Source organism: Pteropus medius, unplaced genomic scaffold (genome assembly GCF_902729225.1).
Source record: "Pteropus medius unplaced genomic scaffold, Ma_sr-lr_union100, whole genome shotgun sequence".
Taxonomy (NCBI): domain Eukaryota; kingdom Metazoa; phylum Chordata; class Mammalia; order Chiroptera; family Pteropodidae; genus Pteropus; species Pteropus medius.
This window is the reverse complement of record NW_024347790.1, coordinates 6,254,318-6,398,496: the sequence shown is the minus strand read 5'-3', so window position 1 is coordinate 6,398,496 and position 144,179 is coordinate 6,254,318. Positions and strand designations below refer to the sequence as shown.

The window sequence follows — 144,179 nt, the reverse complement described above, 5'->3', positions numbered from 1 at the left end:
AAGCTTCCTTTGCCTTTTTAAAGGATGCATATAAGAACATAAAGGATGATAGCATGAGGGAGGGTTGAGTGGAGAGAAAGTCATTTCAAGCCCTTCCTGGTCACTGTCTATTTGCTTACTTGTGTCATCGCAGGTGATTCTGGCTTCTGGAATCTTTCTCAGGCTGGAAATCCTGGTGTTTGGGGTCCAGCCTCCCTAGGCAAGCTAAGGAGCCTCCTCTAGGAGGGCTACACATTTTTCTAGGGCACTGTCACAAAGCACAGGGGTCGATAGTCCCTACTGCTTGGTGATCTACTGATTCCCACCCCGTATCTTTGTTAGTCTAGAAGAAAATCTTTCTTTGATCTCTTTTTACTTCTGATTCTGCTTTGTCTGTTAGTAGGTTCAATTGGCAAAATGTTTCTTTTGCATTTATAAACTTATTTGTTGGTAAAGTTTTGGTCCCACACGTTATAGTTCATGGCAGGACAAGAGTAAACAGTTGATTCTGAAATATCAGTTTTGCTGTTTAAAGATGCATGAAAGATTTCTGTTTTTGTATCTCATTGGTGAGGAATTTAAAATCTCCCAGCTGCTTGGATGGGGTTGAGAATTATAGTGTCTTTGCCATGCTGAAGCAACATCTTCCCACTGAAATTTTGCTTAGCTAATTTTTAAGCTGAAATACCAGAGAATTAATTTTTTCTTATGGGAAAGGAAAGGTTGAGGAAATTATGAATGTCTTAGATATGAAGTTGAAAGGAATTACTTGCTTAGAATTCCACTGTCTTTTTTCAAAGCCCAAGTAGGACTTATTTTCCATGATTAATTGGGGTGATGATGCAGGTTCCTATTTCTGTGTTTCAAATGTGGAAGGCAAGGCTGTGACTAGTCACATAACAGAGATGACTGATTAAATCGTTACAGATCTCTAATGGGTATAGAGTCTTGCCTGCTTTGAACATTTTCCAGTTACATTATTCTAGGCAAGACCTGTAATATAGAACTTGGGGCCTGGATCACATATGCTTGTCTGTGTTGGAGGAAGCTCAGAACCATTTGCAAAGAAGGTTTTGTCTTTTTCGTTAGTATTTACTTGGTCCATCTCTAAGCAGAGGCTATCTGTTTAGGCTCAATGCAGAAGGGGTATCCGGTGTAGAAATTTTACAGTAGGAACAAGTTTGGTATCCTGCAGGCAAAGAGAGAGGTTAGAGTGAGCAAAGGGATGTAGGAGGATAAAGAGTCAGGGTTTTACTGTAACTACAACGGAAGCTATTGAAAGTTTTAAAAGAGCAATGTGACACAATTTGCTTTACGTTTTCTAAAAGATTACTTAGGCTGATGTGTGGAAAAAATGATTTGCGTGGGGCCAAGAACGAACACAGGGAACAGTTATGGGGGGACAGGTAAGACGTGGTAGTTTGGACTAAGCTGCTGGCAATAGCGATGGAGAAAAGAGTTTCGAGTTTTATTTTGGAGGTAGTTAGCTTCATGCTGAAGAATGAAATATAGAGAATAAGGGAACAGGGAAAACAAAGATGTCTCTTCGAATTTTGGTTCTAGAAATGGGTGAATGGTGTGGCCATTTAACTTAGACGAGGAAAGACGAAGGAAGGAATGAGAGGGAGGTAGGGATTCCTTTTGGTTGGACATAGATAGAGCTCTCCAAGCAGAGGCCACCATTAAGCTGTTCTCTCTACTGCATAAAACTCAGAAGAGAGAGCAGGGAAGGAGGTATACATTTGAGAGAGCCATCGACACCTAGATGGCATTTACAAAACTGCCATTGGCTGCGGCCACCTAGGGGGAGAGTGTAGAGCTGAGAAGAGGGATGGGGACCCAGGCTTAAGCTCTCCCACCTTTAGAAGTCTGGAGAGAAGGAGGAATGCACCAAGACGGGTCTAGTGAGATGGAAGAGAATTAAAATAAATTAAGAAACAGAAACCAAGAGAGGGAAGCATTTTTAAATAGGACAGAGATCAACTGGCAAATGCTGCTGAGGGGGTCAAATAAAGGGAGGACGCTGAAATGCTTATTAAATTTGGCCCCATCAAGGGAGATGCTGTGGGATGAGCAGTTTCGGTGGATCGGTGGGGAGGAAGGTCAGGCTGGAGAGGGAGGGCGTGAGTTGGAAATCGCGAGCAGCGGTAACTTATTCAAGAAGTTTTGCGGTAAAGGGCAGTAAAGAAGGGACTGAAGGGGGAGATCCATTTGAAGTCAAAAAGATTTGTGTTATATTGATCATTTTTAGGTGTTTTTGTTTTCTCTCGCGGGAACTATTGAAGCATATTTGAATCACATCGGTGGAGCTGATCCAGTGCGGGAGGAGAGACAGGTGATGGGGGAGAGAGAGGATGGCGGGAATGGACTGGACAGCACGAGTGGAGGGTTGGCCTTGGACGGGGGGCAGGAATGTTTCTTTCATTGTGCCAGGAGGGAAAGCAGAAGTACGTCTTTAGTTACAGGTGGGTTTATGGTTGGTGGCGGGAAGCCGAGGGAGTGATAATGGGTTGCCCCCACTGTTATAGACCCATGTTTGCGGGCTCTGCCTGGTCTGATTCCATGCTTCCTTGCTCGAATCTCTTTTTTCTTAGTGCTTAAACACTGGTTCCACACAACTCAAGTCTCAGCTCAATCGCGCATCCTGTGGATGGCCAAGTCCTCCCATGGGTGTCTGAGCAAGGGTGTAGCCAGGGTCCGAGTGAGTCTCAGGGCTTCGCCTGATCTGGTCACATATGGCTACTGAAGACTTGAAATATGACTGTGCGATGGAAGAATCGAACATTTAATTTTATTTATTTTAAAATCAACACTTGATTTAGTTACTGAAAAACTTGTACTGTGTTTGGGACAACGTAGATACGTGAATCTACTTTTCAACTACTCTAAGTATCTCCAATAAAATTTAGTGTTTGTGTGGAGGTGTGCTGTGAATGTAAATTGTACCCCTTTAAATACACAAACTGTCTTGTTGACAATTTTATGTTGATCACATGTTGAAATATAATAATTTGGGTATGTTAAATTAAAGTACACTGATAAATTACTGGCACTTGATTTCTAAAATTTTTCTTTTAAAAATAGCTACTAGAAAAGTTAAAATTAATATGTAGCTCGCATTATATTTTTATTGGTGACACTGTCTTAGGGGCTGTGCCCATAAGCAAGATTCATATTTATACTTGGTCATGCCTTCCTGGGGGTGATCAGTATGTCACCACAAGGAGCAGTGACATTTTAGGAAATGAGGCCTCAAAGAGGTGATGCTACTTGCTTAAGGTCTCAAGGCTGCAAAACTGGGATCTGAACCCTGTCTCTCTGGCTGCCTGCAGTCTGTGCCTTGAACCACACGCCACCTGGAAATCATTTTGTGCATCCTCTCTCTCGAGTTATTCTGTGTTTACACTAGTGAAGGATATTTACATGGACACTTAAAGGACAGAATTTTGTTTTTAACTTAAGCATTCGAAATTATGACTCTTGAGGTATGGTTTTAATGTACTGTTACTGACTTGGCTTTGATTTAACCGAGGACACACAGTTTATAGTTAGGCCTATCCCTGCCCTTGAACTCAAGGACTAACAGTGAACTCTTTCATGTTTCTTATTTACTAGTAACGACGACCACCGTTTGCTCTGTGCACTGGCTCTGCTAACACCCACTGCTGGCGTGCCCTTAGTCCATCGATTTATATTTGACGAAACTCTCCTTTTGTCTTGAGATTGTTAAGCTTTCATTCAGAACCCTTGTGAAGAAAAGATTTATTAATATTTTACGGGACTAACTTAAAGTTAATATACATTTTAAAGGGTTAAGTTGAAGTTTATGATCAACCGCAATATTCTATCATCCCAAACTGGATTCATTATCCATTCGTCTTCTTCTGCTTCATTCCCCATCTTATTTAGTGTCATCACCACACACCTAGTCACTAAAGTCGGAAACCTCAGTCCTCTTCGAGTCCTTCCATTGCCCCCAGCATGCAGTCATCAGCTGTGTTGATGTGACTCCACGTCGTTCCGGTTTCTCTCATCCCTCGTTTCTACCCTAGTGCAGACCTTCATCTCGAACTTTTCATCTCACTCCCATTCCTATCTGATTGTTTACTCATTCATCTTCCCCATTCGTCTGTCATCTCTTTCAGGAGAGGGACCTTTGTCTGTTTTATCTTTGAGTTTTCAGCTCCGAGCTGGGAGCTCGTGCCGTTGGCAGGGATGAACAAAATATTCAGGAATACTGTGTTTCTCTCTTCACCTGCATCCTTTGCTCCGTTGCTCCCGAATCCTGTTACCAAAGCTTATCCAGCATAACTCTTCCGCTGATGCACAGTCAGCACTGAAGCTGCAGGCCTTTGCTGGATGGAAGATTGTGCACTATACCCACGTGTCCGCTCAGCTCACATGGGTCCAACAAAAGCCCCTTCCTGGCTCCTCCGGCTAATGAGGGACAGATTTCTACTTGGAGTCTAAGTCCTATAGTAATGTCATTGGGGAATATCATTGGATAGAAATCTCTAGAATATGATATCTAGTACGTAGTAACCTTGAGACAAACTGTGGATAATTTCCCTATAGGTGTCTAGGCAGAGCATTGGCTCATTGTTCATGAGCCAGAGCTTGCAATAGGAAACTTAAACAAACAAAAAATAAATAAATAAAAAATAAAGAGACTTGAAAAGAAGCAGAATTTCATAGAATCAAATCACAAGTTTAAGTCCTCTTGGAAAAATTGGTCAAGTTTCATAAGGAAAGCAAAAGAACCCCATTAATATAAATCGTGCCTAGACCTCCATGTTACCCTGTTACCTCAACATTTACTTTGGAGCTCTCTCCAAACAGAATATAACTTCAGAAGTGAGTCTGCACCCATCCTGCCCCTGGTGAAAGGAGAACACTTATTTCTGTGTATAATGTAACAACAAGATACCGGTAGCTAGCTACTCAGACAATTTTTTGTACATCTGATTAAGAGATACTGGTATTTTTATATGGCATAGGATTTCATAAGAGGCGTAATGGGGAGTTTAGTTAAATAAAATGTTCTTTTCTGCTCTTTCTCAATTTACTGGTGACAAGTCTCAGAATGGTAGGTTTCCCCGTCACAAGTACCCATTTATGAATGACCCATACCTATGGACAGCTGTCCCGCCCCTTCCGGTCCACCTACTGAATACAACTATTGTAAAAAATCTCAGAACCTTGGAAGAACAGGTGGACTTTTAGCTAGAAGAAAAGAAGAAACCGCCCAAAATATCGTCGGTTAGAGGGAGCTATCTCTGCTTGATTTTCTCACACGAGTCAATAGTCAATACGGTAACCCTCAAAAGTGTGTGCTCTTGACGGCTTCTATTCTGCCTGGTTTTGTTTTTTTGAATTTTGTTGTTCTCTCTGGAATTGCAATAATTGGGTTCAACTGAGTTGACAATCATCTCCTTTCCTCAGTGCGAAAGTTAAAGACTTGTCAGTAATTCATATAATCATTCATGTGGCTCTGATTGCCTTCTTCAAAATAAGGTCCGGGAGGCCAGACGCTGGAAGAAAGGAAGTGCTTTGGGCGGAGGGACAAAGCCTGTGGCTTTTGGAGGGTGGACGCTGTGCAAAAGAGATTGAGTGGCACCAGTGAAGGATTGGGACAGCTCTGCCCTGAAGACAGGGACAGCTTGGGGTTTGGGGCACTGGGTTGTTAGAGGGGACAGAGACACTGCTTTTTCAAGATATTCCTAGGAGTGTTGATACAAATAGTACATCCATATGATGGACTAGTCTGCAGTGACTAAAGAAACAAGGTAGATTTATGGTGAAGAAATAAGTACAAAACAGACTGAGGAGTGTGTTCCCATTTCTGTATATAAATTTGAAAGTTTATGCATGCATGTGTGCATGTCTTTGTTTGTATGAGTCTGTGCAGAGAGTGTTTCTGGAAGAAATGTAAAAAAAAAACTAACATGAGCTGCCTCTGGAAAAGGAGCCTGAGGCCCTGGGTCTGAGGTAGGATTTCGTATTTGCAATTTTGGGGCGTACAGTTTGAATTTTTTATGTATATTACTTTTAAATTAAAAATAAAAAGAACTAATTAAGAGTTTTCTAGGATTATTCTTACCCTTGGGAAAGTCGGCGTCAGGTTAGGGGAGGGAGGGGGGACAGGTAATCTCTTTGTCCTTCTTTCTTCTGAGTCCTGGAGCTCAGGCCTCTCATACTCCAAGGTTCTTCCCGTTTTATTTCCTCAGCTGGATTATGGTTATATAAGCTTTTCTGGGCTGACCTGGAACTGAACTACTATTTATAATCTTTTTCTATGGGGAAAACTCTACAGTGTTCCAGAGAGCATGCTAAACTAAATTGTCTCCAATCTTTCTCTCTCAATTTTATGTCCCTTACCTTCTTTAGGAAAAAAAAGGACTTTAGACTTATCCCAGGAGGCCCTATCCATCCACATTCTCGCCCATCTCATCAGAAATGACAAAAACACTGTATTCAGTTATGTGCTTGCATACCTTCTGTTCCCCGCCCCACCCCGCAAGGTACCATCTGTTCTGCATTTCATTTCCAACTACTGTATACGTTTTTCTGAATTTTCTGAGTTTTCCTTTCATTTGTTCACATGCCTAGTAGAGAGCTATAGGCAGGCATTCAGTAAATAATTATTGGATCAGTAAGTTAAGGTGTGGGTGCCTGAGCAGACTGGTCACTGTAAACTATCATAGGTAAAACTTTCCTGGCCTCAGACACTGTAGCAAGGATGAATGGAATGCAGAGCTTCTCAACGTTGGCACTGACATCTTGGGCCAGATCATTCTTTGTCATGGGCCACTGTCCTGGTCCTGTGTATTACGGGAGGTTTAGCAGCAAACCTGACCCCTACCCACTAAATGTCAGTGTGAACCCCAAGTCAGAACAATCGAAAGTGTCTGAGGACGTTGCCAAATGTCCCCTAGGAGCAAAATTGCCCTAGCTGACAGTCACCAATTTGTAACAATTTTGGATTTGCTCTTTAGTCTCCAAGAATTGTTCTGTATTGAGAGAGAAGTCTTGGAATCTTGGAGACCCAGAGGTGGGGGCAAAGCAAGGCTTTCTGAAAGCTCACATAGTGCTTTTGTGCAGAATTAGACGAGAGGCCCCTCTGACTTAGAAAAAGGCCAGAGAAGGAAGTGGAGGCTTGATTTCATCTTCCATTTGTCCCCTCCTGTTATTCCTGCTGGATGTGAGGAGTTCCCATGGCCTGGAACAAAGTTCGGGAGTCCACCTGTGTTGGTGAATAAGAGGTGCTTAGGGCCAAGACCCATGTGGAAAGATGGAATGACAGGCTTGACATTATGTCAGCTGTGCGGCGGTCACTTCCAAATAGTATATCAAGAAAATACTTCTTCATTAACATGGATAAGAGGCAGATTATATTTCTCAGATGCGTTCACCTAATAGATGTTTAAAAGAGAACAGTTTACTGAGCGTTTACCATGTGCCAGGAAGAAAAAGGCTCACCCCCACCCACCCTTACTTTGCATGAAACATTTTATTTCTGTGCTTTTGATCCGATCATTTTATTTTATATTATTCAGAATCTTTCTTATTAACAGAAAGCCTTGTCTGTTCTCCTCCACTTAATCTACTAGCTTTCTGAAGGACCAATTATAATTAAAAGAAAGAGGAAGAGCAATCAGAGATGGCTAGAATTTTCAGAATAATCCTCAGCTGTGTGTCAGCGCTTTGTGAGTGCACACACACGCTGGGCTGCATTCTGGGGACCTTCTTCAACTGTTCTTATATTTATCAGTTATCCTACAGTGCATCGCTGTCTCGACTGCCAGGGCAGTTTGTAGAATCTTCTTCCCCGGAGGTCTTTAAAAATAGAACTAAACACCCATCTGTCCAGAATGGTTTGGATGAAGTCCTGCTGATTAGAAGAAATAGGCTAGATTTTTCTGTCAAGGTTCGTTTCAGTCTTGAGTGCTCTTAAATGGATGGGTATGTTTTTTGGTGGGGGCGAGGGAGGGATGTAAAGTGACACTCCATAGATTTCTTGATGTATCACTGTACACATCCTGGATAAATAGGATAAATTATATCTTGCTCATGCTTTTAATGCTTTCGAAGCATTCGGTGCATTCGGAGCCCCACAACAGCCCTGCGAGGCAGGTGGGGCCCTTGTTTGAGTCCCCCAGGCACGCAGATGTTCAGCCCGACTGACGCAGAGCAGAGATGCCATTCCTGGCTGTCGGCTCTGCAGGTTCATGCTCTTTTCTCTTGACCCTCGAGCTTTGTTGTGTTTGTGGGTTGTGCTGTCATACGATATCCAGACGTTTGATTTGGAGCCAAAAAATCATTTAAGGAAAAAAAAAAACAATTTTTGGATCCTAATTAGGATTACCTAAGCTATTTTCCCTTTCAAAAAAGTACATTTCCATATAAAATTATAGTAAGGGTTCCTGCCAACCTCACACGCGCACACACATATGTATTTATATGTGTACATATATACCAATATAGGAAAGTGCATGTATGTACATATGTAGATATATAGGTATAGCAGTGTGTGCGTGTGTGCGGGCGTGTGTGTATGTGTGTGTGTGTGTGTGTGTAGATTTGTTCTTATTTTTTCATCTTATAGCCCTGAAAAACTTGCCATGAATCAGCATGACTTTGTATTCCCTTAACAGTTTAGAGAAAATCTCAACATTTGTTTCCTGATTTAGAATAAGGCATAAATTCACTTTCTCAGTGATTATCTATCTCAGACTGTTTCTGAAAATAGATCGAAAATAGTCTTTTTACTATTTGGATTACCCATTTTTTACTTCTAGATGTTTCCTGTGGACAGAGCCAGTAAACACATATTTTTTAAAAAAGAAAAATACAGTATTTACAAAATAACCACCTTATTAGTACCGAAATATACTGGATGAAGCATATCAAAAATACTAGAAAGAATTATTTTCTGTGTGGTTATGCTACTTAATTTTATATACAGTTAAGTATATTTGGTAGTTCAGTTTGATTTTGAATTGTAGAGGTGGCTTTATTTTGTCTTTTTGAGTTATTTATAGTTTTAAATTATATAAAGTATTTACATGACTTTTCAAAATCAAAACAATGAAATGAAGAATTTTGGGAGTACGTGAGCGATCTCACTTTTATTTCCATTTCTTCCTTCTTGTTCTGCCTCTTGATAAAAATTGTTTGTTTTTTCACTAGTTTTGGCTTAGCCTTCCTTTATTTCTTTTTGAATATGTAGGTAGCTGTTTATATAGCACACATTCTTTCCTTTCTCACCCAAAGGGTAACTTTCAGTACACACTCTTATGTACTTGGCTTTTTTCCTTCGTGGATGTGTCTTGGAGAGCACTCCACAACAGTCAGCATGTGGAGACCTGCCTTACGGATCTGACAGTTCCTTTGTGCAGTTGCACTATATAGTTTATTTAACCAGTCCCTTGTTGATGGACATTTGGGTTATTTCCAGTCTTTTGCTATTATTAGTCTTGTGAATGAATAGTCTTGTACATATATCATCTCATTTTTTTACCACTACTTTTTTTTGGGGGGGCGCGGGAGAGGTTATAAGAGGAACTCCTGGGTCAGAGTCAATACATATGTAATTTTGCTAATATTGCCAAATTCACCCCCAGTGGAGTAGAACCGGTTTGTGTTCCCAACCAAAATATACAAGAGTGCCAATTTCTCTCCACAGTCTCACCAACAGAGTATGTTGTAAGCTTCTGAGTTTTTGCTAATGCAAAAGGTAAAAAATGCAAACTCGTGTTAATTTGCATTTCTCATTATTAGCGAAGTTGAGCATTTTTTTTATCCTGACGACCATTTGAATTTCTTTTTCTTGAACTTTATGTTCATTTTTTTGTCCACATTAGTTTGTTATCTTCACTTCTGAGTTTTTAGAAGTTTCTTATATATTGATGCTATTATTCCTTCATAATCTGTTGCAATTTTCCCTTTACTTATTTTTATTTTGCTTACAGTGTTTTCTTTTTATGTGTAAATTTTAGGTTATAATTCATTTTTATTTTTATGCACATCATTGTTTATAAAGACATTCTTTCTTGCATCGGTGCCAGATTTTGTGTTAAGAATGGCTCCCCACTTCTGGATTATGAAGTAACTCTCCCATGTTTTCTTTTATGGTTTCACATTTTACGATTAGATCTCATTTGGAATTTATCTTGGTGTGAGGTATGAAGAGTGGATCCATTTATATTTGTTTCCCATGTCGTTCTAACATTATTTATCAAGGTGTCTTTGTTGCTTCATTGACTCAAATGACCTTGTGTGTGCACTTGAGTCTATCTCTGGACTGTTTATCCCATTCGAGGTACTAATACTCCAGTAGCTCACAGTTCTAATAACAGATGCTTTACAATTTGTGTTAAAAATCTTTTTTTTAAACAAAAGTCATGGTGACACGATTCTTGTGTTTATAAAAACATAAAGTTTGAAATGGAAGCAGTTTTAGAGATAGCCATGAATGGGCTACTTTAATTACTTCATTTTGCAAAGAAGGGAGGTCACCTTCAGAGGTTGTGCTGATTCATCAAAGATGGTTATTGCTCAGTTAGCTAGTCAGCAGTGGGACTACAACCCATGTTCTCAACCAATATATTGCATGATTTTCTCATAAAGATATGATTTCTTTGGAAAATATAGGTGATTAGTCCCCTAGCAAACCTAACCCCAGATTGGATGCCATCTCTTGCCACAAAATATTTCCTTACTTTTGAATATTTAAAATAATATGGGATTTTGTTTATTTATTTTAATTATGACTCACGCGTTTCAGAACATTTGGAAAAGAACTCTACTACTGGCTCCCAGAAATACGTTAACATTTTCATCAAATTTTTCCAGAATTTTTTAACGCATAATCTTTTGCTTTCTTAGAATCATGCTAAGTGGAAACAATTTTGAGAGAATGACAGTAGTATTAAGCATTTATTAAGCACTTAAGTACAGCGATTAGAGTACTCTAAGTACATTATCTTATTAAATTATCACAAAACCCATCTAGAGATCTAATCTTTATTATTTCAGCTTTACTGAGGAGGAATGCTTGGTTCTGATAAGTTAAAAAACTTTCCCAGCCTCACAGAGCTTGGATTCTAACTTGCATTTACACTAGTACCTATCTATTAACCACTGTGCTCACTGTGTTTTCTATGTCATTTGGATCCTATTTTTTATTGCTATTTTAACAAACGTGCTTGTCTTTGTTTTCTCAGTGATCATATTAAATTTTATCACCGTTCTTTTATCACAATTAAATTACTTGTACCAGATTGTGGGAAGAGGAGGTTAAAAATATTTTTTCTCATTTTTTTCTTCTCTTCAGATACTACCTATTCTTAAGAGCTTGTCATCTACACAGAGAAGTATCTAGAAAATAAAGCAGAAAAATTAGGGAGAAGGCCAGTGTGAGACAGAAAAACACATTGATTTTATAGACACGGGCGCTCCTCAAACGTTTTACATAATGTTCAGGAAGTTTATTTGCCTAAATTGACTGAACATCCTTCCCGCAAGTTTGTTTATACCAAAATTTGCATAAGTACCTTGATTCTTCGCCCCACCCCGCCCCACCCTTCCCAAATCCAAATTATCCCAAATTCTGAATTAGAGATAAGACACATGGTAAGCATGGCTGCAGTGTGAATAGTTTGGAGCTTTATGTGCAATCAAAATAGACATTTCCTGAACTGCTTCAAATTGCAGCCTAGCTCAGCAATGCCCAATCCACCATTTACTTCAGTTGTGAAATCAACAGACGTATCAGTAAAAAAGATGAAACTTTTATTGCCATTCTGGATTTGTTCTCTTGGAGAAATGGTAGGAAGGACGTTGTGAAGAGAGAAATGAATTATATTATTGAGTCAGTGTGAAATTACAATATTACTGACCGTTATCGAGGACAGAGTTTTGCTGGCAGCATTTTAAGTGCAATCTTGTGTGTGTCTGTGTGCTGGCAGAGAACAAAATGGTAGTCTTTGGATTCAGAAGCTGATTTTTAACTTTGTAAAAAGTTAACACTTTTTTCAGCTCAGTTCTAGGCACTCATGGATTTTTAGGCTAAAACAGGGTAGTTCCTATCATCCAGAGGTTTATCACTTAGTGCACTGAACTCATCTTTCTATCAGTAAATAAACGTCTGAGCTCATTTCCCAGTATATTTCATACTTACTTATAAATTACATTCATGGGCTACTGTAGATCTATAATTTATAAAGTTATTTTTCTTAAATTTTAAGAGTAAAAAAATTCTTGATAGGCATCCTAATGATTTTTTCTGCACGTTGGTGTAGTGTAGGATGCATACGGGTACCCTGCCTCAAACATCATTGATTTATTACTTTAGTGGCAGAATATAAAAGAGCCTGTTGCCTCAAGGAGCTTCAGCTGGGGTTACATTTTATCCCTAATCAAAGGTAGAAGCTTTTAATCAAGGGACTATTTGAAAGTTAAATTGTTTTCTTCAGAGCTGCCTAAGAAAGATTTCATAACAAGTAAGATTCTGGATATTCCTACATTTAAAAATTTTTTATATTTTAAATTGATAAATTTAAATTTTTTATATTTAAAATTTATATTTTAAATTAATAGTTTGTTTCTGATTCTACTCCCTCCCCCCTTTTGTAGTTGTTTCAGTGACTCATTACGTTTCACTTTTCACCTAGGAAATAAAAGGCTAGATGCTTCTGAAATGGAAGATGACTTAGTTAACAAGATTTTATTGTAGAAAGACAATCTTTTATGTCTTACTATGCCGTATAACTAAGTGTAAGGGTATGATAACATTTGGAAATGAATTTTAATAATTATGTTTTTAATAGAATGCTCATTTACTCTCTGGATATAAATATGTGATGTTTGCTTGCAGATCTGATTTAAAATATTGACCTTAAAATTTTCAAAGCCTGGTGCCTCGTATATCATTTCTAAAAAATGTTTGTTGGTAAAACATTATTTAACGATAAGTTCATTTATTTTCATTCATTAGATCACTGACCTGTACTATAAAGAACTTTTATTGAGAAAATATATACAAAATAAATCTCGAGAGCTACTGTTGTCAATGTACATTAAATTTATTGTTAAAATTGTCTTGATAGTTTAAAAATCTCTATTTCTGTTATTTTCACTTTCTCATACCTTTCTTTATGTTTTGAACATCTGTCTGGATGTGTAGTTACCTATAGCTCAGAGTCTGATTGGATTATCACTAAATTCAAAACTCAAGAGAGGACATTATGTTAATAAATCTAGAAAGCATAAATGAAATGGATTTTTTTTAAGGAACATGTAGACTACCAAAATTGACACTAGAGGAATTAGAAAAGCTGAGCTATGCAATAATTAAGGACTACACTGAAAAATATTATGAAATAATTAGCTTTATAAAAGGTCCCTGTCCCAGATATTATCTTAGGGATGTTTGATTGCAAGGAATGGCTAAAGAAAAGATTTTTAGGAAGAATGTAGACTAACCTCATAGAAGACAATTCCAACAAGTAAGGCTAGACTTCAAGGGAACTGGGGAGTTATTAGAAAGCTAATCTCTTTCACTATGTTTTAGTGTTTATGTGGTTTTCTGTCCCTGCTTTTCCCTGAATACAGGATTTCTTACCCCGCTTATCAGCATATGGTTGAAAAATAAACACCCACCTGAGTCTACCTGGCCTCATAGCTCCAACATGCACCACCATCTGGTTATCTACAATTAAAAGTCTCTTGGCTCAAACTCATGAAACACATTCTTACTGGTCACTGAATGGCCAATGCACGTCCTCTCCCTGGGTGCAGTGTCTGCTTTGGGTCTAATGAGTTATAGCTGGATAGTCAGCTTATATGTTTCATAATCCAGTCACAGGAGCCTGCGACCTGAGCATGGTCCACACATTAGTTCATTGATGTATCTGTTATAGCTTTATTGATGAGTCTGTCCTATTTTCAGAGAACAACTATTTCGGTGGTACACAACTGGCATAGAGCACAAAAAAGGTGACAACTCAAAAGAAAACTTCAGTTTATGAACATAAATGGCTGTAGTTATGAACATATTTATGCATTGCCACCTACATATGAGTATGTAAACACTATAAAACCATATTCATTCAAAGGATAACCTTCCAAAACCAAGCAGTATTTAAGCTGAGCATGCAAGGATGGTTCAACATTAGGAAGCCTATTAATATAATATAATAAAACTAATATGCTGTTGATAGTGATCAAAAAGTCGAGAGAAGCCGTCTGATGATGTTGAAAAAGTATTTGATAAAATCCAGCAATTCCTGATATAATATTTCAAACACTTGGTTTTTATGCTTTTTGCTATTTCCATTTAAAATGTTTATAAACATTTATCATGTTTACTACCAGACAAGCATCTGGTTTTAAAAGCCCCCTGGTGCAGATAATTTTTTGTGTTTCAACTTCCTAATTCATATAATAGGTGTCTCAATAAGTATTTTTAATGAAGCATTCCATTATTAAAATAGTCCAATTTTTGAGAATTGTTAAGAAAACAGAATAGAGAGAATATATTTTTTTTTTTTTTTGCCTCACAAGAGACCTTGTTTTAGGGGTGTACCTTTTTCTGTGCACAGCGCGAGCGATCGGCAGTCTTTGGGGATGAATTGCTTTTGTTTAGAAGAAGCCTTTGAACACTGTTTTCTCTTTACTTTCTCCACCGTGCGTCTGTGGCCCTCTGAACTCTGACCCCTTCTTTCCCTGAGCTGAGTTGGTGCCCTAATCTGCCTGCTGTGCCTATGTAACTGATGGCTGACCTGAACCACTCCATTTAAGACTCAACACACCCGTGCCCACACCCGCTTCCCTCCCTAACCAAACAGCTAAAAATACCTGCGAACAGCCTTTCTCCTCTCATTCTTCACCTCTGTTGCTCAGCCTACATCTTTCACGTGTCCCATATCTTCACCTGTAACAACTTTCGTGACTCTGGTTATTGGTCTTTATTTCTTGCCTGGACTATTTTGCAATCTTCTGGTATTCTTTTTCCTTCTATCTCAGCATATCCTACCTGCACTGCAGCTGGATTAATCAATTGTATTTATATGTCACTCCCTCGCTTAAAATTTTGTGATGCAGCACCTCTGATTGAATTGCATATAAAATTGTTGGCTTGACATGTGAAGCTGTCTCTCCTCTGCCTTTCATGTGTTCATTGCTCCTCACCTTCTCCATGCACCCTGGACTCATTTCTCATGGTGGCCACAGTATGGCTATTTTATTGTCGTTTCCTGTGCTGTGTCTTCTAACCACTTTTTCTCACTTATAAAAAAACTGACTCATCTTCATAATATGCAGATCAAAGGCAATGTTCATGGAACTTTAGAGCCTCCCTAATATTTGTGATTTTCTTTGTCCTCTTAAGCCTCACAGCACTCTTATTCTCCAGTGATTTTAGGATGTCCTCTAAGTGCTTCACCTGTACTCAGAGATTCTAAACTCCTTGCATATGAAAGGCTAGAGTTTATTGTTTATATTTATTGCATTGCCTAACATAGTCATTTATTTGTAGTAGTTCAATATTGACATTTTGAATCAAATACTGAATTATTTGAAAATAATATATACACGAGCAATATACATTTGTATTTCAAACATATCGATACGATTGATTTGCCCTTTTTGTAAGCCGCAGTCTCTAAGCATTCCTTTGGGAGATGGTAATTCAACTGAAAATAGAAAACAGAACTAATATAGAATAAGGTTGTGTTGGTCATCTAGTTTGTCTTTAAAAAGTGATTTTTATTTTTTGCACATTTACGTGCATATTTGCAGAACAACCAAAATTAGTGTGAAGAATAATAAGTTATTATTATAACCTTGAGAGAGAATGTTAATTAAATTGAAGGATAAAGAAAGGTACTGCTTAAGATAACAATTTCTTTCTGCATTTGTGATGACATGAAAACTTTATTTTCTTATATTGAAATTCTTATATTATATATTTTCTTATATTGAATTGCCAAGACATTCTTGCAACAGATTGAATGCTACGATAAATATCTGCTTTTTAGGGCTTTGGACAGTGTCGTTGCCTGAAAGTGAGTTTGAACTCCCCATGAGATCACTATAGAGATAAATGCTTAAAAGCTTTTCAAAGCCATATCTTGGCTCTATCAAAATTTAATTTCCCACTGATTATGTTTATATCGATTTTGGAACACAGAGCATGAATATACTCAGCATAGCTACATCACCGACGATTTCCCGTGCCTTGGGAATACATTCCTGTTTTATGTGCATATGGAATCCACTTATACTTCCTTCTATGTACCTGGATTTAAATAGTCTTTAGACTAGACTATGAAAAAATGTCCTTATGGTTGTTTAAAGACTGCGTCTTTATATAATAGTTAAAAACATTTTGACGTATATAGAAACAGGCTTTATAAATGTCCTATACTTTATTAGCCGTCCAGTAATACCTAGTTAGGTTCTGACCTGTAGTCAGAATACGAAGGGAGTTTTTAAAAGTAGATTCCAGCCGTATAACATCACAGTGTTGAATTATACGATGCGTATATATAGTGAGGCAACACATAAACATACAGAAGGTCTTGATTCCGATCCTGTTGATGTGACTTTTAAGCAAATTACCACACCTTCTTGAGCTTCAGCTCGGGGATCCTGGTGGTATTTGCTGTCCAGACAGTTTTGAGTATGCCATGAGATAAGATCTGGAAAGGTCTTACTATGGTGTCTGCTATTCAACACAGGTTACTTCTATTCGTCTTTGACTAAAAAAAAAAAAACAAACTTATTTCAGAGTTTGTTGATAGATAATGTTTTCATCTTCGAACTATTTGTAACATGGTGATTAGTAGCTAAGCAGATCAATTTGGTAATCAGGTAATCATACAATCTTAGAGCTAGAAAGGCTGGCCAGGTTTTTTACAGGTGAAAAAAATAAAGGACCAACGACCTCAAATGACCCACCTGCCACCACATAGCAGGTCACTAACAGAGTGAGGTTTCGAACCCAGATCTTGAGACTCTTTCTTGTGTGGTGCTCTTTCCATGCCACGCATCAGATGTGGCACCGCCAGAGCTGCTCTTTGCCATACGATGGCTCTGGACTACGTTGCATTCAGAGGATCTAGCGAGTTTCAGATATCTTCTGTCTTTGGTCATCTTTGTCTGGTCAATTGTGGAGATTTTGCTAGGCTGGAATATAGAATAACTGTTCTGCTGTCAGTTCAGTGTGGAATATCATCTTATGCAGATGTTCTGTTTTTTGAATTTAACATAAAGAGCTTGAACAGAAGACCCATCATAACGTAGTTCATGAGTCAGTTACAATTTTTGTCAAATCCTGACCCCCAAATACAATCACTGGTCCTGTCTCTGAAATACAAACATCATAAAAGCCTGTAATATACCTTAGGAGATACATTTTTGAGATGTTTGAAAAATATTTAGTTCTTAGATCATAAACATTTAAACCTTTGAATATTTAAACAAAGATAGTTTATTTAAACAGGATGTTCACCATTGCTGTGTTTTGGAAAAGTAGGAAAAAAGTTAATAAAATATTGAACTTAGGTATAATATAAAAAATGAATTAAATAAAGAACTAGTTAAAGCATAAAACTGTGTAATTTTCTTTATAATTAAGTTTTCTGAAACTCTATCCCAGAAAATTAGATTTTATAATACAGATGATTTACCCCTTTACAGGAATTTTGTATTTTGAGGTAGACACACTTAATTGATAATCATGTACTCTCTAAAAAAGATCTAGTAAAGTTCGTTAAGAAAATCTAAAGCTATTATAATAAGTTTTTTAAAATCCATACATGTGAATACTTTGTTTAAGATGGGATTATACAATTAAGCTATTTAACCTGATTAAATTAAAACCCGTGGTTTCCTTAGCTCATGACTGTTTGTACAAGAGAAAGTAATGTAAATACCATAAAGAATTGTCAAAGGAAATGCATTTATAGTGATTTTAAAGCTTAAAATAAGGAACCAACTACAGCCTAGATCAAACATACATGAAATGATATTTCTGTAGGAAAAAATATTTCATAAGATTATGATAATAGCGGTCTAGTATCAAAGCTTCATTACAATCTTGAAAAAAGTTATCCTTGATACTTCATTAAAATGTGTCAGCAAAATTACTTTTAAGTAAAAGTTTTGACATAAAAAATCCCCTCAGAGTATGATTGCTCTTTAAAAAGTTCACTTTTGGGGACAGTTTGACGTAGAAAACCTTGCAAGTTGCAACTTTGTGCTTTAAAACATGGTTAGATTTCCAAGAAATGGCTAGAATATGTACATTAAAAAATTATCCATATCGTTAAATGAAATTCTCATTTTCAGCTCACAGTGCATGCAAGACTGGTGTTTCTTTACACAATTATTGGTATTATATTTTGTGATGAATTTGTCCTAATATTTAGACTAAATCTAGAGAATTCTTCAGTTTTTTGGTAAATTATCTTCATTAGTTATGTGTAAATCAGAGAATGCATACTATAAAAGTCATTACTACCACATTATTTTCTATGGCAATCATATTCTAAATTCTTACATATCAAATATAATTAAAAGAAAACTTTCCAGATCTTTTTTTCTTTTTCCTTTTTGCTGTTAAGACAGCTATGTAGAAAGGGCAGGCTCTATTTGGATACAGTAAAATCTGCCTCCTAACTTATTTTCCGTTCTACTTTTTTCATTTATGTGTCTAATATCTTATATGCATCTAATTGTTTTTGAGAGCGCCACAAACACGAACTTTATGATCTTGGCGGTATCTGGTTATCAGTAGAGAAAAAGCACTGCTTAAGTAAAAAACAGGAAAGCTTCTCAGGTTATGTGCCTGCCAGGTCAAGAGTCAAAGATGCTCATAATGCTTTCATTATTATCTGCTTTTACCCTTGCTTGTAACTCCTGGAGAGTCTTCTTTTTGCCAATCGTAGGCACCAAATTATCTCCATACCATAAAGAGTACCGTTGCTTTCAATAATTATTTGTAATGACAATTCTTTTGCAGTTGGAAACTGAAAAAGATGATAGAAAGTAATAATATCGCTATTAGAAATAACAGCCAACATTCTGCTGCTGCATGCTTCAGCAGGTTCTGTGCAAAATGAAGCAGTTCAGACCTGGATTTGAATCTCCTACTGTGCGAATTTGGGTGCGTGATCACTTGAAGCCCCAGTATCACCGCGAAATGAATGTTGTGAGGATTAAGTGGAATTTTATTTGTAAAGCCTAGAGGACACTACTTGGCATACAGTGATCACCCTTTTGTGCCCTCTTGCAATACCTGGTAGTGAGCAGAAAAGGGGGCCTTCCTAGAGTTTTCGAGTGCCTCTCTCCATTTTTATGTAGTTTCATCTTTCTCCAAAATATTCAGCAGAGCTTGGATAAAGGATAATACAAATAACAGTTAAGACCGTGGATATCATTTTATATAATGGTATTTTTAGATTCAAAGCACTTCATTGCATTTGGATATTATTAAAAATCCCAACAGTTAAAAAAAATGTTCATTTTATTGGCTCCATCAAGGAAACAAGCTAAGTTGTCTGTGGAACAGAAATATGAGATACTGTGTTTTCCCTCATTGTTGAAAATTTTTTTTTGTTGAGGATTTGAAAATGTAAAGTTTTTAATAGAAAAATCTCATTTCACTAAAACACTTAGGTCCTTTAAATGATCCATCAGCCTCTTTATTAAAATCTCATAACTCACTGTGACATTGCTTTACAGTGTGGTTTAAAAAGGATTTACGTAGCCAAATTGATGAGCAAATTGCTGGTGTGTTTTAAATTGGGTTATACGAGTTAAAAATGGGAGTCTCAGTGGAGGATATTTCCCTATTTAGACTTTTTGCTATTTAGATAGAGAAATTAAGAGTGAATGCCTATTACTCACTCATATAATTATCTATTTATTAGATAATTAAAGAGCGAATGTTTATCCTGAAAACTGCTGGGACTTTAAATATGTCATTCTCATTAATGAAACAAGATAGCATTTTAAATACACCTTTAGTGAAATTAATTAAAACATAATTTAAAGAGTTAATTCATTATTTGTAACGATAAACCTTTAATAAAATACATTCCTATACAGAGCACTATGATTTAGATAGGACTGGAAAGTAAAATAGATTGTAGTTTTATTGCTGGCTTATTAGGATTCTGAAATTCTCATCTTAAGAAGTTTAATTTTAAATGTTTTTTTTTTTTTTTGCATTTAAAGTATATGTGATCAAAATGAGAACTAGCAAATGATTTCCAGTCTCATAGCATTAGTGTACAGTTGCATTGTCCACTGTGGCAGCCACTATCCAATGTGGCTCCTCTGAATTGAGATGTACTGTAAGTGTAAAATTAAAACGCACTGAATTTCAAAGACAGTATAAAAAATGTAAAATCTCAGTACTTTTTATATTGCTTACATATTGAAAGGGTAATAGTCTGAATATATTGGGCTAAATAAAATATATCATTAAAATCAATTTAATCTGTTTCTTTTTTTTTTTTAATGTAGCAACGAAAAATTTAAAAATTACCTTATGTGGCTCACATCGTGTTCCTACTGGATGGAACTGCTCCAGAGAATGATTTCTGAAATAGTTAAAACATCATAGATATTGCCCGAGAGATGTCATTTCATTAGCAAATTAAAAACATGCCAAACATATTAGAGTTGTAAAGGAAAATTTTGCATATGCAGTTTGAGAAAAGATGGATGGAAAAAAATCATCTAGATAGAAATAGTATATAAAATGGAATAGAAAGTTGATATCTACAAAATTACTTGAACATTGATAGAAATTCTTTAAAACATGCTGCTACCTTCTTGAAAATGCAGCTTTTGACAGTCCAACAAATTTCGTCATAGCCTAAGAAAATAAATATTTTTAACTGAATAGAGAAGTGAATATTGACTATCTCATGTATATTCAGTGCCGAAATATACTGGGGAAGCAAAGCATAGTACAGTGAAAAGCATAAAAGTAGATGGTCAATAATATTTGATGAACGAATGTATGATTGAAATAGGTGAGATGGGTAGAGATTTCACAAGTCTTTTTTGTTGTGAAGATGGATGAAGATAGATATACACACACAAATTAAATAATAAAGAAGACAGAGTCCTCAGAGAATTTACTACCAATATATGTTAAACTAGTTCGCACTATTCAAAGAGTACCAATTATTTTAAAACATCACCAACTTTATAGCTGTTTTAATGAAACATTTAATTATGATCCTATTTTGACATCTTATATTTTGAGTTACACATGAAAAAACTCTGTGGAAACAATTGAAATAAGACTCAGAAATCAATGCTTCAAAAATTCTGAACTTGTGAGCATTGGTTCAGTTGTTTTCCCTGGCTTAAAACTATGATGAAATTATGATATCAGGGTAGAAGAAATCCTGACACTTAAGATTCCAGTAGAGATATTAATGTCACTTTATAAAAATTAGATAAAGTAGGTGCATTTCAATAATAAAATTATGATCGAAGAAAACTAGAAGTGTGAATTTTTCTTATAAATTTAGCAAATTCCATTTATTTTTGGATGAACATAAATGAATTTCCTTTGACTAGTTTTCTTTATTAGACTAATAAACCTGGAAATAATTTTTTCATGATGAATTTTCATAAAGTCCAGGTACATGAGTATTTCAATTGACTAATGATAAAGTAAAGGGGTAAAAGTTAAATTCCAGGCATGTGAAGGGCATAGGGTAGGTGTAAAGTCGCTGTTGAGAAAAAAGCAAAATAAGTTAATTGTCCAGGAACTGTGTTATTTGTAAAGGGTTCATGGTTCAAACCCACTTCATAAAGCTCTCCCTGAGGTCATCAGTTGCCGGATGCTTTGCTGCCCTCGTCTCTCTCCATTCTAAATCTTCTCGCTTGCATAACTCCCTCACTTCCCTTTTAGAAACATTATTACACTTTCTCCATACACAGCCGAACTGTCTAGTTTTGCATGTATTTGCGTAAGTTATTGTTCTAATGGCTGTTTTCAATATGCTCGACAACTCCCAAAGCTTTTTCTTTTTCTTTTTTTCCTTGACTGTAAAGGACTTCCTCATTATTTCCAAATTTTAAGTTACGATTTTATCCGCTGGAAACATGACAAAAACAGCTTTTCTCTATAAGTCGCTAGGAAATTATTTATTTTCCTGTGTTTTCATAAAATTCATAAATCATGTAAGCAGGACATGTTATGAATTAATTAGTAGAACATCTCTCTTGGAAGGGTTAAAGGATTGCCAGCATTGATCAAACCCACGCTCTCTCTGGCTCTTGATAAGGCGTTGACAGTCAAGCAAAGAGCTTCTTCAATAAATCCACTCTCATATTCAAGTTTTTCCAGATGTGAGAAGTAATTAAGTCTTTGCCTTTACTGAAGCCTTGTATGCTTTTCAAGTGGGAACTAGCATCTGTGGTGAATTAACTCTGCTGGAGTGTGTGTGTATGTTGTGTGTATGTGTGTGTGTTGTGTGAATGTACATATATACAAGCACACATGTGGCATTTGCCAATAGTCAGATGAGTCAGACCTGAAAACAAAACAAAATGAAAAGCTAATTTCAATAAACACCAAGAACTGTTATAGCTGTATTTCACAATGGAGAGAATTGGGCTTTATTGAAAAATGCCGTCCCTTTTTCTATTTTTGTTGAATGTTAAAGAAATGAGAATGATTAAATCATTTGCATCTGTTGAAAGATTTTTTTTTAAATGGTAAAATCATAATTCTCATGAAACAAAATGAACACATTTCAAAGATTTTAACTCATTAATGAGGGCAAAAGTAAGATGTTAAAATTGGTTCAAAGGTGAATTTGAAGAGTCACACATACGTGAGTAATAAGGACTGCTGAAATGAATTTACAAATAGATGCAGAAAAGGTCTATCAGCAAGGCAATAATCAATTGCTTTTCCCTAGGACACAATTAATTTGCATAAAGCAACATTAGCATTGTTATCAGTTTTCAATAATTTATGGAGTTGTAAAATAGTTCAAAGGCAGTGAAAAACCAAATTAGGCAGCAGGTAACACATAAGTATGTATGTACGTATGTATGTATGTGCATGTGTGTGTATATATATATATATATTTGCCAGTTTTAATGTCTTCACAGTTTTTTCCGACATCAACAGAACTCTAGAAAAAGAGATGCTTTTTGGGATAGCCAAGCTATTTGTTAGCTCCTGACCCTCTGGTTCAGGTTACAAGCTACAGAGAGGCTGCTCAAATCTTGGACTTCTTTCTCTTCATTAGAAGTATTACAGAGTGATTGTGGTATTAGCTTCCTTGTTATTAAAACTGAACTAATAATCTTAAGTAAGTAGCAAATTAAATCAAAGTCTTATGTTAATGTTATGCTTATGTTAATGTAAACGCTGAATAAGAATATTTTTTCTTCTCTGTCAATATATTCGAAAGAGTACGTATTTTTAATTTTGGTATCCCAACCACACCTAACCTCGAAATTGTGTCAAAAATTATTTGCATTTTCTTGTTCTCCTCCTCCAATACCAGCCTAGGGGACACTCATTTGTGAGTAGGATATATATTTGTGAAAACAGGAATAAGAATACAGAAAAACACTCTATTAAATCTTACATTAATGGCATAATTGGTAAGGATGACAGTTATTTGGGTTGCTTTGTATTCTTTTGATTTCTAATTAACAACGGTAATGAAATAGCCATTAAAAAGAAGAAGATAGGCTTAATGAATGTAAATTGTAAGAATAGATCAGGCTAATATTAAGCAGAATGCTTCTCTTTTATAAAGAAGACGAATTGCGTCAGCGAGCTTCCATTTCTTGTTTTAAGAAATGATTTCTCCCCCTCATCTATTAGTAAAGTTCTCTTTTGGGCAGATGCCAAACAATGAGGAAATATATGAAGCAAAAGTAAAATAACCAGGAATTCAACCGAGAACCTTCTGGGGGAATAGTTACTATAAACAAATGATCCTCCATTAAAACATCCAAGCAACCAACGAACCAACTAAACAAACAAACAAATAAATAAAACCAAGCAACTGAAAATGAGTATGTAAAAGAGTCCCAAGAGGAAGTCAGATGGGAGCCAAGTCATATGAACTATTCCCTCTTTCGCCAAACCATTTAGGGGTGAACATTTTGTCATAAGGACTGTCGACCGAATTTCTAAAATGGAAACATTCAGTTTAGGTCTGTAAGTTTTTCTCAGCTTAGAACTGAATCCCAATCTATTTCAAGTGTTCATTATAGATTTTCATTTGTAAGTCACTTATCACCATGTCGAGGAAAAACACATTTTCTATCACTGTAAAGAAAAGAAAGGAGAAAAAAGCAAAATAAGTATGAAAAATTTGTCAGAACCGACGAGACTCTTGTCTCATGTGACCTTGAGAAGACTGAAGACAGCAATTCTTCTGTGACTCATGATGGTGGCATTCACGTGTTTCCCTGGCCAGGGTCTGTGTCCCCAAGACCTGAATTTCCCCAGTGACTCCGGACTCTGCGTTTTCTATGGAAATACATTGCTTACACATAAACATCAAACCCGAAAAAGAGCAAAGACTTCTGTATCATAACACACACGTTAGCTCTTATTTTTAAGCTGTTATACTATATGAGGCCCTTCTGTCCTTTAAAAACATAGCGATGGGATAGAGTTTCACCCTTTCAAATGAGAAGATCCTTTTGTGTCAAGTGCTTTTCTTGAAACTGTGTACTTTTATTGTCTAGTTAAAAACTCTTGTTCTTGTGAGGGCCTTTACTATTTTTAAGCTGCTTTTCTTTTATTAACTTCTGGCAATTCAGTTTTTCCGTTTAACTATGGAGAATTAGAGGCAGAGAGAGATTCAATAATTTGCCCTAGAGGTTGTAGGAGAGCCAGGCCTGGGGGCAGGGGTCTAGCTGTAAGTAACGTGATCTCCACCTTTGTCTCATTCTGAATCGGCATGGACGGAATACTAAAGCAAAAAGTAGAAAATGTAAAATGAAATGCTCAGTAAGGAAAAAGGATTAGCAGCTATATAGATATTCCCTTTTGGGGTGCCCCAAGGTGAAAATATGGATTAAAATACAACATTTAACTTGATTTAAAAAAGAGAGAGAGAGAGAATGATAGGGAATTTTGAAACATGATAGCTAACCATGGAGAAGAATTTCTTTTTATTCCCCAGGTCACATTTCGGAGCTATTGACAAGAGTGCTTTGCTGTGATAAAGTGCAGGGCTTAAAATGTTTTAGAGAAAACTACATGAATTTTGTATTATACCTATAGGTGAAAGGAAAAATGCATTCAATCAAAAGTACTAATGTATCTAGCTTGCCAAACAACCCATTAAGGAGTTCCTCCAGCAAGTCTTGAACGATGGGTTTTTATTTTCTACCTTATCTTAGCACTAAGTATGTTTTTTACTCACTCTTGCATCTCTAGCGCAGAGCCTGGCATAACGACGCTTATTCGAAGGCATGAATGTAGGGCTCTAGCTCAATTCTGGTTCTAAGGCTCCATTGAATAACTTTGTGAATAAGACAAATATTTAATTTCTCTTGACCTTAATTCCGTCCTCTGTAAAAGAGAGGGCTTTGGTAGAATTGATTTCTTAAGGATCCCTGTGGCTTTAAAATTCTGATGGAAAAAAACTCAGAAGGAAAATTTATGTTCACATTACATATGGTGTTTGGTTTTGCTTTCAAAACTTTTGTGCATAATCTCAACAGATTATTTTTTTTTTTTTCCCAGCACAGTGAAGAGCCAATAAGAACTTATTACATGATGGGAAATGAGGTAAAGCAGCCGTTGAAGTCTGATGAAGGTAATTCACCATGGGGAACAGATGTCACCATGAGCAACACAAGTATTGTCACCTCAGACACTAGCTAAAAGGTGCATTTTAGGTAGCTGGGGCAAGATTTTCCCCCTACACTTCTAGAAGTTTGCAAGAAAAGCAAACTTCCGTATTCCCAAATAAAGATAATACAATAGATCTTCTCTAGAATATTAGAACAGTCTTTTGGCAGAGGACTTGGAGGAATCCGTCAGAGTCCACACATTGTGCTCCTTTAGGGAAGAAATATAACGTACAGAGAATTTCCTTGTAGAATTCTCTACATTGACATGACATCGCTGTTATTTTAAAGTCAAATTTTCCAAATTTGGCACCCTTGGGATATTTCTTTTGGGCGTTTTGCTTATAAGCAGGATACGTGATGCCATTAAGTTAGCCTGTATCAAATACTGTTTCATGCAAAGACCAACGACTCCTCTGGAACACGTTTTTTTTCAGAATAGAACAGTGCTTTCCTAAGAAACGTTTCACAAAAGAATGTTAGTTTTCTGGAGTATCAGATATCATTAAAAATAGGTAGGCAGGTAAGTAGATAGGTAGATAAATAGTTTAGATTAGATTAGATGGATAGGATTTCATGGATTGGATTAAGCAAACTTAAATACTTTTCTGGGTTGTAGGTCTTCTCAGAGCTCCTAGTGTCACCTTGCCATGTGGGTCTCGAAGTTGCAAGGGTGGATATTCATGTACAGATTTCCTTCAACATGTTCATTTAAGAAACAGTCTTTCTCCCTCTAGACTATTCTGTGGAACTTCATTCAGCCTCATGGACAACAATTTGAAAAATAATCTAAACACAGTGACAGTGTAGAATTTTTCTGGTCAGAATTTTTAGTTTAGGAAGGCCAAAGTAATTTAAAAAATAAATTAAAAACTAGATATGATATCAAGAGAAAAAAGCATTATACTTGGCTACTTAGAATGCTGTATTATTTTGAATAAAATTGTATGTTATATAATTAGTTTTATTATTCACCATAGGGTATTTTTTATGTCTAATACTGATATGCTATGGCTGTATAAATATAAATTTAGCTTAGGATTTAAAAACCAAATTGCTAAATTATGAACTGGATAGAGTCTTAGAATTGCCTGAATTAACATTAAAGGATTGGTTTTGAGAAATATATTTTTAATTATATAAATAATGATGTTTACCACATTATAAATATTGTTATAGTTTGTTTTTCCAAAGTTTTTCAAGTGCGTATTACACACCGAGGAATATATAAGTAATGAATTTGTAAAAATTGACACAATGGGCAAAATTGAAAAAGGATGATTATTATTTTCTGAAACAATGATGTTTCTAGAACTTTTCAGTGATATATCAGCCTATGTTAACTGCAATTTTTCATGTTTAATGATGTTTACAATTAACACAATAAAGCAATATAGCATTAACAGTCATAATTAACTCCGAATAGATTCTTTGAAGGGTTCAAAGGGCTTTTCATAATAAATTACTAGCCTTTAGTCAGCTAATATATTTTTTAGAATGTGAGAAGTACATATGTGTCTCAAAAAATTTAATTTAGGTTAATGAAATGAGTTTGAATGATTCAGAGTCATAATACCAAATCTGAGCTATGGCTGACATTCTAATGAAAGCTTTATTTAGAAGGAGCTGAAGAATCTTTGAGATAACAGGCATGGGCTATGCTATCTTGAGTGTTATAGCTGAGTAGTTTCCCCAGAATTTTGAAGTCTTTTTCAAGCTCTTTTATGAAGGAATCGAATTAGTGAAATATAAATAAATGGTCTCTTCTGGATTTTTTAACCAGTTAAAAGAGCGTTGACTTTACAAGTTTATGAAATTGAATTTTGCCTGTTAAAATGTTATTTCCACTTGGGAAGCTAGCTTTGGCCTACCTCCGGGATCCTGTTCCATCCACTCACACAGAGCTGTGATAAGGAGAGTGAAGTGTGAGCTAAATAGGGAGGTGGCCTGGGCAAGGTCATTCCTGCTAGGACACTACAGACTCCGAGATCTCAAGGGTGCTGCAGTACATAAAAAGTGCTCCTTTGGAGAATTAAAAAGTATAGGGGTGTGTGTATATATATGAGAGAGAGAGAGTGAGAGAGAGAGAAATGAGGGTCCCTGTATTTGAGGATATAAAAGATGAAACCGAAGAGGAAAAAACAGAGGAAGAAGAAAATGAAGAAGACAGGGTGAGTGGGCAGGTACCTACTGAAGAAGGATATTTGTTCCTCTAAGTTGCTGATTAGAAATACGTTTTCTTTCCCCTTTCGTTCCATACAGGTGTTCTTTAAGCCTGTTATTGAAGACCTGAGCATGGAACTGGCCAGAAAATGCACTGAACTCATTAGTGATGTAAGTGACTTAAGTAGTTTTTGTCTTATTTTTGTGTTGTGTGTGTGGCACTATTATGTCATAGAATCATAGAACCGGAGAGTAAATCCTGACATCATCTATTAAAACACAATTATTTTCCAGATCATGGAACTGAGTCCAGACATTTTAGGTGATTTCCTTGAGGTCACCCATAAAGAAAATCTCTGCAGAACCGGGTGTCTGTGTTCTTACTCCTGTGCCTCATGGATTTTGCTGTCACTCTGACATGAAATCGTAAAGCATTGAATTCAGCGCATATTCCTTTCGAGAACCCAAAGCCTTTTACAATTTGCATAATTTTGTAATTTGTTTGGGGAGGATCTCTGTCTAAAAGAATAATTTAAAAAAAAAGAAAAACATTTTGGGAACCTTTTAAGGAATCTCATGAATACATTTTCCAAACCAGAAAAATGTGTAGAGTGCCAATGTGCACATAACGCTGATTTTCAATTTAGGATCCATGGATAAGTGAACTGAGTGTTAAGAATCCTGAACTAGACGATGAGGAGGATTTTAGTGAAAAGGAGCATTTTTGTTGTGACTCTTTTCATGAACTAGACTTGGTTTATTTTATTCTTCAAGGGGATCCTAGAATTATAGAATTAACTCATATTTATAGATATTTACAGTAAATAAGTGAATTAGAATACTAGAAGCACAAGGAAATATATCGCTCACTGGCGATGAGAATTTAGATGATCCTAAAACAGTGGGAAGAGAATGGCTGGAACAGTAGAAAGATGGCTCACGAAAAGCAAATAAGTGCCTGTGAAGAGGTGAGCACAATACTGGGCATTTCGGTGGTGCTTAATGAGCAATGTGATCAGAATATTTTACAAATGTTTGTTTTCAAGGGAAGTCAATCCTAGGCAGTGGAGTGGTGTGCTGGCAAGTTCTCTGAAGTCAATTCACATGAGTCAACTTAACAGTAACCTTGGGCAGGCAGGCTGGGCTTAGTTTCTCAAGGGCAACATGCGGGCTAGTAAGATTGAGTAATGGTACACAGCTGAAGTGTTTAGTAGACTGGAACATTGTGAGTACTCAGGACATGCTAGCAGTTATTCCCTACTACGTCTGTAAATGACTTTTGTGCCCGTCCAATCACGTTTTGCATATGACTCTGTGTTGCCTTGTGATTTGTTGGGAAGAGCTAGAGGATGGTGGGAATCATACCCCTGCCAGGCATTGCAGCTTGTGAGGTAGATCCTATTGTTTTTCCCATTTTAGAGGTGAGGAAGTAAAGGCTCAGAGAGGCTGAGTCACCTACCTGGGTCACACAGATAAGCAGCGGGGAGTAGCATTTAAACACAAAACCCTCTTTTATCCCCACACCAGTCTTTTCCCTGGTCTCAAACTTCAATTTAAAGACAAACCTTCAAGCCCCTTACTTTCGTTTTCTAATTCATTATATTCTGAAGGGGCACCTGTGTGTTTTACCTGAGCCTTTGTATTTGTCTGAAGATGATCTGTTTGCAGCCTACGTCACCAAGAGGACGTGGTATATTGTTGGCCCGCTCAGTATTCCTACGTCCTGAAGCTTTAAGAAGCAGCCTCACATTCTGTTGATCAAACCACACAGCTAGTGAGCCACAGACCTGGGATGTGAAACAAGGTCTGTCTGACTCTATGCCTCAGCCACCATGATGTCTTCCTCTCTTGTGTGCCATGCATGGTTGTCCTGTGCCACACGAAGCATTGGCACAGGCTCTCTGAGCCTCAGTTCAGAGCTGGTGCAACCCGAGGTTGAGTAGCTTCCCAAGGCCACCTGGCTAGTCAGGGGTGAGGACAAAATTCAGACTTAGGTCCAGCTAAGTCCAGAGCCCGATGTAGCCACTCGTCACTCTGTTCCATTTTACTAGATAAGAAGAGTAGCTTTAAGGGTTTCTCTTCACGGAGCAGCCCTTCTACATCCCCCTCATCATCCTTCTGTCTCTCTTTGGACCTCTTCTAGCTTTCATGCCTTTTTAGGGGGTGTAATGACCAGATCTGCGCACAGCAGTCCAGATGTGGATGGCCTGTGGCTGTGAGTAGGGTGGGACGGTGTTTCCTTTTGTCCCTGAACCCTTTGTGATGATATTCAGAGTTTCCTGGGCTTGGGGGCTGCAGAGAGCTGTTAGAGCAACCTCATTTTTGGACATCATGCTCAGCCATTGGCAGCCCTAATTCCTGACTTGTAGCTGATCTTTTAGTAGCAGTTTGAATGATTTTCACCGTGCTAGGGATGACTGCCATCTGTTTTGTCGGCCCTCGGCCCTCTGAGAGCTTCCCCAGTTCAATTCTTTCAGTTTCCCTCTCCCTGAGCGCTCGGGGTCAGCAGCAGGCCTGTGGACCTTGCGGTATCATGCCCTTGCAGGATAATTTATTAAAATGTTAAATTTGATCCAGAGGGATGTCCTGGGAAGCCTGCACTGTATAGAATTCTCCATTTTTCAGGCCAGGTGGCTTCACTTCAGAGATCAGTACGAGGCATTTTTTAGTCTTTCTTTGCTTCACCTAGTTTCTGGTTTGCAAGTGCCCTGCCCATATTGTGGGGTTTCCCTCTGCATAAGTCACTTCCCAGTCTAGAGGACACCTGGTCCTCGGACGCAGCCTCTCTTATTTTTCTGTTAACCAAAAATCATGCTTTTTATTTCTCCAGATATCCTCTCTGCGTTATTTTATCCTGTTAGTCAGCTATCTAATCAATCTCTTAAATAAATCATATCTATCGACTCTATTGAGCAGTCAGAATCACGGATATAGTAGCTTTTTTTCAGATGGTCATAAAAATATTCGGTTAAAGGGGACCTTTTATACGTTTCTGTTAATTAAGTATAAATTCTTCTGCAGAGCAGTTTTGGCCACATCTGCATGAAGCCTCTGACTCAATGTTTTGGTTCAAGCCTTTTTAGGGTGTTCATGTGCGTGGAGCAGAAAGAACATTTTTTTTCCAGGCAGATGAGCATCGTTTGCTGTGGGTAAATCTTTCCAATGCTGAAAACATTAGATTTATGGTTATCCCTCCAGGGAAAGCTCTGACTGTGTTAGAGGACCTGGGAGAACAGCCTCGGCTCCAAGCACTCAGTTAGCATGAAGTACGTATGGTTCTTTCTTCCAGGGTTTACTGCATTGAACCAATATGGCTCCATTTGTGAAAAGACTTTCTGGGTACTTTTGGTTAAGAGTGCTTATAAAAAGAAGTATCCTCAAACATTTTTACAACTGCCACCCACTTTCAGCCATTAGCTAAATCTCCTACTAAGTGTCAAAAACAAAAACAAAAAACTAGGCGAGGAGGAGGAAGCGCCACCGCCACCGAACTAATTTAACTCTCAGTGTAGTTGAGACATGGTGGGATTCATGGGTGAGGTCAAAGCAGAAAGTAAATATCTGTGGCATCTTAATGATCATTAAGTTATCAACTTCCTCCTTTTGTTCTCAATCAGGAAATAACTTGGATGGTGTATTGGTTATAAGGACAAATGGCTGCAAGTAACAGGAAAACCCCAGCACAGAGGTTTGACATATAGGTTTTTTTTTTACACACGAAGCCTGGAGGATGGGGGTCCAGTTATGGCAGAGTGGAGGCTGTCAGACTCTCAGGTTCCTTTCCTTGGGCTCTGTCATCCTCAGTATGGTGCGTATTGCCTATGATGACATCATTGCTTCTGTATCCCTGTGATTCTTGGGAATGGAAAAAGGCGGAAGTGCGATGCCCTGCAAAGTGTCCCAGGGCTGTGCCAGCAGCTGTCTGCCTTTATGACAGAGATACCAGAATACTGCTGGGAAGACTCCACTCATGTCTCATGGCCAGAGCTGGGCTCCTGGCCTCCCCAGGCCAATCACTGGCCGAGAGGAATAAGAAAACCATGCTTGGTTTAGAGGAATTTGTCCTCTGGGGCTAGGGTAGGGGCCTTGTTAATCTCGTAAATACATTCGGGTTTTGTGATAGGAAAGGGGGAAGGATAGGCAATCTACTCAATAGATAGGTTGTATTAGGAGATGGCTGTCTACTCAGTGTTTTTTATTTTACTGAAGATTGTGTGTCAGTCATCGGTACAGTTTTCTTTCATTTATCTTTTCCTGGTATAGGAAAGCTACTAATATGTGACATTTTTTTGTATAAAAATTTCAGCTCATTAGCTTATTGTCTATCATTCATATAGTATAATTCATGAGAAATTAGAAACATATTTGTGCGTGTGTACGTATATCTCTCTTTTAACTAAAGACCAAAGAAAGGCATGGATACCACACTTCAGACTGAGCTATTTGCCTGCATAGCAAAGGAAGTAACTCCTTTACCCTTATCCTGTGCTCCTGTCCTGAATGTTCTGCTCAGGACAGAGCTTATCAGGGGTCTTGTGGCCATAGCACGTACCACTGCAGCAAACAGTGAGAATGTGATAGGGAAAGGGTGGTGGCAAAAGATAAAAATAATGAGGCAGACTTAAGCCTAATGATAGGTTATTTTCTCTCGCACTTAATTATATAACAGAGACACTTCTCTTTTCCTCCTTATGATCAAAATAGCCCACTATTTATCATACTGCCATTAACAGTTTAATTACTAGTGACTGAGGAGGGTGATTTGCAGAGACCTAAAATTATAGCTAATCTCTAGAAGGAAAAAAAGTCATTTAGTGCTCAGATAAGATAAATATGTTCTAATGTTGATTTCATGAATAAAGCAAATGTTTAATGTGGTAGGTATGTAATATCTAAGAGTCACTGCAGTGAAATATGGTATTTTGAAATAAGGTTATTTCATATATTCATATCTGGTTACAGTCAAAAAAGGCCCCTCAAAATCGGGTTTGCATAGGGTGAAATCTCTATGAAATGTTTGTGTGAAACATCAGTATTAGTCGTGTCCTTTAAAAACCAGGTAGTATATCGAATTAAACTTCACTTTTAGGTTATAATTAGGGAGACCATGTAATTTCTCATCTGAACTGGGACATTTTCTTCAGCTTAAGTAGTTACAGTCTTGGGTTGACAAACACGACCTTATTACAGGTTGATATTAACTATCAGCAGATTACCTTCATCCTTTCAACTAGTCATAAATCCCTCCCCTCCACCCCAGTTTTCAGATTGGGTTGTAGTTAGTGTAACAGTGGGATGACATTTCAGGCCCTTCTCCATAGTTCCTGGCTTCTTTTTGGCGCTTGTGTCCATGTGGTGTCTTTATCCAGAATAACAATTCTGGCCCTTCCCCAGGGAGAAAGGATGACTCATTTTACTAGTGAGTTCCAGAGGACAAATGAGCATCTTCAGCAAAGCCTCACTGACCTTTTTCTTGCTCATCTGCTTACTCACAGCAGGGAGACATTGTGGGATGGTCTCAAACATGCGGCAAGCTCTCTGGGCACTCTTGTTGGGGGAGGTGAGGAGGGTGGGAGACCTATGCGTGCTCATAAATTGAGTAAGCTTGATTTGAGGGGAATTAATTAGTAGCAGGAAGCCCATCGCAGCAACAATTAAGCTCCTTCCTCTAATCTGGCGTGTCTAGGTGATGATGCTGATAGTGATCTCTATTTGTTTAATTTCTGCTTCTACTTCTTAAATGGTTCCATCTGTCTTGATGACTACTTGTTTTCAACCTAGAGGTAGGCAGCTGTATTTGTTTGACCACAGGTTTAACGGCTAAGGTCAATGGCTTAAAAGTAACAGTAAACCAGTATACTCGTGAGAGTTAAATGGAGAATATTTAATAATTATTCTGGACAAACTGGGCAACAGGACCCCATAATCATTGTGGGTCCAACACATGTGATTCTTGATGCTAACTGGACCCTTGCTTATCTAAGGAAGAGGATTTCTTTATTATGCCTTACTGCTTTTACAAATTTGTGCTGGGTATGTTTATTTGATTTGGCTGTTTTGAGCATCATTCCACATTTGAGTATCTACTTCAGAAAATGGACTTTCTCAAGTTAATTTTTCTCTTCAAAACACGGAGCATTCAACTGTTTATCTTCTTTCTCTTCTCATGTGAACTGTTCTCTTTTAGATCCATTATAAAGAAGAATATAAAAAATCTAAGGACAAGTGTACATTTGTGACGGACACTCCTATGCTAAACCACGTAAAAAATATTGGTGCTTTTATTTCTGAGGTAAGGCATCAAAAACTTCAAAATGGCTTGCATTTTCTTTTTCTATTTATGTAGGTTAAAGTCTGTGCATTAGAGAATAATATTTTTGAAAGCATCACTAAATGTTGGTGGTATCTATACAGTTATGTAAGTGTATGTACTATCAATTAATTCATGTAATATGACATATTTTACTGTCTGTGGTGGATATATTATATTATATATGTCTATATTTTGACTCCAACCCTTTCCCGTTTACATAGAATTACTCTTGAAAAGAGTAATTCTACTTATTTTATTCAATAAGTAGAAAGTACTGGCAAGATAGTCTTAGAAGTCCCATTATTTTATTTCCTAACAGACTTATTAGTTATGTTATCGAATATCCTTTTGAAAATATATTAAATTTAACAACTGATTCCATAAAATGTGACATTTTTGGTAAGTAATTCTAAATCGATTTAAACTGTTTTTGAGTAGGATCAGTTCAACAGAGATACCTATTTTGAAATCAAAGAGTGAGAAATGTACTACATTTATTTTCCAGCTGAAAAATCATATAGTCTCTTTCTGAGAGCATTTAGGACCACAATATGTGTTGCATTGAAAAACTGTTATGGCGATTTCTGTGATAAGGCATTTCTGCAGTCTGTGAATAGATCACTTAGAGAAGATAAACTTGACAAGAGAATGAATAAAATAGTGTAAACGACTGACCTCTAGTGTTTCATATGTTGGAAAAAGATCAACATAATATTTCTCAGAATTTTTTTTGCTAATGTGAAAAAATTGTGAGGCAAATTGGTAAATGTCCTTTTGTTATGTACCCAAATTTCCTTTTATTAAGTACCCAAATCCTTGTGGGAATGCAAGGTTTATACAGGACACATGCTCAATAAATCAGTGCTTAAATCTAGCTTTGAATGGGAGTCATATCAGAGACTTGTCGACAGAGTGTGAAAAAACACCGTTTTGTTTATTTGTGTTAGCTGTTACTTCTCCTGTGCAGAGAAATTCTTGATGTTCTTAATTATTAATTGGTTCATTTGCCTGAAGGAGTTAACTGCAGAGCAAAAAAAAAAAAAAGTATGCAATCCGTTGTGTTACTTCGAACCTAATCTTCCCAAGTGAAAATGGTGAATGTGTTTTTCTCTTTATAGTAAAGATTGAGATCACTTAGGGACAGTGCAGATTGGACATGGGAAGGCGCAGGAAAAGCAAAAAAGCAATCCATCCCCTATTGTGATAGAAGGAGGTTAAGAAGACTTGAAAAAAGCAACCATCCTTTGCACAGGTTCTAGATAGTATGTTCTAACTACTCGTATTTTCTGGAGCAACTCAAATGTTTCATTGCTTTCAGACTTTTCTTCAATGATCAAACATGAAGCTCTCAGTATACACAAATAGATTTACATTTAGAAATGTACATAGGTTTAAATAGAAAAAATAGGCACTTTTTTTCCTGAAAGTCTCATTTAAAGATTGCTCTGTGATAAATTGGATTTATATTTCTTCAAAATAGGTTTGCCAGATCCAGTATCTAAGATTAGTCTTCAGAGTTTTTAATTAATTCTGTTTCTGAAGAAAGCTTTTTAAAAAATTCTCTTTCAATATTTACAGTAAAAGAGAGAAATGTTTATTTTTTTTCTTCCCCCCCAGGCAAAATACAAAGGCACCATTAAGGCGGACCTTTCCAATTCTCTTTATAAGCGGATGCCAGCCACGATTGACAGCGTCTTTGCAAGAGAAGTTACGCAGCTTCAGAGTGAGGTGTGGTTTTCCTGAATTGTTGTATAACTATGTGGATAAAATATATAACCTAATATAAATTATTTAAAAAGTTGTTTATATTGGGTACTACATACCGAATAAAGGATGGAAGCAAGTGATTCATGGCCTGTTAGTAGTCACTGGTGGAGAAAATGGAAAGCATAAGCAAGTTTATGTTAGTCACATAATACTGTTTTTCCTAATCTCATTCACAGCTATTAATAGAACAAAATTTAATCTTATTTAAACAGTTCACTTAGATTGAAATCTTATAGCAAATATTAAACTAGTCTCTGATTTAATGTGTGATTTCTAGTGGAGAACATTCCAGCAGCTTATTAAAAGTCACACAAAGAGTTAATGGTTAGATTGAGGATCCACATGTCTGTGCTCCATCAATTAGACAAGTGGTTCCTGAATTTCCTTCTCTGTGGATTTTTTTTTCTATTTGGAATATCTCAGGCTACCAAAAAGAGCCTCCATCAAGTGGAAGTGGCCATTTTAGTGGTTGCAAGTTACAGACAAACTTAGCAACTGTCATCAAGTAAACTCATTTTGAATCCATAAGACTTCAAGGGTGATTTTACCTTTATAGTACGCCAGCACATAAGGAATACTTAATGCATTTAATTTGTCCTATTTCTTAAAACGGAATTTTGAAATAGAATATTTCACCGTTCTCACTCCTCTTATTGTTTTGTTTTCTTCATAGCACGATCTGATTTTTTTAAACTTCATTAATCTGTTCCTTGTCTTCCTAAGTGACATGAGAGCAGGGGCCTCATCTGTCTTGTCCTCTTCTGTACCCTCTGCTTAGAACAATCCCTGGCACATAGGAAATGTTTAGGAAATACTCGTGAAATGGATTTTTATTTAATTCGTTGATTTTCTTTCCAAGGAAATGTTTCCTTTTACATAGTTTACATTCTTCGTGCTACGTTTTAGGTTAATAATAACAGTAAACACACAGAAATGCTTACTATATGTTAGGTGCTATTCAGTGCCTTTTATATATATTTATGTCATTTAATCCTCCTAGCCAATCTATGAGATATCCCCATTTTGGAGATGTAGAGCCTGAAGCACAGAGAGGTTAGGTAACTTGCCGTAGGTCACACAGCCAATAAATGGCTGAGCCAGCACATGAAGACAGTTTGTCTGGTTCCAGAGTCTAGTTTCTTAACCACACACTGTACCGCTTCTTTCTTACCATTTCTATCCATCTTTATTATTATTATTATTATTATTATTATTATTATTAAACAAGTTTCCTTCTTTACTTAGATCTTTTTTTTACTTTTAAGTAGAGGATACCTAGATAATTGTAAAATAACTTGAAAATAGATGGCTCTCCAAAAATACCAAGCATAGTTATCCTTGCAATATCCTTGCAATATTCATAAATATTGCAGAATAGCTCTAAGTACTTCATTATTACAAATTTAAATGTCCGCCGTGTACCCAACTTGGCAGTAAGCTAATCTCAACTGTGCAACATGAGGCTAAAAATACGTGGTGTCAATGTTCTGCATGGGTGATCATGACCGATATGCTCCCCCCCTTTTTTTTGGCTGTCCGCATCTAGTCATGTAGCCACTTGCTAATAATACTGGCTACTTTATAAAGCAAATAATTATAACACAACACTCAAAATGTGACAAACAACGATTATGCAACAAAGAATAAAAAATTTAAAAATCTATTATTTTTATACTTACTTGGGAAGGTAACATTTTCAGATATTTACATGTTCGTTGCTCTGAAAGTACACAATGTTCCTGACCTTTTATAGCATGAATAGGTCTATAATACACAGATATGTGCAATATAGAATTCAACATGAAAAATAATCCATTTCGTGTATTTTTGAATTTATTTTATTTTATTTTTTTTGCCAGAATAGTTTATTGCTTATCTTGTTAATATGTGTTATCTTTAGTAGAATATGTGCCCTGGGAAAAATAAGTTCGCCTTTAAAAAGCAATGCCGCTTAGTATTGTAATTAGTCACTGAACTTATTGACAAAGAAAAACCTGGACTCTGAATAAGGTATCTATTTTAAAGGTTTATGTAATTGTAACACCATTTCTTTAGATTTATGTATATCAACTTAATTATTGTTAAAATTGCAATTCTCAGAGCTTACCTGGTAAAAAAGACAGTCAAGAACATTGAACCATTTGACAGTGTCTGTGATTATTGAACTTTTTACTGTGTCCAAATAGTATCAGATTTGTGCCAATAACCTAAATTAGAGTATTAGCCAAATCTGAAATTTAATGGGCTTCTGGGTTCTAATAAAATGTCTCCTAAACTTTTGACACTGAAACAAAATATTATCTTAAAACCAATTTGCAAACATTCTGAGATGCTTACATTCAAACTAGAGTGATGACGTGAAGTTAGCTAGATTAATACTCTATAGAAAATGACTGATGGGAAGAAATACCTTTAAAAAGAGAGAGAGAGAGATGTGGAGATTTTAGGAAGCCATTTTATTAGACACCCCTGATTAAAAATTTTATAAACATAGATCACAAAGAAAGCTTCTGGAAGTAGATGGATTGTGCCATGAAATAGTGAAATCTTTCTCACCAGGGCTGTTTCAGGCAGAGGCTAAATAATCCTATATTACAGAAGGAATACAGGATACTTAGGCATCTGAACCAAGGAAGTTTCTGAGAACCTATGTTTTCATCTATACTGGTCAAAGGGTCCTGTTTCAGGAGTGTCAGAAGTATCTGTGCTATTGAGTCGAAGTACATTTACCTGTAGAGTAGCTTTAAAAGTTACAGTAAGTTAGAAATATATGTACATCTTATATATGCATAGAGGAGATATAAATATATACTATGTGATCAAATATATACGATAAATGTATACATTACTTATATAAACATATTTATATGTAAAGTATACAGGATTATGACAAGTGTCCTCCACTAGTTGGATGTCCAGTTCTGTAGCAACCTTAATTCTCAAGATATAAAGAAAACTATTGATCTAGGAAATGCCACACAATAATGACAAATCTTAAGAAATTAAATTTATCAGGAAATTTATTAGCTTGACATAATTTTCCATTAGCTACTTTAAGGATGAAAATTAATATGATAAATTAAAGTTCAGCTCCATTCAATTTGATGTAATCTTAATTCTAAAGTGGTGCTTAGTAGCTGCTATAAACGAAATGACTATTTTAATGCTGCAAGTAGAAAATTACATAGCCTTTTTAAGAAAGAGTTCTTTTTAAAGTCATGTTTGATGACTCACCGTATCTGCGATAACCCATGAAATGATCAGCTGTATTGGTTATGTTTATAAAGTCACAAGTATGGTAGTCAATCTAATATATAAAATAAGCCAGGCATCCAGCAAAAAGGAGACAGGTATAAGCTAGCTCTTTTCATTTAAGTGGAAGGAACAAATCTTATAGTAATCTTTTCTCGGCTTAATAGACTTGGCCACCCATTAAACTTCTCCCTTCTCCCAAAGTTATAGAATGTAATGGAACTGAAATAATGGACTTTCTCAGCTCGAATGGAGGTTCTTAATGGGTTTTCTGCTTAACATAATTAATTGGTCAAAATGTAAAGATATGCTCATCGGAATTAGATATCCCGAAGGATTAAATCTCTGGACAGACTCTAACAAGATGAATTATCCCTGGTCTAACGTGAAGAGTTGCATGTAATAATAGACTGTATATGCAGGATTGGATGTAAGAACAAGGCTGGGTGGGACTGAATAAGACTTGAAGACATTAGTAGATAGAAATCTCGATATAGCCATCAAAAGGGAAATGTGATCTATGGAGGCATTGATCACATATAGCATATGAAAGACGATAGTCTGGGTTAAATGGAATAATTCTAATTAGGATAGGTCAGACTATATCTGGAACATTCTGGGCACCTTGAAAAAGAAAGAGATAAATTGGGATTTGCGCTGAGGATGTACAGATATTCGGTACTCGTTGGAAGTCATTGTCAGCCGTGTTCCCACGTTCAAAGTTCCGTCCTGTGAAATAGACTTCCTGTTTGGCCAAGTAGCTGCAGTTATGGGAAGTTAGACTTGGGTTTCATTAAAGGAGGAACTTTGTATCAGAGCTTTCAGAATTTAAAGACTGCGATGCCCCAGCTTGAATTCTCTTTCACTGAAAATTTTCGAGAGAAACTCAGTGGAGGAAGCAGAGAAAGGATTTAAATATTGATAGTTACCCTAGCTGGCTTTCTTTTTTGTGGTCATATTTGATGATTTAATTTTTTAAAATACTTTTGTAATTATTACTTTAATCCTTTAGAGAAGTATATTATCTAAGTTAAATGGGGGAGGCAGGTATTTTTAAATTAAAGCCTATGAGGAGTTTAAATTCATGAGAATGTTTAATAAACTCATTTATTCATCCATTCTCTAAAAATTTATTGCATTTCTACTCTTTGTCATTTACTATGATAGGCACAGGATATTAAAAGATGTGTAAGATAGAGGCATAGCTCTCAAGGAGCTCATATTGGTAAAAATTTTTCCTTAAATTTAACTGTATTCTTTTTTATTGAAAATTTGATCTTGTTTTATTCTTGATAAAACTGTTCTAATTTTTGTTTTTAAGTTGCCTTTATTCTCTTGGGCCAAGTAGTACTAACTCTACTTCATAAACTTTGATAATTAAGTTTGAAATAACTTATTCACTTATTTCTGTTTTATTCTCACTCGTTCAGTTATTCATTCATTTATTTATTCACTCACTGAGCAGATAGATACTTAGTACCGCTTTGTGCTGTTCAGGGTTTTGAGCAGTCAGTGAACTAGAGCATTTTGTTCTAGTAATGGCAGAAAGAAAATAAGTAATCTGACAGAAATTAAAAAGTATTTGAAAACTGTGAAGGAAATAAATAGAGAGTGACAGAGACACAATAAGGGGATAATTTGTTTGCTGTCTTCTGGTTCTTTAATTTCTAATTCTCTTGTTGAGTTTGGTTGCTTCTACTGCTGAATCATTCTCATACTTTCTCTCCATCCAAGTATGGAAGAGTTTTAACTTGGTGATAATTGATGGCATTAATATGATGCTTCTTTCTCTAACAGGGGACAGGGCTTGACATGGGTAAGAATTTTGCCTGCGTTATATTTTCTTCCAAAGGTTGGGGCATTTAAATATATATTATAGCCATGCCTATGATTGTGTGTGTGTGTGTGTTTTTTCTTAAGATTGCCTACAAGCAGAAACACGATGCTGCCAAAGGATTCTCAGATTACGCCCATATGAAGGAGCCACCGGAGATCAAACACGCCATGGAGGTTAATAAATACCAGAGTAATGTAAGGAAGCCGTTCCACGTGATTTTCTGGGAAATCGTGCTTAACCCAAATCAAGGCTAATGCATATTTTGCTGAAATTTAAATATGATAACACTGCTATTCAAAAAGAACTTAAAATTTTTTTTTAATTTTTATTTTCTGTATTCAGTCCGAAGTACATCTGAATTATTCTGTTAACAGAATAATTAAAATCTGGTGGAATGCTTTTAAAATGTCGGTCACTTGCAGGCCTTGGAAATTCTGCTTTGAACGAAACAGATGAATACTGTGGATCTATTGGGTTATTAATATTTCTCAGGAATCCCTTGACTTGATGGTGAAGCTCCCGTGGTTTCCAGTCTAGGATTGCAGAAAAACTGGGGGAAAGTGCATTAGAAATCAATGGCCCGGGGAAGAATCCTTCACAGATGCTAGTGAGATCATACCCCACTAATGTTTCTTTTGGAACGCTGGCGGGGAGCAAGGTGTCCAGTTAAGACTCATGGCAAATGGAAAAGCAGTAGATGAGTAATGGTTGGCTTGGAAGCAGAAGCCAAGAGGGCGGAAGTGAGTTTGTAGAAGATGAATTTCTTCTTTGGTTTTAAGTTAGCAAGTACATCAGAGCTTTCAGATGTTTGTTCTTTTATCGTCATTCTCCTGGTGGCCTGGAAGAAAAATGTCTTCCTGAAATCTTAGAGAAAGCTTATTTATCTCTCTCCCCTTCACAAATCCTCTGCTCTCTAGAAGGAATACAGGACTTGTTTGTCAAGGTGTGGGTTAGAATCGGTTAAGATAAAGTATCTATCCTAGTTGGGTGAAGAAACTTGCCTTCTTAGAAAATGACCTGAACCGTCATGGTCATCTCACACAGGGTCTTGTCCCACCACTTAGTTCTCTTACTGAATGATGCTTTGCAGGCTCTGTGCCCTCAGAGCCCCAGCTGTGCAGAGTGTCCTTTGCAAGATGACAGCAGTTAATCTGATATTGAATTAAAGTAGGGTCAATGCTTAAGTAAAAACTGAGTGAAGTTTTACATTTTAATCCAAATGTATAAACATATGCCAATACCAAAGCACTTTTCTAAGATGGTTTGAGATTGATGAGATGAGGAAACTCTATGTCTGTCATTACCAGCAAGGTCATTTTCAGGGGACGCTTTATAAGAACAGTTTGCTTACAGAATGACCATAATAATTATAATGACTGCCACTTAGCGAGCATCGCTGTGTACTAGGACTGTGCTGAGACTTTGATCATTCCGAGTCTCACAAAATCCTGTACCAATTCCCATTTTGTAGATGAGGAAAATGAGACTAAATAATCAAAGCCTCTAGTTGGCTCTTTCTGTTAGCCCCTGCTGCCTCCCTTTTAAAGGTCACTGGTTATTGGTCAAGATTTTAAATGAAAATTTTAAACGCACGCAGAACAGGTTATCGTTAGAATTCAGACCAATGGCTCCAGCGCATTGCACGCAAGAAGGTGGCAGTGTGCGGGGGACGGGGCTGGCGTCACGTGGACTCCTCTGGGGGCCCTTTCTCACTCTGTAATGCAATGAAATCCAAATACAGAAGTTCCTCATTGCAGAACTGCAGTTATTATTTTAGGTTCGCCTTTTCTTTTAAAAGGTCTTTGATTGAGGGATTGAGGGAATAGCGTACAAAGCCCTTTTCGCCTATATTCAATACTGTGTACCTATGGGGAAAGGGACGTATTTACTTATACTCCTCTGCCTACCGAGCTCAACCTTTACGTGCTGAGTTTGTACATATAATAGGATTTAGAAAGTGTTTAAGACTATTTGCTCAGATTTGAAGTGAGAGGATATTTGTATTCTACCTGTGAAGTAGTTGATATTCCTCTGGAGTCAAGGCACTTCAAATAATACATTCATTGTCCCTACCCTATGAAATTTGACGGAGGTTTTGAAAGCCACAAGGAAGGAAGTACATCTATGTTGGGGTTCGGTCGATGAGGCAGACAAAACTTGCTTCCCTTAAAACTTCACTCTGACGAAATTCATTCGCAGAGAATTTCCCAATGGGATTACCCTTTCATAATGTGGAATGTCACTTTGCAGTAAGCCTATCAAGGACGTAATTTCATTTGAAATCAAATGCGTCATCACAGGTGCCTCCGACTTACCTAGAGACAGTGCAAGACAGCATCTCTGTTTTTACCTTTTCAGGCTTCCATCCAAATCAAGTCGGCTTTCTCATATCTGTTAGAGACCCAAGAAACTGAGTCGACTACTCAAAGCCTTCGTTTCCGCCTCCTTTCCACTCAGACCTGTTATTAGAACTCTCAGCAGTGAGCCAAAAGGAACGCTTTCTCTTTCACGATCTTTCTCTCCTTTAGAGATGCGAGTGAGCAGACGAGAGTGGGGACAGGCTTCTTTGTGACCGGCCTCTGAGTAACCGAGAGTTCCAAGGGGAAGAGTATTCGGGGTGGGGGACAGGAGTCTCTTTTATCACCCCCAAATTCAGTGATCATGAAACAGGGAAAATATATTTCTAAGAATATCCTCCTCTGTGGCATATAACAGAAAAGGAATTTGGAGTCAGACTAGGGTTAAAGTGCTTGCTTTGCCGCGTGCTGCCTGCGTGGCCTTGGACAAGTGACTGACAACTTCAAATCTCAGTTTTTCCATATGTAAAACTGGTCAATGATCTTTATCTCATTAGTGTTCTAGCAAATGTTATCTAAGATGATATATATATAAAAGGCTCTGCAGGAGAACCACTCCTTAAAATATGAGTCCCATTTGGTCCCCCTCCAGTTTTAAAGGGTGATTTAAAATTTAATTCGAAACAATTAAAAAGAATTAAGATTTTATGAACAGGCCAAATCAATACGAAATTTATATTAAGAAGCATTTAAGGCAGAAGGGCACATTCAAAAGGTTCCCAAACCCATATAACTACCCATCTTGTTGATGCTATAATCAAAAAATGATTAAAAGAGCCAATGTAAATCCTTTTGGATCTTAAGGGATGCACCCCTGCCAAATTTTCTAATGTAATTAGAGGAACTGGAGGTATTTTATCCTGCTGCTTTTCCCTAAAGATGAGCTTGTAATGGAAACCTTGGTAATGTTAGTAGTACTCATCAATCTTACCAGAGACATGAAGTCCAATGGTTCTGAAGTAAGTCAAATTTTAAACTACCATTTTACATCTTATAAGTAATGTGGTCTGTATAGGCTTGTCATGAAATAAGAGTGGTAAACTTTTCTAAAACACCATATTGGTAATCAATTCAATGTGCATTAGAAAGATGCATTCAGCAGGGAAAACAAGAGATTCAATGTTCTTTTCAAAAATGATATATGTATTTTCTTAATGTTAATAAAATCTTATCAGTAGATAAATTTTCTGTTCCATCAGAAAGTGGAAAAGCTTAAAGATGAATCAGTAAAATGATACTAGGAAAACATTTATGGGATATGTGATTCCTTGATGTGACTTAGAATAATAGTTCTTTTAGGATATGGTATTAAAATGGATATATTAGTATTTTGTTCATCTCTAAGACAGGTTAGTAATATCGATTCTGCCTTCTTCACCAGATTGTGGTTCTGGCAGAATTAAATTATGAATAAGAAAACTTGATCATTTCCCAAATGTTTTTATAAATGACAGTAATAAAAATGATGAACTGTTCTAGATACAGCTCCGTCTTTTAGATTGAAAACTGTTCTGTCTTCTGATGACTATCAGATCCTCCATTTACTTATACTTAAAAGGTTCGTATTCTCTTATAAAAATAATATTTACAATATAATACTTTAGTCTTTTTTTACATACAGTATGCCCAGACAGAAATAAGCCTAAGATAGAATTTCATGTGCCTCTTTGATGATGCCCTGAGAGCTTCCTAGTGTGAGAGTTTATGATGATAAAAGTGTTTCTGGAGAATGACCAAACTGGTGTGCCAAGATTGTACCTAAATACAGATAATACTATTCGCTTCTTTCCCACAAACTTAAAAGATATATATCCTCTCTAGTTTCTTCCCACTAAGAACCATGTTGACCTTCGTCAGAGTAGCAAAGGGCCAGTTGGATTTGATTTAAGTCTATCTGCTTGGACTGCCTTTGGCCCCCATAGGTGTCTGTCTGTCTCTCTGTCTGGCTGCCATCCCTCAGCTCTCAATCTTCACATCTCCAAGTGCTTGAATTTTACCAGAAGGGCAATCTTGGTGGAGGTTTTGCTTCTCTCTAGTTTATTAATTCACCTACTGAGGAATCTCAAATTACTGTTTCCTAAATATGAAAAGCTTGCTGAAAAGTCATTGAGAATCCTTTGTCTGCCTACATGTCTGGCTGTGCGCAGAGAAAAATGGCATCCATTTCACTTCTGCCTTTAAAATTGAATGAGTCACTTATTGGCCCAGTCTAACCCAGAAAAATACAAGGAAGAGGATTCTGGATAACGAGTTCCATTGGGCAGGTGCGTCGATGGAGCCCAGGTGAGATAATCCGGCACAACAGGACTAGGGTGAGGACTTAGTGAATTAATGTGTGTAAAGGGTTCGGAACAGTGCCTGGCCTGCTGGACATTTTGCATCAGTGTAGGAAACATTTATGGCCTTATGAAACAGAAGTAGAGAGCTTTAAGGAGAGAACAACTGAGACTGGAAGACAAAATGAGATGAAAAAAGAAGCCGAGGGGGAAAGTGAACATGGTGAGATAAGGAAAAAATTCAGCAGCAGATCTTTATAGGAGGCAATGAACAGCGTATTGGATGCCGCAGTGAAACAGACGAAACGGAGGCAGTTCAGTCAGGAGTTCCTGTATTTAGTGAGATAAATCCATCCCATGTTAGGTCAAGGAAAAAAACAAGGATTTATTGGTTTGCATGGCTGGAAAATTCAGGCTACCTTCAGGTGTAGCTGGATCCAGAAGCTCCACAGTGTCGCCAGTGCCTCTCTCTCTCCCCCCATCTCTTGACTCTGCAAGCTTCTGTGACTTCACTGGCAGACGGACTCTGTCTAGGTGGTCTCAAGATGACAGCTGGTATTTCCAAAATGAAATCATTTTTTACAGCAGCTCTTTCTCTTCCAGCCTCACGTCCTTCGGCTGAAGGACGACTCTGGCTTTATTTGGGTTGTATGTCTGCCTTCTGATTCATCATAGTTTCCAAAGGGGTGGGGTATCTGATTGGACAGCCTGTCACATGGCCAATCCTGTCACCAGGAAGGTAGGCTGCATTTGATAGCCCCACCAAACCACATGGAGTAAAGGGAGGGGCAATTCTCAAATTAAAAAAAAAAAAAAATGCTAGGCAGCTAAAAAGTATGAACACATGTCTACTGTAAAAGAATAACTGAGGAAAATGATCCCCATCATCAGACCTCCTATGTTCAGACACCCTTGCAAATAGCAAAAACCAGGAGTTTGCTGCGCTCAGTGTCCCCTTCCTGTGAACTGTCCCCAAGCAGTGACGCTCCGGAAGATGGGGCTAGTGACCAGGCTCCTGTGCTTCTCTCCTGTGTGGCTCTGTGGTGTCCCCTTCTTTGAATCTGCAGCTCACGTCAATCTTAATATTTGTTTTGAGTCACATATGCCGGCCTCTAATTTGCAATTTACATGGCTGACGGGGCCCTATTCAAGTCCTGCTCCCGTTGGCTTTGTGCTGCTCACCTCTCTTCACTCCGTCATTAGGCCGAACAGCATATAATTAGGTAACCCGTGGAAAGCTTAGATTTCTGAAAGGTTGCAGCTCTTTTCAGAAAGTAAGGGTTTCCATTTTACCCTCATTCTTTTCTAAACAAAAAGACATGCCCTCCCTATGGTTTTCATATGAATGTAGTAACTTAGAAACAGCTAGTCTTGTCGGTGGGTAATAATTTTGGTTTGTTTTCACCTGAGAGTTGCTGTTTGTTTACACAGCTTGTACTTAACTCAGTGTAGGCTGAGTTTGATTGGCTATCGTTTGTGGGTGAGTGTGTTGCTTTCTGAAGCCAATGAAATTGGTTTATTCTAAATCCCTAAAGATTTCAAATCCACCCAACAAAATAACTCAGTTTTCAGCTTATTTTTATGTTCCTTTTGTTACCTGCATGCACACAAAATGTACCTGAAGTTCCTTGTTAAGGTAAAGCCTATAAAAATAGAAATACTGAAGAAATAAATATTCTTGCTGAAATTATGCTAATTGTATTTAAGCTGTGTTCATTTGTCAGACAGGTTCATTATTATGAACAAGTTGAAAAAAATAGTCTTGATAGTGAGGCAAATAAAAGGTCTTAGAAGTAAACAGAGATGTATATAAATGTTTCATTGAAATAATATAATGCATAGGGTACTTATTGAAGTTTAAATACATTATCATGTCTTATACTTGATATTATTTTTGAAAAAAGAAAGAACAAGTGTTTGTTTTAACTCTGCAAGGTTGAAAGAGAAATAACAAGATATATTGAATTATCTAGAATACTGGTTCACAGTGGTCAACTGGGGAATTCATTAAAATACAGATTCCAGGGCCCGTTTACTGAAATTCCATTCCAGAGGGGCGGGGATAGACCTCAGAAATCCAAATTTTACATAAGTAACCCAGATGATGCTATTGCAGGACATTTGCAGGCAATATTAGAAATATTCGTTGTGTGTTCTATCTTTCTGTACCTTGAGAAAATAAAGATGGTGTCATTTTTGAAACAGTTGCCATATCGTTTGCATTGTAACTTTAATAAAATATAATATAATGGACAAGTTGACCAGCCTTTGGTGATATTATTTAATAGAATTGCATCTGGGAAATTAAATATTCTTTCAACCCATGACTGATCTCAAGAAATAGAGAAGTGGCTCATCTGGTTTCTCATCCCATTTGTCAGTTGAGTTAATCTAGATGACCACTGTCATCTAAAGTACATTTTGCAAAATTTATATATATATAAATTTAAGTCTTTATTTTCCACACTTTGATTTGATTGTATCTAGTGTGCATTCGGGGGATGAATATTCCTTAATGTAATTGCTTTTATTTTGGGAGGATAAAGTCATTGCAGTGACATATACTGGGTAATAAAACTATCGGTACCCATGACTAGGCTTCTCAGACATGGGCATTTGGAGAGCCTGGTCAGAAAAAGGGGAGAAGGGTGTGATGGGGACGATGAAAGCCGGAGAGTTATATATCTTCGCATATACTAACCCCTGGAAGTGATTTTCTGTATTTATGTGCTGGGGCTTATCCTGCATCCACCAGGGGTAGAGACTGTGATGGGCATGTTAAAGCCCTTTATGAGGATACTGTGTCTATGAATATGTGCATACACACTTATATACTATGACTCGCTTATGAGGGTGGTATATGTAAACTCCTATAAGACTAGTTTTGTGCCAAGGTCTTGGGCTCTTATTTTTTATGTTGTATAAACTCAGTTCATATGTTATAATGTTAGTGAGGCATAGGTATCATACAAAGAGAATATATCTGTCCAAATAAATGTTGTGCATAAAATTTTTTAGAAAAACTGTATAGTCACTGGGCTCTCTAAGGTGATTAAGGCAAGGAAAAATAATATTATGAACATTAAGACTAGTAGTAATATGAAATCATTAATTTCTTTTTTTCAATCAAAATTGTCTCTTTGCTCAGATTTCTTATAGAAAAGATATGCAGGATACCCACGTGTATAATGCGAAGCTCGACAGACCAGACATCAAGATGGCAACACAGATCTCTAGGATCATAAGCAATGTAAGCTCACTTTCTTATCTTGAGCAGAAATGATTTCTTATTTTTGCAGGAGACAAAGCATGGCTTTGGTAGTTGGATAGTTAATTTAAAGAATAAAATTAATCAATCTGAATTAATGACATCTCAGTTTTTTTCTGAGTTATCCATTTGACTATGTAAATTATTCGGGTATATGCAGAAGCTACCCAAACTTAACTTGACTATGGCTAGTATTATCGTACCTTTAGAGCAATAAGTACTGTTTGGGTATAAGATAACAGTCAAATGTCCCAGCTCGAAAGTCAAGGTTCTCAGTCATCTGGTCCCATATTCTCTCTTAACCTCACCAAAGAACTTCACTTGGCCGTGTTCTTATCTTGTCGCTGTTAATTGTGCAGATTCTCTTCTGCCAACATTTACCCTTGTGTGTGTCCTACACATCATGGCTGTTTCTTATCTTCTCTAAGGCATCCTCCTTGGCTAATACCTTTTTACTTGAACATACCTAAAACCCTGGTTAAAAATAATGACTTAACTTGATCCAAATAGTTGAAGAACATGAGCTTTCATCACCTTAAAAATCAATAATTATTTCCTAAATTCAACGGTATATTAATCTAACAGGGTTAGATCAGTTCCTGAGACTAAACAAGGCCACGAAAGCCGTCTGTATGCAGCGCGCAGGGTCTCAATTACCCAGAAATGTCCCTCTAATTTTTGTTTAATGTTTATAAGCCTAATGAAGATAATGACAGAATCTATGACTTAAAATTAGTAATTATGTTACTGCAAAAAAATTGAGTTTATTTAAATAACCAGACTATGAAATCAATTCTCACTTTAGTGGTCAACATTTCAGTATTTGGTGAGTTGTAAGGAGTATTTTTTACGGACTCAAGGTCTGTGTGTTTTATTTGGCTAATGCCAATGTAATTCTTCATTGGAAAGTAGAAATATTTAACATTTTCTTATTTATTCATTTTAGGCAGAGTACAAGAAAGGGCAAGGAGTGATGGATAAAGAGCCTGCTGTAATTGGAAGACCAGATTTTGAACATGCTGTGGAAGCTTCTAAACTTTCTAGTCAAGTAAGACTCTAGCGATGATTCTATACTTTTATTCAGAGATTTTGTTCCTCTTAACACAGAAAAGTATTTCATTTTAGATAATATCTTTAATTGCGAGATTATGCAAAGATATGTTTCTGAAACCATTTCAGATAGGATTACAATAATTATAAATTCCAGCAAGGGAAAAAATAAGTCTAATTTAAGCATAAAACAGAGTTTTCTTTTCTCTTGGCTCAAATCCTAACCTTTTCTGATAAGTCTAGCTATACTGTCACATTTCCCAGGATTTCTATTATTTAGCAATAGTTATACCAGATAATAAGATTTCTGTCTGTCTGTCTGCATGCACACACACACACACACACACACAGATACACACGCATGCAAATTTTAATTTAATAAAAATAATTTAATAATTTAATTAATAAAAATACTAATTTTCTCCTTTTTTAAATGCTTTAATCATGAGCTAGAAAAGTGATGAAAATGAAAAAACTTTAAAATGTTATTGAAGAATATAAAACAAGATTTGAAAAACTATAAAGACATGCCGTATTTTTGGTTGAAGTTCTCAATAGATAAAAATTTCAGTTCTCCCAAATTAATATATAAATGTCATGCAATTTCGATTAAGACTCCAACAGGGTTTTTTTTTTTTTTTTTTTTAAAGTATGGATAAAATGATCTTAGAGTTTGAATGGAAAGGAAATGCCTGAGAATAGCCTTTAAAAATATGAAAATGAAGATCAGTAAAGGAGAACTTAAATTATGAGTTACCATAACATAATATAAAACCACTGGAATTAAATCAATATGGGATTGGTATAGTAAAAGATAAAATAATCAGTAGGATGGAATAGGGAATCCCGAAATAGATTCCAGTATGAATAAGAATTTAATATATGATGAAAGTGTTGGTTCAAGTCAGTGGGAAAAAGTCTGATTAGTTAATAAATGGTGCTGACATAACTGGCCATCTATCAGGGTAAAAATAAAATTGGACCTGAATCTTAAACCATATAAAAAATGAATTCCAGATGGATTAAATATGTGAATGTAAACAATAAAATCATTTAAAAATCTAAAAAAGAAAATCCAGGAGACTGTATATACCACATAGGAACAACAGAGCTGTTTTTAAATGAGAACAGAGATGCAGAAGCTATAAAAGAATAGTTAGGTATGATTGACTGTGTGAAAATGTAAACTCTTTCAATAGAAAAAGATAACATTTGCCAAGTCAATAATGATATCAAACAGTAAGTTTCATACATTTACAGTGTTTTCAGCTTTGAAATATTCATTCTCGAGTTGCAAATGTCTTAATTCAGAATGGAAAAATGTAAATAAGAAAAACTAAAAATCTAACTGAAAAATATAAAATGACATCTGAACAAATAACAAGACCTACTATTCTCTTGGGAGTCTCAATACTCCCAAGAGATACTCCCAATATTTTAAAAATGTCACTTCTTCCAATATTAATTTTTAGAATCTCATGCAATTCCTGTTAGGATCCAAACAGGCTTTTAAAAAATTCAAATAAAATTAAATGATTGAACTAAATTAAATAAGTTAGAGTTTAAAAGGAGAAGGGAATCTCTGAGAATAGCTCTTTATTTCATTATTTATTTAATATTTTTTATGGTGACATTGGTTAACGAAATCCAGTAAGTTTCAGCTGTACACCTTAACAGCAAGGCACACATATATATTTACACTGTGCATTCACCTCCCATAGTTAGATTTCTTTCTGAGAATAGCTCTTTAACATAGAAAAAGATCAGTGGTCTTCAAAAGAGCTGAATAGACAGTTCACAGAATAGCAAATATAAATAACTAATAAATATTGAAAAAGATGCTCAAATTTATTTGTAGAAAGGGAAATGCCAAAAAAGTAAAAGCAAGCTGTTATTTATACCTACCCCTTTCTGTGAGTGTGGAGAAGGGCATCAGTAAGGGTGGTGTAGTTAGAAAGGTTTGTGTAGGAGGTAGATTTGAGTTAAGTTGGACTTAAAGGGAGAGAAAGCTCTGCTCAGAGAAAGATTCTAAACAAAGATTAGGACCAATGCATGACAGAGGAGAGAGGTCTGACAGGAGGGGCAGATGACCTAGCAAAGAAATGGGGGTCATAAACACTCATGGGAAATTGGGAGGAGTTAAGATGCTGTGTGGTAATAAATGGGTCAGTGTTATCTTCATTTGGACTATAGGCCACATTTAGAGAGCAGTTTAGGAGTAATGTGTTCTCTAAAAGAAAAAGGAAAGTGATTTTGGAAGGTAATAACGGAGCTTTTTAGAGTCGAATTCAGAAAAGGAGTCATCAGTACTGTTTCTCACCATTTTCTCTCAAGTAGCCTCTACTTTCAGGTAAGAAATGCATTAGCACAGATTTAGAAGCATTGTGAAGAAAATACTGTTCGAGGAAGGTTTATATGGCAACACTGTGCGGGAAAGGCTGGCCTCACAAGAGGCGAAAAACCCAGAGGCCGGCCGATAATGTTCCTGTGATATCCACACAGAGAGGAACTAAAAGCTGAAAGGACTTGCTGGCACGGGGATGAAAAAGAGGCAGAGAGAAGGAATGAATGAGAGACACCTGAATTGATTGTTTTACTTTGTTTTGTCTCGTAATAATGGTTTTACAGTTTATAAGACACTTTCACTTATATAAAACAACTTTGAGACTCAGGAAGCGGCTGATGGGCTAAGAAATTGAGGACTCATCTGGGTGACATTCTTATCAAGGGACAAAAAGGGCTGTGACTCCAGGCTTTTCTCAGTCCCAATAATGCCTGTCAGAGGCGGGGTATATTGCCACATACTTGGCAACCCTTCTGGCATCACTTTAAGATTTCGGCATAACTATCTGACCTCTTACGATTTCAGCCCTTTCTGGGGGGCAAAGATTGACTTCCTCGATTGTATAGGAGATGCAGAAGATTCTAGAAAAGCATTATGGTTTGGCTGAGTAGTTAAGAAAATGGGCTCTAGAATCAGACTGTTTGAGTTAAATTCCTGGTTCTGCTACTTGCTCATTGAATGACTTTAATCAAATGGCTAAATTTTGCCAGCTGCACTGTCCTCATTGGTAAAATGGGGATATGACAATACCCACATTTTAGGGTTGTGAGGGCTAAATGAATCACTGTGAGTAAAGCTCACTGAAAATGCTGCCTGGCCCATAGGAACACTACATAATTTCATAGGAATAATTTTACGGTAGGTGTTCAGAATAGCATTCCACTCTGTGTTTTGACATGAATTCACATACAGAGAATGAAGCAGGAATAACAACACTGGCTCTTAGATGCCGGTCTTAAGTTCCCTCCTGTATAATCTTATTTGAAAGTCCTTAGAAAAAGTTTTGATGTTTGAGCTTTTATATTCATGTTTCTAATTCAGTCACCAAAAATCTTACCATTTGATCTCTACATGGGTTTGTAGGCAGATAAAACAAAACAAAACAAAACAAAACAAAAACCCCTTAAATCATTAGCTGTCAAATGATCAGGTACTTAAGCAGATGGTAATTTACGAGTTATATCCATCTTCTTTCCTTTTTCATAATATTCTTACTACACTTATGGTATACAAACTCTTCAGGAAAAAAGGGAACCTGAGAAGATGAATATGTAGGAGTTCTGGAATGAACTCGGGATGGTCCATTTGCCTTTTCAAGTGTATTCACTAGAACGAGGGCAGATTGTCTAGTTCTCATTTTCACTGACAACTTTGCAGATCATGTATTCTCTTGCTCTTAAACTAATGGCAGATTGTGAATCCAGGATCCCTCAAAGGCAAACAAATACATAAGGGAGAAATGATTTAGGAATGCAGTCAGCAGAGAAAGTGGGGTCAGGATGCAGGAAGGAAAGAGCAAGACAGTTCCAGAAGGATGTGAGAGAGAAGGCAGTGGTGAGGCCAGCGCTCACGGCAGGGACTAAGCCCTGCCTGATACAAAGATGAGAACGAGCAAGTGGACAGAAGAAGTCTCCCATTTTACCTGTAAAGTGAACTCTGTGGGATCGAACCCAGAAAAAGTAATGGAAACACATCCCAAACCCTTCCTAGAGTTGTAAAGTTGCCTTTTTTTACAACTTAGGGAGGGACATAAAATTGTGGTCAAATAATGAAGAGGAAATCAGTAAAAAAAATAAATAAATAAAAGTAAATCTCGCATGCCAGCCGAAAAAGAGTGGTGTATTTACAAGTATCTCAGCTGTAAGTGTAGTAACTGTTGAAGTCATCATCTTAAAAAAAAATTCTAAGAGCAGTTAATTTGGTAATATATCCATATATCATCTTAATTTGTTACTTGGGATTTATCTACATGATGAATGAAATTCTTCAGTTTCATAATATCAAGAAAAATTTTTGTATTTATAATAATTATCATTTGTTCTAAAATTGCATTTGCTATATTGATAAGAATAGGCTTTAAGCCTAAAAACTACATTTTAGATTGCTGCTAAAATTTAATAAGAATTATTTTTTTAATATAAGGGGTATTAATTGGTTTGGGGAATGTCTCGCTCTCCCTTTTAGATAAGCACTGTGTCTACCAGCCTTCTTACACCCAAGTGTTGGCTTAAATGTCATGCCCTTGACTTGCCAACTGTATCACCCTCTCTGCTCTTTTTCTTTATAGTTCTTAACACAATTTTTAAGAGTCACATATATGTATATGTGTGTTTTAAATAACCACTTCACTTACCACATAATGGGTTCCATGGGGACAGGGTTTATATGCATTTAATTCGCCATTATAGAATGGCAGATTAATCTTTCAATAAATATATATGGACCAATTAAACAAATTTCTCTAGATCATCCACATTTGCTACAAAGTTAGTAAAATATTGTTTTATTGTGAAAATGAAGGCAGAGATAAAACTATTGCCACTTCTATGGTGAGTTCTACATGAAAATCTGTTTATACTCTTGCTCGACAGCGTTTAGTTCAGATCTATCCAAAATTGGAAGAAATTGATGCCTACAGATATGTGGCATTATGTTATTTGTTTACTTTCATTTTCGCTGATCATTAAGGCACACAATTAAACAAATGTTAGGAAGGAAATTTTCCATTTCCTTCCTAACATTTGTTTCTGTGGCTATGATGAAAAGCTTTCGTTCAGGGTCTGCTTTTCTCTACCTTTTCTGACTCTTTGTGAATCTGAGCCATTGATGCTGTCGTGAAGCCTGGCACCACTCATGGTGAACGCTTTGAACTCCTTGCTTTAGAGGTCCAGCTTCAGACTGTTGAAACACCACCTTGTCCAGATGCAGTTCGGAGGAACTAGTTTAACTTATATCATTGTAGTTTAACAGTTCCAAGTTTTCTCCAAGTATGGGTCTCTCAAAGTCCTGCTAAGTCTGTTAAGATTCTTTATAAAACTTTTAGGAGTTCAATCCTATACATCTATCTGATTATTTTTTTAAAGAGTTGGTAGATAGACATCAAGATTATCATATATGATATTCATAATGTAAATGAAACCAGTCATAGGTATAAGTAGCTTTTTGTTTGTTTCCAAAATAATTGATTTAGATATAAGAGGTCACATTGTGTCTTAAGATCACATAGCCAAGTCATCCAACACCTATATTTCCTTCTGAAATGGCTTTACAACTGGAAGGGAGATCTTTTGTTCCTTGGTTATCAGTTATCATCATAGGAAAGCATTGCCTTGGTCCCTTAAGCGATGCGAGTGTACACGGGGAGGTAGACACTTGGATGTGGGAACTGTGGGCTGAAAATAAGATTGAATGTAGGGTGTGTATATGTAGTTTGTGAGTGAACCAGTCAGGAGGCGAACAGTGGGAACCATTGAAGCCATTTGGCTATTTTCTTATGTGCAAACCTTCCAGAAGCAGGTAAAGGACAGTTGGGTGTCAGTGTCTGATAAATGTTTTTTTTTTTTTTTCATATAATGCAGTTATTTTACTTAGTGGTTAATTAATAAGAGAAATTTTTGAGATTTTCTTCCATAGGCACTTTCAAATCAAATCATGCAGAGTACTGCAGGTTAGAATAAATTTCATAACACTTTGCTTATTATTACATTCATTAAAAGGATATGAATGACAGGTGTATTTTAAATAATTAATCTCACACAGAAATAACCTGGAAAGGTTAGACAGCATTTTAAAATTCAAATTTTAAGGTATATAGCCCTATGCAAAATAGTGGTAGAAATCTTCAAAAATAAAGTTCTCATCAAGATCTTTTAGAAAGCTATTTTAACATTTAATTTTAACACAAAATCCTTATGTGTTCATTTATTTACCAACTTTTTGATGTAGCAACAAACCTTTCTTTGAAAATGAATCGTCAGTGTGGAGTTTTGTGTTATTTTTCTTGCAAACCATACTCACTCTGCATTGTCTATGATTTGCATTTCGAAAGACATTTTGTTAAAGATATATTGTTATTGTATCCGAGATCTAGCACCTTCTAGATTATTTATATCCCATGCCCCTGACTCTTCTGGTTGTCTTGACTACTCTTAATTTGACAATAGTTTTTTAGGGAATTGCCTTCTTGAAATCTTTCATGGAAATAACATAGGTCTTGTAGAAATAATAACTGATTTTTTACGGTAAATTTACTAGTGTTTGACATACTAAATTAAATGTTATAATTATAATAAATACCACCAGCATAAACAGGATTAGGTAAAAACTCAGTTGACTCTTAGCAAGCATATCTAATGGCATGAGAAGTGTTGGAGCTAACTTGTAAACCGCTCTTAAGTGGGAGTGTGATTCAGTCAGATTTGCTTTTGCAAGAGATTGTTGACTCTAGACTTGACAGAGTGTGTCTGGGTCATGCCAGTATTCCCAGCCTCAGGTAGGGACTCATGCTACCTCGTAGTAGGAAGTCAACACAGGCTCAATGTTGAATGAACAGAGGAAGGAAAGAATCATTACAATGCGGATCGATTATTGCTTTTTCAGGAGTATTCCTTTACTCAGGAAGGGCAAGTGCCAGATTTAATGACAGATGGGAATTTGTCAGGTTAATTTCCAAGTAATACGCCCTGCGTGTCACCTCTGCTCCAGGTGCCATTGTGCAAAGGCCATACAATGAGTTCTTTTTGTGTGAGGATCCCATAACCTATATTTGCCTTTTAGCTAGTACATACCTGAGACACTCATGGTGCCCAGGTTTGGAGAATGCGAATAATTGAACGAAAGCTTGATGTGAGCCCATATTACATAGTGGGATTGGTCAGTGAGTTAAATAGCTACCAGCTGAGAGTGTGTTCAGGGGCCCATGCTTTCAGACAGAAAGTTTTACTCAGTAAGTGGAGAGTGTTGGTGAGTCTGGCTGAGTCAAGACTGCCATTCAAGTGGAAGTCAATTAAGAGAGTCCACTCATTGAGCGAATATCCTGTAGGCACTAAAAACCTAGAGAGAGACAAAAGCACTGATTAAAATATCGCGACAAGTACCCAAGCAGAAGGGTGTAGAGAGTGTGTTTAGGGGTCAACTAGGTAGGGAGAACCTTTGCTTTGATGCCAGAGACAGTGGAAAATAGTGAATAAAATCTAAATGTATTCCATTGGTGGAGGTTTTGTCTGAATTTATAAGGCAATGCAAATGTCAGAAAGTTATTACGAGCAGGTGGAACCACAACAGAAAATATTTCCTGAAAGCCATGTTGAAATATTTTCCAAGTGTGTTCCCACTAAGATTGTCACTAGCTTTCTCCCTTATGTTCTTAGATACAGGCCCCAGAGGGAGACCATCCCCCAATCTACACGTGATTAAAATAGCCGTCCCCAATTTACTTTGTAACAAAATCCTTTTCAAGGAATAGCCTTAAGTTGTATGAAGAAAGGTGCAATATGACAGTGTTGTAAGAAAACAAAATATTGTAGATATTATATAGTGTAAAAATATTGTAAGAGAACAAAACAGCTTACTGTTGCTTTTGAAGTCTGTGAATCCTTTCCTGGCTACAGCAATCAAAGTGGGTGTGAGATCTGAGTAGATAGTTTTTGTTTGGTAAAGAACTTGTACCTATATTCCAGTTCATTATAATAATATGCATTCACATATTTCTCTATCCATGGAGAAAAATACAGTTCTGCAGGATAACTTGATAATGCTTTCTTGGGTGCCTCTCGAGTTACTTAAGAAAAGAGAAAAATAATTTAGAGTAAATATTAGAAATAGTTTTGCTGCTGAATACAAACATAGAGTAAAAGCGGAGGAATAAAAAATGACATTAATTAGACCCAGGACATTTCAGAAAATGTAGTTCTTGGAAATGAATTTTTGAACAAATGGGAAATGATAAGAAAAACTGCTACAAACCATGTCCTATATTTGGAATCATTCCCTCAGGAAAATTCATATTCAAGTTCTGGGGCTTAGCATCCCTTTTCTAAGTATGGTAGACTTAATTCATTTATGGTCTAAATTTCTAATTGATCATAGATTATAAGAATGCAGAAATGAAAAAGTGACGTTTAAAAATCCTGAGAATTTAGTGCATAATTCTTGTTAATAGGATTTGAATTCATGCGTAATTGCATTTATGATCAATGTTTAATTAGAGGGGTTTTTTTAAAAAAAATAAGAAATTTATGCCTAATTAAGCTTTATATGGAAGAAAGTATCAGGAATTTAAACTGCTATCATTCGTTTTTAAGGTAGGTTTTATCTGATCTAATGAAAAATCAAATGTTATTTTGAAAGCTTAAAAAGAAACGTGCTATTTAATTTATCCTTTGTTTTTCTTTTATGGCAGATTAAATACAAAGAAAAATTTGATAACGAAATGAAGGATAAGAAACATCATTACAATCCCCTTGAAAGTGTTTCTTTTAGGCAAAGTCAGATTGCCACTGAACTGGCCAGTAATGTAAGTTACTTTGTGTCTCGTGACTTGTAATTCATAGAAATCATTTTCGATATTTTTTGATTCTTGTTTTCTCTGAATGGATTGTTTTGTAACCACTGATACTTAAACAGAATCATGTAATTTCCAAGCAATTTTAGTTGAAAACACTGAAGCATATTTTCCTGAAGCTTTGAGAAAAATGTATTACTGTAATTTGCTATTAATGTTACTGATTACTACTACTTAGTTGATAAGTAAGAATTGTATTACTAATAAAACTATTATATCTAATTGAGAGTAGAAATAGATTACAGAGTTTTGCAGAAAGATCGTGTGTAGTATGATAAATTAGTGGTTATAATGGCAGTTAACTCGTAATTGTGCCCATGAAATAGCACTTATTGTAAAGTGCTACCTGTTACATGGTAGCTTATCATAAAGAAATTTTCAGAAGTTGTAATGGCTTACAATTTCATTCTTATTTATTATGTAAATGCTGTGAACTACTTCGTAAGATTTGTTTTCGTTTCGTGTTTTTTTTTTTAATAATCAAGTTTCAATTAACAGGAAAAATGCCTTAAACTTTTATTAAAATTAGACAGAATGTCAAAACAGAAACATGGAGGAAAATCGATTACTTTGCTATAGTTGCAGGATATATAGAGAACCTTTTCAAGTGTTAAGATTAATTACTGTTGAACTGCAGCTTTGTTAGATCATTTAAACCTTTCAACTCCTGTCAGATCCTTGGGACATAGTATATCTTATTTTCATTAATGTTTATAGAAGGTATGTTTGTGTTCATTAACCAACTTCTGTTTGTCACCAGCAACCGAAATGGGTGTTTCTGTCTTTTAGGACCACCAAGAATATCAGAGTGACTTCTCTTTTTCGTTTTTGTGTGTGGGAAAAACGTAAAGTAAATAGAGTTGGAATACACTTAAAGGAACCTTAGTGCCTGCTCCCTTTCTTAATATTATACCTTCATCGTTCTGTGCCTCAGTTTCCTCATCTGTAAAATAAAGATACTTAAAGTTCCTACCTTCTAGAGTTGTAGAAATTAAATAATCAAGTATTTAGGAAAGTATTTGGCATCAGTAAGTACTCGATATATTTTATATTATTAATATTTAATTATGATTACCAATATTATATTTCCAAAGCAGTTAGTAAAAAAAGAGACTATATGTCAACAGCATGAAAAATACCAAAAGCCTTAAAATTGCCACAAAGAGTAATTGAAATATGGTAGTAATTTCTAAAGAATAAAGTAGAAATTTCTTTTAGCTTTTCAAAGCAGAATTTCTGTTAAAATTACATGATTCTGTTTAATCACCCTTTCTGAATATGTAAACAATCCAAAAAGTATCAAAATATTTCCAGATCCCTAGAAAGAACTTTTTTGACTCATTCAGTAGTAAATGAGCACCATCTAGTGGCTACTTGCAAATTCATCTGTCAATTTACGACTGACTAGTACTTCGTAACGTGTTAAACATGATCCTGGCAATAATGCAAAAGTTTAATATTTTCTTCTCCTAGATGGTATTTTGTTCCATGTTATTTTCATAGGTGAAGTACAAGAAAGACATTCAATCCATCCATGATCCAGTTTCAGATCTCCCAACCTTGTTTTTAGACCATGCTTTGAAAGTCAGCAAAATGCTCAGCGGTGTAAGTGGTTGTTTGATGGCAGCTGTAGATGTCCTCTGGTTCCTTGGAGCCGATGTGCCCGCAGTGCTCATCATGAGTGCACCTGCTTCCTTGGGTGTGCCTGGGCATTGCTGCTCCTTGAATAACTAACTCACTGAAAAGTAGTAATCTGCTTGCTCACATCGCACCAACGCCCTACACAGTTTTTTTTCCAACTCTTTAATATCTCTTGAATGCAAACTTTCTTGTTGAACAACTACTTCAAAGTGTTTGGACAAGTGTTCTTCCTGCCTTTCTTCTTCTCCTTTCTTCCTCTGTCCGTATTCGATTGAAGCCACTTAAAAGTCAGACTCTTAAGTCAGACACCTTTTGATTTTATGCAGGGCAGAGTGTGTGGTACTTACTAGGCCTCAGTAACATAAAAAAAAAAAAAAGTCTTAGTCTAATTTGTATTTTCTCTGAAAATAAATCCTAAAGGTGTTTGTGTTGAGACAGGGCTTTTCGTTTTGTGAAGATTCCCATGTTTTCTTCAGTGCAGCCAGGAAGGGAGGGTGATTTCTTCATCTCCTGGTGAAAATATCTGGGTACCCTGCCAAGTGGTCATTCCATCGGAACTCGGCTCCTGCATACTGTTTCAGACACTTAGGGATGTCACCGACTCTCATAACTGATGGCCCGGCTCACCTGAGCCTCTCATTTCCTACATCTCAGGATGCCCCATGGTGATAAGCAACCCTAACCTGACCTCATGTATTTCTTTGTCTATTTTAATAATTGCTCGCTTGCTCACTCAAAATTATCCATATTTATTGAATACCTGCTTTGGGCCAGGTACAGATCAGATGGGAAAATGTGCCGGGCAAGGAATGTGCGAAAGTACAAAGAGCTGTCTTTAGGAGATGTGCCCTTAGTCAGGGATTTAAAAACAAACAAACAAACAAACAAATGAACAATAAACAAACAAACCTGTAGTTAAAACCTGGTTCCCAAACTATTAAATAATGAGTTATAGCTTCAGTGTCTACCCCGGGCTTCGATGTATTGAAACTTCTGTTTATAATGTCATAAACCTCTTTGCTCCACCATTGCCACCATTGTCGTCCTTCTGGCAATGCGTTATGCATCTAAATCATTCATGCTCACAGAGATTTTAATTCATTAATGTTTTAAATTGCTGGACCTTGCAGGAAAAACAGCTCGTCATTCTGTCTAGTCTGTGGAGCAGAGAAGGGAAGTTAGAGAACTGTCAGGCCCAAAGGTAGACCCAGTCCCTGGATCCGTCCTTCACGTGGTCCTGCAGTTCCGGAGCTCACCCCTGCAGCTCCACGCGCATCCCTCTCTCCCCTGCGAGGCTCGGTTTCAGTTCCGTGTTTTCCTCCATGACTCATAGGTGTGCTTCTAAAATCCACGTGTGTTCGTTTTCTGAGCTGCTTTCTTCACGTTCAGTCGTTGGCATCCAGTTTTGATCCTTGCGCTGGCATTTTGCCTTTGGCTATTCCTCATCCATGCTTGGGTTTAAATTTCTGTAGGATGTGAGAATTCATGCAAATAATACATGAATTTATTGTAAATAATACAGTAAAAATATCATGGTGGTAATTTCACAATTCGGTAGCTGGAAGGATGCATGCCACTCAAAGGCAATATTTCTTTTCAAGAGTATTGACCTTTATTTTATAATAATGGTGAAAAAATTATAGTTTAATATAAATTATAGTTCAATAAAAAATTATAGTTTCTAGCATCTCTTCAACAGAGAAAACCCACCAAAGTCTCCTATATTACCTTTATTTTATATACCGTTTATAAAGTTTAAATCTTTGTTTCAGTGGTGCTTTTGCCTATATTATAAACATTTTGCCCCATAGAAAAATTGTGACTTAATGATTCCTTTGTGGAAGAGAAAGTTTAAGATTCAATAAACGTGTTACGCTGAGGTATTAAAGTTGTATGATGCTACATTGGCTCAAACTGATTATACATTAGAATTGCCTTCTGTTAAATTTTAATGTAATGAGAATTGGAATTTTGTTGATTTATAAAGGCAACTTAATTTTATTAAAACATTGACTAAAAGAATGCTTAATAAAAAGACATTCAGCCCAAATTAGTTGTCGGTTTGTTATAAATGGCTGTTTTTAAAGACTTCTAAATCTCTTTGGTATAAATCATAGTTGGTTTTTTTTTTATTTTAACACATAGTGAAATTAGTGCTTATGCGTTTGTACAGCCATACTAATTAAATTTTTGAGGGAACATTTTCCCCTGGAAAATAGAGCTCTACTAGCTTTCAGTTTCTTTTATAACTGCATAAATTTAAAAAAGTATATATATATATTTGTGTTACTGTCAGTAACTCTCACTAGGAGGCAGCAGAGACTATTATATAAGGAACAGCAAGTATTAAAAATTCTTTTGCAGATCTTAGATCATATAGGTTGTTTATTTTATTTTAACTTTTTTAAAAATAGGAGTTTCTGAAATTCTCTGTAACTAAAATAGATCATTGCCTTGGGGACAGTATTTATTGAACTTTTCTCAGTGTATATCCATTATTCCAGACATTATTAGTTCTGGATTTTAACTCAATATGGCACATGTTTTAGCTTGTTACATTTAATTCATAACATTTTATGAACATATATAATATATCATTTATATTACAAAATAACTTCTAATCAAATGATAAAATCTCTAAGCATTTTGAGATGACGATGATGATGATGATGATGATGATGATGATGATGATGATGATTTAATTAGCAGAAGAGCCAAAATTCAGAACTTGTTCAAAATGTGCTATGTGAATATTTTCATAAGCTTCCTGGGGCTTTTTCTCTCTCATTTTATTGTAGTTAGAGTTTTGGGGGACACATCTTAGTGTCTTAATTGCCTGAAGGCACCTCTGGGACCAGTGCTATATCCCATTGGAACAGCAGTTCTCATGTGCATCCTTCACCCCTCCCATCCCCGACACTGCGCCTTCTTCCTGTTTCACGCCCAGATGGCTGGAGACTCTGCTAACACCCGATGCCAATTTCGTTATGGCAGATCTTTCCTGCTCCCTTTCAAATGCTGCTTACCTCTCCCTCACTCTCCACAAAATTACCCTTTTCACTGAAATCCTCGTTGCCTAATAAGCAACCAACTTCAGCTTAAGTCTCTGTAGTGTTGAGTCTTGAGAGTTACCATTTACCTCTAAAAGTCTTCCCCAAATAGGGCAGAGTAAGTGTCTCATCTCTAATGACAGAAATTATGAAGTAATTTCTGTATTACTGCTGCCTCTGTGAGCGCTACAGTTGCCAAAATTGGCGTCCTTATCCATTCTGGTCAATTCCAGATTCCCCCGTGCCCCCACACACTTTTTTTTTTTTTTTGGTCTGTATGTCTAAGCAGTTGTCATTATCCAATTTCTTACCTTAAAAATTCAACCAACTGTACCCAGATTCCTCGATGCTCTTCTGGGCACCTCTTACCCTCTCCTTTTAGGAAAATGAGTTGAACCGTTTCTCACTTTTCTCTCACCATCAGCCTTCCTCCTGGCCGAGCCCTTGTATACAACTTTTTGTTCTTCTGCGTCTAGCTTTGCTTTCCTCTGTTCTTCTCTCAAAGAGGCTGTTCCACGCATTCCTGGTTTAGGATAAGGGAAGGGCAGATGGCTTCTATTTTGCCCACCTTGCCTGTTCACTCGAGCCCCGTCACTGGCTTTTCCGCTGCCACTCTCCAGTGCCGTGGCTTTTACCTTGTGTTTACAGCTAGTTGTCCTCTGCTTCTCACGACTGTTTCGTTTGCTGTTCCCACTGACCACTGAGAGCTGGTCTGGGTGGCGTTGTCAGTTTATCTCAGTGTCTGGAAATAACTGCGGATGGGGACTCGATAGCCGCTTTACAGCTCTCATTGGCTTGCGTTTTTCAGTTTCTTAGTTGCTCTAATCGGCCTCTTTTATTCTGAATTTCTTTTTGTGTTCTCTGTTTTAGCGAGAGTATAGAAAGCTTTTTGAAGAAAATAAAGGAATGTATCATTTCGATGCGGACGCTGCGGAACACCTGCACCACAAAGACAATGCCAAGCTCCAGAGCCAGGTACGCGCCCTGCCTGTCTGGACCCGCTCAGGTGCAGCTGCTGAAAGACGCATGCGTCCACCTCTGTAGTGTTGAGTCTTGGGGGACACAACACTACAGAGAAAGCGAACGTTGCTCCCCAAAAGCTCAAACTCTGGTTCTTCTATATTGAGTTGGTGAAGCATGAACCATATTTCAATGTAAAGGCATTTTATAACATAACAGTAACTTCACACAATTTAAAACTTCCAATATGTGAATTAATTAAATGATCAGATCTCATGATGATTTCAATTTTTAGAGCGTACTGATTTGTGTACATTTATAGTACACAATTTTAGCTGCAGAATTACTTTTCCAGGCACAAAGCTTATTAAATTCTCAGTTCAATTATAAGTGTTACTAAAACAGGAAAATTATGTTACTAGTGTATGCTACATTATGAAATTCTATTTACACCCTGAAAGAAATTTTTAAAAGACCTTCTTCCTTGCACACTTTAAAGTTGATATCGATGTATTTTTTTTTTATTCTGAGTTACAATAGTTGCAGAAGATGTCATGACAACATCTATTAAATTTTATATCATTCTTTTAAATGCATCTCGTGGAATATGCATTCCTTAATGATTTAATACCCACCCTCATTTATTTAAAAATACACAAACCAGCTCATCTTTAAGGTTTGGAAATGTATGTTTTTTTTTCTCTTTGCATTCTTATTTTTATTTCATTTTTCCCATAAAAATTTATTCTAATATAGTATATTTTAATGCTTTGAACCCTTTCATTGGTCACATATCATCCTTCTTTGAAATAAAAATATGCCTGCAAGATATGGAAGCAACCTAAATGCCCATCAATGGATGATTGGATAAAGAAATTATGATTCATATATACAATGGACTATTAGTCAGCCATTAAAAAAAATGAAATCCTACCATTTACAATGACATGGATGGACTATGGACCTAGAGGTTATTATGCTAAGTGAAATCGGTCAGACAGAGGAAGATAAATACCACATGATTTCACTTATATGTGGAATCTAAGGAACAAAAACAACAAACTAATCAAAAACAGACTCATAAATATAGTGGACAATTTGGTGACAGACAGAGGGGAGGGGGTTGGGAGGCTGGGAGAATGGGGTGAAGGATTAATGAAGTACAAATCAGTAGTTGATAGTTGGTCACAGGGATGGGGAGCATGGCAGAGGGAATGCAGTTAGCATTAACATGATGGCTAGGTGGAGGGCCAGAGGAGGGAGGGAGCAATCAGGGGAATCATTTTATCAACAATATAGAGGTCTAACCAATGTACTGTATACTTAAAACTAATTTAAATAAATAAATTTATTTTAAAAATTATGCCTACAAATACGAATTTTAAAATTTGTTATATTTTCTGCCACTATGAAGTTCTAAGTATAAAAAAAATTTCTTTTGGATTTTATTATCATTAAAATCATTGTTATTATACAACTTAAGAAGCAATTTTAAAAATAATTATTAAATATTAGAACATTAATAAAAATACATTTCTGAATGAAATGAATCATAGTCAAAACTTCAATGTATTGAATTTAAAAAGGTGTGTTGCTAAAAAGTCAACCACTTTGACAATTTACATATAGTTTTAGATTTTGTTATTAGTATATGGAAAATATGGATCATTTTCTAAACTGAAGTAAGATAAGGACTGGTTGTAATGGAAATAAAGAATTCATAATACGATATTATTAAATAATGCATAGTGAAACTGAAAAAAATCACATAAAAGTTCTACATGTTTAACTCAATGTCTGTGGAAAAATTTAGCAGTGTCAGAGAACATTGTCCTCCCTTTGATAGAAAGATAATCACATCTATGTTTTCCTTCTTGTTTTTGACTTACTGATGCACATTCCAAGGTATCACAAGGCGCTGTCTCTGTCTTTCTCTCTCTCTCTTTCTCTCTATATGTATACCATATGTGTATACATATATAACCCCATATGTACAATATATATCTATGTATACCAGCTATTTAAGTACTTTAATCCAGTTCTAGAATTTCATTGTTTAGTAATTTTAAATTATTGTATCCCTTAAAAAACTATGTATCTATAACCTGCGTACTTTCTTTATATGTCATTAGCCACAGAGAACCCAGAGATCAACCTAACTGCGATTTTAGAAAATAGGATGATTAATTTTGGACATATTTCTTTTATGTTGCTCTATTTGTATAAAGGTTCATGAGCTTTATATGCTTTTTATACTGTTTTCAATAAAGGTTAAGTACAAAGAAAAATATGAGAAAAATAAGGGGAAATCAATGCTTGAATTTGTTGAGACACCATCATATCAAGCTTCAAAGGAGGCTCAGAAGATGCAGAGTGAGGTGAGTCCCTTTGGTTTGTTATCAGTTGTTTAATGCATATTTGACATTTTATCATTTGAGAGGAACCAGGAAAGGGGTTCAGAATGTTAAGTGGGTTTAGAGAACCCTGCACGGGAAGACCCAGGGAATCTGCATTCTAGACCTAGGCACCTTATCCGGGCCATTGAGATCCTCTGGTCCTTAGTTTTTCCCATTTGATAAATGTGGATATCAGGCCAGATGAGCCTGTAACGTCCCTCTCACATTCTGTGATTATAAAAGTGACACTTTGTAGTTGTCCATGTAAAACCTATGATGAGCAGAAAAAAAAAAAAGAGAATAGCAAATGAAGAACTGGTTGCTTTATTTACTTTTTTTTCCAATGGCAATAAAACTAACATTTATTAAATACTCTGTGCTGAGTAATATACTAGGTAGTTTATATTTGTCAGCTCATTTAATTCTCTCAAGGTAATGATGCTAGGTGGGCATTATCCCTAGACTAGTAATGCATCTATTGATATTAATTGTCTTACCTAAAATTAGGTATCCAGCAAATGCCAATGTTTTAGGACCTGGTCAAAGTTATAAATGATTCTCTTCTCTGTTAGCTTATTTAATTGATTCCCTCCCACCACCCTACCAATAAATAGTGACATGGAAATTTTAAAATATCACGAGAAGAAGAGATCAATTAAACATTTTTTTCTACTTATCCACTTTTTTTCTCTACTTAAGATAATGCTAAGTCACACCCACGTACTCCCCATACTGGTTTTACTCTGTCTCAGTGAGATTTCTTATGTTCTGTTTTTTTTTTCTTTTTTCATACTTTTTTGGGGATCCAGACACCAGAAACAGAAGGTTTTGTCTGCAGCCAACATCTTGAATACTTTGGGTACAACCAAGTTATTATTTTAAAGGGACAGAAATAGTGGGCAGTAGTATCAGCCGATTATAACTCCAGTGCTTCACTCCAGACGTGCTCAGTGGGCAAGATCTTTTCTGTTCTCTAATAACAACAGCAAAACACGGTGAAACAATAACTTCTGGACAATAAAACTCTCATAGGAATTTTGTAAACATTATGCTGTTTGTTGAGATGCTGTAATTCATCTTCGCAGGGAAAGGGCACTCAGACATTACCGTGGCTCCTTGAATAGTCTCGGTTGCTTAATTTCTTCTTCAAGCAAGAGAAGAGAAGATAATTACTTATATTTTTCATGTCTTATATCATCTTAATAAACCCTGCCACCCCTCCAAACATGTGGATATTTGCTTCTTAAAGAATCAGTGGGCAAAGTAGACTAAATTGTCTTTATTTACATGACATTTAGTCAGTTGATTTTTTTTCCCTTTGGCAACGGACCCTCAAATGAGAAAAGATTCCCCAAGTACAAATTTCACTGCACAGATGACAAGGACTTTAAAGGTGTCCTGGACACTGAAAAAAGTGACGTGCATTCCGTGTACCATCTTTTCTTGTGTGGATCTCGAAATCTGTAGCTAGCACTTGTTTTTTTACCATTGCTGTGACCCCACAGAAGACAAGGAAAATTAAATGTTGACAACTAACAAAAAAAATCTGTCAGATGAACTCAGTCATTGGTTTTGGTTGGCTGTTTTGACACCAGGTGTAAATCAGCTTTAATGTTTAACTGTAGTTATGTGTTTATTATATGCTGTGGAATCCACTTACAGTGTGTGCCTTTGTTAATATTGGCTTTCAGTTTTTGCTACTCTGATTTCTGGTGTTGTCACTGGGGGGAGTTGTCTTTTGCAGAAGCTGATACATGTTTCCCTTTAATTATAGCCATTGACTTGTAGTTTTTTAGGCTCAGCAATTATGTTTCTGCTCAGCAGAGCTTAAGGAAAAAGAAATCTTCCAATAGGAAATATCTTTGGACCAAATTTATACTATAAAGAGCTATACTATGCAATTTATTCCATGTAATTTGGCATTTAAATTTTCTGCTAGAAAAATAAAATATCTAAACATCTTAGTTAGACAAAGTTTGACATGAAAGATGTCTTTACATGTGGGACCTGTGAAGCAGACACGTGGTGGTGCTTACCCCTAAGAGGTAAACTTGACCATGAGCTTTTGAGATTGTATTGATGATCGCAGTATATAATAAATACTCGTGTATTTATTATAGCCTCCAATTATGCTGCTTTCACTTCCTTCTAATACCAGATGTAGGTTGAATCAATGTTTTCTAGAAATCTCTAAATCTGGTTTTGAACAGTTCTTTGTCTTCAGTTTTACAAATAGACCTCCCCTAACAAAAAGCAGACTAAAGTTTTTTGTTTTTTTGTTTTTTTTAAATATTGGCCAGTTCTAGTTATAATCAAAGTAACGACTTACTTAACAACTTACATCAGTAAAATAACATTTTTTTAGAGGATCAAGGCTTTTTGAAGAGAAATATCTGAAATAAATAAACACATATATTTATATTTCGCTTTTTTAAAGAGTCTTTTTTTTTTTTTGGCTTGGAAATGCCCTGGATTTAGCCCTATAACTGTACTATCTCAGTTAATTTTACCTAACAGCAGAACATCTCAATACTGTTCTTAGGTGTGTCTATCGTTCCTTTAATTCATAATATTCTCAATGCAATTTCATAATTAGCTTTGTTAGTTTTAGTATTTACAGAACATCCGTTCTGACCTTTTCTCTGGCTCTATACCTAGATCATTTGTTAAACGGCCATATGTAACATAAATGTTGGTGAGGAGACACACGGCCTGTTCTCTTATCTTCCCTCGTGGTTTGGAACATTTCTTCATACAGTTACCTGTCTCTGTGATAAGTACATAATGAACCTGGCAATAACTTTTCATGTTGCATTCATAACAGTCTCATGCACAATTTATTTATTTTTGCCATCTTTGTGATACAATTTGAATAAAATATCTAGCCGGTAAAATCTGAGCCCTCGTTTGGTGAATATTTTCACATTGGATGGATATTTTCGTTATTTAGAGAGACTGTCTTTATAGTCATAAAGTGTGCGTTTTCGTTGATTTTCAAATGCGTAGTTAAATGCTAGAATTTAGAGAATTGGAGCTAAACAGTGGCTGAGCGTCAGAGGGGCAGGTCGGGGTGTGCATTTTAGTTCTTCACGATCACTGTCAGCATCTTTCATTTCTTGGCGGGAACTCTTACCTAAAGAACCATTTATCAGCTTCAAGATAAGATTCTCTCCAAAGTGTAACTTGATTCATGTCACACAAACAAGAAGTATCCTGAATGCCAAGATTATTGAAGGAATGTCTAACCCTTCAGCTTCCATTGCATTTTAGAAATGGTCTTTCCCAAATTCTCAAAACATCGACAGTAGGAGAGATGATGAGAAAGCGAACATTATTGCTACTTTGGTTTCAATGGTCTTCTGTGCTGCCAGATTTTCTTCCAGCGGATGGATCGACTGCCTTTTGAGTGAACCAGTCAGGTGATCCAATCACATAGCCCACTTTATTGGTTCCCCTATATCAGACGATAAAGGACCATATAGATATTAAGCGGCCTCAGTCAGGATATTCTCCCAGAGGATGTCGGTACTTGATGATTCTGATTTTATTTGGTAGAATTCTAAAATTTATGATGAAGTTGGAGTTATTTTCCTGTTGATAAGAAGACTCTGAGGTGGTAGAATTATATAAAAAAAACCCATCAATTTTATTTCAAGGACTCTCGTTCTAACATCTTTTCAACAGTCTCTAATATTTTCTAAATTTAAAATGATGCTGTCTTATTTAACAGAAAGTTTACAAAGAGGATTTTGAGAAGGAGATTAAAGGAAGGTCATCACTGGATTTGGACAAAACTCCAGAATTTTTACATGTAAAGTACATCACCAATCTTCTGAAGGAGGTATGATCCTGCTATTTACCACTAAATATTGCAAAAGAAGACTAAAAACTAAAGAAATAACCCTGGCAATATTTACTTAACAATTCTCTACTAAGTCAGTGAGTTTCAGATATTAATCCATTCCTCCTTCTCTCACTTTGACTTCTACTAATAGAGTTTTTTAATTTTTATTTTTATTTTCATAGTAGAGCCAGCCCTTTCTGTAACTTCCCTGTAGCATTCTCATGACATTTGATATCAGAGGCGAGGTGATCATGTGTGAAAGTCTGGATAAATGGTACATTATTTATAAGTCTGGATAAATGGTACATTATTTATAAGTGATTCATGTCCTTAGTAGGGAAAAAATAATGTTTTTAACTGATAGAACATAGGAACTCATGTCTGTTTTTTATTTTATTCTCAGCAGGTTTTCCCTCCAAATTTAGTAGTGCATTTAGCTCACAATTAGTGTATTAAATTTATTTTATGTTAAGGTCCTCACATCTAACAATTAGCAAAACCGTGCTCACAGTCCATCCTGTTAAAAATTTTGTCTTTTTTTTTAAAAAAAAAATGGCTACAAAGCAACTTGGAACTCTTCCAACTCTTTGTTTAAATAGATTCTCTTTACATTAAGAGATGTTACTCCATTTCATCCTGAATTTTGAACTGAAAGAAATCAGTCCTGAAAGAAAGGTCTTAAACAAGCGAAATAAATTTCTATAATTACCTACATAGATGTGTATCATCATGAACTTCTTAAAAACTAAGTGCCAACTGGCCTTTACCATTTAACTGCTTTTATACGTTTAATGCGGTTCACCGTTATAATGTATATTGAGCTGAAATAGGCATGTGATTTATGGAAGAGTTCTCTTGCTACCTTATCTTTTCTCATTTCTCATTCTTATAAAATATTTTGAAGTTGAAGGCGAATCAAATGCCAACTTCCTACTATTCTTGTCTTCTATTTTAAGAAAATATGCAGTATTTTATGTGAATTTTTCAAAGGGGACTTTTTTCATCATTTACATACACATGACAATGTGAGATCTATTTTGAGATCCAAAATGACTTTAATATAATACCATTGCGTTTTTCTTTTATTTCTCTTTTGGAGCGAATTTTTTTTTTATTGATACAGCTTATATATTTCACGATAGAAAACAGGCCCAGACGAGTATCATTAAAAATCTTTTAATTAGGTTAAAGAGATGTCGAATTTTAAAAAGGGACTCTTAGTGACCTAATGAAATGGTAACTTCCTTTTCTAAGTGTAAGCATTTAGCTTTAAATTGTCTTTGCATTTTTTATTTTATTATGGTTCGTACATTTATGCTGATGTTTAGAGTGTTCTAGTATCATTTTATACTTCATTTGATTCCCCCAATTTCCCTTTAACATCAGTAGAGCAAAGTAGTTTTATTTTCATTGTGCCCATATGGGAATCAAGGCTCAGTTACTTAAAGTCCTCTCAAGGGTCACATGACCAAATAATTGAACGAACTCTGACTTTCCTCCAGGTCATTTGACACCAGAGCTCTTTCCAAAATTACATGCAGGTCATTACAACGTCTCGTAGGCTATTAGTTAAGCAGAGGACTGGCTAATTTAATTTCATTGGACAAAGAGAAAATAATATGAAATGAACCCTAGAATTAACTGGAATATGATTTCTTATCATTAAAGGAAGTCTCATCTTTCATCCGGCAAGTTAATCATAAATGCAACTTAGTTGAATTGGATTAAGATATTTATTGTTTTCATATGCAGTTAGTAAGAAAACCGGAAATTCATTCGTACAAAAACACGAGTTACATATGCATTAGTAAAGACATTTGGATCTACTTAAAATATAATATTAAAATAGGTGAAATTCAAACTATATATTATCAGTCTGTAGGAAATCATTTGGTTTATAAATCTTTGAATAAAATGAAAAAAAATTTTTTCTTTGAACCTTGCCTACATCAATCCTTTCGATTTTGTAATTTTCCATTCTTTTTCAACTATGTTCTTTTGGTGATTCACATTTTATGGACAGCTTTCAAAGCAATGCTTCAAATAATTAATAAGAAGCATGTATTCCTAAGATCTTCCTCGCAATTTAAAGGGAAAACATCTTTTTAAAAGCATGGAACCAATATGATACCAAAATATATTGGAAGAAAGGATGAAAGAGAAAAGACTTATTTGGAAGCCACTCTAAACATTAAAAGAGAAAATCTTTCTGTATGAAATAAGGAATATGAATGCTCAGGTGTCTGGTTCATTCTTTTCTAGAGGTAGTTTCTCTTTTCTATGGTCTCTAGAAAACATGTAAAACTATCTATACGTTAAAGAGCTTCCCAGTAAATTTCAAACTTTAATATTCTTGTCTTACAGAAGGAATATAAAAAAGATTTGGAAAATGAAATAAAAGGGAAAGGAATGGAACTTAATTCAGAAGTTCTTGATATTCAAAGAGCAAAAAGAGCATCTGAAATGGCTAGTGAGGTGAGTAGATTTATTTAACAACTGAGAATGTATGACATTTCAGCTGATTTCCTTATCTATAAATATGTCTCAAAGATTATGTATATTCCACAACTTTTATGTGTAAGATGATTATAAGCAATTATGTTCTAGCAGTCTTTCCCACTCAGTGAATTTAAAAAAAAAAAACAAAAAAACGCTCACCATCTCTTTCAATGTGATATGAGAAAAATGACTATTTCCCCATATTAGAGCAAAATCCGTACTATAAACCAAAATAAATTTATGAGATTTAACTTGATCTTTTAAGCAAGTAAAAGGCAGAGATTTAGGACAGTGCGCTGTCGTAGTCTGTCGCTAACAGCAGTTTAAAAGTTCACAAGCTTAAACCGAACCGGCCACTCTAGTCCTTGCCTGGACTGCTGAATGAGTCCAGTTAACCCCCTTCACAAAACGAAAGTGGCTGTTGCTCACTTTACATAAAATTTATAAGAAGGAATCAAGTGCCTCTGAAGTGCTTTCAGTCCTTTATGTCATTATTATGTCACATTATTATGTGTTATGTCATTATTTTGGTATCGAATCATGGCACTGTGCTTTGAGGAGTATCTAGCTGAATTTAGCAGTGAAAAAATTCAGTGCCTGGAAAACTGTGGTGGTGATGATGATGATGGGCCCTATCAGTCAGGTTGCAAATGATAGAAACGCAGCTCACCCTGGGTTAAGCAACAAAGTAAATGTTTGGCTTAGAAAGTACAAAGATCGAGTTTCCTTCAGGTTGGAATTTAAATGATGTCTCTCTTCCGTCATCTCTCGGTTCTGTTATCTTTTCTCTTGCTTCACTCTTGGGAGGCTGTCTCTACGTGGTGGCCCCTCTTGCTGACAAGATAACTCATATCTGTGGCCAGTAATCCCAGCAGGAAGTGAGCATCTGCTTCCTTGTGGTTACAGTTAACACCCAAGAATTGAATCTCACTGTGGCCACCTTCTGTCCTGTGTCCACACCTGACCCAGTCATCGTGCCTGTGGTCAGTGGAATGTAGTATGCTGATGACCCAGGATGGTTCTCGCGGTCACCCATTTGCTTAGTTAACTTTGTAGTTTAACAATGTTTTAAGTATGAACTATTATACATTGTTATATGTTTTGAAAAACTTGCCATCCGTCTTTGATCATATCCATTGTTCTTTAAATAAATTAAAAGAAACATTTAAACGTATTTTAGTGGAATTAAAAGTACATGTGTAGTGCAGGGAAATCAACCCACCCAAAGTGTATGAATTGAGAGGGGTTAGAGGTAATTCCTGAAAAGGAAATTACGGAACTTTTTGCCAAAAGGAGGAGGAGTGGATGCTGGTCAGGAAAAAACAACGGATGTCCATTATGATGTCTTCGGCACACACTGTCATTACATATCTCTACATCAGTAATTTTCTACAAATTCTTTTATTATGGTGAGGTGTCCAGACCACACTCAGAGGTAGATCTTATCATGTTTTGTCAGTAATACTTGGCAATACTTTTTGAAACTATCAATGGCAGAGCCTACCGCATGCGGTCGAATGGCAAGATGGTGGCAGGGGCAGCAGTCGATCAGTTCTTGGTGTACAAGTATAGGAATAAAAGATCAGAAGAAGCTAACAGTTATCAAACACCTACTGCATGCAGGGCGCTCGGCAATATGCTATCTCACTGACTTCACAGTGATCCTGCATGAGGAATTATTACCCCCATTTTGCAGATGAGTAAACCAGCAGTGTTAAGAAACATTCCCGGAGTCACACAGCTACCGAGTGTTCTGGCCTTAAAGCCAGTCTTCCTTCTGCAGCATCCGCTCACTTACAGCTGCCTCCCCGTCCTCTAGACCCTACGACAGCTGTCAGTGAAGGTTCTCACCTGGCAGTTGCCTTTTCGTAGTAAAAAGCTTCGCAGCTTTCTGTACCCTTCCTCAGTCAGAATAGGAATTATAGTCCCAAGCAGTTCAGAAAATTTAGTTCCAGGCGATCACTCATAGCACAAAGTAAGCTGTGTTTTCATCTTTTTTTTTTTTATTTAAATAAATATGTTTAGCCATTTTGGTATTATTGAATACAGATATGATTGTCCCTGGGTGTCTGAATTTTGTAAAATGTAGATTTTTTTTTTTTTCCCCCAGAAAGAATACAAGAAAGATCTGGAGTCAATAATTAAAGGGAAAGGAATGCAAGTTGGCATCGACACCCTTGAAATACAACATGCCCGAAAAGCTTCAGAGATAGCTAGTGAGGTTAGTGGGGTGAGCGATGTAGACCTGGAAATTTGTGTTTTGGAACTTAACAAATAGTAACAACTTGATTAGTACATGGAATTTTCCAAAGTTTTCCGTGACTAGTTTAATAGTTTGGAATGGGAACCGTTCTAAATCATCATGTTTATTTGAAAATTTACAGTTTTTGCTTTGCTCCTCTCCCTTAAATATGTCAAAGAAAATTCAAGGAAAAACACACAAACACAGACACGCACGCACGCACACACACATCTTAACCTCATCCCATAATACAACAAATTTCACATTAATCTGGGCTACGATAAATGTTTTCATGCTAATTTTTTTTTTAAGGATAGATCATATGCTACTCGATATATCTGTGTTTCTAACTTTCTGAGCAGAACTTGAAAATAGTGTGCTAAGACTCTAACATGACATTGACAGCCATTTTTGCGTGATTTGATTGCATATTCTCAAATGTCCTCTGTGACCTTATCGCCATGCTTGAAATTTCTTCAGAGTCAGCATTTGGGGTTGAGGTATTATATATCCTGAATGACCATGTTCATTTATCTAATATCGTTTCCTCTTTATGTAGTACATACAGTGACAGGATGTTAATTTAGAATTTTGACTTAGATGCTACGATATGATGGATATCAGATAACACAGTTGTCAGAGTCAGACCATGTGTGTATTTTTGAAAGGAAATATCCTAGAATTGGCCCCATACCTCTTGACTTCCCCTGTCTAATTTTAAGAATATAAAAGGGTAAGTGGGGTGGAGAGTATGGGGAAGAGATGATTTTGTCAGAAGCATATGTAGAGAAAAATGAGGTGCAGGTTAAGGAGTGCCACTTATTTATTTCGAAGGCTGACTGGGGGAAGACTTCAGCGGGGTTCTCTGACAGCTATAAAATGACACTTGCAGTTAGGAAGAGCTGGCTCAGGCTTGACTCCCACCCAGGAGATCTGGAGGACGGGGGTAGCTGACGAACTGCCGAGGAGTTGCTGCTGTGTTGATATCTGTCCCTATCCCCAGGTTTAGGTACTGGCCAGGGGAATGGGATGGCCATAATGGGTTTAGATAAAGAAGCTGGGGATGGCATAGAATTCTTGACCAATAGGGATTCCATTTAGAAATGGCAGCGGGGGATACATGCTGAACGAGCACTTGAAAACCTCCTTCACTCGGCCCTAATTCTGTTCTCCTCTTGAGAGATAACCATTGTTATAAATTTGTTGGAGAACCTTGCAGATCTATATTTGTGTATATATAGATAAACGTACGTTTGTACACAGACTTAAAAAACTTAAATAATAAGAGCTTTGTTTTGTGCTTCCTTTTCTCACTTCATATTACAGACCCTTTTCCATGTCACTTCATATGGTTAGTTATACCTAATTCTTACAGAAAAATGAGGTATTCCAGAACCTGGATGTGAATACGCAACCATGTAGCTTTTGATGTCTCATAGGCATCACCACATGTAAATGACATGTACAGTGTATTGTAACAGGGAGTCAACATTACTTGCCAAAATCAGAACCCTCAATGTTTCCTCGGATCTGCTTCGCTCTTCCATCCCCATCTTCACAAATGGCATCATTGAAATCCCAGAAGTCACTTTCATTCCTCTTCTCAACAAGTTTTATTGACTCCACCCCCAATGATGGTTCCCTAAACTCACCTTCTTCTCCCCACCCTAGTCCAAGCTACCATCTCGATCACCTGGATCACTACAATAGCTTCCTAACCAGAATTCTGCTTCCAATATTGTCTTTGTATCCATTCTCTGCCCAGCAGCCAGAACAATCCTTGAAGAATTAAATTAGGTTACCCTCCCCACTCCCCCGACTTAAAACTTTCTAGTCACGTCCAGCATCGACGCCATACTCTATGTTCTCGTGTTCAAAACCTGCCTCTTACTCATCTTCTCCCCTCGATCACTGTGCTCCAGCCTCACAGCCTTCCAGTCTGTGCCCTGCAGGTTTTAGGGAATCTGTTCAGCTCTGCTGTCTTTGCGAAAGTCCCCCCCCGGTCTTCGCATGGTTGGTTCTTTTTGCCCTTTCTTGTTATTCATTGCTTAGATTTAATAGTACTTTCTTACGCTGGCCTCCTTGGGCTTCCGAGTGACTAACTACCCAGTAACTATCAAATTACTACTCATAAATCTCTAAATTTTTTCATTTTTGTGAGGAGGGGGTGGCATCCAGTGTCAGTTCAAGGTACTAGATTATAGAATAGGGGTGTGGGTGGGGAATTTGAGGCTGGGGAAGAGTTTTCAAAATCATCCAGATGGAACTGAGAGTTGAAGCCAAAAGAAAGTATCCTGTCACCGGAGAAAAGAATGTGGAAAGAACAGAAATTCTGTATTTCACACTTTTACCTAAAAACAGGCTTTTCTCCAACATATTTTACAAAAAGTTGGAATGTCACACCTTTCTTTATTATGGTAATAGATTAGTTTAATTGGACAAGATTCTGATTTAGGTTTCTCTGTGTACGTTGGGACCACATACTAGGAAAATGGTGTAAATTTAGTTATTAAGAACCTAGGGGAAAAACAGGCCTGGAGAAGTTAGCTGTACTGTGATTATATGGAGCCCAAGCTAATTTTGGTGATGCTATTATCTTGTAATCCAAAATTTTCATTTGCATATAATCATAGCCACGTCCCATTTTGCCCCATTGACAGGCTTTCAAATCCTTTTCAACTAGAATTTGGGACTTTGCCATAGTAGAAAGTTTATTTATTTATTTATTTTATTTATTATGGTGACATAGATGAACAAAGTCCAAGATAGAGTCAACGTGGTATATTTTTATATGAATGTCAAACCTTCTAGTACCTATGGGCTTGACTCTGGTTTTCTTTAGCCAATGGCATTAGCAAACATGAGACAGACAGAGGCTCTAAAAGGAAGTGTGTACTGGAGTTCACCCTTGAAACATAGATGTCATCACGTTGTTAAAAGCCATCTAAGTTTTAGGGTGTTTTAGTATGCATCAGTAAGTAACTGATGCGCCTTGTGTCCTATGTAGTCTTATTTATGGGTTTCAGAATGCTTTTAGATTTGGAACTTCATACTGGAAAATTAAATGACATACTTTCACCCTGGGATCTTGGTGGCTGTCTATGATGGCTGCCTTAGTTCCTACATATATCGTCCTTCGAATGAAGTGTTTTGTTTTGGGGCCTTAAGAGGCTTACTAAAAACTTGGAGCTTTTTTACAGACATAGTAATAATCGAATGTTATTCTTTTGAAAGTTAAATATTATTATTTGGACTTTTATTCAAAAAAGTGAAACTGAGAATCTACTTCAGTGAAAATAGGCAGATTTATGAGCAGAAAATAGGGGGAAAATATAGTATTTCTGTAAAATTGAGTTTTGTCTACAACTTCTCTAAATTTAGAACATCACAAATAAGCAAGGCAACATTTACTTTGAAAGAAATAATCTACAAATCTAGAGTATGTCAACACAATGGGAAATAACTGTTTTGGAGGAAATATAATTAGATATTGTCAGTAGTTTTTTTTCTTTTAATAAAACTTTTCATTGAAGAATAGCATGTACAATTATAACTGTAGAGTTTGCTGAATTTTATAATTAGTAGTTTTAAAATGTGACAAGAGTCGCTTAAGACATTTGTATGTGTGTGTAATTTTGACACTTTTTTAAAGTAACGGATAATCCAACTCAAGCTGGCTCAAAATAGCCAATAATTTATTATTTTTCTGCCAAACAGCAGAGACATTCTTAGACACGGCTTGATCTAGGACTCAAACAGTGTAATTTGGTTTTGGTTTCTGTCTTTCAGTTCTTAGGCAGGCTTTCTTCTCCTGTTTGCAAAGAGGCATCCAGCCGCTCCTGGCACTGGAGCCAGGAGCTTTCTTCTCCATTCATGTCCAGAAGGAAAAGAAAATCTCTTGATATCTTGTGTGGAAAATGAATGCACCTATCCCTGAACCAATCATGAAGGGCCAGGGATGGGGTATGAGGACCGATTTGAATCTCACAGGGCCCACAGACCTGGGTAGTCTTACCCTAGTTGAGTGGTTTAGAATGAGGGAACAGTAAGATGCCCAGTAGTTAAATTAGGGAGCTAATGAAAACAAAAGAGGGGTCACATTCCAGGCAGGCAACCAGCAATTATTCACTACAAAGCGAAAAGCTACAATTTTACAATCTCATTTTATTGATATTCATCAACTGAATTATACATTAACCTACGATTGATCAATTTTATCCCTTTGAAATACAAAATTTTCCCTGGACTAACTCTGTTTTCTTTAATTCAGGTTAGTAGGAAAAAGCCTCCTGATTTCTTATCAATAAGTCATTCCTAGTGATGTTTCTACCACAAGTTAAAACTCTATAGTTCTGTGGAAATAAAAGAAATAAAGGTCCAGCTTATCTCCAAAAGTCACGATCCTGATGTTGCAGTGACATCAAGTTTTTTAGATTATTTTAGAGCCCTAATTGCATGTTTTATTTTCTCTAGAAAGACTATAAAAGAGATCTGGAGACTGAAATTAAAGGGAAGGGCATGCAGGTGACCACAGACACGCTCGATATCCAGAGAGCTAAGAAAGCGTCGGAAATGGCCAGCGAGGTAAGAAATGAATGACGTGTGACGTTTAAAACAAATGCATTGAATGGTATATAGAAAGAATATAAGAGGTATTTCTACATGTGTGGCTTTGAGATTCAAACACATAAATATCTCCATTCTATGGAAGGTTAAGCAAAGCTCTGATGATCATTTTCTGCTCTTTTAGAAAGAATATAAGAAAGACTTAGAAAATGAAATCAAAGGGAAAGGAATGCAAGTGAGCATGGACATTCCAGATATGCTTCGAGCCAAGAGGGCATCTGAAATCTATAGCCAGGTTGGTAAGAGAATGAAGATGCTCAGAATAATGTATTCTAATACCCGGTCACCATGTGTTTTGTGCATTTCTATGATTGATACCTTTTTGAGTGCACTATATTCAAAGTCAGTGCACTCTATTACAAAGGAACCACTGGCCAAAGTTAATTAAGCTCACTCATGAGAGGGACAAGCGCTGCAAATTCAATGCAACAGACATTATTCAGTGTCACAGCTTCTCTGCTGAGGCCCCCTGTTTGGAGTCCAAGGACGTTTTGACCTTTTTCTTTAAACTCTGTTGCACACTTGACGTTTTAATGTTCACACTACAGAAACAAGATTACAAGTGAGTTGTCCTTTATCCATTTTATGATAAATATTATCATTAAAGTAATCAGTTCCAACTAAAACTGAAGAGTGAATAAAACTACACAAAGTGCAAGATAAGAGTGAATATGAAGAACGAAGTTTTCTTGGTAAAATGCAGTCTGCCAAATACGTGTTACATATCCTCTAGAAAAAACTGGATATGGGAGAAAGAATGACCACAAAAGAAAATATTTAGTGGAAGAATTAAAATATGATTTGGGCAAAAAGTTTACTAGAGAAAAATTTCTTTGCTGTGAAATTTACATGGAAAACAATGAATCCCGATGGAAAAAATAGTAAAGGGGAATTAAAAAAAATAAAATGATTATAGAATGCTAAGGAATTAAATTTGGATAATGGGTCTATGCTGAAAATAACTTTTGAGAAAATTTGACTAAATTTGTTAAAAATCTGTTTAAAACATAAGCAAGGAATCTAAACATATATTGGTTCGAAACGTGAGTTTTAAGATGGCAGAGTCAAATGTCAAAGCAGTTGTCTGCTTCTTATATTCCATGGATGACACAGCAGTTGGCATGGTCCTGAAGTGCATGTTCATCTGTCCTTAGTGTCTCAGGGTGGCATGTGAACTTGAAGTTGGTGCTAACTATATCAGCTAAACTAATATCCTAGATAAATACATAAAATAGACAAATGGCCATTTTAGTCAGTGGAGAGAAGTTGCTGTCTCAAGAATACCAAACTCATTCATTCATTCAGCATATATGTCCTGAGCACCCATTTAAATGCAAAATTAGATACGGTTTTGACCTTGGGGAGCTATAGGCTAATCTAGTAATCGAATAACCATACAAAGAGAGTATTATAAACCATGATATACACAATCAGAAAGTAAGGGAAGTAAAGGCTTCTCAGAGGAAGTGATGGCTGAGCTGTCAGAATTCCTGCTTTGACTTAACAGTTGATTTTTTGAGTGTGACACAAGATACATCTAATTTTAAGGAAATATAATATTTTGGATACAGTGGAATTCTTAGAGGATATAATGACACTGTGGTGCATTTCAACGGGAATAATAACTACCTTTCTCAACAAGTAACGGTATGCCATATGCTTAACATTACTGATTTTGGAGTCACAGTGCCTGATTTTAAATCCTAGTTTTGACACTTCTTAGTGAATGACTCAGTTTCCCCATCTGTAAGAGGGAATAATGATAATATCGACTTGTGGGGATAACTAAATGATCTAATGTGTATTCAATATTTAGAGCAGTACCTGTTACAGAGTGAGTATTGTGTGAGTGCTGGTACTAGCAGAAGGCATTGTCCAGGTGTCATAACAGTACATTTAGTAGATAAAAAAAAAACACTGAGATTTTTATCTCAACCACAAAAATACTTGTACCTTTCCCTTAATCAAATACATCTTTTTCTGAAGTAAGAAGCAGAGCATAAATCCAGAAGCATGAAAACAAGTAGGTATAGAGAGCCAGGTTACTCACAGGAGCTACGGGGAGACTTTGAGCAGGGATAGGACAGCCTGTAGAAACACAGAGCACCATAGAGGTCAAGCTCTCCCAAGGCTGTGGGATGCACTGCGCTGGGAACGACTGCCTGAGCAGAGGCGAGGCTGCTGTGTTTGCATAGGCCCTTTATTTTTGCTGTTGCATCGACAACCGCTTTGAATCATGAGATGTAACTTACGGCCACGTGGTATGGTAGAATTGGAAGTACTATCGTTATCATTTCCTCTCTGTCTCTTGCCTTTCTCACATGTACACATATGCACGCGTGTGCATGCACACACACAGAGTAACTGTTTTTATTTCTAGAAAAAGTATAAAGATGAAGCAGAGAAGATGCTCTCTAACTATTCTACTGTGGCAGATACTCCTGAAATTCAGAGAATTAAGACAACTCAGCGAAACATTAGTGCAGTAAGTAGCCATTATTTTTTTTCGGTGGCCTCACTGAGGTTTTAGTTTGTGAGGAGAGCATTTTTCTGTTTTTGTTTTTGTTTGCTATATTGCTTGAATTTCCTATTAAATGTATTATTTTTATTTCTTTAATAAGAATGCCAAATATTCTTGCAAATTATACTTTATCATGATTGCTTTAGAATTACAAATTCAAACTTTCTTCATTGGTACAAGCTATAGTTATTTTTAACTGAATTTTTAAATTTCACTCAGGAAAGAGGAATGGATCATCCAAACAGATTTTACTGTGAAGACACAAATAGTCGTATGAACTGATTTCTTTCCTTTTCATTGATTATTTACACTGAAAATATATCTAGGAATTTATTAGTTTATAACCAATTCCTAAACTTCCACATTTTTTTTTGAGGCATAGGAGTTACATCAGCACCATTAATTGAAAGATTAGGTCTGTGTTTAATAGATATATGAATTCGAATTCTAAAATTGTGAAAATTCGCCATACGGCCAGCATTTAATGTAGAATTAACTCATTTAGTAGTTAAGCAAATGTCTCATGAAAATATAAATTCTGTTAAGTCTGAAGACTTCTAGTATATTTTCTACTTTCTAATGAATTGGCAAGCACTGACCCTCACGGTGTGCTGGGCAGGTCTTCGTGGTCGGGCTCTGCTGAGAAATGGAGTCTCGTTGGAAGACAGGGTCAGAGAAAAAGGCTGCTTTGGCCTTTACCTCCTGTGATTCTGTCATGTTCCAGATTTCCAGCTTTTGGAAGAAAACATCTCTTACACCCCAACCAGGGCCCACAGGATTACCACAGACTGAGGGAGTAGTTCTGTCCTCACGACTTTCTTATAATTATTCTATTTTTCTGTAGGGCTCTTTTGCTTTGCTTTGTGTTTGAAAGGGGTGGATGCTGGTGGAGGCGGAGAGTTGTAGAATAACGAATAAGTGGAAGATGAGGAAAGTAGGCTGAGTTATGTTGATGTTGATGATAGATTTAATATTTTCTTTGAAGAGAATGAGGGCATCTTTGTGTTGGGAGAATAGCACTTGCTCAAAATTTCATGCTGTTTTTGAATTAAATGATAACCATTTAGTTAGCTTTTATAATATGCTCGTTGTTTTTTTCTTAAATATCCATGTGACATTCATATTTGAAGAAGCTTTCTAACATATTCTTAGAGCAAATAATCTGTAGCCACATAAGATACCAGGCAAGCCCTAGAATAGGGATCCCCAACCCCTGGACAGGGGACTGGTACAGGTCCGTGGCCTGTTAGGAACCAGGTCACACAGCAGGAGGTGAGTGAAGCTTCATCTGTATTTGCAGCCGCTCCCCAGCGCTAGCATCACCGCCTCAGCTCCACCTCAGATCATCAGGCATTAGTCTCATAGGAGCACCAGTCCCTGGTGCCAACAAGGTTGGGGACCACTGCCCTAGAACATGCATGAGAGGGTTATTACTTGTAAGATTATGGCATATGAAACAAAGTTGGACATTTATTCTCATAATGGATTACTTAATTGATTAATGTAACATTGATGCTCATAAGTAGAATCTGTGTTCACATTACTTTAAGACCTGGGAAGTTATCTTTCTTTAATAAGAATCTAATCTAGGACTCAAATTCTAATAAGCGTATAATTACTCTTTTCTTTCTCTCATAATAAAGGTATTTTATCAGAAAGAAGTAGGAGTAGGCACAGCAGTAAAAGATACTCCAGACATTGACTGAGTGAAGAAAAGTCAGCAGAATATTTGAGTTCTTTATGGCATTAATTATACTTGCCAAAAGCAGATATAAGTTGGATGAATGTTTTCCATTCTTTACTAAACTGGCTGCCTTTTTCTTTTATTTTTCACTTTGTTCATGTGCTATTTCATCAAATATCAAAGTTCTAACTTTCAGAAGGAAAACTAGCCTTGTTCCTCATGATCCTAAGGCAGGGCCTCATCTTGATATATCATAGTGCACGAGGTAAATCACTTGAATGGTGCAGTAACAAAGTTTAAGATTAGATTTTATCTTTTCAAACAGAATTTTAACCGTATTAAATTTTTCAGAGAAAAGGTAAATCCCAATCCTACTCCACAACTTGGGAGAAAGGAATTTTACCCTGGAAAAATGATTAAAGGCCTAGAACATTTATTCGGTGGTTTAAGAGAAGGTTTCAAAGGCTCCATTTGCTTTCTACTTCTTCCGGTTTCCAGCAAAGAAACATACACCTTCACTACAATTTGTAACTCAATTCCCTTTGAGCCAGGGGGAAGGGTAGAGGGGATGCTTAATGCTAAAAGTATAACCTCTCCATTCAATGCCTGACATTTACAATGGCTTATTGCTATCCTCACCTCAACAGGTATTCTCCAATGTACATGTAATGTATTCAGTTTCTTGTCAAGGAAATCAAAAGGGTTCTTTCCTTAAATCCCCTTCTTGACCTTTCTCTTTACCTTCACCTTGAAGGCAGAGCCTTTTTTTAAGTAATCCCGGTAGAACTGCCTTGATTTGACTCACCTGTCAGGAACTCTGATAGTTACGTGGCATCCTTAGAATATTAGCGTGCACTGGCATTTGTGGAGAAACTTTAGGAAAGGCAAGGTGATACTGTAGTAAAACATGCTTCAAAATGAATTTGCAGAAATTGTACAGAATACGAGTGTAATAAAATCCCTGTAGCATGAATGAAGCGATCTCCTGCAGAAAGCAGAGGAGAAGGGTCTAATGATGAGGCTATATAGATGTGTTCCAATCTACCGTGGTGAGAGCCTGTCTCCGGTGATGCTCAGGTCTAGGAGAGGAATTCGTTTGGCAGAGAAGTGTAAAATGTTTTGTTTCCTTTGCTTTCAAATGATAATATTCGAAACGTACTGTCTGTGTACTGGAATATGGTATTATAAATGTTCTGTAGTGTGCAGCTCTATTGCCTACAGTGAAATGACTGTGCCATTTTGATTAGTTTAGAGTCCTATGGAAAACAAAACTGTTCATCTTTAATCATGTATAACTTCTCACTCGAGGAAAATCGCACAAAGTAGTACAGTATATCATTTCCTCTCGCGGCAAACAATAAATTCATAGTTCTGTGTCTCTGTGTGGTTGGGCCATAAACTCTTGCTTAGTATTCAAATGGAAAATTGCCCTTTCAAGATTAGCTAGATCTGTCAAACCAAGATACGATTCTCTAACATTTAAAGATCTCGACATTTTCTACGTCCAGAGTACAAGCCTCTTAGCTATTAGCTTTCTCTAAGAACTATTTTTGAATCTTATTTGGGGGTAGCCTCTCCTGGTATACTCTCAATTTAACTTTTTTGGATCCAAACTAATATTGGCATTATTACTTATATTAAATCTACAGATACTGAGACATACATGACATCTGAGATATTTAGGTGCCGCTTTTGTTAACTGTCAGCATAGATTTCAGCTTTAATCATTTTAAACATTACCAAGTGATTTCTAAAATATGTTTTGTGTAGATTCAAATCTTTGCTCAATTTCAATGTGTGCCTCTTAAGTCTAGCCTTTGTTTTCATACATATAAATACATATGTGTGTCCTTTTTCTTGAATCCAGTCTTCCACAAATTTTAGACATTAAAATATCACCTGATATAAGGGCATCGCTAATCATTTTGTAGGTTAAAGAGCTGTTTTGTGTCCCATGTCTCACTGTGTGCTGGCATTACCATTTGTTGAGTTGTTGTTCCTCTAAATAAATTTAGAGGAGGAGCTTTTGGGTGAAGTCGATGACTGGACACAGGCTGGCTTTATATAATGCGACTGTGTGGAGAGAAGATACTTTCTGACTTTTGTTCTGCCACTGGCTTTTCTATAGTGATCACGAAACAGTGACCTTTGCTTAATTTAGTACATCCCTCCACCTCCATGTTGCTTCTTTTATTGTAGCCACTTTAATTTTTTCCTTATTCTGGATTATTTGAGTGCTATCAGTCAGATAAGCAGTGTTTCCTAGACTGTGTAGCTGACTCATTTTGATGTTTGCCTTTAAATACATGGTAAATTTTGATTAACAAATAGAAACCGCAGTTTGGATAGAAAATAATAAATTATTATATTACTTAAGATAATTTCCAAGGTATTTTTGTGCATGTGCTTACTGATAAAACATTTTCATAAGCAACACTTGCTTAGTTTAATTAAAAAAAAAGCTCTTACGAGGATGGATAGGTAAATAGATATAGGCTTATTTGCACTGTATATAAAGGAATCCTGAAAGTATCAGATAAAATAAAAAAAATTGTGTTCTCATTAAAGGAAAATTAATGTTGGAATAATAAAAATTTAATTATGCAATAGTTACACATAAAGAATTCTTAACTGTTCTATAAGCCTTCAGTTGAATAAAACTCACATTATTTTGTTTTAACAAATTATGCAGGTGAAATACAAAGAAGAGATAAAACATGCAACAGCCATTTCTGATCCTCCGGAGCTAAAGAGAGTTAAAGAAAATCAGAAGAACATCAGCAATGTGTGATCATATTTCTCTAAGTATTGTTTTCTATTTTACTGGCTGGCACCATACAGTGAGGGCATGCCACTTGGACAGGTGATGTCCCATTATAATGAATGCCATTGCAGGAGGGCCATTTCTTGAAAGGTAGAGATAAGACTTCACACATCTTTATGGTTTTCATCATCCCTCGCTCAATGCTTCACATACATTTGCTTCTTAAAAAACACGTTATTGAATTCCTACTGTATTCTTGGGGGAATTCAAATGAGCGAGTATACCCTAAGGTCAGGGGCTGTGAAGGTTCTCAAGGGTTCTAGGAGAAAGAGACATAAAAATACATAACGATCATGCATTGTTTAAGTGTCATAACAAAAACTAATATTTATTGGGTGTTTACTGTGCTTTTGAGTACTTTACATGCACTATCTCATTTAATAATAAGTAATTCCTCCTGCGCAGTGTCTTGGAAATGCAGAGAAGGGAAGCTGTGTCGGTGAGAGAGAGGAAAACCCTTGGAGAAGGAGTAACCTTTGAGCTAGATCTTGAAGAATTAGTAAAGGTTTGGGGTGGATTTTGTGAGGAAGGGCCTTCCTGGCAGGAGAAACTGAGTATGTCCAGCATGCAAGGCTTATTCTAGGAAGAGAAGGTTTAGTGTGATGCGCACCTGGGGTGAAGGGTGGCACGAGATGACAGTGGAGAGAGAAATGATCTAGGTCACCAGGAGGCAGTTGGGAGTCTCGCAGGGTCCCAGTACTGTTAAGTGGCCTGCCAGGGATCAGGTTTTGACTTAGCGATTAAATTGTCTTACGTGTCTCTTGTTCAAAAAGAAGGGTTATTAGTTTTCAGTTTATCATAGAAACTTAACACTCCCTTAAAAGTAACTTTATTTGAAAATAATAGTGAGTTAATTAGGCGAAAAAATGTACTATAAATGACAGCGCAGGTGATATCTGGCATGGCATATGGTAAGTGGTGTGCAAATGGTGGAAATCTGAGTAACACCGGAAGAGTGGGGACGAGCGTGGACCCCGGCCAGGTGGTTCGATCCCAGCTCCAGACCTTACTTGTATAACCTTCATAAGCCACCAACTTCTCTGGGTCTCAATTTCCTCACTCATAACACAGGGACTAGAGTATGCAGTGAGATATCGCCTGTAAAGCACTTAGCAAGTTTGTAAATAGATGAGTGCAAGGTATGAACACTCTCCATATTAAATTTATGTCCCCAAACTTATATCCACCAGAGAGTGGCTGCAATAGCCTCTCTAATTCAGTAATGCTGTTCTATAGATTTTCCCTCTCTGAGCTCCGCCCAGAGCAATCTCCTTCTATGTTGCTGGAAATACAGATTACACTGGACCTTTCCCCACTTTTACTCAGATGATTTTCCCAGACACGAAATCTGCCTGAACTCAGAAACTACATACCATGGCACAAAGAAAGTCTCATATCATGGGAGGGGGCCTGTCCCTTTGTCACTTATTTTTCCGAGCTTATCCAACACCTCTTCGCTTGCTCGTTCACTACTAAGGGTGAAAATCTCAAGCTTGGTTATTTCTTGGAAAAGAAGTTCCCTAATGCTAAATTTAAATTCTGAAGAAAAAAAAAAAATCACTGAGACTGTTCCTGTGGAGTTCATTATAATGGGATTTGAACCTTGAGTTTTACTTTTGCCTGTCAAAAATTTAATTGGCAGACATACCTTTCTTTTCCTCTGCGTGGGATGCTTATTTATTTCCTGGGGTGTTGCAGAACGGCCGAGGAAGCTGACCACAAATGATGGGTCTGATCCCCAGGCTAAGAAAGGGCGCCTCATGCAGGAGGTCAGCGGGCTGGTCCTTCCCATGTAGGAAGGGTGCAAAGAAGGAAACTTTGACGTTCAGGATGCCTTTGTACCATGACCGTTCATCACTGAGGTGCAACCATAGCCCTGGTACTGCCCTCCTTTCTAATGATAAGAATGCAGAATTATTCTTTCTAAATATAAAATAGTAATTTAATAAATGTTGCTTTAGTGCTACGAAGAAACAAATTCCCAGAAAGGATCATTTATTATGATTAAATACTGATGAGATCGAATACATGATACAATTGGAAGAGTAACAAACAACCAAGGGTGGAATTCAAAACATTTGGATAAGAAAAAGCTTAGTCTGGGATCAGTATGATAACATCTCTTAGCGATATGCATCTCACTCTTAAATCCTAATGAAAATTTTAACTAATGAGTGCTCTGGAGCTGTGTACATTTCTTCTAATATATTCCAGTACATGGGGCCACGTGTCCTTCCCATAACCTCATACGGCCTTACACCTTGTCTCCCAGCTCCAGTACAAAGAGCCAAGCTACAGGGCAACCCCAGTGAGCGTGACACCAGAGATAGAGAGAGTGAAGAGGAACCAAGAGCAGCTGAGTCCGGCAAGTTATTTCTGTTTTCTCATATTTTACCAAACATTACCTATTTTATTCTTCAAAACACTCTCTGGAAAGCTTTGAAAAGGACCATCTATAGCAGATGGTCCTTTTCCTAATCCCATATAAAAGGACACAAACTGTGGCCCTCTCTATTGTGAGCCCAGGAGAGTGAGGACTATCTTGCTATAATTTAGCCATGTTTGTTTATTCAGGAAATCGTCATTAAGTAGCCCAACATGCCAGACATTTTCCTGGTCACTGGTACACAAAGATGGATAAGACCCAGTTTCTGTCCTCATGGACCTCATAATTTATTGGTAAATCTATAACACTCCATATAGTTAAGGACCTGGAGAACGGTGGATCTGTTATGAATCTCAGAAAAAATTACCTATTGGAACAGGGCAAAAGAAGACCTGGCTTGATTGGGGTTCTACGACATTGTGTCAGGGCAGGGGGCCTCATGAGTAAAACAGAAAACATTATTCGATTGTTCAATAATCTGTTGCTAAAAAAGCAATGATAGTTGACCATCATGAGGTACCACTGATACGGACCCTGTACTAAGTGTCTTACCATGAGGTTGGCACAATTTATTTCTCTGGCTAGTCTGTATCTCAGGGAGGTCAGAGGACATTGCTGGGACCCCACAATTTATAAGGGATTTGAACCCAAGCTTCCTAGAATTCAGAAATCTTTTCAAAGATGCCCCCACCATAGTAATTTTTTCCATCGTCTGATCCTTTTATGGAACTTTTATCAATATAAACAGTAGCCTTCTTCTTACAAAAGATAGCTTTGAAAGACTTTGTAATTTATTTGAGTGAGTTCTCCCAGGTGGAGGAGAAATTTGGGGTGAGCACTGCTTTGTCCTTTTAATATCCCTGGAGGGTGGTGAGAGTGAGAAATTTTTAGCTTCTTTTTTTGCTTTCATTTTTCTTTGTCCTAATCTATTTATTTATTCAGTAGATATTTATTAAGCTCTCGATGCATGCTAAGTATTCCACTATCCATCAACTGTAAGAAAACAAAACCATCTTGGCCTCACACTCACAGAGACCCCATAAAAATAAAAATAACAATAATAAGGAAGCAGAATATAAAATAAGGAAACAACATATGTAAAATTTCAACTGCGATTTCCACTATTAGAATTCCCTGTCCTGTAACCACAAGAGTCTTGGAGAATGAGACAGATTTCCCAGTTTTTGAGAATTTTCAAAATGAATTAATTTTAAATTTGTAGTTGACATACAGTATTGTATTGGTTTCAGGTGTACAACACAGTGATTAGACATTTATAGAACTTATGAAATGAGCACCATGATAAGTCCCGTACCCACCTATCTGAAGCTTACATAGTTATTACAACGCTGTTGACTATGTTCCCTGTGCTGTACTTTACACCCCCGTGACTATTTTTATAACTGGCAGTTTGTACTTCTTAAGCCTTTCAACTTTTTTCTTCCATGCCCCCCACTCCCTTCTCTTTAGCTTTTTTTGAAGATTGAAGCCCCAGGGTCATCAAGAGGGCCAGTGGCCTTCCCAGGTTGCCATGGCAACCTCGCTGTCATTCTCTTATGATGATTTCATTCCGACGTGTTTTCCCCTTATAATTTCACTACTTTCCGTCTTGGAATTTTTGCAGCTAGTTTTGCTATGGAACAACAAATTGTTTCTTAAAAGCTCATTTTGAGAAGCACAGCCAACAAGCGCGCTTGCCAAATCTGACGAATCAGAATCCAGGGGTAAACACGAACAGGAAGGTCGATGCATATCTATGATGGAAAAAAATGTATAAAAAGATAGAGTTAATTCTGAGGTTTATCCTCTGTGGTATATGGGTGGAGACCATTCTGTTCTTTATTAACATTCTTATCTATCCTCCACAGGTAAAATACAAAGGAGAGATCAAACAGGCAACCGCAGTTTCTGACCCACCAGAGCTGAAGAGAGTTAAAGAAAACCAGAGGAACATCAGCAATGTGTGATCTTAGCAGCTTCTTTCATATGATATCAAACATATTGTCAGCGTGTCAACGAAGGGATTATTCTACAAAATATTCTTGACCTTGAGCTGATTTTGAGATCTGCTTTCAATTGACTGCCAATTTATTTGAAAGGTTTCGGGGTCTTAAGTAGTGTGGGTACAGCCAGGCATTCCTGCTCCAGTTTCCAGGGCTATGCCCATATACTCTTTGTTTGCAGTTTATTGTGTATCCCTCTTATGCTGTGTTCATGTTCGTGGCTGCTGTGGTTCCTCAAAGGGACGCAGTGGCAGCTCCTGGCATCATGACCCTACCTGTGTGTGTTTTTGTTCTGTAGCCTGTCCAGCCCACTCCCAGCTGTTATTATTTTATTTTTGGATGATGTCTGGGGAGAAATTACAAAGTGTGCATAGCTAAACAGGTCACATGGGACAGGCCCGTTTTTTTTAGGGGCACTTGATTAGGGCTGTCAGTTTTTACTCGGACACTAACTCCCGGCCTGCTCTACTCCTTTCAGTTTATATAATCCTCCATCGGACTTCACTGAGAGAATTCTCTTCTGAAGTCATTAACATATAGATGGGGTTCTTTAGAAGAGGAAATTTGGAAATCTATTAGGTTCAAAGAAACCTTGTATTCTTCAAACCTTTCAAGTCATTTGACCAGATTACAAAGCTATGGCAGGTTATTATTTGGCACTTTTCCTAACAACTATATTTTGGAGAAGTAAATATTCATCTTTTCCTGATATATTTAGAGTCACACTTGACGTGACTCCGTTACTCTCAAAAAGGAACGCCATTATTGAGAAGGAAGAAGGAAGGAGTAGGAAGCACACTGGCCTTTTCATGCGTGACCACGGTCATCTATTTAAAAACATACCTTCAAAAGTTCTACCACAATTAATTACTAAGAAACCACAACATTATAGTACCATTCTATATGGGTAGAGTATCTTTAAGTAATATCCATGAAGCCATTTTTTATTATATTCCTTTGTGATGGTTATTATAGCTTTACTGATGATATGCTGATATATTTGAGTACATTCACTGCTTTGGGATGAATTAAAATAGATTGATTTAAGGTGCGAGTATTTAAAATATGACCGGACTTCTGATGACATCTTTTTCATAGTTTCCTTTCCTTGGCTAGCTCTTTAAAATAAATACTACGAGACTCTTAGTTAGTTGAATTGATTCACAGTATTCTATTTTTTGTTCTCTGAAATGATAGGTTTATTATAAAGGTCAGCTGGGAAGAGCTACTGCTTTAAGTGTAACTCCCGAAATGGAAAGAGTAAAGAAGAATCAAGAAAATATTAGTTCGGCAAGTGGTTTTATTCATTTTGGACTATCACTAAGGATATATCATTTATTATTTACTTGCAATCCTGTTTTTCCCTGTGAAAACAAAGATCTATTTCCAAGAAACATTTGGGACGTTTGCAATAAGTACATATGTTGTTCCAGATGACTTCCAGAAGCTGCCACTGTATACATTTACATTTTCTTGCAATCCTTCATTGATACTTCCAGATGTGACCAATAATGACATTTAAAGTTTAGTTTTAAACTATATTATATTCACTTAAACGGTGATTTGTGTTTTTTAACCAGTGTCCTTGAAAGTGGTCAAGTTTCTGATGCATAAGTCAAATAATTATCATTTTACAGATGTATTCCATTGAATGTAGATTGTTACATACTCTCTGCAAAACAAAATAAGAAACGAGTCATTACTCCAGAGTAAGATCCTAGAGGGAAGAAATGTATATACATTTAATATAGAAATCAGTTATTCATTAAGGTCCCCTGGTGCGTATCAGTGTCTTTTTTGGATAGTATGCTTTCTCTTACTGAATGTCAGGGCTTTAGTTCTGAATTGCACATAAGCCCTCAGGTTTGCAATAATTGGTAGTCTAATCTTACACATACTCAGCTTCACAAATAGCAGTGTTCAGACGGTCAGTTGTCGAGAAGAGCTCTGGGCCTGGGAATCAGCTTTTAGCCTAAGATTTGTTGCTCTCCAGTGGAGTTCCAGTCCAGAGACACTGACTGACTTCAACATGAATTACCTTTAAATTGTGGCTGTTTTGAAAGAAACTCGATTTATTCCTCATTGTTCCTTACATTCTACAGAGAGGAGAAATCAAAGGAAATGGAGGGAAGATTGGTATGAATTTTCCAACAGTGTTATGGCGGAAGATGGGGAAATATAGGAACATAAAAGTAAATTTAGGTTCCATTTAGTTTTAGATTTTCCTTGTTTAAGTATGATTACCACTTTTACTGACTGCATTGTTAGTAGATATTCTTTATTCACACATTTGTTTTAGTTGACGGAGAGAATTTGGTCATTTTTGCTACAGTCTTTAAAGGAAACCTTTGAGAGTAAAATTTTAGATTGTTGTTCTAGAAGGAAATGTAATCCACCGAACAAGTTACCTGGTAAATAATTCAAAATATATTGTATTATGTCTCACTCATTTGGAAAGGTTGAAAAAGTTATGTAATCTTTTTATTATAATTGTCTTATTGTTAAGTATGTTCTACTACTTACTTTGCAGGTGAAATATACCCAGGACCAAAAACAGATGAAAGGTAGACCAAGTCTGATTTTAGACACACCTGGTCTGAGACATGTCAAAGAAGCACAAAATCATATTTCCATGGTAGGGTACAAGCAGATCCATCTTCTCACAACTAAAATATACTAAGGAACGCATCACCAGTGTACCGACGGCATTAGTTCACCATTAATCTGGATGACTAACAAAGCGTTGAAATGTGGACGGGCCTATCATTTGGGGGAGAATTTTTAATCACATTGAAATGTAGTGGAAGTATTCAGTCTAATAAAATAATTTTTCTCAGTGGTTTTTTGGGGGTGTGTTTTTATTTCTAACATGACTACTACAAACGCATTGTATGAAAAATGTTTGGCTGGACTTATTTCCATTCAATTTTAAGACAGTCTGTCTGGTGTGTTTGCATGTTTCGAAGAATATAAAAATATGTGTGTTTTTAAGAACCGTTTCGTGAGATGTAATCTATATACCATAAAGTTTACCCATTTTAAGTGTATGATTCAGTGGTTTCTCTAATAATTTACAGAGTTGAATAATTTTACAGAACATGAAAAATGTATGTTTTGAAGTATGTATATGTTCTTGTAATTATATACAAAATTGCATATATATAATTATTTGTAATTCAGTCTCATTTTAAATAAGATCATTTTCTTGAATATTTGTGTGGAAATAGCTTATCATTTTGTTGCATATGAAAGGCTAAGAAATAGGAAATTAATTTGTACCTAAGTTAACAATTTAGAGACTAACCAGAATTAAATATATATATATATTTAATATATATATCTTTAAAAATTCTTACTGATATAGAGGTTTATATGTAATTTCAAAGAGCTGCTAATCATAATGAAAAACCGCGAATGTATCAGGATTTGATTTCCGATGCTAGGAAGCTGAAGTTTCAGATGTCATTTTTGGAATAATTGGAAAAGATACATATATGTAGAAAATAATCCAGATATAGCTGGTACAGTGACAGCTGTCGTTATATCAAAATTCTGTGACCTGTGTAACAATCAGGAAATTTCAGGTTGAGCTAATATTGTTTTTCCTTTTGTTTTCAGGTAAAATATCATGAAGATTTTGAAAAGACCAAGGGAAGGGGCTTCACTCCTGTCATGGATGACCCTGTGACAGAGCGAGTGAGGAAGAACACCCAGGTCGTCAGCGACGCCGCCTACAAAGGTGTCCATCCGCACATCGTGGAGATGGACCGGAGACCTGGGATCATTGTCGGTAAGCTGGCCGACGGGCATCTTGGCAGGGATGCGCGGTGGAAAAGATGGTGTTTACGCTAGCGTTAGAGTTACCCTCCTCGGTCGTTGGCCTCCTCTTCCAATGTTTGATATGATGCCTGACTGAAAATGGACCTCAGGCAAAGTGTTATCTTTCGTACCATGTTGGAGGGGATCCATGGCATTCACCAGATATCGTCGCAAATCCTTTCTGTTATTGGATATTTTCTGTCTTTCATAACTTTCTGGTCTTAAGAATATTCCTACTTGTTAAGCAAAGAAGCAGCCCAAATATCAGACATGAGTGCTAATAAAGGTTGAACAACTATTTTGTTTTTTTCCTCTAGCTTGTGTGTTTGACCGATGTATTGTACTAAAGACATCATCTGCATGGGTGACAGAAATAATTTTTTTTTCTTTTTTAGGCGAGGCAACCCTTGGTTGACCTCACAGATTGCAAGGACTTTGTCAGCTTATGATCCCTTAATTTTTATTTTTTACACTTACAGCACCTGGTCTTCCCATCCAAGTACTAACCAGGCCCGACCCTGCTTAGCTTCTGAGATCAGATAGGATTGGGTTTGTTCAGGGTAGCATGGCCATAGACAGAAATAATTTTATTTAGGTCCTTTTACCACAAATAAACATGCCAGAGAGATTCTGATGGTATCTCATAATATGAATAGCTTATATATATTTTTTAAATATTGTCTCTGTACTGGGATAATCAAGAGTTGTCTGAAAGTCTCATAAATTGGAGAGACAGGAACCTTCTCTTCCTGTTGTTCCTTCTAGTCAGTCAGGAAATCTTAGGAGCATAGTGTGGAAGGGTGGCTGAGACAGCAGGGGTCATACCAAAGTCTAAGACAGGGCTAGACAGAAAAGATATTGATATTTCAACAGGTATCAACAACCCATACTTCCAAGTGACTACTGTCTTCTTCAGAGCAAGGTGGCTTCTAAATTTTCGTAGCTAGTCCAACTATATTGCTCAAATCCTGTTTTCGGTAACCATGAAACATGCCTCTTAGGCACATTAGGTCAACTTCATCTTCAAAGGTAGAATTTTGGGGACAAGTGAAAGGCCATTTAGAGGTGAGTTGGGTGAGGGAAGTGTACCTTTGACAGGCTCGGGTCTTAACATGCAGTGGGGTACTGAGTCAGGGCGCTGAGTTACGTGGGAGGTTATTAAGCAACTCTGAAGGTATTTTCCAAAAAAGGCTTCCAGGCATGTTTGTAGGCAGTTGGCGACTTTGCTGATATTCCCAAGTCGGTTGCTTGAAGGGATCACAGTAAGTTGGGTCCTAGTTGTGATGTTTTCGTCAAAAGTATCAGAGAATTAGAGAGTTTCGTTGCTTTGTGTTAACATCTCATAAGGGGGAGTGCAGAGGGTCTGGCTCATCTCATGAGGGTGGAGATGCTGAAGTCGTCACAGCCTGCACCAGGGTCCTGCCCTAGGGCACGGGCCAGGAATGAACGTGAGGTCCTTCCTTGCTGGAAACTGTGAGATTGTCTAGACTTTGAGCTTTCAGAATTCGGGACTCATGACCTTTGAGACAGGAATTATTATTTTTTAAAAAGTAGAAGATAGAAACCTCTAAATTATTCACTTCCTGGGCAATCCAGAAGTCAGTTTATTTTTTCTAATTGGGAGAAATATTTTCCATTGAGGGCTGGCCTATGAAACCACAAAATGGACTACATCGAGCAAACATTTAACTTCTGAGCCAGGCCTGGAAATACAGGTTTAGAGAGTTTCTGTGCAATTCAGACTGTCGGTTTGTGTGGCTTCTATTTTTGTTGGAGGCTCCGCTACTGACTAGTTGTAACCTTGGCCAAGCTAACTTCGTCTCTCTGTTCTTCAGTTTTCTCATCCGTAAAATAAAGATAGTACTAGTATCTACTTTAATATGTTATGAAGCTTAAATGATTTACGTTATAACTGTGAATAGTGCCTGGTGTATGGTAAGCACTGTATAATATTAAAGACAGACAAGTAGATCTCCAGTTTTAGGTTGCTAGTTAATTCTTTTTTACTCAAGCTCCATTTCTGCCATGGGTCCATAACTAGGTTTTTATTCCCCTGTGCTATACAGATCATTTTAGGACCTGATAACCATTAGGTGGTGAGACTGATAAATCTGGAAGTTATTAGATTTGGATTTTGCCTCCAGCTGAAACAGGAGAGTAAATTGGCTTGCACGGTCTGATTACTGACCATAGCAGTGAACTAATCTGTGGTCCACTGAGAGCAGGAAACTGCTTCTTGTTCATCTGTCCAACCCTCTCATTGGTCCTTACTGGATGCCTTTCGCTTTTTGAATAAATGTATCTTATGTGGGTCAGCTTGTGCTCACTAACTCAGAATGAAAACCTGGCCGCCTCTTGCCTACATTTTAAACATTTGTTTCTGTTCTAGGGAGAGAATGTTTTGTTTTGTTTTCTCAGACAAAAATCTCTCAGTCACTTCCCGTGAGTTACTCATATGTCCTTAATCAGGAGTTTTCATCAGACATTCTACCTGTTTCAGTGTGTGGGGAAAGCAGGAGTGCTTGGGGTTCGGGGCCGCACAGACTTGTCTGGTGTGCACGTGTGCCGGGCGATGAGTCACAGGCTGCACGCGGAAGGTCAGTGAAGAATAAACAGAGCGACTTAAATTTGATCATAAAGGTTTCGGAAATCCCGGTGAACGTGAATTCCCTTTGTTCTCCTCTGACATCTGCAGCAGCGTGGCTTTGCTTATCACATGTTTGCTCTTTACAACCATCCTTTTCCAGACTTTCACTTGACTTTTTTGGTGCTGACTTTTTTTTTTTTTTTTATTCATTCTTGATTTGTTGATTTCTTCCCTTTGGTAAAAGACCTCAAAGTTTGGCGCACAGATCCTGGCTCCATCTTCGACATCGATCCCCTCGAAGACAATATCCAGTCTAGAAGTCTGCATATGCTTTCTGGTACTGCTTGCATTTCGAGTTCCTCCTCATTTATGTGGTTTTTGTCCTGAAAGCGAAGCTACACGGAGCTGTAGAGGTTCATTGTGCCAACTGTGTCATGTAAATTTTAAAGTTGAGGATTTGAAAAACCACAAAAAGTGCTAGGCTGCTTTAAAATACTTTTAATCATTTATGAAAATGAAACTTGTAAAAGGACTCTCGGTACATCCAAATTAGTTCTAGATTCATTTAGAAAGGCATCTAGAGCTTACTGACATCTGCTTTTTATTAGTGAATATGATTTAATAAGTTTTCTTGGCTTTCGAATGCAGTTATTTAGATTGTACTAAACTGCTAAGACATAAAGGAGATTGGTTTCATGAAAAACACCGTTACGACATTTTAAAGGTAGATTTAAAGAATTATATATAAAACAGTGGGGAGTTTTCTGTGTAGCATCATAAATATCTTAAAATAGACTTTCAAGTATCCTTAAAATTTACTTCTGAGTTTTTATTTAGTGCGAAATTATAGTTTATGTCAGAAGTTTGACTTTTAACTTAGACTGTGTGTTTATAATTAAAAGCAAAAACCTTTTGCTTGGATATTTGGGTATAGCGATAGCATAGTTTGACATTTCAGACTTTCAGATCGTGTTTAGCAAACCGAAGCTTTGACAGTTATGCAATTATTTTAAACAATTATAAAGAGCTATAGGTCATTTTGGTCTTGCCCTGCCCCCTGATTTTTATTCTAGATTTAATTGTTGACATTAATAAAATTGAAAGCCCAAGGCAAAATAGGAATCCTAATACTTTTATAGTCAATTCTATCTACATAATCAGCCAAATCGTCATTTAATTTTCTAAAAATAAGGACTAAGCAACAAATATTATATGCTTGGTGATACTTGAAAACCATTATCACCAGACTTTACGCTTGATAGAAATTTATTAGTTTGCTAATGTTTTCTTAGTTCTTGTCAATTTCCCATACCCCATCTCTCCTTTAATAGATAAAAAGATGAGTCTAAATGATTGTTGGGTCATTTACATAATTGACGCAATGTATCCTGACGTTTGGGAATAGGTAATCAGAACCTACGATAGCTGAGCTTTTGGATTATTAATAAGGGATTGTTTTTCTTTCTTGTTAATCTTCGAAGTAGTTTTTTGTTTTCTTTGTTCTTCGATTCGCTTTAATCACAAGTATGAATGTTTTCCCTCCAATATAGAAAAGGCGAGTCACTATAGGAGACAGCGGTCTCGATCTCATTCGAGCAGCACTTTTGGGACAGGTCTGGGAGATGACAAGTCCGAAATCTCCGAGATTTACCCTAGTTTTTCATGCTGCAGTGAGGCAACAAGGCCATCTGATGAAGGAGGTATCAAGCATGAACCACTCTCAAAGAAAATTCATTCATTTTTTTTAAAATGTGTCACACGTGTGTTTTTAACACATTCTTCACCTTTGCATAAACATTTAGCCTGGGTGTATTTGAAAATTTTAAATCGTGTTTAGAAAGTCGAATCTTTTTTTTTTTTTTAAACTACTAATTTGCATTTTTGCATGTTTGGTTTTCCCATCTTCACTATTTTCACTGCACATGGATCTTTAATGACAAAAGGGTCTTGGGATATACTACGCGAATCTGTTTCACAGGAGTTGTATGTGATGGATATACACAGCCAGAGTGGAAACTTGAGTTCTGCAGAGTTTGTATCTGATTCCATTATGAAATTCATTCGTATAGAAACATTTGCATGGCCAAGAGGTTGCTATGAAGTGTGTGTGTTTAAATATTTATGTACATTTGCAGTTAGAGTTAGATCTTGCCACAAAGAAATTGGTATGATACTTGGGATGTTATTTTTTTTTTTAATTTCGTTTTATTAGTTTCAAGCATACAGTACATTAGTTAGACATTTATATAGTTTATAAAGTGATCCCCCTGATTGTTCTTTCTCTCTTCTGGTCCTCCACCTAGCCATTACATTAATGCCGACTGCATTCCCTGTGCTCCCCATCCCCATGACCATCTATCAACTACTAATGTGTACTTCCTTAACCCTTCACCCCATTCTCCCAAATAAACTTTTCTATATTTTACATATCCACCCTTTCCCTCTACCTTCTGTTTTCTGCATCTAAGTTGTTGGGTCAGATCTAGAACTTTTAGGTGAAATTGTTTTAGATGGTAAACTAATCCTGCTGATAAAGCCATTATTGAAGATTTATTTATTTATTATTCTTATTTTTAGTGAGAACATGTACATTCTACTCTCCGAAAACTTCAGTTATACAATACAGTGTTATCAACTATAGCCACCATAATTTGCATGAGAGTCTCAGACCTTATTCATTGTGATAGCTGAATTTATCACACCGTTTTACCGATCTCTCTATTTTCCCCATCCTCCGGCTCTAGCAACCACTTTTTTATACCCTGCATCTATGAGTTTGACCTTTTCTTTTTTTCTTTTAGATTTCACCTTGGTAGAAAGTGTTTCCAGATCTCATTTCTCTGTGATTCTAGTGACATATTTATAAACTAGTTTTGTTGTACCGTAGATAAGGTAGGTGGGCGTGAGCTCCCCTGTCTGGGTCTGGTTCTCTAACAAAGGGATCAGTAACTTTTTGAGGGTTTTTTGTTTTTTATTTGGGGCTCTTGATTTCTCCCCTCAGTGTGTCTGTGGTTCTAAAGGTACAGAATGATGAGATAAATAAAACCTAAGGGAAATACAAGAACAAATTTTGATCGACCTGATTTAACTTTAACTCAGGTCAGCATACTGGAGTCGGTGTCTCTCCCAAATGTGACATCCCATAGACTTTTTGCTTCCGCGGTGCCCTTTTCACTATCTATACAAGACTGTCTATAAAAGGGTGCAACATTCACTCTTTTATTCACCATCATTTACTCACCAACTGTTTATCGAGTGCTGTCTTACACCAGCCAAGGGCTTGGATCTGGCAAGGCATACAGCAGTGAGCAGAAGAGACATGCATTTGCTCTGAGGGGCTCGGAGCCTGGTGTGAGACCCTGACATTAAGCAGATAATTACCCAAGTATTACATATAACTATGAGGAGAGTAAGCAGTATGAGAGGAGGGTGCGGGGAGGTGGTGAGTTACAAGATGTATTACAGGGGAATTTCCTCTGGCTTTGATGTCAGGGAAGCCTTCCCCAGGGAAGATGGTTTGAGCTGAGAGATGAGTGCTGACCGGAAGTTAACTAGGCCAAGGGGGCTTTGGGAGAAAAATGTTTCTGGTAGAGAGAACAGAGCACTGAAATGATGTGTCAATGGGACATTCCAATGGAGGCATCGACAGCCAGAGTTAGAGGAGAAGCCTGCACTGGAGATGGGTGTGGAAGGTCATCGTCCTTGTCAGTGTTAAGGTCTTGGTTGAATCTATGTAGAGAAGAACGCAGAGCCCCGTCCTGCAGTATCTCAGCTCTCGCTGATCCAGCAGACCAAGTCCATGCTCACTTGTCTCCAGTTCCATCCTCGTCTCCGAAGCTGTGTTATAAAAACCCAGTGCTTTTGGTTTATCTTGTTCTCTTCTCAAGCCGTCATGCCTTTTTTCTAATTATTTCTAGCAAGGGTATCCTCTACTATACCCAATGAATGAGAACTTGTCTCCACTGATGGAAGATATAGGTAAATATACTTGCATTTCTACTAGAATTTGAGTAAGAATAGCACATAGTTAAGAGGTAGTAATTATATCTTTTAAAATAGAGGAATTTCAGACTTCGTGGAAAGTGGCAGAGGGGAGGTTTTTGGCAGGAAAGAGGAAGTTCCAGGAACTCAAATAATGCCTTGTAAGAAAAGCTGACTCTTTGGAAGCATTTATAAACTTCTGTCATTCTTTTTTTTTTGGTCACAAATCCAAGATGCTGTGTCTTCAGTGACATTTCCTATTTTGGAAATTGAGGTATAGGAGGTATGAAGTTACCTCTATTGCAAAAGCAAAGAAGTACCGATAAGTTTTATAGCAAACGTAAGTGGCGATATACCCACAAGACACTTGTGTTTATTTGAAAGATTTTAGGATACAAGGGAGTATACTCCTAATTTACATTTATTTTAAGTAAAGCAAAGCACGTTCTACCAATTGGCACCTTATGTTTGTATTCAAATAATTAGTGACGTATCAAACTTAATATGCCCCAAAGCGTCTCCCTACTCCCCGCCTCCTCGCACCCCAACTCTGCTACTTTTTCATGCTTCCCAGCTTGCAACTTCCCAGGGTCTGAAGTCAAACCCTTTAGAGTCATCCTCCACTGTTGTCTTTCACGTACATCCCACATCCAACCCATTAGCAAACCTTGTCAGCTCTATCAGGAAAAAGACACCCAGAATCGGACGGCTTGTGCCTGGCTCCGCCCTCACAACTGATTTCAGCTGCCGCTCTCTGTCCCCTCAGATCATCATGGTAGCTTCCTGACCAACTTCCCTGTTTCTGCTCTTGCCACCCATGCTGCCAACCCTCTGCCTCAGTCTCTTCTTCTCCTGGCATTCAAAAGGGTCTTTAATTTAATTTTTAATTATTTTTAATTAAGATATAGTTAATATAAAATATTACATTAGTTTCAGTTGTACAACGTAGTCATTCAACATTTATATACCTAACAAAGTGATCACCACGCTAAGTCTAGTGGCCATCTGTCATCATACGAGGTTATTAAGATGTTATTAACTGTATTCCCATCCCTGTGACTTGTTAATTTTATAACTGGAAATCTGTATCTCTTACACTATACACAACAATGAACTCAAAATGGAGCAAAGACTTAAATGTAAGAAACCATAAAACTCCTACAAGAAAACATAGGCAATAAACTCTTTGACATGACTCTTAGCAGTATCTTTTTGGATATGTCTCCCGAGGCAAGGGCAACAAAAGCAAAAAGAAACAAATGGGACCATATAAATTAAAAAGCTTTTGCACAGCAAAGGAAACCATCAATAAAACAAAAAGGGAACCCACTAAATGGGAGAAAATATTTGCTAATGACACATTTGAAAAGGGATTAATATTCAAAGTATATAAAGAACTCATACAACTCAACATCAAAAAAAAATCTGATTAAAAAATGGGCAGAGGACCTGAATAGGCATTTTTCTAAAAAAGACATAGAGATGGCCAACAGACACATGAAAAAATGGTCAACATTACTAATCATCAGGGAAATGCAAATTGAAACCACAATGAGATATCACTTCACATGTGTCAGAATGGCTATTATCAAAAAGTCAACAAACAACCAGTGTTGGCAAGGATGTGGAAGAAAAGAAACCCTCATGCACTCCTGGTGAGACTGCAAACTGGTACAGCCACTATGGAAAACAATATGGAGGTTCCTCAAAAAATTAAAAATGGAAGGATCTTTTTGAAACATAAGTCAGATCATGTCACTCTTCTGCTACCATTTCAATCTGAACGTAACCCAAATCCTCACTATTGCTACTTGATAGGCTCTCCATCAATCTGGGTGTTGGCTGCCATCCTGAACTCATTTCCTGCCATTCTCAGCCCGCTAGTCCACTACCCTCCCCACCCACCCCCGTCCTGGTCTACCAGCTTTACTCAAACCTCCGAAGGAAGCTCCTACCTGGGTTTTTGTGCTTACTGCTCCCACCACCCCCATATTTGCTTGCCTCACCTCATTTTTCTTCATGTTGCTGTTCAGATGTCACTTTATCAGAGAGACCTCTAACTACCAGAGATGAAATAGTACCCCTTCCTGTACTGTCTGTCCTTTTACCTTGTTTTTTTTTCTGCATAGCATTTGACACCACCTGAGATATATATTTGTTTTTTTTTGCTTGTCTATCTCTGTCTCACAAGAGCACAGATACTGGCTGATTTGTTTACCAATCTATTTCCAGCTCTTAGAATAAGCACTCAGTAAATATTTGGTGAATGAAATGGCCAAATTATATTTTTTTGGCTCGCTCATTTTTTAAATTGAGATATAACCAATACATAACATTACATTCGTTTTAGGCGTACAATAAATTAATATTTTAAAAACTAGAACTGCGTATATAAATCTAAATACGATTTTTTAAATAGAAAATTCCATCTCGGAAGCCTTTTAAGAAAATTCTTGCATCTTTGTTTTGATGATGTTTTGATATGTTTCAATGACATTAAAGCATAGCTGAAAAAAGCCTAAAGTGGAAACAGTCCCAGTGTATTTTTTTTCTGGTGGGGAAGAAAAAGAGTAGTATCCATGACTTTTGGGTTGCTTTGAAATTTAGGGTCCTCTTTGAAATGTGCGCTATGCTGGGCCCTGGTGAGGAGGTGATGATTGACTATGTAGAAGGATGACATTTTTATGACGATGACAACTGTTTGATGAAAACCTTAATGTCTCTGGTCGTGACAGCCTTTGTTTGTTTAAATACTATCCTAGAAATTGAAAAGAATTTTAGAAAAATACACGTTAGTGGTAAGATGAAGCAAAAGAATATGTTTGTAGGATTTAGAAATGCCCTTTTTTTTTTTGGTCCAGCCTTTTTAGTTTCTTTTTAGATTAAGACATTTTATGATAAATTTTTTTATGTCCTAGAGAGGTGTCCTTTAATAATAATTGGGTTGTCTCTCTGCTGTCAGGTGGGGTGTGTGGCAGCACTGTGTTATAGTGGACACCACGCTGTGCAGGGGAACATGGCATTGAACTTCACCCTGACTCTCTCTCCACTCGGTCTGGGTTCACAGGAGATTATCTGACTTTATTAGGCTCAGATTCCACATCTATAATGAGAAGGATATAGAACAGGAAGCTTTCTAAGAAATTTTACATTTCCTCAGCTAAGTGCCATAAACTTAAATGAACTTTTATTTTCTTTCTGTACCTTCTATGTATGAGAATGTGTTTATGTCCTGGTGGTGGCCTGTTTACTTCGTGGATTAAGCAGCTGGGCAATTATTAGAGTCATCGGTTTTAGGGTTCTTCTTGTGAGAGAAAATTCTGATTGTTAGCACAAAGGGTTAAACAATCAGCTCATTTCCTTGAGGCTAAAGTACGGTGTTTTCATCATTCCCATTTGGTTTTCATGAGCATTAACATGGAAGCCTTCTGCTTTAAGTTTTTATCATTGTTTTAGTTATGTGTTTCTCATGATATTTTCCCATCTTGCTTTGATCGATGAATATTTTCATTTTCTTATGTGATTATTTTGGGTTTTCTTTACATTTCGGTCTACTTTCCAAGGTATTAAGTTACCAAAGGGTTTTCATTTTACATCTCTATTGTGTTACTTTGATGCAATTAAGGAGGCTTTTATTTAAAATTCATTGAATTTTGGGTTGATTCTTGAATGGTATTATTTGAAATGATCTTTATTGCCTTTTGGTATTAGATTAAGTTAACTTATTTTCATTTGATACAGTTCCTGGAGTGGAAATAATCCTGATGGCTTCTGCTTATATCACGGCGAGGTTTCCTTTGATCTTCGTGTTCTTCCTGCAATGTGTATTTGCCTTCTGGTACCGCTTTGTATTTCTTCGGTTTTCCTTAACTTACAGTGCTCTGTATTGCCGCTAGTGTCTTTATGTTTGCAGTCTCATCCCTTGTTTACCCTTCTCAGTCTGAATTTGTGTCCAGTTTTGCTTCAGTATTTTATGTGTCTCGGTCTTCCTCCGGAGCATACAAGTATGATGGCAAAGGGGAAGCAGATAACACTTTTCAAATAGCCCTTTCCAGCGCTTTGAGCTTGTGAACTTTTTCATTTTGCTGTGAAAGAATCTCACTGGGACGACCTAGTCCTGCCTTAACAAATTTCCGAATCCTGTGACAGCCCTAGCTGGGCTGTGCTTATAGCACTCCATCCCACGTAATGTGTTCTCAAAAGACGTTAGGTTACAAGACATGCCTCAGTACATTCCAGAATTGTCAGTATATTGCCTGCAGGCATCCCAGAGGGTGGCACACCAATTAAGTAGCCAATTGTCTTGGCATTTTATAGGCACCCATCATTCCATCTGTTCATTCGCCAAACATTTATGTGATATCTCCTATATGTGTGAGATGCTGGGACCACAAGAACAAAAGATACAGCTATTGTCTTCAAAGAACCCACATTCTGGTGAGTGGACCAGATGCATAAACCCATTTTGCTCAGGAAGGCATTATGGTGGAATATAGCGTAGGTTTAGAATTAACTAGGAGATAGGAAAGGAGAGGAGAGGAGGGGAGGAGAGGGGAGGGGAGTTGTAGGCAGAAAAGTAGCATATGAGAGAACGCAGAACACTGGAAGCTTGGTGCATTTTGGCACATCTGGAGCCCAGGGGCTGTGTGTGTCAGCAGGTGGGCAGAAAAGGAAGACTGGAACCAGAGTATGGCAGTGCTGAGCTAAGTCCCTTCAGAGACAGGGTTCAACTGAACATAATTTCAGGGCACTTTCCTTAGTGTTTCATCTGTAGGAGATTAGAAGATATTTAGAGGACCAGTTACCTAGACGGATAGGCAGTTGAGTCTCTGCCTTGGGAGCTTATCGTAGAATCTATTCTGCACTGGATAATTTAAGTTTTACTGGAGCATCAACTCCTTGGATGTCAAGTGACCAGAGGCCTTCTTAGTAGTCATCTAAAGGGGCTAATGGTGTGGAGAGAGCATTGTGGATTTTTATTCCAAACTTCACAGCCTGTCTTATTGTTGACATTTGTCATTTATATACAAAAGCAGAAACACTAAAATCAAAGCACCTTTCCACTCTATTGATTCCCAGACTCCAGACAAAATAGCCAACTGCTGGATGTTTAATAGGCATCTCAAATCTTATGTCTGGAACCAAAATCTTATTTCCTGTCTTCTCAAACAAACAAACACCTGTTCTTGTTTTTGTTTTTTTTCACCATTTCGGTTGATGACACAATCATTCACCCTAATACTTAGCATCATTCTTATCACCTGTCTTTCCTTCATGCTTCACATCTTGTCCTTCTGTGAGCCTGTTGGCTCTGTCTTCAAAATATATCCGTCCCAAATCCAGCCACTTCTCACCACTTCCTCCCCTGAGCGAATCATCATCCTATCTGCTTGAGATTGCAGAAATAGGTTCCTGGTCTTTGTAATTCTATTTTTGCCACTTTGGGTCTGGCCTCCGCCCAGCTGCCAGTGTTCCTTTAAAAACTTTCACCTGATCTCATTATATTTTTGCTCAAAATACTCTAATGGCTTCCAATCACCCTCATACTGAAAACTGTGGCATGCGGTCTGCAAGGTGTTGCATAGTCTGGCCCTCAATGTCACCTTCCGCCAGCCTCCTTGCTCCAGCTAAAACAGTTCTCTCGGCTATTTTAGCATGCCAGGCATTCTCCTACCTTGAGCCTTTGCAACCACTTGTCCCTTTGCCTGGAGCACTCTCCCAGGTGTTTGTGTGGCTCACTTACTTCCATCGGGTCTCTGATTAAATGTCAACTAATCAGAAAGGGTTACCTTGATCACTCTACATAGAAGGCACTCCACCCATATACACCCGTAACTCTCTATCTCCTTACTCTGCTTTATTTTCTTTATAACTCTTTTTAGAGCTTTATTGAGGAATACTTTATACACAGAATTGCACATATTTAATGTGTACATTTTGATGAGTTTGGACATAAGCTTTTGTACTATGATACCATCACCACAAAGTACAAACATCCACCACCTGTACATTTCTCTGTGTTCTCGTGGGAGAGGGCAGTTGTAGTACAAACACATGATATGAGAACTGTCATCAACATATTTTAAAATGCACATTACAGTATTGTTGTCTATAGATTCTATGTTGTACGGCAGATTTCTCGAACTTGTTCATTTTGTATAACTGAGAATTTATACCCATTGAACAATTCCCCATCCTCCTCCCAGCCCCTGGTGACCGTAATTCTATTATATGCTCTATGAGTTTGACTACTTTAGACACCTCATATGAGTAGAATCATGAAGTATTTGTTCTTTTGTGACTGGCTTATTTCACTTAGCATAAAATTTTCTACGTTCTTCCATTTTGTTGCATGTGGTGGATTTTCTTCCTTTTTAAGGCTGAATAATAGTCCATTGTATGTCTATATCACATTGTCTACCTATTCATCAGTTGATAGTTATTTGAGTTCTCTTCATATCTTGGCTATTGTGAGTAGTCCCCAATGAACAAGAGCCCCAGATATCTCCTCAATATAAGGGAAATGCAGATCACAACCACAATGAGGTATCATCTCATACCTGTTAGGATGGCTGTTATCAAAAAACCCAACCAAACAAAAAGAGACGTGTTGGTGTGGATTTGGAGCAATTTGAACCATTATGCACAGTCAATGGGGATGTAGAATGAAGCAGTTACTATGGGACACATTGTGGTGGTTCCTCAAAAAAATTAAAGATAGAACTACAGTATGATCCAGCAATTCTACTTCTGGGCACATATTCATAACTCTTTTTACTACCTGATGTTTCATTATGTATTAATCAGTTTATTTGTATAGTGCCTATATCTCCCCCAGGATATATACTCTATTAGAACAGAATCTTTCTGCCTGCTTTTATTCTCTATTTTATAACTAGTACCTAGAATAGTACTTGTGTTACAATAGACACTCAATAAACAGTATGAAATATATAAATATATTCAAATTAAATTTGATCTGAAATATAAAGAAAAAGCTTTGCCACGTGTGAAATTACTAAAACTTGGCATTAGTCTTTATCAATGTCCATTTAAAGCTAATTAGACTTGAGAATAACGGTGCAATAATAACTCTTATTATAAGTTTTTAAAAAGCAGTAATGTAAGATGTATCACTGGAATGTAACATTGTAACTTGTGTTTATGACAAAGCCTAAGTCAGCCAATGGCCTTTCATAACCAAGAAATCAGTAGGTCATCCCTACGTTAATACTTCTGTTCTCATATACATACTTCTCATCTTAGTGTTTTGTGTATTTTCGTTATGACATCTGTCCTCAGTAGGGACTCAGTAAAGTAGAAGTGCCCATCAGAATTCTGAAATTCATGCTTTTTATGGCTTCTAGCTCAGTATATTCTAGTTTATCGTTAGATCATAAACTCTGTAGAGACAGAATGAATGTGTCATTCATTTAGTTAGTACTTTTGTTCCCCCAAGAAAAATGTTCCCTTCCAGTACCTAGCACAGGATGGGAAGAGCTCAATGAGTAAATGATAAATAAAAGGAGGAAAATGCAAGAACAAATCATCACTTTCCTAGACTCAGCAACGATCATGGGGATGTGAGTTACTAAGGACAATAGCCATCATTAAAAGTTAAATTCGCCATTAAACTGAACAGAAATATTAAATTCGGGTACAGTAATAAACTGTTAATGTATTTTTGAAGTGAAGTGTATCCAACCAGCAGTGTTTCAAAGTCTCTTTTAATATGACTAGAATCTATAAGTCTGTTGGTTCTCTTTTCCCATGGAAGATTTACGTTTGATGATTTATAGATGGCATCGAAGTTCAGAGTTATTAGTTTTTAATCACGAACATAGTTTTAAAATGAGGTAACCGGAACAACCTACTAGAAAACACACTCCCGGTTTTGAACTCTTGGTCTTCATTTAAAATAAACTTGCCAGTATTTCTATTGTAGCCACTACTTCAGTTTTCTGATTACTGATTGGCAGTCTCCAGCCTCCAGAAAAAAGTCCAACTCCTTTTTGGCCTGACTTCTGTAAAGCAAATACATTCAACAAGAGACTCTCAGCTGTGTGTTTCTCCACCATTTTTGAGTGTTATTTCCTATCCGAGTTTGAGAAGTTTGTTAGCGTCTGTCAAAAAAAGTGCTCTTTTAGTATCTCCATACATGTTTGAAAACATTCAAATAATTGATGATTGAAATACTAAATCTCTGTGATGAAACTAATGTATAGGAAAATGAACGATTCCTTTATAAGGTAAAATCCAGTTACTAGAATATCACATGATTATGTTTAGCTATCTAGCTTATAAAAAAGCACACATGGTACAATTTATAGAAATTTTTACAAATTTCAAAACGTTTCAAAGCAAATTTTCAAAACTTTTAGTTAGTTCTTTTGTTCCCCCAAGAAAAAGATTTAGGATTCTGATTGAATTTGAAATGCTTAGGGAAACTCATATTCTTAGTACCAAGAGACTTGGAATGAAAGAAATGTCATAAGTTTCCTTTTCTGAGTGTGAAATTGGGGAAAGGATTAAATACTAATGAATAGCACCTGTTCCAAGATGCACATGTGTCTTTCATTGATTTGCCAAAATTAAATCAAAGGGTTCCATCTGTGTATGAAGGAGAAACATCTGACACTTAAAGTAGCAAACTATAAAACATTAAAAGTGTATTTCCTGTGAAGCTGAGTTGATTGAGAAAAAGAGGAGGTCTGATCATCAGGAAAAATATAAATGTGGCTATAGCATGTGCATCAAGTAAGAAAACTTTGGAAGAGCTTTGTAAGTTGTCAAGTGGCATATATGTAAAGGAGAGAATAGGTATTCTTGTTTTTCATATTGTCGAACAATCGAAATGAAAATGGAAATAGTAGTTTTTGGTTTTTATGGATCAAACTGATGTCCAGGTCAGGTAATAGACTGCTTATACCTACATATTTACATATCTGTCTTATACATCAAACAGTAAAGTCATAATTTTATTTTCGGAGTTATGAATTTCCCTGTGATCCCCAACTTCCTATTTCATCCAGGTGCCCCACATCCTTCCGCCCCAAGCCCCAGGCCAGTAGGTCATAGGGATGGGATCCTGACTTACAGGAACTACTTAAAATTTCCATGGGCTGATACAGCTGGATGATATATTAGGTGTCTGCATTTTGTTCATTGTCTCCTGTTGCCTAGTGGTCTCCTGGTTGTCATGCTGCTTCTCTTGTGGCCAGTTTCCTTATTGCCTAATCTTCCCCCTACAGTATTCCTCATCTGCCCATGGCTCATCTTCCAGCCATTCTGGTTCTTCACTGTTATCTTTCACTCTATTCCTGACCCATGTGTACTGAACTTGTTGTTTACTAGTCTGTCTCTCAAACCTAGGTTCTTACCTAGATCTTGTCTAAACATCCTTATAAGTGTGTGTCTTTGATCACAATGACCTGTTGCTCACCTCCCTACATGACTATGACTCTTCATACCTGCTTATTTCTCCAGCCCTAGCTTTGAACTTGAAGCTTGGGCTCTGTAAGACCCAGATAGTTCTTTACACTCATTTCCCTACATTTTCCTATCTTCAAATCATGTCAGGTACACAATGAGTTCATTTCATAGGTGTTTATCGGTTGAAATATATATACACCTTCTTATTCAGAAACGTAATCAATATGGAGATGTATCTATATGTGATAGTTAGTGTGGCTTGTCACTAAGTGTGTCTAATGCAAAACTATTTGGGAACTATTTGGGATTGATGATAGTACCTAAGAAGTGAATTGATTTGAATTGATTAGCACAAGAGACAAACCAAATGCATAGCCCAATTTTAAGTCTTTAAAAATATATTATATATATATATATGTGTGTGTATTTATTCATAAAAATCAGTATTTGCAGAATATCCTCTGCAATGACATTATGAGAATTTCTTTCATTGTACTTAAATGAAGAATCTTCCTGTGTAAGATGGATTTACACAATATTTGCAATTGTATTTAGTGAGGAAAATTGAGATTTGCTCTAAGCTGACTTTTCAGTCATGGTCTAATTTATGTCCCAAAGCTAGTCTTGGTGATACGGCTTACCAAATAGAAACAGCATCCCCGTCTGCCTGCCTTCTCAAGGTCTTTATTGGTTTCATCTTCTCAAAGGATTGCCCCACGTTTTGTAGCTCTTGTCAGGAAACTACATGTATGTCCATACTGTGCATTCCTATATTTTCTTTTTTGTTTTGTTTTGGGGGATAGCATGCACATGAGTGTGCCATGAGAATATTATTAAAGACTTTGTAATTTGGGGCAGAAATAATTTTTTTCCTTCAGTGACAATCCAGCTTTTATTGATGATTTAGGTTATAGTTACAGGTCGAGGAGTTGATCCTGGTTTAGGTAGCTAAAAACTAGTAACAAATCTGAAAAAAAATATGCAAGTTGAAATTCAAATCTTAAATATAGAAGTAAATTGGCTAGATTATGCTGAGGCAAAATAGCAGGTATTCTTAAATCTCTAGTTTTATTCAAATCATATTATGTCTTAGCTCAGTTACGTCAGAGAACATTCACACTTGTTTTTTATAGAGAAAACCGATTAGCTTTGAAATCAGAACATACTGCTTTTCTAGGCGATAATTTAAAATATAACTAATTGTATATTTTCTCAATATTAAGGAACTGCAGAATCCCAAAACAGTACATTATAAATTCGTACTTGAGATAACTAAGCCAAATAAATAAATGAAATGGTCAAAAGTAATATATACGTATGGTAGTTCTGAAAAGTACATAATGTGTATATATTTCCTTTTGCAGTTAACAAGTAATTAGAAATCTTTAAATATTCAACTGGCATTTGATTAAAGCAACATTATAAACAATTACTTAAGTTTAGAGAAGAAAATGTTTAAATAATCACTTGGATTTAATTGTATTTTCAACTAAGTTCTTAACAAGTCCGTGGGAGAAGAGCTTGTCACTATTCTGATGCTGACTTGGGGGAGTAACATTTTCAGACTGTTTTACAGAATTATGTTGAAAATTGTTAGGGAGAATTATCACGGGGCCTCTGTTGCTTAGTGGGAAAGTGGTTGAAGTCATATTAGGAGATGTGATTTGGACACAGACTTGAAATTATTCATACAAGATGAGGTGACAATTGCTCTGGGAAAAAAATGGATACCATTGACAATGAGAAAAAGAAACAAAGATTGCACACACCCACACACACACACACACACACACACACACACATGCACATCAGAGACCTCTCAAATGCTAAAATGATACTTGAAAAAATCTAAAAGCCATTTGCTTCAGAAGTGATGCTGCTTTCTGTGATTCGAGCTTGCTTTTTCAAAAGTGAATGAATTATTCTCACTATAATTTCTTCCAGAAATGGTCTGGCACACCTCATCAACCACACACACATGAACTTATGGAGTTTAAACTCCAAAGTTTACCACAAAAAAGCCGATGACAAAAAGAGAAGCGTCTGTGAAGCACAGCCAGCCTGATGTGCTGATCTCCCCAGCATTTATGCCCTGTTTCTTTTGCCTTTCCCTCCCTCTCACTCCTGTCTGCTCCACCAGCAGGAATGAATGGTTGACTGCCGACTCTTCCAGCTTCAGATCAAGTCCTCACTACTTCTAGAAGCTTCTCTGCTCTCTAGAGCATAGTATTCTTTCACGTTTCTGAATTCACAATGGTTATTCGGAGATAAATCTTAAACTGTCTTGTCTTTAATTTCCATGAGCATTTTGGTGTGCTATAGTCAAGAGTTCAGGTTCTGACGTCAGATTTTTGGCTTTTACATCTTGGCTCTTATCTAGCTCTGGGACTTTTGACCAAGGTACTTGATCTTGCTAATCTTGTCTCCATCTGTGAAAATTGGGAATTTACCATCAGTAAAATGGTAACAATTACACGAGCTAATGCATGTGACATGCTAAGCACAGGGCCTGGCACATTGTCAGTAGGGAGACCGACCATCCACTTTGCCCAAGATAAAGGGCCTTCCTGAGAAGATCCTTCAGAACTAAAACTGGGTTAGTCCTGAACAAACTGAGTTGGTTCCCCTAATTGTAAGCATACCATTTACATTATTTAAATTTCATTGTACTCACATCTCGTGTTCCTTGGGAAATAATCCCTATGTTCCATCTTTCCCCCCTTAAGTTTCATAGGGGCACATGCCTAGGTGCTCAAATATTTTCATGTGTACTGTATTTTCTTAAAAGAGGTTTTTTGTAACTTACAGCAATAAAATTTATCTAAGACTAGAAAATGGAAACAGATGTTATGTGAGTGAGTCTAGACGAGGAAATTGCTAGGACCCTAGCATTGGCTTGAGAGATAATGGTTGAATTTCTCAAGACATTTTTGGCTACACAGTCCCCCTGTCCTCTCAGATGGTGACTAGGTTCTGCTCTGGTCAGTCCCCAGGAGGCAGGGTCAGCTTGCATTAGTCAGCTTCCCCTTGGTGGTGCCTTGTGGTACTTGCCTTACCAGGGGTGTTGCATATTAGCCTCTGAATTATTCCCCAGTGAGTTTCCTCTTGACTCAGATTTCTTCTCATAATCCCTGGTTGCTTCCTAAATCCTGTGTTTGTTAGGAACAGGTCATAGGGCTGGGTGTGTGTATTAGCCTGTTCCGGCTGCTGTAACAGAATGCCAGAGAGTGCATGGCTTGTAAACTACAGAAATCAATTCCTCACAGTTCTGGAGGCTGGAAGTTCAGGATTAGCTGCCAGCATGGTCCGGTCTGGTGAGGTCCCTTTTTCCAAGTTGCAGATTGCTGTCTCCAACTTGTGTCCCCATATGGTGGAAATAGACCTAGCTAGCTCTCTGACTTCATCTCATAAGGGCACTAATCCTGTCCATGAGGCTCCACCCTCCTGACCTGGTCATCTCCTAAAGGTCTACCTCAAAATACCATCACCTCAGGGGTTAGGTTTCAACATAGGAATGGGAGAGGGTGACAAAAAGATTTAGTCCATTTGATGGGGGGAGAGAGAATTTGGGGCTAGCATAAACAGAGCCACACATGCCCCTAAATTTGTGTCACTTGGGGGAGAAGGAAGCTGATGGTAGCTCAGTGGTTCATCACTAGGAGGATATTAAAAATAAAGCATAAATGTCCAGTTCCTCCCATTCCCACCTCAGAGATTCTGATTTCATTGGCCTGGGACATGGACCTAACATGGTTTTAAAAGCTCCCAGGTGAATTTAATATGCGGCCAGGATGGAAACCACTGCAGGTAACTGATTCCTCCTCTGTCTGCTTCCTTCTCACAGTTCATGGCCCCTACCCGAGCTCGAAATTTAACATGTGAAATAGTAACAATTGCTTTTATTTTTGCATACGATTTCCAACATTTGAGCACTAATGATAATTATGTATGTTTTTAAAACTTGTTGGTTTTAACGCGGTTGTAGGTCATTTCATTTTTATGTTAAAGTCTGTTTGTTCACGGTTTATTAAGTAGCAAGCCTGTCTTAGGCAGCTGTCTATTCACAGCATATCATTAAAAACCAACAAACTAAAACCTAGAGGCAATCTAGCTTTTCTTTGTTTTTTTTTGTTTGTTTGTTTGTTTTTGTTTGTTTGTTTGTTTTTGCCAGGCAGGAAAAGAATTTTCTATAGTGCTAGGAATTTTCTCAGATCAAAAAATAGCTTCTCATTGCTGGATTGGGCATAAATGTTGTGGATTTAGTACCTACTTGTGGTTTGTGGAGGAGAATCAGATGCCATGGGACTTGGGGGTTCTGACATGGAGCTCTTGATGGCACATGCAAAAGCCGTTTGAGCAAAAGGGTTCACATCATGAGCCTACTCTATTACCACTCGACTGCCTTGCTCACGGCCTAGGTGAGATCTAATTAGGATATAGCTCATTATTTACTATTTTGTGCAAAACTAGCAGCATATTTACACTTTCTCTTTTATATTTATGTCTTCATTCAGTTTAGCATTCCCCCCTGTGATTGTCTAAATATTCTTTGTCCTAACCCCACCCTGCAAAAACCACATTAAGTTCTCTGACACGCATTAACTGATAAAAACATAGTCCAGTGTTAGAAGTATGACAGTAATTTTACTGCATCCTATATTCTGTATAGGAGAACTTCTGGTGATTTTCTCCTTATTCTGGAACTTTTAGCAAATAAACCTGTAAGAAAAATCCCCAAATTATTTTCTCCGTTTGTGCTATGTCTGGAGTTACCTAATTACTATAGACCGTCTGCGGCCCCCCAAACCCACATGTTGAAATCTTAACTCCCATTGTGATGGTGTTAGGAGGTGGGACCTTTGGGGAGTGATTAGGCTGTAAGAGTGGGGCCCCCATGAATGGATTAGTGCCCTTATAATAGGGACCCCAGAGAGCTCCTTTATCCCCTCTTGCCGCATATGGACACGGCGATTTGAACCAGGAAGTGAGATCTCACCAGACACTAAACCTGCTAATGCCTTAACCTTGGACTTCCCAGTCTCCAGAACTAGAAGAAATAAATGTTTCTTGTTTTAGCCACCCATTTCATAGTGTTTTGTTATAGCAGATTAAATGGACCAAGGCATCAATAAAGCACCCTTTTTATTGTTTGCATTTGGAGTCTGGCCATCTACGATTACCCTACAGTCACGGTCAGGGTGAGGCTCATCTTTAATGAGTGGAGAGCTTCTTCGTGTCACTATGCGGAGATGATTGTTCTGTCATCTTCTGTGTTTTTATTCTGTAAAGCGGGAATGATGCCTAGCTAAGACAGCTGTTTGAATGACTAAAAGACGACATGAAAGTCCACGCACACTGAGGACACTTAGTAATCCCCCTTCTTTCACCTGTTCTGGGCATGTCCCCCAGAGTGGGTGTCCTTTTGTGGTAGTTTCTCCCTTTATTGTAGGTGCATTTCTTTGGTTTGTTCAAAATTTGTACGTTTGCATGTATTTCCTCATTTTTTCACTTTCAGATGTGGGAAGGCTCCTAAAATTTTTCTTCCTCTAGTTTCATCTTCTGTTTTATAATCTTCACGTCCACTTCCTTCTTTATCTTGGTTTTATCTCCTTCCATTGTAAGAATACACATTAAATAGAAAGTATTAGTAAACTGGCTGTTTGTGGAAGGACTTTATTGTGCAGTGAAAGTGATATTCGGGTGGGATAAGTACTAAAAGGATGCTCCAAATCGATCCTGAAGCCTTTGGCGCTTTTGCCAGCTTCCGGATCTCGGGTCAATAAATCTTACCAATGTGAGATGAAAGTTGAGTCACACGTCTGTGTTTTACTGTTGCCTTAGGATAATGAAAGCTATCGTGTGTGATTTCCACTTGTTTTGCAATAAAAACCCTCAAACTCAAAACTCTTGGGGTGTAAGACCATCGTACCTTTATCATCATGCATCTGTACCAATGCTCATGGGATCTGGCCACTGGTTTACAAAGACGGTGCTGTACACTCCTCTCTTCCATAAGAAGTCCTTGCTTGTCATGAAATTAGCCTATCAACCTTTTGCTCTACCTTCTGAGTTCCATATTTTCATGGAAGAAATCTCAGACTCACATGGAATAATTATCTTTTAGCTAAGTTCTTAATAAACCCAATTTCCAAAGCTACTGCTTTTAATTTTCTTTTGCTTGTTTTACCTATGGTTCATAAAAAGCATTCGTGTAGTAAAACAATAAAAAAGTCAATGTCTGTCTCTTCTTAAATTGGCACTTTAAAAAATTTTTAATTTTTAAATTTTTTAATTACAGTTGGTATATGATATTATATTAGTTTCAGGTGTACAACATAGTGATTAAACATTTCTATAACTTAACAAAGTGATCACCCTGATAAATCTATTACTCAACATACATAGTTGTTACAATATTATTGACCATATTCCTTATGCTGTACTTTACATTCCCATGACTATTTTGTAACTACCGATCTGTACTTCTTTCTTCTTTTTTGTTTTTCACCCAGCCCCCGACCCCTCTCCCATCTGGCAGCCATCAAAATGTTCTCTGTATCTATGAGTTTGTTTCTGTTTGTATATTTTGTTCTTGAGATTCCACATATAAGTGAAATCATATGGTATTTGCCATTTTCTGTCTGACTTACTCCACTCAGCACAATACCCTCTAGATCCATCCCTGTTGTTGCAGATGGTGAGATTCATTCCATTGTATATATGTACCACTTATTCTTTATCCATTTATTCATTGATGGGCAGCCAGGTTGCCTCCATATCTTGACTATTGTACATAATGCCTCAATAATCATATGGATTCTCGTGTCTCTTTGAAGTAGTATTTTGGATTTCTTCAGAGAAATACCCAGAAGCGGGATTACTGGGTCCTTCTTTGTCTCATGTTATAACCTGTGTTTTAAAGTCTATTTTGTCTGGTATAAGTATTGCTACTCCAGCTTTTTTGTTTGTTTGTTTCAGGCATTTACTTTTACTAAGTTGATTCATCTGGGCTCTCAGTTATATTTTTCATAGCCCTAACAAGAGCTTCCTAAAAACTCTTTCACTGTACCAGGTAAAAGATAGATAACAAGGTTTGATGACTCCAGAGGACTTGCATTAAGTAATGCACCCAGAGAGAAAAATGGAAATAATCAACAGAGACATGAAGAAAAACCGTAGGACTAGATAGATGATGTTTGCTCCAAGGTTTCTCATTCTTAGCATATAATCCTGCTCTCTCAAACACACACAAATTTAAGACAAATATACTACTTTTGTTTCCCACTGTATTTGATAATACCTACAGATTCCCTTTGAAGGTCAAACTTGAGTAATCAAGTAGATGTGAATATACTTGATATTTAAATGCAAAAATTAGAGAACACTGTTAAAAAATTCTTGAATCATCAGTACTTCTGGGCACTAGACTAGGAGTATGATGTACAAACTATGTAAACGTAAACATATTACATCATAGGAGATAGCAAATTTAACATTTTTTTCACTGTTGTCCTTTCTTGTTAGTTTTTTCCCCCAAAATATTTTAAGATGGTTATGTTTAACCCTGTATATCAAAGGTCATAGTTAAATAGTGTAACGAAGGATTAAAAGTTTAACTTTAAGTAACTTTACAGGGTTATTTACTTAATTTTACTTAGTATTTATGAATACATTAAAATAATAATTAATAAAATGACTTGTTTAATGGATTAAAAACCAGTTCAGGAGTGCCAATCTGGAACATGCAGTTGGAATCACTGACTAATGTATTTAACTGGAAAAGCCCTAAGTATCCAGAGCCATTTGTTAACAGCCAATGTCCAGGGCCATCACTGTCCTGAGAGGGCAGTTGTTTTTGTCACTTTTCTTCTGCCTGGCAAGCATTGAACACAGTGGACGGTGATAATTGTCAACATTTAGGGAGGTTTACTAAATGACAAGCAGTGGGGTACACCCTATGCACACATGAAGTCACTTAATAAATATTTGCTGAAAGTCAAGGGAATGAATAAATGGTCAGTGCTTCCAGCTTCCAACACAGAAGAGGCCCTTTTACTCGGCTGATTAAGTGGGCTCAGATATTCATGGGGATTTCATTATTTTTTCTTCATGAGTGAATTTTGACAATATCCTTGACATCTCTTGACATTAAATATTTAAACTGAGTTGATAATGTTAAAAAGTATGATTTTTCTGAAGTATTTCATGTGTAATGTTTTAATAACTTTATAATGTACTACGAATCCAAGTTAAGATCTTGGCAATTTCTCTTTGATGCCACATCTAGACATTAAATCAACACAACTTGTAACAACATTGTAATATGAATTAATTCAAGACCTAGTTAAAAAAAATGCACTTTAACAATATCATTATCATCTGGAGAACACATTAATGATTTGTAATTTTCTGATGATTAAACTTCTTTAAAGTTTGATGTTCTCATATATCATTAGAATGAATGTGCCACTTATAAAACATTAATTATTCATAATACTCAGGAATTACATCTGCTTTATTCTTTTACTATAAAAACTGCCCCGAATAAATCAACCCATGATAATTTCTTCATATATGCAACAAAAATGGCAACTGTTCTGGATTTTTATAGCATGTGTATCATGCAAGTTTTACTAATGTATCATTTAATTAATTCAAAACATAATGAAGGACATACTACTAAAATATCCTCATTTAAAGCCCAAGCTTCTACTTACCAGTTCTTAAATATACTTATAGAGAAACACACAAGCTGATCAACTGACTTTGTGGTTTTTATCTAGCTTCTGTGTTGGTTTCTTTAGGATTCAGTGTTCTTCCAAATAGGAACTACGTCTTTCGAATGTCAAAATTAGTGGTGAGAACAGCACAAACTAAGTGAATACTATTTTGATACTATTTTTTTTTTGATGTAGAAGAATATGTTTGTGAAATTCCTTAAGTGGTTGATTTTCTCAGTCTTTTGTAACATATGCAGCTGATCGATGTAGTCTTGACTTACAGCCAAAATAAAATTGGGAATTCGTATGTTGTAAGTAAAGGTTTATTTTAAGGATGTAGACCTACTATTAACTGATAAACATACATTGCTAAATATTTGCTATGTTTACCATCTTCGTAAAAGTAACATTCAGCTCTATGTCTTAAAATATTTAGAACATCCCATTATTTCTGAAGTATCTAGTGAAAGCATTTACACTCTGTCATTGGTTTGACAATCCAATGAAATTCCTTTAAATACCCTTTTTTTTAATGCCTGTGAGGATCACCATGGCCAAGTGAAAACATGATTTTGTTAAGGGCTTATGGGAAATTTATTTTTGCACTTGTGTTATTTTAACATAGCATCTGTAGTAGAGTAATACAGATATTTCTAATATATTTTGACTGCATGTTCAACTGATTCCCTATATATGTCCTAATTACTGAAATTTATACTAATCTAGAGGTTACTTATAACATCAATACTCAAATTTCACATGACACCAAAAATGAGATTTTGTTTCAGAAGATTCCAGAAGAGCAAGAAGTCATTTGAGGGGTCGGGAGGGGTATTTTGAGACCTGCTTTAAGGAATCTATGTGTGTATTTCATGTGTAGCACCTGTTCTTCCTGGAGCCTACCAGCAAAGCCATTCCCAAGGCTATGGGTACATGCACCAGACCAGCCTTTCATCCATGAGGTCAATGCAGCATTCCCAGAATCTGGTAAGTGTCGATTTGAAATGTTCCTTCTCTCCTGGTCTTCCCATTTCATCTCCGAAATAGAAATGCATGTGGAATAGAGTCGAACTGAATATGGCACATTTTCTTTTTTTCGATGCTAAAATGACTTTTATTTATTTCTTTTTATTTACTTTACATTTTAAAATTTGCTATTTATTAATGTCTAGATGACATACAATATTACATTAGTTCTAGGTACAACATAGTGATGTGACATTTACGTATCTTACGTGTGATCACCACAATAAGTCTAGTAACCATCTGTCACCATATAAAGTTATTATGATATTATCGACTATATTCCCTGTCCTTTACATTACATCTCCTTGACTTATTTTATAGTTGGAAATTTGTGCCTCTTATTACCCTTTACCTTTTTCACCCATTCCTCCTACTTCTCGCCCACCCCTGGCAACCATCAGTTTGTTCTATCTATGAATCTGTTTTGTTTTGTTTGTTTGTTCATTTAATTTGTCTTCTTATATTCCACAAAAAAGTGAAATCATATGGTCTTTGTCTCTCTCTGACTTATTTCACTTAGCATAATACCCTCTAGGCTCATTCATGTTGCAAATGGCAAGATTTCATCCTTTTTGTGGATGACTAATATTCTATTATATATGTATGGACCACATCTTCTTTATCAATTCATCAGTTGATGGACATGCACATTTTCATATAAAGGGTAAATGATATGCTTCCATTTGTACAACCTTTTTGAAGGAAGCTAAAGACTTATAGAGAAAAACCACTGAGAAAGGAATGTGTGATGTGAAAACATGTAAACAATAAAACACAAAGAATCTACCAGTTCAATATCCTAATTGTTAACTTTGTGATCAGTATTAGCTAATTATGATCTTCATTCAGGTGTGTTAAGCACAAATATTTGGTCATATTAACTGGTTAACCTTGACATTAATCAGAGTGGTCACTAAAACCTAAATGATAGAACCAACATGTCTTTGAACCCTCTTGTTGGAAATCTTGAAGTATTGATTCATTAAATGTAAAGTTTGGAAGCGGTATTCCAGGTCATTTAGTCAAATGTGCCATCTCATGCTGAAATTCCTTCTCCAAGCTCCTGACATAGTCACTTGGCCTTTGCCTGAGAACTCAGAAACAGGTGCCACTCCCCACCTCAACAATTTGAAAGTTATCTTTAGTTACTCTAAAATCCTTATGTCTCAGTCAATTTCCTCAGTTTATAAGTTCAATTGATTTTGAGATTGTCTGATGTTCATATTAGCTAAACTCTTGGCCTTAAATGAAAACAAGTATAGTAAACTTCAATTTATATTTTCAATAATAATCCCTTATCAAATATATGATTTGCAAATATTTTCTCTCATTAGGTAAGTCGCCTTTTCATCTTGTTGATGGTTTTCTTTGCTGTGCAGAAGCTTTTTAGTTTGATGTAGTCTCACTTGTTTATTTTTGCTTTTGTTGCCTTTGCTTTTGGTGTTGAATCCAAAAACCATCACCAAGACCAAAATCAGGGAGCTTACTGCCTATGTTTTCTTGTAGGAGTTTTATGGTTTCAGGTTGTACATTCAAATCTTCCATCCATTTTGACTTAACTTTTGTGTATGGTGTAAATGGAGGTCCCGTTTCATTCTTTTGCATGTGGCTGTCCAGTGTTCCCAACACTATCTATTGAAGAGATTGTCCTTTCCCCATTGTATATTCTTGGCTCCTTTGTCATAAATTAGTTGACCGTATATGCATGGGTTTACTTCTGGGCTATTTTGTTCCATTGATTTACGTGTCTGTTTTTATGCCAGTAGCCTACTGTTTTGATGACTATAGCTTTGTAATGTAGTTTGAAGTCAGGAAGCAAACATTTCCTTCATCAAAGATTTAGTTATATTTACCTTAATATTTAGAATATTTACATGCTAAATTTCTACGACTCTGATACAAAAACCAATAAAATGAGTACGTTATTGATTTTTTCCCTTTTATTTGTTTTATATATTTGTAAGAGATAACAACAATTCTTAATACCTGTTTAAGAACATTAATTGCCTGTGCCAGGGGACCACTTGCAGTGACTTGGATCTGTCTGCCACTATGGCAGGTTTTGTTCTCTGAATCCTGGGGACCAGGGGAGAAACTGTGCAATCTAAGCTGAAACTAGGGGCAGTTGAGCTTTACTCTTCAGAGCTTCCTTTTTGATGGGCTAAGGATAGATTGTATTGAGCGGTTTGCTCTATCCCCGTTCTGCCCCCAAATATTATTCTTTTTTGCTCGTCTAGTAAACTTAACATGAGCAGAGTTAGGACAGCAGGCTCTGGTTTCTAGATCTCCAGAAATAAATGTACTCGGCAACATTCCTGATAGTTTTACTTTGTGTGCGGGTTGGTTTGTTGGGACTGGCATTTGTGGCTGTGACCGTTTTGGTATTCATCGTGTGACCCCGTCTCTCCTTTCTCAGAGGACCTACCGAGCCATGTACGATTACAGTGCCCAGGATGAAGATGAGGTCTCCTTCAGGGATGGCGACTACATCGTCAACGTGCAGCCCATCGATGACGGATGGATGTACGGCACAGTGCAGAGAACCGGGAAAACGGGCATGCTCCCCGCGAATTACATCGAGTTTGTTAATTAATCCTTTCTCCTGGCCCTTTGAGCTCTATTCTAATGTATTCTAAACCTAATCTTTTTAAGAGATAGAAGCTACTTTTAAGACAACTTGGCAGTTATTTTACAATAATCTATCCTTACTCTGACAATTAGACACACAGGCACCAGGAAGAAGGAATGACTTCTGGGCTGAAAAGAGCAGCGTTTTCAGTAATTCCTACAAACAGGATAATTAGGTCTGGAGACCTGGTGCTGCTAATTGTGTTATTGGTTTCTTTTGATTGGCTATGGAATCCTTCTGGGAAATGTATTTTTGTAGACTTTAATAGAGATGTCGATTGTCCCGTAAATGTAACAAGTATATGAGACTTCTTAGCTGTCACTTTGGAATCACCAGAAGCCAGTTCTCTTAATTCAGTAACACAGCCAATAATTTAAAAACTGTTTAGTTTTGGAGTCATTAGGCAGTTTCCAATTCCAGTGAAAATTGCCTAATATAATAAATGCAAGCAGTGGCAGAATAATAGTTTGGTTCAAATTAAATTGACTGGTGGCCTTAGGGACCTGGAAACTTCTGTTGAACAAAGAAAATTTTTTTGTTTCCTTGGCCAACTTGGTTCTCTTTATTTCTCATTTGTACCAAGGCACATCCTACTCCCCATTTACATTCTGTGGACCCAAGTGTATGCTTGGCTCCATAGACTGTCAGAACCAAATGACTTCACAGCTACTCTGCAGAGGGCAAACTTAAGTCCATCTCTATTATTTCCTAATCACCCTTACCCTGTTGCATGACATGTAGGTTCAAGCTTCTGTAACATAGGCAGCTGTCCCGCCCATCCCTGTGATTAAAGCAGAGAGTGTGGCTGGTATATAAAAGCCTTTCCTCTAGTTGCCAGCTCATCAGAAAAACATATTTTGAAAAGTTGCTTGAGATTCTCCTGCTGCATCGCACTCTAGTTTCGAAGGATTTGCACCTTAGGAAATAGTCGTATACTCTAGTAAATAAGTGATTTAGGTGTTTACTGAACAGCTTTCATTAACTTAATGCCGCTCTTGATTTAAAAGTTAAGAAAACTTCACACAAGCCAGTGACAAAGTGGAATATGAAGTGTGCTGGAGAAAACCAGCAAAGAAAAGTTACCAACTTCACATAGAGAGAAGGAGCTGATCTGGTTTCTTATTTTGGAAAATGGTATTCAGATTCTGGAGTGGAAATCTAGCCACTGAAGCCAGTTAATGAAAAGACTTCCTTTCTACTTTCTGCTTTTTATTTTCCAGATCACATTCAGAAGGTGAGCTAGAAATGTCATCAGAGATTTTAGGTATAAACCCACTAGAAAAGGAACTGTCAGATTTTGATTTCCAAATGAGGGACCTTGAGGTTTCTTGCTGGATTCACAGCCATGACTGCAGCCATTGCTGACGGGTCATTAAATTTCACCTGGAGTTCACGGTCAAGATCATGAGAAATTACTGTCTATCAGCAACTTTGTTTTTCTGATTGTGCCAGTTATTGGAGACTGCAACAGGGTAGCATTTAAGCAAGGTCTGACTCTACAGTTGTGGTGAACCTAAAAAAAACAAAGTTATAAAACTGTAATAAAATGTATGGGTCTTGGGGATATCTACCTGATATGATACATTCAAAGAAATTAACAAAATATCCTGTAAGATATCTTTTATTGAAATGCTTATTAGTCCAAAGGCAAATGTTAGTTCATTTACACCTTTGAAAATGTAGCAAATACTTTTGAAAACCATTTTACTCAGTTAAAAGAGTATTAAGTAAAGTTTATTACACGTAAGCTGCATTTACATGACAGACATAAATTGAAAAGAGAAAGTTCAGTATGTTAGCTGTAACTGAAAATTTTTTAAAAATTAAAAAAAAATTTAGGAATATTACTACAGATTTTTTTGAGGGGGCTTTACAGATTACTAAATAACCAGCTTGACTGATTTTCTATCATTGAAATGACCAGTCATGATTAAATGGATTAAACCCCATGTCAGTTTTAATGTCTTGTACACAAACCTACAAACACAAGCCGATCTTGCAATATTCTTGCAAAATTTTCTGTGGATTAAAACTATGGGAAATAAGTTGACTCAATTTTATGATATCATTAAGTAAACATTTACATTTCACCCAGACAGAACTCTTTTCATGATTATAAAAAGGAGTAGTTTTTGATTGAATTGCAGACATAAATGTAGGACAGGTACGATTTTTGATAGCTAGCACATTTATAGAAGCGCAAAGAAAACTAACTTAAAATGATTATAATAAAGTAGCAGCTTGATGTTTCATTGGTTCTCTCATCCACAGATTTCAAAATCAGAAAATCAGATTCGTTGAATGTAAAAGTCATACTTATTTGGGGAATGATTCTCCTAAGATTTTAAGCTTTACACAGTGTTTGCATAGCTAGGTGTTTCTGCTTCCAGTCTTTAGGAATTAAGATCTGATCAGAATTTAACTAGAGGGAAGTTGTTTTACAATAAAGACTGAGGTAGAACAGGATGTTACATGTTCCTGACACTATAATTGGATAGGATTGTTATTGTTTCTAAAATTTGTCAGGATAATAACCATCTCAGCAGAAATACAGGAAACATATATGTATAATACCAAAGTGCTATTTTGACAGCAGCATTTTCAAAATTACATTCTTGAACAACTTTGCCTCTTTCCACACGCCACCCCCCCGCTTTAATTTCCCAACAGATGTCTCATACTTTACACTGACAGTTAAAGAAGGGTTTAACAAACATGTCTTTTAAAAATCAAGTTTAAGTAGACTTTACAGAGAGCATGCACCTGCTTTTATAAATTTGATGTGTTCTCCAGCCCGATAAAAGCACAAGGAGCAGTTTGATATGCTTTTAAAGGTTTCGAAAACAAAACTGTATGTGGATCATATCTTTCTGGAGAAAAGCATAGCAACAGAATATAATGCTTTTGTTGTAAGGTTTTGTAGTAAACGTTTTTACTAATTCTTTGTCTCTAGGAAAGCTTTCTATCTCTCACCTGTGGCAAAACAACTTCTTCATGTGTTCTTGTTATTGTTTACACATCCGCAGTGTAGCCTGCTTTGAAATATGTATCTGATTGTCAGATGTCCCTGCATCTTCTCATGCCTCCCCTCCCACCTCCAGACACCACACAGGAATTTGCAAGCACAATTTCAAAGAGCACCTTGTATGAAGATGGATGAGGCTAGAGCAGCCCCTCTCATGCCGCTAGGTTCATTGCTCAAAGAGGATGAAGATGCAGTTTTGACAGTGTTACCCAAAGTGTTTCTTTCCTTATCCTCTCTCTCCATGTTGAGCTAGTGGTCGAGAAGCCAGCTCTTCTAAAACAGTGGAAGTTCAGGAGGTGCATCTCTTTTGCAGGTTTATCCTTCTCCAGAGGACTGTTTTTAGTGAAAAGATAAAGAAAATATGTGTGATCCTTTAATAACACATCCCTATAGAAAGTGGATATAGTTTATACCAAAATTATAATAGAGATATATAAAGAAATAGGTGCCTTTTTGATACCCTGGTTTATCCACCATGGTGTTGGAAAGAAAATCAAACAAGCAAGCTCCTGCCTGTTCTATAGTAATATTTTATTATACATGATTGGTATTTTTGTGGTGGAGAAATGAGATTAGCTCCTGACAGGTGTACAAAGTGATAGCTGATTGTATTTTACCTCTAAAGGTTTAGAACTTTAGAAAGTACTGACTCCTATCTATTTCTGAAAGGTTCTCTGTGGATTTATATATAGTTGAGATGCGTAAACATTGACTTTAGATCTGAGATTTAAAATAAAATACCTATTGTAAGATAGAAGATTTATCCTGAAACACTGGATTTCGTTAACCAATGTCACCATAAAAAATAAATTAATTAATTTAAAAAATAGGAAAGAAAAAGATAGAAGGTTTATGTTACAAGGCTGCATTCATTGCACAAGATGAAATTCATTTCATAAGTTCATGATACTTTAGCTCTTTGCTGCTGATAATCTGAAAGTGGCTGGAGTGCGCTTGTTTTGGGTATCGTGACATGGAGGTGAGAAAGCTTTAGTTAAGTAAGAAGCTATGTAAATGAATGCTAAAATGAAGATGCCCTTCTCAAGTATTCCATGCCCACTGGGGTCCTTTCCAGGCAGCCATTAACTTTTGCTGGTCAAAAAAAAAAAAATCAAGGCATTGTATGATGCTACTGTGGCCGTCATTCTCTGATGTTTAAACTCCTGGAATCCACAATCCTGGAAGGGATTCCCAGGGCAAATTTCCTCCCCAATTGTCCATATTACTTTAGCGTATTCATGGGAATTCCATATGCTTTTTGTGTTTGATATATGGTATCCAGTTTGCGTAGTATATACTTCTTTGTAATCCAGTTGCTATTAAGAATGATTTACTTAAAAGAAAAGAGAAATCTGCACAATAGCCCTATATTTTGGTGTCCACATGATGAGCAGCTTAGCATTTAGAAGCAGCAATAAGTGTGATACGAGCATAGTGTGGAACTGTTAGCCTTTGACCTGTGATTATGCAAAATCGAGTCATCGTGCAGTTTGGCTTCTGTTTGCTTCGAAATATGTAGAATTGTGGTTGATGATTAATTTGCAAGATTCTTCTAACTTTGAGAGGTATAGTTTTGAAGGAAACAATGTTTTTTAAATTGAAGGGACTTAGAGAATGACACAATGTTACTAATATAATTTGGCTTTTGTTATGCAAATTGTTAACACCAGCTATTAAAATATATTTTAGTAGAAATGCTTTAATTCATATTTTTTTCCTCTACACTGTGAATCTTTAAGCCTTGGTGGACTAGAGCAACATCGTGCTGCCCAAAGGACTAACCTATGCAAACTAGTTCACATTTTAGTGGATGTCACAGCAATCGTGTAATAAGACATATTTCCCCCTGCATAATGTACAGTGGCATTGAGCCTACCATCACGTATGTACAGTATAATCACTCACGAATCCTTCGAGGCTACCATAATCATTAGTATTATTATTTGTTTAAAAGTAAATCACTGATTTATCTATTAAAACTACTTGAACGATGTCATAACAAGAATGATGGGTGGATGTGTCGGCCATGGCTTCAGTGTGGTCACTGCAAATGTTCTCCTATGACAGAACTGCGTTTTCACATGCACTTTTTTCAGGGTCTTATTATTCTGTGTCTTCTTTCTGTATTTGTAAAACATGATAACGCTTTAATTTCCTATCTCTACACATTCGGTTTGCTTAAATAAATGCAGGATATAACAAAATGGTTCCACTTCTTGGTTCTCACCTTGGTTTCTTGGAGCATGGGGTCACTGATAATATTCTGGGTATTAGGTTTATCATGACAACTCACATCAAATCTCAACAAAGGTATATGTTGGGTTTAGTGCACTTACACTGATGAGTTATTCAAAATATGGCTTCCTCCCCCAAATAGACTTAGTTTTAAATGGTAACAATATTATGATTTTTAAAGTTCAGAATTTTTCTGATTTCATATCAAAGTACTACAACAATATGTCTTTGTAGTTCACTTCTTTCGAGATGAAATTCTTCATATGTCCTCAATAGCACAACTATAATTTTCTTGAATTTGCAAGATGAAAGAAACAGCTTGCAGCAGTAACAGAAAATGCACAAATTAAGTACATGAAATGAGAAGATGCTCTGATTTCTCAGCTAAGAATGGCTCATTTATCATAGAATGTAATTGCTTTTCTAATTTTTCCATAGTTGGAAAAAGTGATTTAGTCCCTATTTTTATCCTCATGGGAATCTATTGAGACTAAGACCTTAGCCAGCCTTATCGTATTATTTTTATAGAAGTACCTCTTTGATAGCACATAAATTCTCCTAATTATAAACTGATAAACTTTGCAGATTATACATTTAGGACACTTGCTCCTAGAATAAACACTTCTTTTTAATCTTGAATTTTCTGTTTTTTTTTTTTTATATTCCAAAAGTTTGAAATGAATATTTGTGATAGTAATCATCAAATATAATGATGCTATTTCAATTACAAAACAGCTCACTTATTTGTTCATTTACTTATTTGAAGAATTTAACTCTTTTTCTCTCTCTAAGAATTTTTTCCTCTCCACAATAATAAATTTACTCTTTGGAACCCAAGCCGCAGAGAAATAAATAACTTAGCAAGATTTCTTTTCTAAACTAAAATAATTTAGGTTTAGAATATACTATGCTTATAATTTTACCAACTTAAAATTTTGTGAAGTTACTTTTATAGGAATTTAAGACATACGTGACCACCAGAAGTCGACCAAAATAACGTTTTACAAAAATACTCAGACATCATAAATTAAAAAGTAGATAAAAGGAAAGTTTTGTTCCTTTCTCTATGTAATCTGCTTCTCCTAAACAGGATTGAATAAGAGTTTTGTGATGGCAGAAAACCGGATATGGTCCAAGGGAGAACTTAAACTACTTTCTGTAGTTCTAAGCAAAATTCTCAGGCCTTTGTCTATTATATTTGTATTTGGAGCAGCAGAGTTCTGATGAAAAATAGAATGAGAAAATAGATTTAAAGGGTGAAAAGTCAATATTAGAACAGAGGACCCAGTTACTGATTTTGTGTTTATACCATGACATTTTGATCTTTGCTACCTTTCACTTTTTTTTTTTTTTTTAAGTAGCAAACATGAAAGAAACTAGAAGACTAAAATAAAGAAAGAGCCAACTCTGAGCTCTGGTTATTCCACTTGAAAAAATTAGGAACTTTTCTGCATCCCAAATTTAGATTAGATTACCTTTAAATGAACTTGTTTCTGGTTCTCGATCCAAGATAGCCAGAGGGTTGCTATCCAAAGCCATATTAACTTTATCTCCCTTGATGTCAACAATCTGGTTATAACTGACTGGATCGAAGTGACCGATCTACAGACTGCCCAGGTCCCCCTAATGGAAACAACGCAAGAACTCTGCTCAGCAGGGATGATGGTGATTGAACCCATCCACATCAGGGATCCCCGAGTTCGCAACATAAAGCAAGTTGACTAACTGGTTGTATTATTAAAAGCTGAAAGAGAAGGAAGGAAGTAGGAGTAAGGGTAAGCTGGGAGAAGCAGAAAGCATGAGTAAGAAAGAATCATGAGATGGGGAGAAGCTATTCAGAGTAGGCTGAGTAAAAAGTAAAGTAGGTGGTCAGAAGGGGTAGAAGCCACCAAAAGATGGGAAGGAAAGGATTCTTATTAATGGTTGCCCCCGCAATTAGGGAGCCCCAACGCCTGCTGCTGAGGGTGTGCCCACACTCTGTGCCCAGGTGCACGAGGCTGTGTCCAGCTGCCACTGTGAGGCCACCTCCTCTTATCTTGGCAAAAAAAAAAAATTTCACAGATGTTGGAGAGATTTAGACCACGTCCCTCAAATGAAACAGTGGCAAATGTGATTGAAATGTTGATCACATTATTATAATTCAAATGCTCCAAAGTTGTCTTAAATTTTCTTTTGTTTGTGATACATTACATTACACATTCCATTGAAAATCACTTTAGTTAGGAATTGTTTCCCTGAGCCCTTCGAAGGGTGCCCATAATTAATAGCAAATGAGTTTACCTTCAGCCAGCGGGTATGTACAAAGAAAGGACTGCGGGAAATGGTCTCATGATGTCTAAATGTTTGGCAAAGAACACGGAAGTCACTGGGGCCACCTTAGGGATGTGGGCACTGTTGTTCCAGAGAGGAAAGCTGACTTGTTTTTGGAAAGCTTTCAGAAAGACCTCATTTTGCCAGGCTTAGTCTTGATTAAGGTGGATGCAGCAGTAACTGCGATTTATCCATTCAACATACATTCGCTATGTATGATTCAAGGAAGAGACATGGGAACTCTCCTCACAAAGCTTATACATACTAAACAACTAAGAATACATATGTACACACTTGTATATGCTTGTGTACACTTACACAATGAATTGCTGAATTGCAGTTTGAGACTTTACAGAAGGGAAGCCCCGTGCACCCCGAGTCCTCGTGGCTGTGGACTTGGGGGGCGAGTGCAGACTTCTTTGAGGAGCTGCTCTTAGAACTGGGTTCTGAAAGCTGCACTGAGAACAGTATCTGTCCAGGTCGGCATTATGCGTGTGGGAGAGTTGAGCCACTGGCAGCTAGTAATAGAAGTACTCCAGTCCACTCCCATATTTTAATGTAAGTCAAAGTGGCAGATTTTCATACTTTTAATAAAGGTCTTTATGGACAAAAGTCAGGGTATGCATGTACATTCATTTATGTGTATGTACTACTCTTTTATTATTCTAATTATAACTTACTCTTCTTTAAAAAATTCAGCAGGTTGCAAAGAGTTAGTTGTATAAACAGAGTTTTATAGATGTGGAATACTTCATTTCCTTTTTTGGATGATTGGTTATTATGTAGGCTTTTCTGTGTTCTTACCTCCTCCTTGCATATTTTTGGAAAATGTGTGCTTATTGGAGTTTATGTCGTACAGTTGGCAGGAGAACCACTGATTAAAATGCCATTCTCTCCCATTTTAGATTTCAAACATTTGGGGGTTGTCCTTCCTATATAATATGTTATATGAGTTAGACTTGCTACATTAACTGGACAGTACAGAGAAAAATTACTCACAGTGCAAAAAAGTCATTAGTGATTTTATGTAAGTCCTTGCTCTGAGGTAAACTATAGCTTTGTTTATAGAATTCCAGCAAGAAAATGGAACATCTGCCTCCTTTAAAAGTCTGAAAGTATGTTTGCCCACTTTATCTTGGATGTCACTGCCTCATTTAAACTAATCATTAATAATATTTTGGTTGTATTTTGTTCCCCTAATCAATCAATGCCTAATAAAATGCTTGTTATGAGAACATTCATTGATATTTACAAACATTTCTTGGCTGCATGTACAGCTTTCTTTCGGAAAGAAATTTTTTGATTTTCAAGATGATGCCACAGAAGGTGACTTCTGAATGTCTACACAACATTTTGTTATGCTGCTTTTTTTTTAAAAAAGGGCAGTGTTAATGATTCAGCCATAATGTCATATTTTACAATTGACGTCCCTCCCCCATGCAGATGACAATCCACATATAACTTTGGACTCTCCCAAAACTTAACTACTAATAGTGTACTATTGACCAGAATCTTACTGGTAATATAATCAATGAACACAGAGGTCCCCAACCTTTTTGGCACCAGGCATCGGTACTCCTATGAGACTCTAATGCCTGATGATCTGAGGTGGAGCTGAGGCGGTGATGCTAGCTCTGGGGAGCGGCCACAAATACAGAGGAAGCTTCGTTCGCTTGCCTTCTGCTCACCTCCTGCTGTGCGACCCGGTTCCTAACAGGGACCCCTGAATTAACACACATTTTGTATGTTATATGTACTATATACTCTATTCTTACAATAAACTAAGCTAGAGAAAAGAAAATGTTATTAAGCGAATAATAAGGAAGAGAAAATACATGTATTTTATGAGTTCATAGATAAATACCTAATTTTTCTTAAATTTTTAAAAATATTTTTAGGCTACATAGTTCATCTGTGAGTTTTTTCAAATTGTCACAAATTTCCAAAATTTTTTCCAATGTATTTATTGAAAAAAATCCATGTATAAGTGGACCTATGCAATTAAAATCCTGTTCAAAGAATAACCGTGTTGTAACGATACGTAGTATCATTTATTTACATACCATGTTCCCTCTGGTTTACATTAATTTCTGTGGGGTTGGGAGAAGAGGTGCCTGAAATGCCTGTGAGACAAACTTATTTTTGTGACACATCTGAGCGGGCTCCTTCTCAGTGTCATCCAGTGGTCCAGGTGGTGTGGCTCCCCTCTCCCTGCAGCTGGGGACCCAAGAGCACGATGAGATTTTTCCTATTTTCTATGATTTATGTTCCAGAAAGACATGGAAGTTGAGGGAGAGGATAGTTCTTATGATGATTTATTTTCCAAGCAGGCAAGTAAAAGATGTTTGTGGTCGGAGACCAATAATTATATTATGCCAGCCTCTTAGTGTCATTAAAAAGTTTTGGATGTAAAGAAGGCGGAAACATTTTCAGAACTTCGAATGGGGCTTCCGGTCTTGATGTAAGTTCTTTGATCATGACTGAGACCCTAAAATGGCAGTTTTGACATTTTTAACCCTTAAGAATTGGACAGATTTAATTTAATTATGTTTATGCACAGGTCAAAGATTTAGATTATGATTGGGGTGGAGAGACGTCCTCATCCCAAAGATAACTGTGTCAGAGGAGTGAAAACCCAGAGACAACCACGGCAGGAAAAGGAAGTGGCTGAGTCAAGGGCAGACACAAAGCTCCCGATATCTCGTTTGGATGAAAAACTCAAAAGTTTTAGCTTCAAGTGGAATTGGATCTTTCGAAATTATTTCAGTTTCAGGAAGTAGAATCGGTGTTGGCCTTGCTTATTTTTTTATGTCTTTACAGTATAGTGATATCCACAAAATGATGATGCGTTTGTTTAACCCTTTTATTGAAAAGCTGGATTCAGGATGCATCTGGAAAATGCTGAAAATTAACTTCGTGTGAGCGCGAGTTGGGGCACATTCTTTAAATTTAGGATGCCCCAGCTCTTCTGTGGATTTTTTTAAAGTCCGAGTAGAGAATCTACATTCTGTTGAATTGGGGTAATCGCACGTTTCTGAGGGAGATGAGTTTGAATGGCAACATGTTCCCCTTACACTCACAGAGTTTTAGGGGAGCAGAGACCTCAGTCCACACTTCGCCTTCAGGAAGATATGGCATGCTTGTCTCATTTTATAGACAGAAGCTCAAGGATCAAGAAAATTGGCAACTCGGTCATAATCAAATGGCAGGTGATTCAAAGGATGGATAAAACCTCAGTTCTTCTGTTTTCCGTCACTGTGCCTCTCCCATCAGCTGCTGGTTTTCTTAACGGATTCTCAATCTGTGTAAAATGAGGAGGAGGACAATAAGCTCATATCTAGTCATCCTTGTTCCTTTCATGTCCCAGTAACAGCTGTGAGCACTGAGGAAAGTGATCCCAGGTGGTGGCCTGACTTTGATCCTCCAAACCACTGCAAGGACACTGAGGAGGAGCAGAAGTGTTGATGGTGTCCAGACTCTCATATCACAGGTCAGGAAGTCAGTATCTCTCTTTTTTTAAGACTCTATGACTGCAAATTAAGATAAGAGGAAGACAGGGTCTTCAGAGTACTGATACTCAGTTAGAACCTGTTCTCCTGTTCCAGGTCCAACCCTTCCTTCTCCCGAGAAGACTCCGTAGGGAGAATTAAGCCGCCATCTGCTCCAAACGCAGATGGCTTGTCATTTGGGTAGGTCGACGGCGTTGGGACTTCTACCCAATTTGTTTTTAAATATCAATTTTCAACCAACATTTTTTTAAACACCTCATATGCCCAGCTTGTGATGCCAGCAGAGTTCAGACTTCGACCGTAAGACAAATGCGTGGCATGTTATGACATCGCCCCTTCCCAGCACGCGTGCTTCTGCCTTCTTCTTCCTTTCCTTTTATCTCATCCCTTCCGTGTCTTGTTTCCTTCTTTTTCTTTTTTTAAACATGTCGTTCTATGCTTTTAACAAAAGGAATCCATCCTAACTATAAAACATTCAGGAGAGTGAAGAAAAGAAAAAAATAACTTATGAACTCGCCGAGAAATTCTCGGTGGCGATGTGCATCTTTGCAGGATATTTATACGTGTGCATATATTTTTACCAATAATTGTCTTAGAGACAATTTTACGTACCTTTTCTCCATTTAATCTTGTATAATGAAAATTTCTTTTATCATTAAATAATTTTTTGAAAATATTACATGGATATATATTTAACCCTCTCATTGGACATTTAGATTGCATCTCTTTTAAAATGATGCGATGAATATTTTCATATTGTTTCCATTATTGTTTCCTTCGGTTAAATTCCTTAAAATGGAATTGCTGAGACAAAAGGAACATAAAATTTCAAGCCTTTTAATAAATACTGTTAATTTGTCACTCAGCAAGATTTAGTAATGTAGATACCTACCATCAATAGGTTGTTCTCTGTTACACCTTTTCATTTCCGTGATTGATAAGGAGGATTAACATTTTCTTCACTTGCTTCTTGGCCATTTGCAGTTCATTCTCCCCCTCTCCCTAACTCTTTGGTTTTCCATTTCATTCCCTGGGATAGTCAGCATTTGGGTATGAATTTTTAAAAAGTAACCTTTGATGTATATAGCCAAATTACCCTCCAGAAAGTTTGTACTAATTTATATTCCCAGCAACAGTTTATTTGTCTGTTTCTCAAGCCCTTTCTGACATTGGATGCCATTGTTTGTCTGACTTTCCGTGAGTACTCCTTTTAGTTACAGAAACCGCTTTCTGTCTGGTGCATGTTAATGCCATAATTATATATATATATATATACACACACACACAATTGCTGTGTGTTAGAGACACACAGACAGTACACAGAACAGAAAGAGAGAATCTTGCAGAAGAGAAGTGGAAGGATGTGCTAGAGACTGTGCCCATTAACCCATAAGTGTTTAAGGTTGCCGGGTGAGAGGAAGTATAAATAGAAAGGAAAATATAGAGAGAGAACAAAGTATAAAAGAGGATGGATGAAAAGGAAAAGAGTTTGAAACTGTATTAGTTTGCTCAGGCTGCCATAGCAAAGTACCGCAGACTGGGTGGCGTAAACAATAGAAATTAATGTTCTCACAGTTCTGCAGGATAGAAGGCAGATTCAGGTGTGAGCAGGACTGGCTTCTTCTGAGGCTTCTCTCCCTGGCTTGCAGGTGACAACCTTCCCACTGTACCTGTCTGAGTCTAAATTTCCTCTTCTGGTAGTACCACTAGTTGTATTAGATTAGGAGCCATCCTTATAACATTATTTTAACTTAATTACCCTTCCAAGACACTGTTTCTAAATACAGTCACATTCTGAGGTATTAACATATAAATTTAGGGAGGGACACGGTTCAGCCCAACGTGAATGAAAAAATTAGTACTTGTGGGCAGACAGGCACAACGAGGTGGAGCATGGCAGGGACTGAGTTTAGTGAGCTTTAAGAATGGAGGGACTGTCGGTGTGCTCAAAGAGGACATTTGAAAGATGCAGGAACTAGAAACCATAAAGGTGAGGCTATTGGCTCAAAGTCACACAGCAAGTTAGTCACGGAGCTAGGACAGGAGCCCGAGACTCAGATCTCAACCGCCCTGGTTTTCCTGTTGCACCTCGCTGTCTCGGGAGGCGTGGCTCTGCAGCTATGCTGTGCCCTGGCTCTCCTGCTCCGACTCCAACCCTTGGCTGGTGTCGTGAGCCAAGCGATCCACTGCCACACGTCCCAAATCCCTGTTGCCGAGTAATATTCCACAGAAGAATGCCTTGGCTTCCCGCACCTCCCACCTGCAGACGTCTCTCCTGTTTCATCAGGTTGGAGTCAACGCATCAGGATCGATTTTATTTTATGTCCACTCTGGAGCCCCCGCCCACCGGCTAGGAGAGTCGGGTGTATTATCGATATAACACGGAGGTGCAGTCTCCCCTTTTCTCCCTCCCCTTTTCTCTACCTCCAAGGCCTCTCCAGAACCTCCACACGTGTCTGTTTGTGGTCGCAGGATATTGCTCCTCGGCTCGTATTTTCTTCATGACATTTTAGTTCCATCTCTCTGTTGTAAGCTCTTCTAGAAGCTCCACCCCCAAGGAGGTGGGGACTTAAGACCGAACAACTGGTTTGTGCTCTGGCATCGCCACTGTATCCTCTCTTTCCCTGGTTATTGTAACCAGCGTTGACCATCGCAAAAGCACAGTTTCTAATTTCCCCAAAACCATATGGCTTGTTTTCAACTTCTTACATCATCCTTCCCTAATACAGAGAAATACTATACAGAACCAGACCCACACGGTACTTAACAAGGAAACACAACAACTTAATAAATAGAACATCATTTATGTCAACGCCGATGATAAACTCATGTTCATTCCCTTAAACATCCTCTCGCTTTAATCAGATTCTTTTCAGGATGCTGAGAAGCGGGCTGACTGAGAGCTTGTGGAGCTGGCTGAGGGTGCAGAGATGCTGAAGAAAGAGTAGCTTTCTTCACTGGCAGAGTTACAGTCTGAAGAACAGGATAACCATTACCCAGGAGTTTTTACTAAATCCTTGGAAGGCACTACCTAACTCCTGTGCCTGGGTTTCTTTATCTGTTCAGTGGAGATGCGTTTTCTCTCTTATTGTATGTGTTCTATGTTCTATTTGTAATGACCTGAGCACAGAACTTTGTTCCCAGGAGGTGCTTATTATACAGGCGCAGAGTCCACAGTGGCCCTCCATGGAGATGCCGTTTCCAATTGCTATAAAAGAGAACTTGCTTTCATTTCATCTTCTGTGGGGCCGTTGAGTGGCCAGTAGCAAAGAATTAGTACGAATCCATGCAGTCAGCAAGAACAGATTAAATATTAATCGAGCACTAATTGAGTATAATGAGATGATACGAAAGCGTGTTAAGATTTCTGGGTATTTTTGGGTCAGGAGAGGACTTGAACAGAGTAAATTCTATTATCTTCTAAATATTTAGATGTTTATGCCAAAAAAGTTCTGATTATATTGAGAGAGAGAGAGAGAGGAGATCTGGCACATTTTTGCATATCGTGCTTTGTAAATTACCATTTGGGATGTTAATTTCAGAAGCAAAAAAGTAATGGTACATGGTGACCTTTAAACATGCAGAGCTAATTGAATCACTGAGAGTTAAACACGAACACATTTACTTATGAGAAAATGACACAAGAGGGCAGCTGTGCACTGTTTCTGAATATCTTTTGCTATAATATATTAGGTCGAAATTCAATCTGTGAATAATCAGTAACATAGGAAATCATAAACTTAAACTTTCGTAAGTTTCGAAGTCTTTCATAAACTTCTGATCTAAACGTAATAGTCATTTTAATTAGAAACTAGTTAATTCTTTATACCACACGAATCCTCATTGGTAAATAAATGTCGATAGGTAATGACACAGTAACACGGATTGATTAGCCGTAGGTCCTATCGTTACACAGAACATTCGACTGATCCGTGGGTGAAGTGGGAGCAGGGTGGTGATGCTCGTAAATCAAGGGATAGTCTGGTCCCCATGGGAAGCACCTGTGTTGGAATGAAACGTATGTCCTGTGCCTCAGAGTTTAGCAATCCCGTGGGAATGGACAGGAACGTCTCAGGTCCTGTGTTTTCACATGGAATCGGGAAGATGGCTTACTTTTGGTTGGCATTTTTTGAACGCCCAACAGGTAAATATCCTGCATGATACCCGGAGTCTCCTGCCAGTGCCGTGGCGTGACCGCTGGGTGGGTCCCGTCCTGGGGGGTCACACAGGCCCTGGGCACTTAGATGATATCCCCTGAGTCAAGGGATCCTGATGATGCTTGGAAAGTTCTGGGTCTGAATTCTATTCTGTTTCAGGGGCTTGTGTAGTCACATGGGGACAATGCGAGAGAGGGCAGTGTCTCAGCTCCGATCAGGAATGCCACAGTAATGGCTCTCCTGTGCTTCAGCAAAGATAACACTGGTTTTGGAAGGACACCTCTGCTTTGTGAAAACAGGCAGCTATACAATGCACAGAGTCTTCTCCGAAGTAAATGCAGGTAGATCACTATTACTCAAATCATTTCAATAAACATCTATTCTTTATCTACATGTAGCAAGGTCCAGTTCATGTGGGCGCAAAGAGGCCATGCATGGTCTTCTGACAAGAATCGAATCGATCAGGGAGGAGGTGCTTTAAGTGCCTTGGCCATGACATGCCGTATGTCGCAGAGAGCAGGCACTCTGGCTATGGGGTCAGTAGTTGGTGCTGCAGTGCATGTTGGTTTGACAAATTCATGCTGATAGCAATTTATCCTGGGAGAAGATGCTTGAGACGCTGGGCGTGGCAGCAAGGACAGGGCAGGCTGGGAGGTGAAGTGACATAGACACTCAAGAACTGGCTGTGGCATAGTCATCCAGAAACGACAGGATAGGGGTACATCATAAGGTCTCAATGCCAGTTCCAATTCAAGCATTAGGGGTGACATATAAGACCGGAAGTTCGAGCTGGATGTTCAAAATGGTCACAGTGCATGGGGGTTTCCAAGAAGAGGAAGCAGGCAGGGGACAGAGCTGGAACTGAGAAACCAGGAAAGGCATCCAGATCAGAGAGCGAAGCATGACGTCATAAACCTGGATATTGTTTTTAGTCACAAGTCAGGATGTGCTTTATTTTCATTTTTAAATTAATAAAACCTTTTTATTTAGAATTAATGTACAATAAACATTATGTTAGTTTCAGATGTCCAACGTAGTGATTAGACATTTCTATAACGTACAAAGTGATCTCCCCAGTAAATCTCGGACCCATCCGTCACCATATATAATTATCGCAATGGATGTACTTTGCTTTCTGAGACAATTTTCCTAGTAAGAATAACAGCATCCCCACAGCTGCTGGTTCTCTCTCGAGTCTCCAAATTCTAGCAGAGTAGCACAATCTATGTAATAAAGCAACTGTAACTAAAAGGACTGGACATGGAGAGCAAGCCTTAATTCGTGTCATGAGTTCATGTCTCCAGGTGCAGCCAAGATTTCTCCCAGGGTGCTGTAGGAATGTAAGATATAGTCAGAGACTGAGCACTGGTAATTTTTTTAAAAATCACATACAACAAGAGAGGGACCAGAAAATTGATGATATGTAAATGTCACAGGTTTTGGAAAGGGGTGGACTCCGGAAACTACAGACTAATAACTGTGGTCAAAGTTTGGTCAAATTATAGAATGAATTTTAAGCAGATGTCTCATGAACACTTTGAAAGGAATGTGTTGACTGCTAGAAGACATGGAGTCACCAGGGATAAATCACGCCAAACTAATCTCATCATCTTTTGTGAAGATGTTTTATGAGCTTAGGGATCGGGGGAGTGACAAAGACCTAGAGTTTCTTGGTTTGGGGAAAACATTTGGCAAAATCTGTCAAGATATCACTACGGATAATACGGCAAGATGCATGTAGTATGAATGTACTCTTGGATGGCTGGGACCTGTGCTCAGAGTGGAAAAATAAAAAATTTGGTACATAGTGACATTTGGTAAGTGTCCATATTGCTGCTTGCAAATTCTTACTAGAGCATCTATAAAGACACAGGAAAGGGAAAACATTGAAATTAGGACAGCCTACCAAGTTAGTGCAAATATTAGAGGGGAATTTTTACTAAATTCAAGGCTGATGAAAGTGATGATCAGTAATCCATAAATGATTGCCTAAACGTGGGTAAAAAGACTCATTCTTCCCTTCCCTCCCCCGTTCAATCTCTGCTTTAGAAACGTGAATTCTATAAAACTAAAAAATTGGACAGCAACTCCCATCTGCTTGGGAACAAACACTACAGTCACAGGAGCAACAAAACCTAGGAATAAAATGTAGAACTTTGACGAGTGATAGACTATGAATAAATGGAAAACAGCCTTTCTGCATGGGGAGATTAAACATTGTAAATATGTTAATGCTTGCGTAATAATTATATGTTTAATGGATCCTAACAAAATCACGAAAAATTTCTTCTTTGGCCTGGACAAAAACATTTTGTATGCGTCAGAAAAAAACAAAGTAGGAATGCTAAGAAAACCGTTCCTAGTAGATTTTGGAAGTTAGTGTATGATAAAACATCATAAACCAGTGACAAACGGATGGATCGATTAACAAAAAGTTTTTGGAAAACCAAGTTAGAGCCTTTTTTTTTTTATACCACATACTAAAATAAATGTCAAAATAAACAGTAGAAATTGATGATGTTGGCATAAGGAAGTTGCTAAGCAGGTTATGATGAAAAGTCCTACACGGAAAAAGAGCTATTGATTTAAACATAAACTTTATTTTAAATTTTTTAAATTAAGCATTTAATTTTGTGGTAATTGGTGATTCACATTCATTTATAAGAAATTGTGTAGAGAGATTCTATGCACGGTTTACTCAGTTTTCCCTAATGAGAACATCTTGCAAAACAGTGGTAAAATAGCCCAGTGAGGATATTGACATTGACAGAGTCCAGATACAGAACACATCCATCCTCGCAAGGGGTTCTTCCTGTTGTCCCTTCACGGCCCACGCCTACTTCTCTCCTGCCCTTTTTTCTCTGTCCTCAACCCCTGACAACCACTCATCTCATCTCCATTTCTATCATTTTGTAATTTCAAGATGAGATGTAAACGAAACCATACAGTATGTAATCTTTGGGGATTGTCTCCTACCTCCCCCTCGTCCCCACTCCGCCCCGCCGCGGCATGATTCTCTAGGGATCTGTCGAAGTTGTTGCAGGTGTCATTACTTCACTCCTTTGTATTGCCTGGGTAGTAGTCTACAGCATAGATAAATGTACCACCATTTGTTTGACCAGTCACCCATTGAGGACACCTGGTTATTTCCAAGTTTAGACTAGTAGAAAGAAAGCTGTTAAAAAATGTGTGTATAGGTTTTTGTGTAAACCTAAGTTTCCATTTCTCTGGGATACATGCCCAAGAAGGCAGTTGCTGAATCATTGATAGCTAGCTGTGGGGCTAGTATGTAAGACACTGCAAACTATTTTCCAGAAAGTCTGTATCATTTTACATTCCCACCAGCATTGTATGAATGATCTAATTTCTTTGCATCCTCACCAGCATTGGGCATTGTCACTATTTTTTTTTTTTTTAATTTTAAAAATTCTGGTAAGTGTGTAGTGATGCCTCACACTTTCCTAAAGACTAAGGATGTTGAGTATAAAGCCTTATGTGCTTATTTGCCATTATTGTCTTTTGTGAAATGTCTGTGCATGCGTTTGCTCATTTTCTAATTAGATTTATTTTTATTGTTGTGTTTTGAGAGATTTTTAAATATATATTCTAGATATTAACTAATCCTTTGTCAGATAAGTGGTTTGCAAATATTTTCTTCAAGCTGGCAGCTTGGCTTTTCATCCTCTTAAAAGGTCTTTCATAGAACAAAAAATTTTTAATTTTGATGAAGTCCAATTTATCAATTTTTTAAAAATTTTTTGGATTCTGCTTTTGTGTCAAGTATAAAAACTCTGCCTAGACTTAGAACTTGAAGAGTTTTTTCATTTATGTTTTACATTTGAGTCTGTGATCTGTTTCGATTTGAGTTTTCTATACGGCATGAGGTTTGGGTTGAGGTTTTTTATTTTGCGTATTTGCTTCGTTTGTTGAAAATGCTCTCCTTCCTCTATTACATTGCTTTTGTGCCTTTGTCAAAAAATCGGTTGGGCATATTTGTGTGTGTCTATTTCCGGGTTCTTTATTTTGCTCCGTTTATCTATGCATCTTTCCTTCCACTAATATCACACGGTCTTGACTGCCAGAGCTGTATAATAAATTTTGAAATTGGATGAACTGATTCTTATTTTTCAAAAATTGTTTCAGCTATTCTACTTCCCCTGCCTTTCCATATATATTTTAGAAAAATCTTGTCTATACATACAAAATAATCTTGCTGGGATCTTGATAGGAATTATGTAAGACCTATATATACGGGCATTGGGGAGAATTAATATCTATACTGTATTGAGTATTTCAATTCATGAACATGGCGTGTGTCTCCATTTCTGTAGATATTAGTTTTTTTTAATCTTTTATCAGAATTTTGCAGTTTTTACAATGCAAGTCCTGTACTGATTTTCTTAGATTTACACCTAAGTATTTCACAGGTTGTTTCTTTTTTATTTTTTATTTTTAGTAATTATAAATAGTATTTTATATTTAGTTTTGGTGTACACATATTTATTGCTAGTTTATAGAAATATAGATGATAAGAATGAACACACTTGTATTTTTTCTGATCTTACAGGGAAAGCATCTGGTCATTCTAGATTAAGTATGATGTGAGTTTTAGGTTTTTCGTAGATGCTCAAATTGAGCACGTTCCCCTTTATTCTTATTTTTCTGAGTATTTTTAATTACGAATGGGTGTTGAGGTTTTCAAATGCTTTTCCTGCGCCTATCGATGTGATTATTTGATTTTTTTTTTCAGCCTGTTAATATCATTGATTCTTGCATTTTGAACCAGACTGGCTAAAATCCATTTAATCGTAGTATATAATTGTATACATTGCTGAATTCTCTTTGCTAATATTTTAAAAATATTTTCACATTTATATTCCTGAGGTGTCTGTAGTTTCCCTCTATTGTGCTGTCTTTTACTGGTCTTAGTTTCAGGATAATATAAGCCTCATAGAATGCATCGAGAAGTATGCCATCATTTTTTGTGGAAGAGAGAGAATTGAATTGGTTGTTCTTCACTAAACATTTAGTAGGAA

General features: G+C 37.0%; 1 protein-coding gene across 1 annotated transcript; it reads left to right on the top strand.

Annotated features, from left to right (window-relative positions):
- The first annotated feature begins 27,033 nt into the window (after positions 1-27,033).
- On the top strand, positions 27,034-128,043 carry NEBL (nebulette). Its single transcript, XM_039877524.1, is given in 28 exon segments — positions 27,034-28,019; positions 28,111-28,182; positions 34,199-34,303; positions 35,942-36,052; positions 41,264-41,374; positions 48,962-49,063; positions 50,028-50,129; positions 58,876-58,989; positions 60,541-60,642; positions 64,599-64,703; positions 66,959-67,066; positions 70,815-70,925; positions 73,293-73,403; positions 75,538-75,648; positions 80,143-80,253; positions 80,420-80,530; positions 82,676-82,780; positions 84,460-84,549; positions 87,193-87,285; positions 89,597-89,689; positions 91,579-91,671; positions 92,911-93,003; positions 94,244-94,348; positions 95,332-95,503; positions 98,364-98,456; positions 99,670-99,819; positions 121,133-121,239; positions 123,695-128,043. Coding segments are annotated over 28 exon segments (3,039 nt in total). The 5' UTR covers positions 27,034-27,938; the 3' UTR covers positions 123,872-128,043.
- Positions 128,044-144,179: the final 16,136 nt, after the last annotated feature.